The sequence below is a fragment of the Ambystoma mexicanum genome, chromosome 6p (assembly GCF_040938575.1).
Source record: "Ambystoma mexicanum isolate Mex_15411 chromosome 6p, UKY_AmexF1_1, whole genome shotgun sequence".
Lineage (NCBI taxonomy): Eukaryota > Metazoa > Chordata > Amphibia > Caudata > Ambystomatidae > Ambystoma > Ambystoma mexicanum.
The window spans coordinates 319,956,931-320,101,109 of NC_090935.1; the positions used below are offsets into that span (position 1 = coordinate 319,956,931).

The window sequence follows — 144,179 nt, forward strand, 5'->3', positions numbered from 1 at the left end:
TGCTTTGGACCATCTCTCTAACAAACAAATTACGCAGTACTCTGCGCTAATGCAACATTTTCAGCCTCGCAAACCATCAAATAAAAATAGAATGATTGGTCCTAAGCTCCATGCTTTTAACCCAAATGTTCATCCGCTCAAAATCCATTCTTGGGCCCTAAAACGTCAGGCCATGCTCAGGCCAAGAGTTTTGAGAGCTGATTTGTTAAGAAATATTAAAACCAGGCATAAAAATTCACTAAAATCTCTTAAAGCCCAAATGTACCAAGTGGATGGTGAACTGCTACTCCAGTCTGCCTGTGCTAAAAATGCAGCTGTGTTATGGTCTCTCATAAACAAAAACACCAACAGCCTCCATCTGGTATCACAAGCAAATTGCGTATCTGAGCAATTGTGGGCAGCCCACTTCATGTCTCTATATGCCAGTTCTCCTCTAAAACAATCCTTAACAGATCTTGATCCGCAGCCTTTTCATCTATCTTTCGACTTAGATGATATCAAATTTTACATCACCAAAGTCAGCAACTCTGGTGCTTGTGGTCCAGATGGTCCATCCAATCGAATGTTTAAACAACACCCACACTTTTGGGCAGAAATTCTGAATAAGATCTTCACCACCATTAATGAGACCCAGTGCTTACCCTATAGTTGGACCCACTCAATAATAGTCCCTATCTACAAAAAGGGTGATCGATCCTTACCATCTAGTTATAGGCCCATAGCGCTCTTAGACGCTCCAGCTAAAATATTTACGAGGATCATCCTACGGAACTTTAATTTCTGGACCAAGCAAAACAACCTTAGGGATCCCTTTCAGACGGGATTTATCACGGGCTTGGGCACATCCCCAAATCTTATGGTCTTAAACATGTTGAGGTCTAAGTACGCCGACAAAAATCAAGCCTTATATCTAGCCTACATCGACTTCAAAGCAGCTTTTGACTCCATTGATCGAGCCATCCTCTTTCATAAATTGAGGTTACATAAATGTCCTGCCTCTCTTCTCTCCTTAATTATACTTCTTCGCACTGATACTACTATACAGGTTCGTCTCTCTATGGCTGGTGTACTTTCGTCTTTCATCAAAACAGCTCGAGGCCTTAAACAAGGCTGTATTCTAGCGTCCGCGATTTTACATTTTTTTTATTTTCGATCTTGGTAGCTGTCTCCAGAACACTGTAAGTGACTCTCCGAAGCTTGGGCCCCACACCATAAGTTATTTAGCATATGCTGATGACTTAATTCTATTTCTCAAACCCCCTCAGGGCTGCAAAAACTTCTGAACACTCTAGCCACGTACGTAAAGATAAATAATCTTACAATCAATACTCAAAAAATGCAAGTTATGATTTGCAAACCACAGCATAAAAAAATAAAATTAAACAATCCACCTGGTACTTTCATAATGACCTATTAACCCAAGTAAGTCTGCACAAATACTTGGGTGTTCATATACAGGACTCTTTCTCGGCCCTCGATCAACAAACAGAGATTTTTTCCAAACTTCACATGCTCATTGCTCAGGCCAAGATCTTGAAAAGTAAATTCGGCAAATTTACGTTGAAACATATTTTGCTATTCTATCAACAGAAAGTAATTCCATCCCTTTCTTATGGTCTCCATACGATGCTCCCAAGAAAATCCCAATGGTGGCGAACTATAGAAGCGACCTTTTGGAAACAATTATTACAATTGCCCAAAAGCACTCCACTTCCATTAATTAGACATGAACTAGGTATTACATCGCTAGAATCTCAAATTAAATGGAAGATGTGCGCTTTATTAAGGAAAGCTACCTTGGGCCTGACCTCTGGCGGCTCGCTGACCATTTTAGCTCAACATCTGTTAGCACAAGATCATGTCTTTCCCAAAACGTGGTGCAATATTGTTTTGAATGCACTTGCAGACGCAAGCATCACAGGTGAACTATTGTTAACAAACCCAATTCGAGCGAAACAAAAGCCGTTTGAATATGAATGGATTCCAAATTGCAACTTGTGCCTCCAGTATAAAGATTTTGATACACGCGTCTTTGGCATAAAAGCCTTAAACATAACAGAACCCTATTTATTAAAGTGCCCGAGCCCATACATAAGCCAACAATTTCTAAGGTTTCATTTTAACCTCTGGCCCACAAAACAGATTCTAGCCAGACGTAAGCTTATTCCAAAATGTGCAGATTTCTGTCTTTTTTTTTTAGATAAATCTCAAATCAAAACCTTGGAACATTGTATTCTATTCTGTCCAATGCTGGTATCTCAAAGATCGAAATATTTAAACAAATGCAACTTGACCAAGTTTATGTTTATGTCTACAAGCGACATTTGGTCAAATATAAACAATTTCCCGAAACTGAACATGCCTGTGGCAATCATTCGCTTTCTCGATTCGATTTTTCCGAGATCGAATGATTCCCATTTGGGAGAATATTTAGGTTAGTCATTTATTTCTGTATTTCTGTATTTAACCTTCATATTGCTTTGCTTTTAAATGTAATGTTGCTAAATTGTATTGAAAAATTGTTAAATGTTTTGTATTATTTACCTGTATATTTGAAAGGATGATTTTATTATCCATAGCAAATAAAAAAATTACTCTTAATGACAGGTCACTTAGATTTAAGACATTAGATCTTAATTGTCCAAATTTACAGTTTAAATGCAGGCTTTTGAAACATTCACAGGTGGCCGCTGGTACTGCGCCCATATTTTTACAGATTTTCACAGGCAAGCACACATTTTACTGTGGATATTTTGATGATAGATTCCACTTTTCCTGACATTGTGGGTTCATATTGATAACTTAAATGAAGTGGCGGGTTTCACCCAGCAAAGATATTGGGTGTTTTCTGATGTCTTGGACTGGCATTCTGTATTTTCAGCAACCAAGAAAAAGGGGTTTAAGATCAATTTCTGGGTTTCTTGCAATAAAGCACTGCCTTTCCTGCAGTGTTCCATTTTTACTCGGTAAGCAGCCCAGTGACAGGTTTCAGCAGTCAGGTTCCTTCCACCACTGAAAACAGGCAAAGTAGATTTGGCACCCATCTTTTCCAGTTTCAAAGTGCAATTTTCATAGGTTTTGGCACGCATAGGGCTTTTGCGACCATTTTTGATGATTCTTTCACCAACAACACACAGGGATGTCACAGGGCAGAGCCTAGTGGGTTAAAACATCCCACAGATGTAGCAAAGAAAGAGGTATGAACTCAAAAGTAACATAGCTGCAGGACTCCACGAGAAACAACTAACCAAGATGGCAGAAAATAATAATCTGAGGGACCTCGACGAGCGAGGGAAAATGGGTACAGTCAATGTCACACTAGGGATGGAATTACAAACACGCCCAGTCGACGCTGCTTTTCAAACTTCAAAAACTTCAAGTGCAATACTCTGCAGCTACCACTCGATGTCTCCCTATGCAAACCACGCGATTCTAAGTAGATCCACAAGTCTCAGAAGGGGTACATTTCTCACCATAATCGTATTTCTGATGATTGTTTCTGCTTAGATGTACATGCTTTGCATAGATCCATATCTAGTGGAAGTTACAGAGTATTGCATATGAAGTTTTACAAAGTTCGAAAAGGGACATCGACAGGGCGTAACTGTAATACTATCCATAGTGTGACGTACCCTGTACTCATGATCCCTCACCCATCGGGGTCCCTTAGATTATTTGTTACTGACAAGAATGAGTGTAAGTTATAAGCATGGAGTGCAAGTAGAGACCATGAGAGCTGAAAGATCTATGCTTCTTTTCCCAAGCACCTAATACTCCAAACGGGGAAGAAGGGCGGGTGCATGTGAATCTAAGCAGATACAAGCATCAGGAAAAAGTAATGTATCCCTTCTGAGACTTGTGGATCGGCTGTACATTAGCGAGCAGTAATTGTAGAAGGAGGTGGGTTGTTAGAAGGTAGCACTGCAAAGAAATGTTTCAGCATCGCATGTCCCACCTGTGTATCACACCTAGAGTGTGTGTCCAGACAGTAGTGTTGGGTTAAAGTGTGTACTGAACTCCAAGCTGCTGCCTTGCAAATGTCATCGAGGGTACATTTGCTATGAAGGCTAGAGTTTCCCCTGTGTTTCGAGTTGAGTGTGCTCTAGGCTTAAATGGCAATGTTCTCTTAGCAAGAGAATAACAAAGTTGGATGCAGTGAGAAGCGAGGATGGATGCGTAGCACCACCTTGTCTTTGTGTATAATTACAAAGGGGTCTTGCACTGACAGGCTCGAAGGGGGGGAGGGGCCATGAGCCTTGTGAGTATGATATTGAGGATTTGGTGTTGGGGGGTGGGGGGGGTTTGAAGAAAGCAAATGCACATTTCCCTGACCAGTGCATTCCCTTTGAATCCCTTCTGGGGAAACCAGGACGCGTAATCTTAGCATTGTACATTCTCCAGGGTTGCAAAAAAGCCTATTTCTGGGAACTGACAGCTTGAGAAGACTTTGTTTAGCATGTTTGTGTTTAGTTGCCACTCATGCTCCGAGGGTAGCATTGTACTCCTGCTTAGCACATCTGCCAGAGAAATGAGTTCCCCTGGAACATGTTGGCCCACTTGGAACATGTTGTGGTGTAGTGCCCACAGCCAGAGGTTCTGGGCTAGTTCGGACAGCCCTGGAGAATGTGTTCCCTCCAGTTTGTTTATATACAACATGGCCATGGTACTGTCTGTGAGGACGATGACAAGACTGTTTTGTGCACTTTGTGCGCTAGCTTGGTCTTGAAGTGCTTTGAGAACTGCTAGTAGTTCCAGAAGGTTGATGTGTTTTCTGGTCAGCACCTTGAGCAGTGTGGTGAAGGAAGTGAGTGCCCACCCTGTCATTGACACATCTGTTGTGAGAGTGGCCTTGATCAATGGTGTGTGGAAAGGCTTTCCCTTTAATGTTAATGTTTTACCACTGTACCGATTGAACCAAAGGTTGCGAAACCACCACTCATCACGCATTGGACGCCTGTGCAGCCTTGCTGTGGCACTAGGTTTATGCAGGAAGCCATCATTCCCAGCAGGCACATTGCCTTTCATACCGTCACCCAACAACCATACTGAGATGTTTGAAACAACATGTTTTGGGCCAACTCTTCGGAGGGAAAGATTAGGCTGTCGATCGTTTTGATTAGTGCCACCAGAAATTGGAGGAGCCCAATTGGAACAGCAGATGGATCGTTTGTTGCGTGTTTTGAAGGCACCTCTGGGGAGAATCCTCAGTAATTAGCCATTCGTCTATGTAAATGTACACTGGATTCGACTGCCTTCTCAGGTGTGCAGCTACCACTGCTAGGACCTCTGTGAATACCCTGGGGGCTGATACAATGCCAAATGCATGGTAGCACTTTGAATTAATAGTGCTTGTTTTCCAATTTGGATCAGAGGTATTTTTTGTACACTGGCAACATTGCTCAGCTGCAGTCCGCCCATCCCTCCTTTAGCCACTTGCTTGCTACAGTGCCGACTGCGTAAACATAGTTCAAAGCTCACTGTCACTGCGAGCCGTTTCTCAAATTGTGTTAATTATCCACTGTATTTTGTATAGGTGGCGCACAATATATGCTTTCGATTGTGTTCTAAAGTTCATTGTTTGGGGATCAATACTTACATTTCTTTCTTATCTATTTGCCTGTACTACCCTAGCTTGTATTAGCACAGCCTGTCATTTCACGTACTTGGTGAGCTTGTTAGCTGTTAAATCATCATTTGTCTTTAATTGTGCTGCAGCTAGCTTTAGTTACCTGCACTTTAACTACTGTCTCAACTAGAGTATGCTGTATCAAAAGCTCTGAGCCACATTCCACATAAGCACAGCCACCGCACAACTAAACCTCCACTACCCACCTCTCACAATGAAACCCAACGTAGTAGACATTTCCCCCACCCTATTTCTGCCATCTTTTTTCTCCAAGCCACTTGATCCAAAGGCCCTGCATCCTGGTCCACCATGCGTTATAACAATCCCTCAACTACTAGGCGCAACAGGCTTGACAGCCTCACCACTTCCACTTATCTCCGCAAACGCCCTAGATCTATCAGCACCAGGAACAAACTCCTCGATCATCTCTCCCATCATGCCGCTGACGCTATCGGTACTGCTCCCAGCCTACAAAGTTCTCACCACACTGTGGCAATGACCCCGGACTCGCCGAGAACTGCTTAAGTCACTACACCTGCCCCAACTGTAATTACAAAAGTTACTACTACAATCCAGACAAAGGAAATAATACATTTAATCTGGCACCCTCTCCTATGCAATGTGCACTGAATAATGCGAGATCCCTCCCAGCACATGCCATTGAAATTCACAACCTTACCGCCAAACTGGACCTGGAAGCCATAGCTATTACAGAAATATGGCTCCATGAAGCCTCGGGAGCAGCCCTCTCCCTAGCACTCCCACCAGGATATACTATCTTTCAACAAGATAGACCAACCGCTACAGGTGGTGGTGTAGCCCTCAGCTAGCAGCAAGACAAACCATCTCACTTCTTGGAGAGAATATCAACTCCCTTTCAGTCAAGATTGCTATCCCTCCCAACATCACCATTGCTATGCATATAGCCTATCGCCCGCTAGGCCCGATAGCGGACTTCCAGGATAACCTAATCCATCTCCTGGCTGAAAATCTGAAAACCACAACAAAATCAGTCCTTTTGGGAGACTTTAATTTGGGTTTCAATGACTACAAAGATAAACCCTCAAAGCCCTAGCTAAAGCACTAAAGGAACTTGGCTTCCACCAAAAAATCTTCAATTTCACCCACTGCAAAGAGCGCACTCTAGACTGGGTAGTAGATCATAACTGTGGTGTGAATATCAGCTCTAACACTCCTACCCCCTGGACTGACCATCACCTGATCCACTTCCTCGTACCAACCAGATTCAACACACCGAAAACACACATACCTATCCAACCTGCTCTAGCTAGAAGTGCACAGAACCTTACCAAAGAAAGGATCCTTCCTTACCTAGATACTCTGCCATGCAAGCACCCTCTCTCATCAAACCCTTCCGTGTTGTCTGAAACCTACAATACCACGCTCAAAACAGCCATTGACACCACTGCAACGTTAGAGAGCAAAAAAGTGAAAAAAATCAAACATTCCAAGTCCTGGTTCTCCCCCAAACTGAAAGAAAGAACTACGTGCACTCAAGCGTAAAGCCCTTAGAAAATGGCAAGGATCCCCACAGGACTCCACGCTAACTGCCTACAGACCTTAGCTACTCAATACAAGAAAGCCATAATCCTAGCAAAAGCCTCTTCATTCAACAACAGGATTACTAACAGTACCTCCGAATCCAAAGAACACTTTGCCATCTTTAAGGAATTGTCCACATCAGTTACCAAATCACAATATGTCATTAAAGATGAAGCTTGGTGCACCAGTGTGCAATCAGCACTGATTAACAAAATTGAACTCTTACACAAAAAGATTCATGAACATCACAAGGACCTCTCCAAATACAACATTAAGGCCCCTCATACAACTATCTATGACACAAAAAAGAAAGCACTCTTCTCGTTTTATTGAGGTAACTGAGATTGAAGTACTGGACACCTTACAGAAAATCAGACCATCCAATTGCAAAGGCTATGCCTGCCCTGCTAACCTGGTCAAAGAATGTGCAGACACATTGGCCCCATTCATTAAAACTTGAATTAATGCCTCATTCAAATCTAACTCAGTCTCTGCATGCCTAAAAAGAGGGATGGGTTCGCCCTCTTCTGGAAAAACCCACACTAGACCCCGAGATAATAACCACCATCCCATCCCTGCTGAAAATTCTGGATAAAATGGCTTACATCCAAAAAAAGCAGTTTTTGGAAGCCAACAGCATCCTGGGCAACAGACAATCGGGCTTCCGCCCAGGCCATGGGACAGAATCTGCTTTACTTGACCTCAAGATACAACTCAATGACATTATGGACAAAGGCAATCCGGCACTTCTCCTACTTTTAGATCTATCAGCCGCGTTTGATCTCGTTAACCATGACACCCTCTGTAAACAACTTGAAAATGCTGCTCATTTCTCCCCTGAAGCCACAGCTTGGATGTTGTCTTTTCTCAAGGGGAAGACTTATGAGGGTCTTCTTGGAAACGGCTTGTGCAACACCCACTAACATATAATGTGGAGTCCCACAAGGTTCCTGCACAGCACCAACTCTATATAATATTTTCACCTTACCACTTTTTAATGGCTTGGAAAATCGCGGCATGGTATACACAAACTATGCCGACAAAACCCAAGTCCTACTACCTCTAAGCGGTTCCTATGAACAAGACTCAGCTGCCCTGGCTACCATTTACGCAGCCATCCAGACATGGATGGCAGCAAATGGCCTTTGTCTCAATGGTGATAAAAGAGATCCTCTTGGGAGGCACCAAAGAGACGCTCAATAAATTCAACCCCAAATACATGACCTTCAACATTGACAACACCCCTATCGCTGTATCACCATCAGTAAAAACCCTTGGGGTGTTCCTCAATTCCTCCCTGTCCATGACACGCCAAGTCAGTGCCACAGCCTTCTCGGCAGCACTAACCACCAAAATCATAAACGCGGTCAAACCTTACCGATCTACCAAAAACTGCCTCGCAATAGCTAGGGCGACATTCGGCATCAAACTAGACTACTGTAATGCACTTTTCATGGGAACCTCCGCCAAAAACCTTCACAGATTACAAGTCACACAAAACAACGCCCTTAGGGCAGCTCTTAAAATTCCCAAAAGGGAACACAACTCTCAAGCGAGGAGAGATGTGCACTGGCTGCTAGTCAAAGAGCACATCCTATTCAAAACCATGGCCATCACACATGTGCCTCTCACACACTGCCCCCCTATTAGAAAAGATTACCCCATCACATCAACCAGGCCCATTAGGACATACCACTCCAATCAGATCTGCGTCCCCTCCGTCAAAAGAACTAAAGCAGGAGGCTATAGCTTCCAACATCTCGCACCAAAAAACTGAAATGCTCTGCCCACAGCACTCAGAAATGTAGCATCATATGCAGTCTTCCGCAAAGTGCTGAAAACTACACTCTTCATCTAATTATTCAATGTGATAATAATTTAGCATGAAAAATGTCCTCTATTAGTTGTTCCGGCTCCACTGTACCTTTGGTACCCGTCATGTTAGCGTGCTCCACTGTAACCAAGGAACCTTATTTCTGTTTTTTCCTGACTTTGTAATTGTTCCGATCCTGCAACTAAGTGCATTTTCTATAACGGTGCCATGACTCCCAAGGGCCGCTGTGCACTTTATACATTTAAATAAATAAAAATTGAAATATGAAAGTATGCATCTTTCATGTCCAATGTTGCCATGTAATCCCCTAGTTTCAGTAGTGGGATTACCTCCTGCAACGTTGTCATCCTGAATTTTTGGGGTTTGACATACGTGTTTGAAGGGTGCAGGTCGAGCACCAGGCGCATTTTTAGATCCTTCTTTCAAAAAAAACCTTGACTTTGTTCGAGGAATGGTACTAGTTTGATTGTTCCGGATGTCGGAGGACATTCTTCCTATTCTAGGTGGATGGTGGCGAGGTGTGTCTAGAACCCAGCTGTATGATGTTATACCATCCCATTGCAGGCTGAAGTGTTATGCGATCCTCGACTGGGGAACATCGATTGGCCCGTCATTTGGAGGCAGGAGCTGCTGTGCCTCCAAAGGTTGCAGCTCTGCCACATACTTTCCCACAGTGAAATCCATGCTGCTGATATTGGTAGGGCAATTGACCCTGGGGACTGTAGAAGGAGGTCTTAGATGTGCTTGCATCAGATTGGCCTGGTCTGGTGACCCCTTTCACTTGGAAGTTATGTGTGCTGAATACTCCCTTTTCTATGAAGGGTTTATTCAAGATGTGACCATGGGTTTTGATGGTCTCATGCTCTTTTTGTGGTTTCCAGCTAGTCATCAACTGCTTTACCAAAGAGGAGACCTTCCTCGATGGACATGTTAAAAAAGGCCGCCTGCAAATCCGGCTTAAAACCAGAGTCCCTAAGACAAGAGTGTCTTATTAGCAGAGTTCCCCCCTCCTCAATGACTCGTCCTGAGGTGTCCACAGAATCTAGAATTTTTTTTAGGATGTTTTGAGACACTGGTTTTCCCCTCTGTGGCAACCTTGAGAAGGTGTGAACGAGCAGGTTCTCTTATCGAGTCAAGATGTTTTACATCATCCCATTGGGTGCTGCTGTAGCTGGCAAGCAAGGTAGTATTGTTTTCTATTTTGGTTAGGAACGCAGCAGAGGAACAAGATACTTACCCATGGTAACGTTCTTTCGACTGGATGTTCCTCCCACATAGTCCTCATCTTTGATATTTCCATATCCCGGCTTCGCTGTCTCGGAAAAACAATTCAGTAGGGGGTGCTGTGCTTCAACGCCTGTCGAGTCGATGTCCCTCGAAGGCCTCTGTATCGACGTTGTTGCAGGTATAAGTAGCACGTGCAGAGCCCGTTGACTTCAGTTCCCTTACGACAAGTGGAACTTTGCCTTGTGTCCGACAGTTACTCCCCCTGAGAGAGAGTAGACTGCAGGGTAGTTTTGGAGCGGGGATAAGGAATACGTGGGAGGAACATTGAGTCAAAAGACCGTTACCATGAGTAAGTAACTTGTTCTTCTAACGGATTGTGTCCTCCCACGTATTCCTTATCTTTGCTACACTCCCAAAGCAGTATGCATAATTTGGAGGAGGGAGTAGAAATTAATCATATGAACTGAGTACAAAACTGCTTTTCCAAAAGCTGCACATATATCTTTTATTGGAATGCCCCTCTGCAATGCAGATGAAGTTGCAACACTCCTGATCGAATGAGCTCTTAGATGTTCTGGAGGGTCTTTACCTCCCAGTTTGTAGCATTCTGTTATAGTTAATATAATCCAGCTGGAGACGGTTTGCTTGGTTATGGCTAGTCCCAATTTGTGACCTGAATAGCCCACACATAATTGGTAATTCTGTCATAAACATTCCAATCTGGAGAGAGATATAAAAGCTCTGAATGTCTAGGGTCCAGTCTGTGGAGTCTTTCTTCCTCTTTTCCCGGATGTGGTGGAGGATACAAGGAAGGTAATATTTTCTGAGTAATATGAAACAACTCTGAGTAGAAAAGTAGGTTTTACCTTTAGTACCACTCTGTATTTATGAAAGACAGTATGAGGAGGCTTCCAGGATAAAGCGTGTAGCTCAATCACCCTTCGGGCTGATGGAATGGCCACTAAAAAGACAGTCTTCAGAGTTAGTAGTCTTAATGGACAAGTGTGTAGAGGCTCAAAAGGCGCTCCCAACAACAAGTTTAAGACCAAATTGAGATCCCATAGTGGTCTTGAAAAGATATTTGAGCGTAAAGGTTAGTTAGTCCTTCTAAGAATTGACCTACCAGAAGAATCTTTAAGTAGAAGACTTCCTCTGAAGTGCGCTTAAAAATAGAAAGCGCTGCTAGATATCCCTTTATGGTACCAATCTGGAGCCCCAGATTTGTCAGATGTAACAGAAAGGATAACACCATCGGTGTATTACATGAGAAAGGGTCAACATTCTTATCCCTACACCAGCTGCAGAACTTATTCCAGCGGCATAAAGATTTGGTTGCTGTTAAGAAAGCCGTCTCGCTCATCTCGGGGAAATCGTTAGCCGCCATTGAAATGCACTCCAAAAGGGTGCGTGTAAATCACGGTAGCATGCACGTAGCATTGGCAGATTTTAAAGCTATACTACCAACCGAGAAAACCTTCTTGGGCATTATACCTTTTATCATCCCTATCCTGTGGGATCGTAGGATAGGAATTTTGTCTACCTGAAGAAGTGGCTGCTTGTACTACCAGACTTTCTAGTGAAGGATGTTTGGAAAGGTAAACAGGGTTTGAACTAGAGGCTCTGTACTTGGCTCTCAGTTTTGTATTAACAGCTGGGATAACTTCTGGTGTTTCCCAATTTGAAGCCACTCTCCTTTGCAGGGCCTGATGGAAAGGGACAATAGGGTTGTCCTGTGGTCCTTTGACTAATCTGTCCATGAGATCGTCGTGTTCAAAAACAGGCGTGGGTCTCGACCATACCATATATTCCATTACCCTTGTTATTAACTGTCTGTATGGAAGTTCAGCATGGTCTCCAGGGTCTGCCTTTCCAAAATCAATCTCAGGCGAAGTATCAATACCACTGGCTTCATGAAGGCATTATTGTAAATCCTTCATGACAAACTACTCTGAAATCAGTTCCTCAGGTACTGATGGCGTCCCGTACTGCAACCCAAAGGGTCTTTCTTCTTCAGAGGACTCTTCTGCCTCTTCATACATTGAAGTGAGGGATTTAATGTAGTCTGCTCGTGGCAAAGGTGTATCAGTCCTTTCCAGTGAAGTAGGAATTATAGTAGTCATAAAAGGAGCCGAAACCATCGAAATAGACAGCCTCAACAAATGTGTTGACGGCTTCGACAATTGTGTCGCTGAGGCGGTCAACACTCGAGGCATCTGTGTCTTTTCCCTCAGTGACAGAGCTGCTGGCTTCGATGAAGCATGTTTTGGCTCTGTAACCGAGGTTACCTTCGACATCGATAGCGTCAGTTGTTTCGTCTTCGGAGAGACTATCTCAACTCAAGGGAAGAACTCTCTCTCAAGGAGATTTGGTGGTCAGGTCTAAAGACTCATGGCTTTTGTGCTTCCTAGATCTTTCGACCAGAGCATCGCCTCTAGGTGTTGTCGAGGGGGGCAAGGCCACATTCTCGAACAACTTCATCAATACAGAGTAAACTCCTTCCACTGAGCAAGTGTAATAGATTTGGAAGGGCAAACGACCCATTCAGGTGAACTGGACAACGAGGAGGAGCAATCTATGGTGCCTCTTTTAGCCGTGCCTCGAAGTAGAAGAGTGGTGTGAACCGCTTCTCAAATGGGAACATTTAGACCTCTTCCGACGAGGAGAAGTTCTCGACTCGTCTGACTTTTTATGTTTGGCTGGTGTAGTTGGGTATTTGTGAGGCTTAGCTGCCGCCAACTTCCCTCTACGCTCTCATTGATCGGCAGTCCTCACACTCCGAACATGGGTGACTGAACCAGACACCACAGGCAGAACCTGTGTGGGTCCATCACGGACACCTTTGCCTCACAATCAGGGCACCTCTTGAAGCTGGACCGAGGAGTGGACTACACCAAAGACGAAGCCATTGCGTCAAAAGTTTGATGAAATTTCAAATAAGATTTGAAGATTTTTGTCAGAATCTATGGCGTTACGCATCCAAAGCTGTAAAGCACAGAAAAAACAGAACTGAAGCCAACGGGCGATTCGCCTGCTTACACCTGTGACGACGGCGATACGGAGGCCTCTGAGGGACGTCGACTCAACAGGCGTCGACGCACAGCGCCCCTACTGAATTCTTTTTCCAAGACAGCGAAGCTGGGATATGGAAATATCAAAGATAAGGAATACGTGGGATGACACAATCCATTCGAAGTAGTAATTTGCTTGCCTAGCATGTACAGTCTTTTGTACTCCTTGTTGGTAGGTGCTTCGGTGGTGGAGAGTGGAATACCAGCTCTTTGTCTGGTGGTAGTAACCACCAGAGAATGCAGCTTTACGTGTCTTCTGATGTACAGAGGATAAGATGGTGAGGGCTTGAATGTTTTCTCCACCTGTGATTTGATATGATGTGGCAATATAACACACCTGTACACAAGTGTTTCTAGATGCAACAAGACAGGGGGGAGACAGGGTGGACAAGACAAACAATGCTACTAGGCCTTGTGCAACAATAGAAGTGCAAGCGGGGGTGGGAGTGCAAGCAGGGAGTCATGGCTCTGAATAAGTGCAGCTAGGCAGCACAGATCTAGGTAGTGCAAGGAGGCAGAGGGGGCAGTAGGGGTTACATTTACAGTCCCTAAGAGCATGGTAGGCCAGGAGAGAGTGCAAAGGAAGACTGGTCGTGGAGGAGGGTGGTACCAAGTGAGATTCTGAGGGAACCAAGCAACCAATCGACACAGCAGGCAGGTCATTTAGAAAGTGAGTAAGAGAGAAGGTAGAGGAGAAAAGGAGGGTCTTGAGCTGCTTCTCGCACTTCAGGTGGTCCGGCTCAAGTCAGAGTGGCAGGCAGGCCATTCCAGAGGGAAGCACCTGTAGAGGAAAGAGATCTACCACCCACTCTCTGCTTGGAGAAGCGACTGGCCCTCAGAGATTTGGAGGTAGCTGAGCAAAGGGCTCTAGAAGGAAGGTATTTCAGAAGAGAGTTGGATGTGATGCAGGCCCCGGCCCCAGAGAGCTTTGCGGACAATGCAGAGGGTCGTGCCCTTGATCCTTGCAGCCACTGGGAGTCAGTGGAGAGATTTCAGGGCTGGAGAGATACTGTCCATGGGCCTGAAGCCAAGTATAAGTATTGCAGTCCTGTTCTGGATTAGTTGCAGGGGGGCAAAGAGTAGAGGTAGGCAGATTGAGAAAGAGGCTGTGGCAGTATTCCAGCCTGGAGAGAACCAGAGCTCTGGAGAGAGTGAGCTTCTGGGGAAAGTGAGAAAAGGTGCAGCTGGAAGTCGGCTTTTTAGGCAAGTACCATGATGTAATGAGAAAAGAAGAGTGTGGAGTCGAAGAGGACGTCAAAGTTTATTGCATCATAGGAAGGAAAAGGTAGAGGGCCCAAGGAGGGTGGCCAGAGTGCAAGAAGGAAAGCGGGGGCAGGGCTCCCAACGAGCAGGATCTCCATCTTATTGGCATTAAGGCAAAGATCAGCAAAGGGGCACCATCCTGAATCACAGATAGTCAGGAATGAGCGAGCGAGGCAAGGAGGCTGAGGGAAGCCTGAAAGAGAGCAGAGTGTCATCCGCATAACACTGAAAGTTAGAAGGGAAGGTGGAGATCAGGTCCTTGAGAATTTCCATACAACTATAAGGTCGTTTGAAATGGCCAAACGCTATGACTTCAGGAGCCAAGCTGCCAAGTGCATGGATTGAGGATGCATGTGTAATGTCCCCCTATGCTGGGTGAGCATGTTGAAGGGGAACGGGAGTTTTATTGGAACGCACATCACCAGTGTGTGCAGATGCAGAAACCAGGGTTGTCTCGCCCAAATAGGAGCAACCAGGATTAGCGACATTTGTTCCTGGGGCAGTTTGTTCACTATTCTGCTCAGTAGCAGTGCGGGGCGTAGGCAAATTTTCCCGACCAGCTCATCCACAGGGCATTCCCCTTGGACCAGGGTTGGGGAATTCTGGATGCAAATTCTCAGCATTGTGCATTTTGGCTTGTGGCAAACAAGTCTAAGGGTGGATAGCCCCGGAGGAAAATAATATTGTCAGATTTTTCTGCTGAGTTCACACTCATGCTCTTCGGGTATAGGATCTCTGCTTGATGAGTGCCAGAGAATGGAGTTCCCCTGGAACATGTTGCCACACTAGGACCATGTTCCACTTGAATGCCCACTTCCAAATTGTTTGTGCTAGTCTGGACAGACTTGGAGAGTGTGCCCCTCCATGCTTGTTTATGTAAACCATGGTCGGTGAGGATCTGTACTGTTTGGCCTGACAGATGCTTGGTTAGTATCTCCAAGAGGTTTATGTGATTTTGGGCTGCGATCTGGGCCGACAGCCCATGCGCTGTGTGGTGAAGGTAATTGGCTCCTCACCAGGTGAGATGTGTCTGTTGTGACAATCGCTTGCACTGTAGGGTTGTGAAGAAAAAAAATTCCTTTGTCCACCAGCATAGCACTTGAACTAGGGTTAGCGAAACAACCACTCGATCACCACCATTTCGCGAACCATTCTTGCTTTGGGCACATGCACAACCATGCGTGCAGAACCAGGAAAATGCATTGCATGACGCCATCATCGCGAGAAAGCGCATTGCTTTGCATCCTGTTTGGCGACCGGCTAGATACTGAGGTATTTGCAGCAGTATGTTTTGCACTCTTTCGTTTGACAGAAAGACTAGACCCTCCTAAGAACTGTTTGGTGTTGCTTGGAACTAAATTTTCGCTCGTTGATTGAGAGGGTCGCTCATTTTCCTCTGCGGGCTCCCTCCTATGGAATAGCCTCCCCCTGTGCCTGGAGGAACATCTCAAATTCCAGAAGCTCCTTAAGACTTTCCTCCTTCTTCCCACATTCTCTCCTCTGCTACAGTTGCTGAATCGGTGTCCTTGGCCGTTATGCATCTTCGGGGCCTTGGCCTCCCTCACCCATTACTCCCAGCTCCTGTCTGTCCACAGCACTTTGCTTCTGCACACCCTTCGCTCTATAGAGTCGCAGCTCTGGCCGTGTAGCACTCAACATTTCTAGCACTTCATCCATGGCTCTCCCACAAGCTCTGACTCCCCATCACTTAGCCCCTCTTCCACATTCTGAATACTCACAAGGTATAGTAGGTTTGCCTACCTCTTCCCCTGAGCTCTTAATATTGTGTTGTAATGTATCCTCCCTCCCCTGTGGGTGCTTTTAAACAGTATGTTCTTATTGTCTAAGCGCCTAACAAGTGAACAATAAATAAAAAATCCCAATTGGAACAGAAGATTGAATGCTCTTTGGGTATTTTGCTTGCAACATTTGGGGGCATTCCCCTGTTATCGGCCAGTCGTCCAGATAAGGCTGCAATGGGATTGACTCTGTGTAGGTGCACTTCCACTACAGCTAGTACCTTGGTGAATACCCTTGTAGCTGAGGCTATGCTGAAGGGTAGCACCATGAATTGTTAGTGTTGGTTCGCTGTTTTGAAGCGCAGTAACTTTCTGTGCGCTGGGAACATTGAAATATGAAGCATGCATCTTTCCTGTCCAAGGTTGCAATGTAGTCCCACTGTTTTAGCAGTGGGATTACTTCCTGTAGCTTTGTCATGAGGAATTTCTGTAGCTTGACATAGGTGTTTGCAGATCCAGGACAGGGCTCATTGTTAGGTCTTTTTTAAATACCCTTACCTACCTGGTTTGCTGGGACTATTTCTATGGCGTCCTTTAGTAGTAGTGCTCTAACTTCTTCTAACAGGATGCAGTGTTCTTCCTGTGTAGTTTGGCTTTGACTTGGCAGGTGGTTGGCTGGTGTTTGTATTAGCTCTATGCAATAGACCACCCCCCCTCAACAGTGGAAAGTACCCACGTGCCCGACGTGATCCCCCTCCCATGTGTTTGTAAAGTGAGAAATACAGCCTCCTACTGGAGTTGCATGGGAGGGGACCTGTAGTGGTTGGTCATTTCTTAGGAGGGGTGGAGCCCCCTCTTTTGGAGGAGAATATGCCCCTACTTCTGGACCTTCTTTGGCCCCTTTGAACATTTTGTTGGGAGGAATGCCCCTGCAAAGAACCCCAGGACGAACTCTGCCAACCCTAGTTGTAATTGAAGGACTGAAGAACCTCCTCTCTGCACAAAGGGTTCGTTAGTGAGTTGTCCCACGGATTGGAGGGCGTCATATACCTCCTTTGAACTTTAGTGTGTCGACTGCTTTGCCGAATAATGCGTTGGGCTCAATGGGCATGTTTAAAAGGGCAGCCTGGGTCTCCAATTTGAAATCAGTTTGACAAAGCAATGAATGTTTGATGAGGCACCTTCTGTCATAATTCGCCCCGCATTATCTGCTGCGTCAAAGTTATTTTTAAGAATACGCCTCTGGACAGATTGAAGCAGTGGGATGAACTGTGCTGCAAATCTCGTATCCCCACGGATGTCCTCTACAAAGTCCTTATTGACTTGAGCTTCCTGGGTATCTAAAGTGTTCTGCAGCCTTTAAGAGCAGGCCATTGTACTGCGGCTGGTTGTCCACCGGGGAGTCAGCCACTGGTTGATCGGTATGGTCTGGGGATTGGATGATTTATACCTCGTCAAGTCCCCTGTGCCCCCTTTGTTCTTCTGGTCTGGGGATTGGATGATTTATACCTCGTCAAGTCCCCTGTGCCCCCTTTGTTCTTCTGGGTCTGTAAATGAGCCAGGGTCTTGCGAGGCTGGAGTGTCATAATAATGTGTCCTGGGCCACGTCCTGATATGATGGGGTATTAGTTTGTGTAGCATCCAGATGGGCTCTTTCGGGGCCTGGCTGCTTGCTAGCAGCTTTGCCTTGAGGGGAGGGGGGGGGGGGGGGCTGAAGGTTGGGGAGTTTATTTCGGTGTTGATCAAAGAAATTTACAAAACTGGACATTCTCTGCATGACCCTATCACACTGTTCTGGGGTCCATTTGGAGGAGTTTGGCAACATTGAGGGAGCAGGAGTAGGCATGGGATCTAGAGAAGGGGGCCGTTTGTGATGCATAGCCTCTGAAAGGGTGTCCTCAGGGGTAGAATAATCGCTACTCTTTAAACCTTGTTATTTTGAGGGTTGGAGCATAAAGGATTTTGATCTTTGACTTTCTGGCCTTCAGTAGGGTGTCAAGGATGTGTTTCTTTATTAACTCGCTCATTTTTTTTTAGCTTTCTGCATGGGCCGTCGACACATCTTTCAATAACACAGCTGCTGGAATCCGAGGACTTTCCAAATTTGGGTGCAGTGTTGGAAACTGACCTTGACGTCCGTTTCGGGGACCTATCATGAGTGATCGCGATGGCCCAGAGGACAGGGAATGTTTGGACCTTTCCTCCGACACTGCGTGTCTGTGGCTGATCGGTCGATGACGTGGTCACTTGTTAGCCATGGGTGGGGGATGTGCTTGGTGTGACGTGTAATGGAGGTGCTTGAGCCGCCGGGCGTCGCCTCCGTAGCAGGGCCCGCCTGTTGGGAGTCGGGGGTTTGCACGTTGGAATCCATTTGAACCCAATCACCCTCAGCGTCACTTAAGATGCTGACGAGCTATCGCTGGAGGCTTCCTCGATGTCCATGGCGGCCTCGGCCCAGCGTTTAATTCGGTCCTTTAAAGATTTTGGCCTAAACAATTCGCAAGGCTTGCACTGTTTCTCGGCATGGTCCCTAGGGAGGCAAAGGTTACACACACTGTGAATCCTTCCAGGGAAACGTCCTGTTACAGGAAGGACAGAAATTAAAAGGAATATTTTCCATAGTGTATAAAGATGGCAGCCTGGCCGAAATATAGAGGAATATGCATTCTCTAAGTAAAATGGAATATGAACCTACCCATTCTCCCTACTGTAGAGGGCCAAGGCCCGTTGGGGTCTAGGTAGGCCGTAGAAAAAGTTTGAGACAGAAGTCGCTGTCAGATGGATGGTCTTGCACTAGAAAGCCGTTGCTGGAGATCTTGCGGTGTACGGTCGCCGAAATTCTAACTTTAAACTTTTTTCTCAGTAATGGTGTCAGCCAAGAAGGAACTCAGCAATATGCATCCAACTACGACGGAGGAAAAAAAACAACCTGAAGGACCTTGATGCGTGAAGGACCATAAGTACAGTGGACGACACACTAGGGATAGGCTTACTGGCACACACTCTCAATGTCCCTTTTCGAGTTTCAAAAACAAAAAATGTAATACTCTGCGGGTACCACTAGATGTTGGCCTATGCATACCATGTGATCTAAGCAGATTCACAAGCCTCAGGAATATATATATACACATGTCAGTGTACATGCAGACCACAATGTGAACCTTTGAGATGTTCAACTAAGGTGGTACTGTACGTTCCAAAGGAAACCATGCAGAAATTCAAATGGAAAAAGTATGAAAAATACCTGCAGAGCACTCATTTGACATGAAAAAGAATAAACGCTTTATTAACTTGTTGTCCAACTGGTCAGCAACATTAGATGCGCAATTCCAAATTTACATTTGCTATGAAAACATAAATTACAAATGGCATACTTGCTCTGGTTCAGGCACTTTTCAAGATCATATTTTATTGGCGGGATTATTGGAAAGCTACTATACAGATTTGAAGGACCCTGTAAATTTAAACTCTACAGGTATACACCATATAGCACTTTTGCTTTAAACAAATGAACCAAGAAAATGTAAGACCTTCAACCCATGATATGCACAGCAAAGAAAAACTAAAAGTTAACTCCTCGAAGGCATACAATTTACATTTACATTGTGAAACCAATGGGCATTTAAACAAGAAGTTGCAATACTTGAATATATTTTAAAAATTTAAGAATACAATGCTGTGCCAAAAACAAATTTCTGCATCTAAAGACAAAAAAACATGATTTATGGAACATAAAAACGAAAGCTCACAGAACTGTACATAGCACTTGTTAACTCACGCACCACCTGCTAGAATTAAAATGCTGTGACCATCACCTTTTGTAAATAGCTGCACAATGCATTTCAAGTGGCCAGAGTAACTGTATAAATCTATCCTCAATACATGATCTTATGTATGTAAACCAGCAACCCATGCAAATGTATACCCAATACACTACTTCAAATATTGTCAGTCTTTAAGCACATTCTATCATTTAAAGTAAGCACTCCTACAAAAAAATACTGTTTTAATCATTAATAGAAAAATATTTCCCCTCATGAAAAAATACTGGCAGCCTAAAATATGAAAAATGCTAAAATAAGGCTAACCTACCAAATTAATATTTTGTCTTATAGAACAATAAAAACAAAGTAAAATTCCACTTTGAGAATATGTAGTAAGCTCATCTTATGAATGATTAATCATTTCTTCAGAATAAAAGATTGCTTGCATCAGACGGGCACAGTGTTACATGTATTCCCCTTACGCAGGGAGTGTTGATCATTACAAAGAACTTGTGGGCAAGTTCATGGCAGATCACCCCCACGCCACACACTGTTTCAACACATTGTTTCTGCTAGTATATCGCTAAAGGAAACCCTTTTGCCACAACTGTACAGAAAGGAAGGCCATGCAACAATCTGAGAAGCTTTACTTCAGCCTGGACATGCATTCAAAAGACAAGTTAAAAAAATGTTTGCTATCAATCAGAATTTAGTGTGTGTGCCAATAACATTGAAACTAATGTGGAGGCTTAAGAATTTGGGCAAAGAAAGCAGAACAGCACATGAAAAAAAAATGTAGTTTGCAAATATAAGAATCATCCTAACTTGCAAGTGTTTGGAAGCAATTTAAGAACTGCATAAAATGGGCATGCAACAACTTCTGTTCAATGGCCATGAGACCAACATTTTCCAGTTTGAAAGGTCAACCATTTTTGTGAAACCTATAACAACTCATTTATTAATTGCTTGATAAGACTGAAAAGGAAGTAGTATAGTCGCATATGATCTGGAAGTAAAAATAAAGCATTTTAGTTTGATTAGACAACAATTTCAAGAAAAATCATACAGTAAACAAATGAAAGCAAAACTATTACTGCATCACAAAACTAAATCCCCATCACAGCAAGAAATCGCAATTGCAGAATGAGCAATAGGAACAGTGTTGGGTATTAAGCACCCAGCTGCAAAAATGTATTTTTTTGTATCCACATCTTCTTGGATCACTTAATGTTTCTTGCTACTGGTACAGTCACTTGAATGAATATGGGAAGCTATTTCTGTAAAAGATTTAGGAAAGCAAGTTAAACATGCACATTACATACGTTGTTCACCATTTTAAAAAAGAACATTGTCCACTAGGGATAATTGTGAGGCACAACCATTACATTTTCAAAGGCTTTTATAGTTGTGCAATGTGTGCCCAGTAACTTACGTAAGATGTGTAGATAAGTCTACCGAGGGATCAGTGGAAAAGCATCCTACTCTAGGATAGAACTTGAATGCCAACTACCGTTCACCAGACGTGTAGATGGGTACATATTTGTTGTGCTAACTGGTCAAGTAAGCCTTGTAGACGACATGGCATTGTTCTTCCAGGTCAGCCAGAGATGAATTGGTTGTTTGTTAAAAAATAAAAATGCTGGTTGAAACTAGCATACGTTAAGGAGAATCTTTAGCCAAATAAACACAGCTCTTCATCGTTAAGTGAAATCATGCCAATTAAAACAAATTGGTTTGGAGAACTCGGAATGCATTTAAAGTTATGGCAAAAGCTAATAAAATCAGGAATGAATATTTATATTGCACACTTGTACTACAGTCTCTGGCTTTAAGGCACAGCGACCAAAATGATAGACTGCCAAAAACTTAAAGGGTACTTCAAATGGATCACCACAACATTCAGAGAAGTAAATGACACAGGCAAAACCTGAACATATGGAGCTGTAAATCTGTAGAACCATGAGGTATCATTGAAACAAATTACAGATGTAATTCACGCAAACATTATAACTATACATAACATTTTTAGATTTAAAAGCTCACAATCTTGTGAAAATTACTAAAATTATACGAGAAAAAAAGGGGCATCAAGTAAACAAGTAAAAACGAAGATGAGATCTGCTGAAACTCTTTCAAGGAGACAATTATAGTGAAATTGGCACACTAGGATAATACCCCAATTAAAAGTATACTGGACATTGTTGATATAGACCAGCAGGAATGTTCCCAAGCAGTAAAGACGCTTTTCAATATACACTTGATTACTATGATCCAGAATTTGAAAAGGTGCTCGAAAACGTGCTAGGCAGCACTTTCAGAAGCTCAAGATAAAAGAGACCATTGTTGAATATGGCAATATCAAGAAATATAAATCCTGGGGTTTCAAGATAAGAAACTGAAAACTAAAATATAAAAAGCAGCTGTAGAATCACCAAATGACTTGTCATGGTTAAACTCTAGATGACCAAGATGTTTCAATAGGTGGCAATTAAAAAGACGAACATGATTAGAAATAGATGTGATACAGCATTGTTGAAAGGTGTAAATCCACGCACATAATACTAGATGTGAATTATGTATGGTTATATAATTTAGACTATGTACACAATAAAAATGGAATGTCCCTCACTCCTTACTCTTGAAATCAACAGGACCTTTCTACTCAAACTGTGGAGCTTTACAATTCAAATTATATTTAAGTATACAATAATTTTACAGAGAAATAAACATTTTGAGGCCTTTACACAAAGTATAACAATTATATTTGTGATACTGAAAATATTTTAAGTACACACTGGACCAATGCCTTTGATATTATCTGTACAAATGAACATTTGAGTTATCATCCTTTTGTGACTTCAAGAACTGTAGTGTCAAATTTGACCCATGTGCAAGCACATCATAGGTAATTCAAATAAGCATGCACAGCTCTCTTACTGGAAGCGCTTTTCAAAGAAAAACATGCCAGTAAGCAAACAAACGCTTACGCCCAATTTCTCTGGTAGCTTGAATGGAAGGAAACATAATGCCAATATGGCAGTAAAATCTTTTTGCAAAAGGAAGGTATTGAATATCAGCAGAATGCTGTAACACAGTCACAAACGAGACCAAAACCTTCCGATCATTTGCATGAATTCCAAGAGTCAGAAAGGACAGAAAGCATGAATTGTCAAGAGTAGAGACAACTGGTTTACATGAAAGAAAAGAAGGAAGCGCACTTCAGTCCAGGGACCGCTACTTTGTAAAGGCAGCAACGACAGCCCAGAGGACTTCATTTGTATTTGCCTTCATACATTCAGCTTCAGGGTCTAGATCCAGAAGCTGCCGTACTCTCTTCATGGCCAAATCATACTGGTCATCCAAAAGGGGGGCAAACGCATTCTCAAGGACGTCAGAAGCATGGGCTAAGTAAATAAGAGCCAGCAATCGTTTGTCCATGCGGTGAGGATCTTTCACCCACTTATCCAGAACAGCTTCTTGCACCCTCTTGATTAGGCGTTGCTTAATGTTGTTGTTGGTGAGAGGATGGGTAGTCATGTCAAAAAGAAGAAAGTTCTGTTTTTCGGTTGTCAGCACGCCCTTTTCCACTAGATTTTTGGCTAGTCGTTCACGCACATTTCTCAACTGATAATGCAGTTTCAAAGGATTCCATGTTTCACCTAAACAGAAGAGAAAAGTGCAATTAATATTTGACGAAAAAGCCAATATCCCTTGTTTACTTCAAACGTAAATAGACATAGGAGCCAACGGATTGATGCTAAAATCGAATTATATAAATGGAAAGGACTACTTTTCCGGGATAATCAAGGTCCTAATTTAGGGGAAACAAGTAAAAAAGGCTTGGACAAGAAAAGCAACCCCCCCCCCCTTCAGAACAAGCATGCAAAAATAAGTTGTGTCAAATTTAAAAAGGTTTTGTAATGTCAGAAGTGCATGGGTGAGCACTTAACGATACAGTACATTTAACTTTCTTTGAATGTTTTTTGCTAGCAATAAATGGTAACTGACCAAGCACCAAGAATTTCACCATGAAAATATTAGCAAAGTTTATTCGCTTGTAACCCTTCATTCACAGGCTCACCTTACTTCCGGTACCTGTGGAAACTGACCACCTTAAGCAAGTAGCAGGTTAAAAGAGGATGCAGGGAGGGGCACAGCAAGTCTCTCCTAAACTCCCTTTTATGCACTTCATCCTAAATTTCGAAGCCCGCCGTTGTCTAGAGGTTAACTCCCCAAACTTGGTAATAGATGCAGATTAGCACTCCCATTTGTCCAGGTGAGAATTTCAGGCAAAAGGCAACCCCTTTATTATAATCAAATACAGAACTAGTACAGCAGTACCGTTTGAAGAGTTCACACACACACAGTAATACGTCCAATCTTTTCATCCTTTTCAAAACAAATGAGTGCTTAGTTTGTAAATTAGGTGCCAGGGCCTAGATATTTTCTAGCACTCGTGACACTGCAGGTGGGCATCACTGCTGCCACCACTGATAGCTGCTCCCCACAGTGTCGACATATTAGTGCTTATACTGCAGCTCGCACCTGCTTATTGTGGTTAAGAGAGTCACTGACTATTGTCACTTCATACTTAAAGTGAGTCTGACAATAATTGCTGGGGCTCAAAAATAAGGATCAGTGCTGAGCCATGGAAAAAAATATTAAGCACTGGTTTCCTGTAAAAATGTGTTTGCACTATAGTTATACACCCAAGCTTTGTTCTTAGAGTTCATGACACTACACACCTGTATTTAGTCGTTTTTTTTATTATGCCACAGTAAAAAGTAAGAAATCATTTCGAGGGGTCACTGCCCAGTGATACATGTAATACCTCAATTCAACAATCATAAGCTTGCCAAAACCTATTCCGAATTGGCAAAAGTGCATTTCTCAGTAGGGTTTGTGCATTCTAATGGCCGTTTCAAAATCAAGAGAGGCAAGACATTGCTAGTCACAATGAGTGGGTGAAGTTCAGTCTGTTTACTAATTTGTAGGGCGCACCAAACCCTTAGGTAACTGGGCACAACAGAGTACAAGGCTACGTATAGCTTGGTTACAAAGATGAGGACAGGTTCATACATTTAGAGCAGAGTCAATACAAATATAAATATCAAAGTCATTGCATGCTGCTACATGTCGGTTAGTCATAGTGGTCATTAGAGAATAGCCAGTTAAGGGTATTGCGTCTGAAACTGTACTGGGACTGATCTGTTCTAAGCCCAGGTGGGAGAGAATTCCAATACTGGGCAGCTTTAACAGGGAAGCTGTTTCCACCATTTTTCTTTAACTTAAATCTAGGTATTTGTAGGCAGTGGGAGTTGACCGCTCTGGAGGGGCGGGTGGACGTTCTTCTAGTTATTCTTTCCGTGAGATAAGGTGGGGCTGCGTTATTTAGACATTTGAAGGTTAATGACACTGTTTTGAAGAGGGTCCTATCGATAGTTTTAAGCCAATGATGGTCTCTCCTTGTATTGGATACGTGTTCACTAGTTGGGAAGTTCAAGGCCATTCTAAGGGCATTATTTTGCAGTGTCTGGATTTTGTTGTTGATGTATTTGTTGGCTCCTAGATATAGGGCATTACAATAGTCAAGTTTGGATAATATTAGGGCGTTGGCTAAGATAATACAGCTCACTTGTGTGAGGAATGGTCTGCATGACCTAATAAGTTTGCAAGTGTAGGCGGTCGATGAGGCCAGGGAATTTACCTGTTTGTTTAAGTTGAGGGTAGAGTCAAGGTAGAAGCCTGCCGTCTTCACTTCTTTGGCTACTGTAATTATGTTGCCATCGATGTTGAAAGCAGAGTACCTTGTGTCAAGTTTTCTTAGGTTGGAGGCTGAGCCAAGAATCAGGATTTCTGTTTTATTGTCATTCAGGCCGAGGCCATGGGTTGCCATTCATGCCTGAATGAGGATGTATATATCATACTAAGGCCGTATCAGACGAAATTGCCCGAAAGGGGAATGAGGATCTGGGTGTCGTCTGTGTAGTTTGTGTAGGTGACACCCAGTCTGTCCAATTTGTCGAATAAGGGTTTGGTAAAAATATTAAACATCGTTGGCGAGAGACAAGAGCACTGTGGGACGCCACATGTAGTTTGAATAGATCTGCTGCTGCTGAAGTGGAGAAGACTTGCATAGTTCCGTTGTCCAGGAATGATTGGACCCAGGCTATGGCTTCACTCGAGAAGTGGGCGGCCGGTGCTAGGTGCTTGCACAAATCTGCATGGTCCACCAGATGAAAGGCCGCCGACAGTTGAAGGAGGAGGAGCAGCATGGCCGTGTTTCTTTTATTGTTGAGCTCGTTGATTTGTGCCTTAAGGTCAATTAGTGCCATCTCCGTACCATGTTGTGGTCTAAAGCCGGATTGGCGGGAGCCCACGAGCTGGTTAGTCTCAAGATAATTTCGAATTTGTAGAGGCTACTCTATTATTGAGAAGGAAAGGGGCCGTGGTAATGGGCCTATAATTAGTCGGGATGGAGGGGTCTAGCATTTGTATCTTGAGAAGAGGTAAAACCCATGACTCTTAAATTACTTGGGACCGTGTTGGATGAAAAGACATTCATTAGTTTTGAGATGAAGGGGCTAAGTCTCTTGCAACATCCTTGATTATTTGGGCAGGGCAGTCCCCTTTGCAGTTGGATGGCTTCAAGGATGCAATGATGTTTTCAGTTTCCTGTATGGATACTTTAGTAAATTTAAATGGTGCTGGGCTGGGCTTGTCAGTAGTAGAGGAGGTGGTTGCCGTCTCAGTAGAGAGCAAGGAGGCTTTAAGGCAATTTTAGTTTGCGGTGTTATTTTCTTGGCTAAGGCGGTCTGGATGCTAGTGCACCATTGTTTGTCTTTATGTAGGTTGTCAGGAGGAGGTGTAGGTGATTCTAGTTCTCGCAGGATCACAAACAGTTCCTTGGTGTTGGAACTGGCATATGAGATTCTTTCGTTGAAAAGATTTTTTAGTGCGGATGACTTCTTTCTTGTAGTTATTTGCTAAGAGTTTTAGTTGCAGTTTATTTCCATCCGACAGCGAGTGTCACCATTGAGTTTCTAGTTTTCTCTTTTGTAATCTTAGGTCTTTGAGGTGGGGGGTAAATCAGGCATTAAGGTGGGCCTGCTGTTTACTCTTAAGCAGCTTAAAGAGCGCAATGGTGTCAAGGGCCAGTATTTATTTTTTTTCTTCACTCTGGCTAGCGGCTCACTGTACAGCAACTTCGCCCACCTGATCTAACCGGGCTCCATTCCGTACCCTCCCTGGGCCGCCAACAGCCATGGCCACTTAACCGAGTCGAAAGCTTTTACTGCGTCTAAAGACACAATCGCCACTTCGCCTTCATTGCTACCACCCCATTCGACCACCCGGTGGAGTCGCTTGTGGTTGTGAGTTATATTTCTATTCGGGACATAGCCCGTTTGGTCTGGATGTATTAATTTGCTGATTACTCTTTGCAGTATGTTCGCCAGGACAGCCGTCAATATCTTGCTGTCCTGGTTCGGCATCGACAAAGGTCTATAGGAGCCACAGCTATGCCCTGGTCTGTTGGGTAAAGGGCCAGTATTGTTGTAGAGATCCACCAGAGTGTTGGGATCGGAGTTGCTTGGTAGAGCATTAATAGTGGGGAGGAGAAGGGGTAGAAGTTTGTCAGAAGTAATATTTTTCTTTGATCTGGCAGAGAGAGGAGCTGCCATAATATTATCTTTGGCCATTTCTTTGTCTAGAGTTAGACGGAAGGCTATTAGATAGTGGTCAATCATGGTTCGGGCTAATTTTAGTAATGATGGTGGGACAGTTCAAGGTGGCTACCAGGTCTAGGATCCTGCCTTTGCCGTGAGTTGGGGGAAGAGGACTTTTTATTTTAGACACTCTTCAGCAAGCATAGTTGCTATTACTTGAGCTTGTTTGTCCTCTGGATCATTAAATCCTAAATTAAAGTCACCCAGAACACGTATTTGAGAGGAGTCTTTGGTATCATTCGCTAGGAGGCTGGATAGGTCCTCTTCAAATGTACCAATGGGACCTGGAGGCCTATATATTAGGTGGATAGTTAGGGTGCAATATGGGGAAATTGGCAATTTGGCCGTAATTAGTTCACAAGATTTTAGAGGAGGTAGAGTTGATAGTCTTATGTTGAGGTTGGCTTTAGCAATAATAGCTAAGCCACCTCCTCTGGCATTAGGTCTGACCATTCTGATTAGGTGGTAATCCTCCGGTATAGCTAGTGTAAGGGCTGGGCCTGCTGCCTCGTGCAGCCAGGTTTCTGTAACCGCTAGGAGGTGTAGATTGTCTGATGTTTATATGTCAGCCGTTTCAGAGGCGTGAACCACAACAGATCTGGCATCAATCAGAGCTCCCGATATCACGGTTGTGATGGGTAGTCTTTGTAATGCCGTACAAACTGGTGTGTGTTGTTTAGGTTTAGCACAAGGTGTTGCACGTGTAGGGGCTTGCTCAAGGTACGAGGTGTTAAGTGTGTGGTTAGATCGAAGATTTAGATACTTGTTGATAGTTTTGGGTTTGTAGAGGCAGGGAAGTCTAGCTCGTAACCTAGTATTTCTGTCAAGTGTGGGACAGGGTGCATACTTGGTTTGGGCTATGGTTAACCAGATTATTGGTAGGGTGAGCAACAGCAGCAATTCTCAGATTCTCAATTTTCTGGCCTACCTAGTGCAAAGAGGCCTTGCCTACAGGGCATTCAACGCCTACCGCTCAGCAATTTCAGCAGGCCACGATCTCGTCCAAGGGGCACCAACAGGGGAGCATCACCTGGTATGCAGATTACTAAAGGGTATTAGGCTTACAGTGCCGCCTCCGCCCCGTTATGACAAGCTTTGGGAAGTCAATAAGGTACTGAATCTATTTGTCATGGCCAGCTAACGAGTAGTTCTCGTACAGCTCTTTCCGGCAAGCTTACTACTTTGCTTGGTCTCAAGCAGGAGTGTTTTGGATGTCAGAGCCCTAGACCTAGTGGGCAGCACTTTTTCTTCCGACGGTATTGTGTTTAAATGTGCCCAATAGACTCTCTGTGAAAGTTGCATTTAGAGGTTTGCCCAATAGCTTCGAAGTGAAAGTTGAATTTAGAAGTGTGCCCAATAGACTCTGTGAAAGTTGCATTTAGAGGTGTGCCCAATAGCTTCTAAGTGAAAGTTGCAATTGAAGGATGCCCAATAGACTGTGAAAGTTGGATTTTGAGGTGTGCCCAATAGACTGTGAAAGTTGGATTTAGAAGTGTGCCCAATAGCTTCTAAGTGAAAGTTAGATTTAGAGGTGTGCCCAATAGACTCTGTGAAGGCTGCATTTGAAGTGTACCCAATAGCTTCTAAGTGAAAGTTGAATTTAGAAGTGTGCCCAATAGACTATGTGAAAGTTGCATTTAGAGGTGTGCCCAATAGCTTCCAAGTGAAAGTTGAATTTAGAAGTGTGCCCAATAGACTCTGCGAAGGCTGCATTTGAAGTGTGCCCAATAGCTTCTAAGTGAAAGTTGAATTTAGAAGTGTGCCCAATAGACTCTCTGTGAAAGTTGGATTTAGAAGTGTGCCCAATAGACTCTCTGTGAAAGTTGGATTTAGAAGTGCATTTAGAAGTTGATCTTAGACGGGGCGGACTGGAGCGTGCTAGGCGGGCTGGACTGCATGAGTGCGTGGAGCGGACCGGAGTGCATGAAACGTTTGAAACGCTTAGAATTCTGTGATGTATATAGTATGGTTGGGAATGCAGAGAACGTTTGAAAGAGCATATAACCCATCATATCACACCACCACGCTTATTCTCTCCTTTACATCACCACTGAACTAGAACACAGAGATACTATGGCACCATTCGGTATAACTGTTCTCATACCAACATCCGCCGCTCACTCCGCCGCACACTGCTGGTTACACACCCTCCAGCCAGGCGTTTTCCTCAGGCCTAACGCAGCCACATCCGCTCTGGATAAATCCTGCCAGAACGAACACATACTCCTGATCGCTCAACCACCACACCTACCGATAAGAAGCAGCTGTTACACGAATAGAATACTGCACGGGCTGCACACATACCCGGTGCTCACACGCACCTTTTTGAGACTCTCTACTCTACTGATATGAACTTCGGTTCCCAAGGGCGTTCAACCTACCAGCACCTTCAGACCATAGCAATAGTATATAAGGCGCAATATAAAAGCAAAATGACATACGCAAAATGGCATACGCAGGAGAACTAAATGTGATTCAAAGGTGATTTCTTAGCCCGCTTTTAGGGAACAACCCAAGCTTTGTCTAGTCAAATGTTTGAAAACCTACGAAGTAGTAACAGCTCCCCTCAGAACCTCTCCCAACAGTCAGCTATTGATAGCTCTCTGCAAACCACACAGAGCAGTTGCTGCCCCTACTTTAGCACACTGGGTGTGTTGGACCCTAGTACAAGCAGGGATAGACACTCACCACTTTGCCGCCCACTCAGAGGGGCTATGGCCTCCAAAGCCATCCCAAGTCGGTGTTGTTTAGAAGAAATCATGAGGATGGCCGATTGGGTAGGCAAATCGATCTTTAAACAGTTCTACCTGAAACCAGTAGAGCAGCCTGCATCGGTTGTGGTAAGTAAGCTTTGAACTAGCATACTGTGAGCCTCCGGTCTTGACATAGAACAAAGATTTTCCATAATACCTTACTAGAAAGTCTTAGGCGAGCATTATCCTACCCAGAGAGAGAACAGCGCGTAGCATGCTATAGACTAATCATGCGCATTGCTATGAATTATTGATCATTTGGTATTCATGTATGTTTTCAGAATAACACTGATTTTCTCTCCCAGCCCGCGAGGGGAACTAGGGTTGTTATTCACATGAAGTAATTCTAGTCTTTCTCTCTCCGACAACACCTGCAGGCAAGTCAGCCTGACCAGCAACTCTACTCTATTCTTATTCCTATGATGGCTACAATTGCAATTCTACTTATGATTTATCAACAGCCAAGTTTGCAGCCTCGAAAGAGGAAGATACATCATGTTCAGGACTGTTTAGGAGGATCCCTGCTTAGCTATTGGAGGACTACCACTGGGTGAACTTTAAGGGGGTCTCATGGGAAATGGAGTTCTTGTTTTTCCTCCGAGACTTTGATGGACTTTGTATTTTCTTTTTCTTGTTTGTATTATTTGTTGCACCTGTTTATGCATATTGTCTTATTGCGCTCAGGTGCATAAAACTATCTTGCTGCCGAGCTCTTTCTACGTGTTATAATAAAGAAAGAAGCATGATGCTCACGTCTTGTCTGTTAAATAGAATTACGATGGTCTAGTAAGCTATTATGGAAAATCTTTATTTTGCACCATTAGCCCACAGATTATGTTCTAAGGCATATTTGGTGAAGGCCTGCAATTCGTTCTGTAACCCGTAAGGTGTTCTGCCGAATAATAAAATGTCATCGGCGAAAGCAAGCCAATTTAATCGCAGATGTCCTAATTTTATCGGAAATTAAATCATTTGTTGCCAGATACCATCAATGTCAAAAAGATATAAATGAAATAAAATGGATGTAAGGTTGCACCCGTGCTTTACGCCCGTTTGTGTGGTAATCTCATTTGTAAGAGCCCCTTGCCGATTAATTCGAACTCTATAACAAGTGTCTCGGTGCAACTTAGCTATTAATTGAATAGATGTTGAAAATCCCATTTTGACTATTTTAGTCCAAAGAAGATTGCGTATTACGCAGTCAAATGTAGAACTAAGATAGAGTGATGCCATCTAGACTGCACCTTCTGCCATCTTCTTAGCTGCATACAGCACATGGGAAAGTAAAGTTGCATTGTGTGCAGTTCCCATATACTTCCTAAAGCCAGTTTGATGTTGCAATAGCAGGTCATGTTCACAAATGAAATTCTCAATTTCATTGAGAATCAAGATGGCAAAGACCTTAAATGATGCATCCATCAGGGCTATCGGACGATAGTTTGTCGGCGCTGATGGATTGATCTTTTTATATATGGGAATAATCAGGGAAGATTACCAGGAACGCAGAATTTTGCTGGTGTTCAAAATATTTTCAAATTTCAGCATGAGAATACCTGCTCAAAATGTTGCATCCATCATTAGCACACATGCTGGTATGCCGTCCGTCCCTAAAGCCTTCAAATAGTTCAGTTTCCTTATGGCCCATATGTCCTCCTCTATTGACCATAAGATTTGTGGCAGAGATGTTAAACTAATCGTTTAAAATGCAATATGACAATATTTGCCTGGAAGTTGTAAGGCTACAGAAATGTTTAGACCAGGTATCTGCTGAGATAGATGTCTCCATGGAATCCAAGGTCTTTTTAGATGTGTCCTTCAACATATTCCATATGCCTTTGAGGTCATGTTTGCAAAGATGATGAACCATAGCCTGGTTGTCAGCTATGTAAGAATTATGTTGATATATCTTACAAGCATTCCTAAAGGTTAGAGTAATTCATTTTTTAAAAAGTTGTATACTTTTGTATAGGCAGAGGCAAACTTGTTAAGTCTTTTTGCAGGGCCTAAACCTCTTAAGGTACCGGGAAGGAGCTTTCCCAAATCTAGCTATCAAAGCTAGCTCACATTTTCATACTCCAATCTTTAAAGTTCCCCCGCCTCCATTACTGCATCAGTTGCAACCTGGGGGAGCCTAGACAAAAACCAGGGAATCAACCGATTCCCTGTGAAACCCTGAATCTCGGTTATATTTAAAAAGCACCCAACCAATCCAAAATATCAAGTTCACATCATAGATATTCACTGCATCTTTAGGCATGCAAGGTCTTTCTGGACTGGAAGACCTAGAAGATTCATTTTCAAGAGAATTTCCTCATTTCAAGAGCGTGTTGCGTTGCCATTTGCCTTAGTTTGATGTCCTGATGTTTGGTTTCAGCTTGGATCTGTAATATTTTGAACTCTAACTCAAGTCTCATTTTCTCAACGGACACAAATTCTGGACTCAGCGATGGACCTGGTGGGGTCCCTGTAGCTAAAGGTTGAGGCAAACCTGTTAAGGTAAAGAGGGGGGCTCTCTTCCCGAGACTCCGATGACTCTTCAATAATATTAGAGAGTTAGACTCTGAATTATCATACACATTATCCACATTTCCTGGATTTAGTTGCAATTAGTTCATTTTTCTTTCCTTTAACAGGGAGATTCCGGACTTTACACATTTTGTTCAGTTGATCCACAGTCAAAACGATCAGAACTTCCTGCCTGAAGTTATCCATATCTGGCATGTTACAATTGCTTTTCTAGTGGAGCTTAGCCTTGTGAAGTTTTTTAGTTGAGCAAAAGTAAAGCAAATTCTTAGTGTAACAACTCCACAATATATCCTCACCGCCTGACCCAGCGTTAGCCAACGTTTGTATGCAGTACCCTCTGGGAATACTACAAACAACTGACTACAGGTATAGGCAACCCAACCTTTGGTATAAGCTTGTACTACACAGTTTCAGTAGCGTGTTGAGCAGCCAGGCTTATCTCAAGAGGGGTCAATGTGAGCTGTAGTGAAGTTAGAGATTTTGCAGTTACAAGTATTCAAATAAACTCTTACACTCAAGGTTTCTTGAATAAACAATTACTAATTTATTTATCAGTCAGTTAGAATAAGCCTTCTTCAGAAGGGAGCAATAGAACACTAACACAAATACACTTCATGAAATACACACTCTTAATAGCTCTAAATCAGTCGATACCCTTTTGGGATGGCCCACAGACACTACCTACACCCTCAGGTGACTTTGATTGCAAGGGTGCTGGGGACATTAATATATCACTGTTGAAGCATTTAGAATCATGGAGTAAGATGTCAAAGGAAAAGATCATTTAGAACATACAAGAGAGCACAAATATTCTTAAGCAGGTAAATACTTTTGGATCCCCCAGAAAGAGTCATTCAATACAATGGGGCTAAGCCAAAGTCAATGGGCCAAAGTCTTATATGGGATGAAGCACCTCTGGTAGGTAAATGGAAAAGTCTTTGCACAATGTTTTAAAAGTCTGAAGAAAATAATCAAATGTTGGGCCACAAGCTAATTAGACTTGTGAGTAGTAGAAAATGCAAGTAACTCTACAGCAAGAGGCAAGTTCTCTCAGACTTTGTACAGTATCTTTAAAGATGAAGAAAAGATGCAGCAGATGACTCCTGTTCCTGTGCAGCTCTGCAGGTCTCGCTGTTCCAGTGCCTCAGTCGTGGGGACAAGAGGGAGGATGTCGGGGGTCTCCTGCAATACACTGGGACGGTCAAAACTTGCAACCGGCAAACTTCACTTTCAGTGGCTGTTTAGGGTTTCAGCTCTTAGCGTCGAACCGCAAATAACACTGCGGTTCATGGCCTTTCCTTGCTTCTGGGGTCCCGCACTCTGTTCAGGGGGCTCAGGCTCGGTCAGTCCTGCTTCCTGGCAGTCCGGAGGAACTTCCTGGAGCTCTTGGCCAGCATAAAAGCAACGCACACAATGTGGTGTTCCTCTCCTTGGCTATACGGTTTCCAGCAGCAACTCTGAGGAAATTCAACCAGCTCCAAGATGGATGTCCAGGTGGCTTACTTTGGAGGTGATTAATCCCACCAACTCAAAGGGAGGAGAAGTCCTTGCAGGGGCTTCTCTCTCGATGCGAACGTGGCGATTCGGCACTGCAGCAGGGCTTCCCCGGGCAAACCAACGGTCCAGGAGTTGCAGCAGGAGTCCTCTTCAAGTTCTTCTTCAGTTCCTTCGTTCAGTGGTCGACTCTGCCTTCCAAGCCAAAACACTCACCTTTTATTCAGTTCTCCCACATTCATTCCAGCCTAGCTGTCTGTCACCCAGCAGGTTGGCTGTCCTTGCCGGACAGTCAGCCGGCCAATCACCACAGAGTGCATTTGGGTCTCCTAGGAGACTAAGCACAGGGAGTGTCGGGCACCTCCCTCACTTCCCGCCTACCCCAGACACCCTGGAGGCGGGCTCCACTCATGAATCCTGCCAAAGCGAACAATGGTACCAAACCTGGTTTGGTGTGCAGAGTAAATCACAAGTAGGACCTTTCCACAAACAAATGGTAAAAAAGGTCAGGGCCATTTTGACAAAAATGGCACCCTTGGGTGCTTTACTGCAGTTGCGAACGCAGCCCGCGGTAAATGCACACCATGGTAGTTAAAACGAAACCACTTGCAGCCATTCAGTGAGAAAAGGGTAATATAAAAAATGTTACATGAGAAGCTAGACAAAGGGGATACTAAGTAACCCCTCCAGCACCCTATTGTAAACTAGTGTGTGCTGGGTCCAGAAAGTTACAAATTTAAGTAAAGTCAATTTCACTTTGCTGCTCTTGGAAACAGTAGTTCAACCAAGAGAAGGTATTTAAATCTTTGGAAAATCTGAAAGATTCCCCTGTGTCACTGCACTGAAGATCCTGTGTGACACAATGTAAAAGATGATGCCTATGGAGTTTGTCAGACTCCACAACCAAAAGAAAAACAGTGTACAAAATCACATTAAAATACATGAGTGGGAAAAAAGGGCAACTCTCTCCAGGTTAAAAAAAGTCCTAAAAATCCAGCAAAGTTGCTGGGGGTCTCTAAGGTGGAGGGAATTAGCACATTCCTGAGAATTCTCCCTAACACAGAGCTTCTTATTCCAATGAACTGAGAGAAGTGGCCACTATTTCCACCAAATCCGGTTCAGGAACCCTCTCGCAGTGTCTAGAAGTCCTCATCAGTTTAATTGAAATAAAAAAATGGTCGCTATAGCCGAACATCTGATATTTCACAAATTCCACTTAAATCCATAAAATTCGCTGAAATAAAGAAAAAGTCAATAATTGAATATGCAAGCCCTATGTGCCATGTAAATACAGGAACATCATGTCTAAATTCAACTATGAACATGTTCCATGTGGCAAAATAATGATTTCAATGTTGACCCAATTTCACAGAACTATGATCAGCATTTAATTTTCGACTACTAGTGCTACTGGAAAACATAGAACAATTCAAATTCAAATCCCATCCCAAAATGATCTTAGAGTTGGGATTATGCAGTAAAGCATTTTCCAAAATGGCATTCAGTATGTCTATTAAACTATCATCTTATTCGGGTGATTGAAACATATAGATAAGAGAAACACGTCTGAATCATCATCATCTGTCTGATTGATTTCAATGGCTAAAATAGCCTCAGATGCATGAATTAGATTATCTGTGATTATCTTGCATATTCAAACTGTTGATTAAAATAGCAAGTCTACCACTAGGACATTGCAACCCTGTTTTTTTACCTGCAGAATAGAATGTGCTATAAGCATCCACACACATGTGGTTCATATGCATAGTTTCCTGCAAAAAAATATGATAGATGGTATATCAAAAATAGCAAGTGATTTCAAACATGCAAAGAAATTGTTGAAACCACATACATTTCAGCAGTGAAATCTGAGCTTTGTATAGCTAAGAATTTGCCTTTGAGGTTCTACATCCAGTATGGTTTTAAGCACTTTTCCCACCCAGGACCAATCCTTTATGTTGGCGGCAATGGCCGACAATTGAGATGAACTCAGGTTGCAGACTAGCAGAAGGTATATTGTCGGCTAACATCCGCGACCCACTAGTAACTCGAGGCAATTGGTGTTCTCTAAACGAAAATTCCTGATCATCTTTGCAAAGAGGACCATATGAATGTCTAACAGATCAAGGTCCTCAACACTCCCAAATTTGTTTTAATATAATTAATGAATTTACTTGCCATATCATTCTTAAGTTATTATCACACGCCAATTTCACCCACTCTACATCATTAGAATTGAGAAGTGTTAGCATCAGAATGCTATTCATGTTTAAAATATGAAAGAGCGATTAAGACGAGTTTGACCATTAATTGCCGGATCACTGATCCAGCCCATGATGGTAGATGTATTATCAGCAGTTACCAACACATCATGAGAGTCAACCCGCTGCTCTTCTAATGTGGCATTGGACTCAATATTTGCATTTGGCCCTGTGTGAGTATGATCTGGGGCATTGGAATCATTCCATTTTGGTAATGCTCTATCACCAGTCCATCCTTCCTGGAAAGGCTTGGATTGGAGAGGAAGCAATTTGGGATTGTTACTAGAGGAAGGCCTAGAAGATGTTGTAGTGTTTTGATTAATACCCGTACCTGGTGCTTGCCCAATATCAATCTTATCAGTTCTTGTGTTATTGAGGACGAGCGGGTAGCAAGAGGATAGTTGTGATTGATTGCTATCTTCATGTACTGCATTAGCGACGAAAGGCTAGTGCTTCCCTGTTGACAGCGCAGTTTGAGCGTGATTCCCATCAGTTCCTGAAACCTGCACCTTTTCGGAATTTCCATCTGATGTCAATTTCTCATTTTTTTTTGGTGCTTGGTTATTAAATTCTATAACATCCGATGATTTCAAGGCGGGATCATGTAATTGGAGTGCTTTCCTCATTCAGCTGCTCCAAGTCAAGAATTGGCTCCTCCGTAGGATGGCTGCTGAGATTACTGCTGTTAGCACCTTCAGTGTTAAGTTTCGTGATGAGCGGGAGGGGATTCTTCATCCCATCCTTTTTGGACGAAGGTTTATTCAAAGCCCTTCTTTTGATTGCCCCAAGGTGAAAAAGCGTTTGTGCGAGAGATATCCGACCCCCCGATGAAGCACCGGCTATACACATCAGCAATCGTGTTGTCAGTCGGAGGATTAGTAATAGTCTCTTGAATGTAGCCTCCATCTTGCTGCTCAATGATATTTGTAAGGATAGTTGGAGTATCAAGCGTTTCATAGGAAAGAGTTTTCTTGTTCACTAAGATGTAAGCCTATATGTTTTGTTCGATGTAATATGTGATATCATGTTTTCAAGTTTCACGGTTTGCACACAACACCGGATATTGCTCATCTCAGCCATTTCACCTCCAACCGCAATAGGCTCTTCATCAGGAGGAGCCAAAGACGTTCAGTCTGACCCTAGGAGCATCTCCCAATTGAGGAAATGTTCCCTGAAACTTTGGTTTGAGATGGTTTTGTGCTGACTGCCAGCTCGTCAGTCAGTGAGTGCATATTTTGAGTGGGTTTCCCCCTTACCTCTTTGCCAGTGACTTTGTTAGATTCACTATTGGCCGCCAATTGACCACACAGGAACCCCTCTAATCTGCTAATTTTTGCTAACATTTCTAAAGATGTATGTTGGCGAGCCCTAATTTCTATGTGGGTTAATTCGTGCCCTTTGTCTAGGAGGTTCAATATACGGCTTATTACTGGAAATTGTTGTTCTGTCTTGTCAAATTCTTGTACTGCAGAAGTAGACCATAAATAGGCGATATGGGATGCCTCAAATTGTTAATGGAGGTGGTTTCCGATCTACCAGACTCGAGCAGATGGGAGGAGCTTGCTCTGTATTTCTTCACCATGGGATCAGAGGATTGAGTAAACGTATCAATAGGTTCTTGCCTAAGAGAAACATCGAACTGTGGGACACTAGGTTTCACACATTGTGTCGTCTGCATTTGGTATAAGTGGACATTGTCAATCCTTCCTCCCAACGCTGACCCCGTGTAGAAGGCCCAAGAGACAATCAAGTTTGTCTTCCTAGGTCGGCCATCGCAATGGAGGACATCATAAAAATATCTTGCGTCCCGTCAGAATCGGGTACCAGCACCACATGCAGCCGGCCTCTGGGGTTAGGGGGGAGAAGGCTCATGCATACTTAGGAAACTGTGTTGAATAGAGTTGTCACCATCATACATTTCCTTAATGGGAAACTATTTCCTTTGGTTTATCAACTTCAGCATGGATTTTCGCATGCATATATGAGAAAACTGTGTCTTGAACATTATGATCCAAGTTGCTGGTATGTAGCATGGCAGATGTATCTGCTACCCTCCTAACTTTGCCCAATTCCTTGTGAGAAGTTTTAGGCAAGCAACCACCATTCAACGAAGGAGGCACGCCATCATCAGACAAACTTGCCTTGGTCAATGAGTTAGGGAACTGACCATGAACCTTGCAGATTTTTCCACTCCGTAGACTAGAAACCATTTTAAATTGGGAGGTCAAGCCATTTGCAGCTCTTCCACACCCACTTAAATACAATGATAACCAGACAGCAAAGTTGTCAGAAGAGACAAGTGACAAATCAGAGTTCTTGAAATTAAATGCAAAGCACTCCACTTATAGTGCAATAGATGGCATTTGAATAGGTACAAACTGAAGATGCTTTAGAAGAAAAATAACGGGCACATTGTGTTAAAGGAGAAGTGTTTTCCAAACTGTTATCGAGCTAACTTTACACAGCCCCAATGAAGCTGTCAACTGTCAGGTTCTCACATTTTGTACCTCACATTGGCAATGGCCCTATGAGAATAGGTTGTTTCACATATTATTCCAGGAAAGCTACAAATGGAGGTTAAAGTATTTAATAAACCCTGGTTAGAGAGTAGAAAATTTCATTTTTAAGTTTGCTTTTATTTCCTTAACTAACTTTCATTTATAACGATGAAATGCTCCCAAGCCAAGATGGTGGACCACCTTCCCAGCAGCGATTGGTTTAGTTCACAGCAGGCAGAATTGTGTTGTCATTTGGAATGTTCTAAATAGTACTAAACTGCCTTTCATTAAAGTATTCATCTGAGTAGGTCATATATTTTGTAGCTCTAGTAAAAATAAAGTTATAGTTTAAATTTTACAAGATTAAGAATCTTTCATTCAGTTCAAATATTAGAAATACAAGTCAAGAAAGAAGTAGAAGAAAACTACAGAAGATTTCCCATTTCGAACCAGTTTGCTGGGCAGCAAAATTGTTTTACTGAAGAAACAAAGACAAAGCTAAGTGTATTTCCAGTATTTATTAAGCAAAACTTAAAAACTGTCGATCAGAAGATATTTTAAGGTTTTGAAGGAGTTATAATGTACTTTTTAGAAAAAGAATGCGTAATCATTTTTGGAAACACAATAAAAAGACTTCAAATTGTTTGCTAACCAGTATTTGGCACTAACTAGGCGCATGGATCATTTTCCGTTGTGTTTGTAACCTATTAAGGTCTTTAACCGTTACTTAACATTTATGGTTTCTTAAATTTGCAAGCTTTTAGCGCGTATCGTAGTTTTTTCATGTGCGTGGTTTCGAAAAAAGGACCTTATGACGTAGTGTTAGCGTCGCAGCCATTTTGGAAGTTATTTTTGACTCGCGTTTGGTTGCGTTACGGACTGCATGGAATCGGAGACATTCTCCTGAAGAAACGCTTTGGATTTTTAAAAGCGTGTCAGTTTCTTTTTTCAAGTGAGCGCCTTCTACTAAGACTTTACATGGGACATTATTTTATGGAAGTTACAAGCAGAGTACTTTTCAAAACTTGAATATGTCAGCAGATATTTAAAGAGACATCAGAAGAAATCTAAGAATTATATATATATATATATATATAATAACTTTAGAAGAACATACACCGACGTTTAATATTCATGAATTGAATTATAGTAATAGCAACAATGTTTGGATTTCAGAGAACAGCCAGAAGTTAGAGAGAGAAGAGAAGAGAGACGAAAGACAAATAGAAGAGAATGTCTTACACAGCATCTTAAGCAGAAGCCATATTCCTTCTGAAGCAGCCTAAGGGCAAATCAAGTTTAGGCAACAGGTAAATTGAAACACATTACATTGAGAGTGTAGTTAGGAAGTAAGTTAATACACATTATTTATTAAAGGCTGTACTTTCCTTTTAGGAACTCTACTGATTCAAAAGACTTTCCAGTGAAGACAGTCTGAAGTACCTGCAGTGGGAGTTCTCGTCTTTTGTTTTCACCATTCCCCTTGGGTTTGCCTGGCCAATAGTTTTATAGTATCTGGATTGTTGGGCTGGCAGGCTTAGGGGGTTTGGTGGGCCAGCTTCACTCCTGCAGGATCCAACTAGTTCAGTTCTGTGACAACACTCCCGAATAAATGCGCCCGCCCATACAATGCCGGCGTAAAACGCGTGACTTAACCCACTTGCAGTAGTCAAAAGTATCTAAACAGACATAACACATTTTGTTGGCATATATATTTGCCGAACCAATTTCTATATCAGAGCAGACCTACACCTGAATATGCGCCAATGTCAAATACTGATCATTGCATTCGGCCCAGGTACTCACTTTCAGGATTGAAAAACGCTTAACTCCATGTAACTCTTAAATTGAAATAAGCAAATACTCATGCCCCCACATCGTAACAGCCCAACAGCACTTGCAAGGCACTTCCAGGTGCGTGTGCACCGTGCTCTTGAAGGCTGTCGGGAGTCAGGGGGCGGGGCACCAATCTGCGTGAATGAAAAAAAAACAAAGCACAGCGCACATTGGGTCTTGCGCTAAGACTCACTAAAGTGAACCACTACCATCAAAAAGAAAAGTCAGTGCGGATGGAAGAGCTGGTCAGTGCGTGGAAGAGAGTAAAGTCCATACAATAAAGCAAAGTCCATAAAGTCCATTAAGTCCCTGAGTTATAATTACTTTGCGTAACTCAGTCCGATGAACGTTTCGCCTTCCAAAAGGCAGCAAGACTTCCTCTTGCGGACTACGGTCTTACACAAAGATTTAGCAGAGAATTCAGTCACCGTCCCACCACAGCACAGCTCAGAGCAGACAGCAAGGTGCAGCAAGGCTACCAGCACAAAAGCACTTGCAAGGCACTTCGAGGATTATGTGGGGTGCAATTCAATAATACTGGAATCTATAAAGTAATTTAATTATCAACAGGCGAGCTGGCGCACTTCTGAGCTTCACCAAAAGGTTTGGTAATACAGCTATTGAAGAAACGCTGTAAGTTTATAGGGCACAGGTCCTTTCAGAAACTGTGTACACTGCTGAACTCTGGGGATACTATGGAAATTCTAAACTCAAGTGAAAAAAATAAAACAAATAATTGTTAGGCCTACCCACGGCACCTTGGGCGTAGCTGTTAACATGGAGTTGAGAGAGGCTGGTGTCGATTATAACAAGATCTGGTTTGAGCTATGGTCGTGCCCAGCAATGAAGGCATAAACGAGCAATGAAGGATGGCATAGCCAATAATCATACAAAACCTTGGGCCTGGTTTAAGCATGTGAAGGCCGTATTAAATAATATTGGCCACAGCTCCTTCTGGTCCAGCCCAGAATCTCTGGCGGAGGCAGATTCTCAGATACTTAAGACTTTTTATTGGTAATGGGCTTTAACTGTCTGTTTGATGAAATTAACCAAAAATCATGTTCTTAAATATCTGTGCTACAAATCTGCACTAAGTCTTGAACATTACCTGCCCTGCCATTGGAGAGATGCCTGCATGTCAAACTGCAGCTGGGAATTCTTCAACTAAACCACCTTGCTAGGAACTGGTCCGACGCCGTGATTGCTAGTCGTCATTTGTGTGGAAATGCAAAAGACTAAATCCATTTCATGTTCTTTTGTGCGGCACGGAGATACCTAGACGAAAATGGCTGTTACGTCTCCTAATTTTAAACAATATTGATACTGTGCTTGAAGCGCTTGACTTATGTATGAATCCACAAACTAACTGTTCAGTATTTGCTGTATGGCAAAGGCCTGGAGATGCAATCAAAAATACTGTAATGATCGCTGACCCGAGATAATGCGTTTTTTTGCACATTGCCTTTTTTAAATGATGTATGTAATTGTGCTTTTAGGAATTTGGTTTTATTGCAAAAAAAAAAAAAGAAAAAGTGGGGCTTATTTAAATTTAATGCAAAATTAAATCATTCTTAAGGGAGCTTTTACTAATAACTTTCTCGAAAAGAAATATAGATTTGTTGATAATATATTGTAACTGATGTTTTACCTTCTCTTGTACATTTTATGTATGTACATGGTTTCCAGTTTTGCAACATTTTACTCTGCATGTTGGCTTTTATGGTTCAATGTAACTGAATTAAAGCATTTACTAACACCATTACACAGAAGAAATAAAGAAATAATACTATTCACTTAACTATACTATTTGTTTTTTTAAATGTAAATTCTTCAATGCGGTACTTTGAGATTTTTCTTGGAGAGTGGTGGCTTCGTTCTCCTCAAAGATTGACCATTTCTGTATACTACAACAAGAAAAGCAACACTTGTCTAGCCTTAAAATAGCTATGCTTTAATTCAGTCTGAAATATTAATTTATTTTTTATTGAAGACCAAATAGATAGGTTATTGTAAAACCAGCCAGACTGTGCTATTTTTTATCATACAATTCTTCAAGAGGATCCAAGGTAAGGGAGCTTACATTTTAGAGGTGACAACTAAATACTCCCATTTCTTTAACTTTCAAGTTTTCATTTAGTGATTTCATTCCTTCAAGCACAGTTTACGATAGGCATAGAAAATGTAGCATCCACTAACAGGAAAATATGAGCCTGGTCAGCACTGAAGCATCCTTAAAGCTAAGGTCATGTTAGATTAATACATTTTATTTTTATTATGTAATCTCCTGAAGTCCAAGGTTGATGATATGTGGCTTATCACTAAGAATATAATCCACACTGTTGGGAGAATTCTCATAAATGTGGCAATTCCCTTCAACTTAAGAGACCCCCAGCAACTTTGCTGGATTTTGAGGACTTTATTTTTTTGCCTGGAAAGTGTGAGCCTTTTTTCCCCACTCTCATGCATTTTGATGTGTGTTTTACATTTGTGTTCTTTGATTATGGAGTTTTAGATATTTTCAAAAGGTATCATCTTTTCATGTGCGTTACACAGCACCTTCAGTGCAGTGACACAGGGGTGTCTTCTAGACTTCTCACAGGTTTAAATACCTTCTCTAGGATAAACTATCATTTTCCAGAGCATGTAAAGTGAAATTGACTTTACTAGTCTTTCCAAATTCATAGACCCAGCACACACACCATTTTCCAATGGAGTGCTGAAGGGGGTTAAATAGCATTTCATGTGTCTAAATACTCATGTAGCAGTCAAATACTACCCTTTCCTATTGAAAAGGCTGGTGGCAGTGGTTTTACAACGAACTACCATGATTTTTCCCGACCGCGAACACTGGTAGCTAAAAATCACGGGAGCCATGTTTTTCAAGATGGCGCCTCAAGACCCTTTGTTTAAACATTTAAACAGGTCCCGGTCTTCTTTTGTCGCAGTTTCTTTTTGGAAGGGTCCTTCTAGTGTTGGTCTCTTTGTGTGCGTTTGGCGGGCTTCAAGACTGAAGACCCCTCTGGCGTGCAAGTGTCTGGGGTGGGCAGGAAGTGAGGGTGGTGCCGGAAACTCTGTCTACTTAGTCTCCTAGGAGACCCAAATGCACTCTGGCATGATTGGATGGCTGACTGTCCGACAAGGACAGCCACCCTGCTGGTTGTGTTGACAGCTAGGCTGGAATGAAAGGGAGAAAACTGTTTGAAAGGCAGGCTCCAGGACTGGTAGGCAGAGTCGACCACTGGAACGAAAGAACCGAAGACGAGCTGGAAGAGGACGGCTGCTGCAACTCCTGGACCGTTGGTTTGCCCGGTGAAGCCTTGCTGCAGGTCCGAATTGCCAAACTCCATTCGACAGAGAAGCTCCTTTAAGGACTGCTTCTTCCTTTGAGTTGGTGGGACCAATCAACTCATAAGACACCTGGATACCATTCTCAAGGCTGGTTAGGATTAACCAGGGAGAGGGTCACAAGTTTGTGTTCTTGAATTTACAGCTACTGGAAGTGAAAAGACTCCTTTGCTTTCTTCAACGATCCCGTACAGTGCAGGAGTCCCCCGATGTCCTCCCTCTTGTCCCCACGACCGAGGCTCAGGAACACCGGTATCTGCAGGACCTGCCAGGAACCACGACTTCAGCAGCATTTGTTTCTTCATACAAAAGGTACTGTGCCAAACAGATTGAGAGAACGCCACTCTCGCAGTGAAAGTTTGTGAAACTTTCCCAACTTGAAGGCCTAATCAGCTTATGACCAGACATATGATTCTTTTTAACCTAAACTACTTCTAAGAACTTTCGCAAAGACTGTTTGATACCAGAACTGCTCTTTCCTATCCAGAACACTAGCACATTGACTTTGGCCTGGCCTATTGACTTGAATTGAACACTTACTGATGAACTGAAACTATTTGCACTGCCTAGAAAGTATATGTGATCTATTGTACTTACTTTTGTCTTTTTTGCTCACTGCTAAGTAACTGAACTGCCAGTTGGCTCCCATTTCAGGGGAGCTCAAACTGTCTCAAAAGCTTACAGTTTTGTATTGAAGTGTATGGGTATATAATATTAAGTTACCTGTTTTCTAAATGATTGTGTAATAAATTACTAAGTGTTTTTACCAGGAAACCTTGAGTATAAGAGTGTACTTGAACTACTGTGATTGAAAGTCCTCTGTGTAATTACGTGTACTGCTCACATTCACTCTTGAGATAAGCCTGGCTGCTCAGCTCGCTACCAAAAACTGTGTGGTACAGACTTATACCAAAGTTTGGTTTGGCTAATACCTGTAGTCCAAATTGTGTGTAGTGGTCCCAGATGGTATTGCATGCAATTCTGCCTAACACGCACACCAAGTGTCGTTAACATTAATGAAGTGCTAGAGGGGAAAAAAAAGCAACTTATGATCTATAAATCTCAAAGTATCAGCTTACGGAATTCTCTATTGTTTCTATGGTAACGGGAGGTTTCACTGCTGTAGATTTGGTCACAGCCAAATCCACCAAATTTTTTGCCCACATTTTGCCACACGGGTAAGGATCATAACTAAGGTGGGGTGACGAGACAAGGGCGTTGGGGGGGGGCATTTCCCCCTTTTCCCCCACGTATAATGTCTGCAAAAGGTCCAAAAGACCAAATAAAATTCAGTGGATTGGGCTGCATGAAAAGCTACACGATGAAATTAGTTAGAACCTTTTCTACCAGGAAAATTGACAAGTTGACGGGCGTTAGCACTGTATTGGAAACTGGCTTTAAGACCAAGGGTATTTACAAGTGTGGCCATCTTCAAAAAGAGTCAACTGGACTTAAGAGGAAAAAGTTATATGCCCATCATGATTAATGATACTTAGCCTATTTGTCTAAAGCCTGCCTAGGCTTTAAGGAAGGCTTATAGAACATATGATTTGGGCTGCACAGGACACCCTGGAAAATAACGCACCATCAAAATCGTGTGTTAAATAAAACTGGCTTATGCAGTCAAGTTCTAGACCTATGGGACCAGAGCTTGATAAGAATTAATTTAACGATGGAACAAACTTATACTTGAGACACTGATTTAATTTGATTAAATCACAGATGAGTTGTCTTGACAAAGTATTGTTTCTGAGGCAGGTAATAGCAGTGGGAAAGTTAATAGTCTATACGAAAATTCAAGTTGAACGTATGCCATCCAAAATGTACAAAACTGCCACTCTTGAAACGTTCTGGCAAGTTATTCCTTTAACTTATTTAAAGCAAGTATTATGCAGTATTTGACTGTCGAGATCAGTTTTTTAAGGGGCAGGTAATCCATTCTTTATTTTTCAGTTTTTATTTGGAAATTGTCAAGTTTATTAAGAAATAGTTTAGATTATGCCAACATGAAGCAAATGTTTTTCAGTTTTAACTATTCACTTACCACTAAGCAATTCAATCCAGTTCTGAACAGTTTCTGGAGGTTGTGTCTCTTTAACATGCTTTAATGCTTCATCTAGCATAACATCTCCAGTTGGTGCATCAGATTTGCAGATAACCTATCCAAATATAAACAAAAAGCATGACAAATCAGGATTCATCTTAATTAGGGGCGAAAATGTTAAGCTGCAAACTACTAGTCAGGCATAAAAGGTTACCCCCTTCCCTTTATTCGTCACATGCACACAGCATACCTTTTCCAACTTGCCAATAGTAAAATATCAATTGCCAGTGACCGGTTTCAATCACAAATATGTCAATCATCAAACTCAATGATTACCTGTAATATTTGCAGCCAAATACATATCTACAGCCATACACTTCTATGATAGAACATAGAGTTTGCCGATATAAAGCATGTCACTTAAGGCCATATTTTGGGAGAGTTCAAATAAATTGCAGTTCAGGATTGCCAATTGGTAAAAAGATCAGATTGGCATTTAACTGACTTTCGCAGAGCGCAAGGGAACAAATGGCTGACTATCAGTAAAGAATCAGTAAATCATGAAAACAAATCTCGTTACCTGGCTAACCACACAAACCTTCCACAACTTCCCAACATAGTATAGGTAAAAGTTATGTGACAATGCAAGTTGGCAAAGAAAGACAAGGGAGGTGAGTTTTGATGGATTGAAAAATTAAGCATGATCTATTGAACAATGAATACTATTAACTCCAACAAGAAACTGTTATTACATGTAGTCAAAGGATGTTTGACATGGTTTCCGTAAGAACACGATTTTTGAAATAATGCATGATTGTCCTAAGCCAGCATTCTGCCATATCAATATTACAGCACTAGAAAAAACGCAACTGTAATTACTGTAAAGTGTTAACTATATATGGGATACATTACTCACCGTAATCATATTTCTGGTGGTTGTATCTGCTTATATTCACATGCTCTGCGTAGTCCAACATTTAGTGTTAATCGCAGAGTATTACAAGATTTGTTTTCGAAACTCGAAAACAGACATCGAGTGAGGAAGGGTGAGCACATGGGAATCTAAGCAGATACAAGCACCAGAAATACAATTACGGTCAGTAATGTATCCCTTCTGGAGCTTGTGGATCTGCTTAGATCACTAGCTCTGCACAGATTAGTGAGCAGTATCTAGAAAAGAAGGTGGGAACTAAAGGTACAGCGGCAAAGATGTTTTGGGACCGCTTGTCCCACCTGTGAATCTGCTTTAGAGTGTGTGTCAATGCAATAATGCTGTGTGAACGTATGGATGGAAATCCACGTAGCAGCTTTGCAAATGGCATCTAGAGGGATGTTCGCAATGAAAGCTAAGGTAGCTCCTGTACCCGCTGGTACAGTGAGCCCTGGGGGTGAAACATAAGACTTTCTTGGATAGGGAATAGAAGAGCTGTATGCATTCGACTATCCATCTGGAGATGCCGTTCTTGGATACGTGATCACCCTCCCTTCCAGGTGCTATGTAAACAAAGAGTTGATATGTTTTCCTTAGAGGTTTAGCCTTGTTCACACAGTACAAGACCGCTCTCCGTACATCAAGTGTATGGAGGCTTTGATCTGCTGAGTTAGATAGATTTTGAAGGAAGGTAGGAAGTTCTGTGGATTAACATGGAACTTTGATAATTTAGGTGAGAACCTAGGATCCGTTTTAAAGGACAACCTTGTCCATGTCTTTTATGAAGAAAGGGTCTTGTACGGACAAAGCCTGTAGCTCACTGACTCATCTTATAGAGGTGATAGTTACTAAGAATGCAGTTTTGAAAGTAAGATGTTTTAGGCTGGCCATGTGCATAGGCTCCAAGGGTGGACCCATGAGCTTGGAGAGCACATTATTAAGATCCCAACCCGGTGCAAGGTTGGGAATTTGGGGGGGGGGGGGGGGCGTATGGCATCTTTACCCCTTCCATGAATGCTTTAATGACAAGAACTTTCCACCATGACACCTTGTTTTTTGAAGTGGTGTAAGCCGACAGAGGCATACTAGGCTGGAGTCTATTAGTTAAAGCATGTAATGTAGGATGTTGGATGGGGAACATTTTGTTGGGTTTAGCATTTGTGACACACACCAGATCACAAATCTCTTCCACTCAGGAGCCAGGCGGCCAAGTTCATAGATTGAGGGTGTTAGTGGAGCAATGCTCTCTTGTGTTGTCTTAGCATGCTGTACGGGCACGGGAGCTTGATTGGGTCGCACATCGCCAGTTTGAGCAGATCTTGAAACCAAGGTTTCGCCCACATAGGAGCAACCAGGATTCAAGGTACTTATTCCTTGTGCATCTTGTACACCATTTTGCTCAGGAGTGGCGTCGGGGGGATGGAGGGTGGGGCAGAGCACAAGCAAAATTTCCCCGACCAGTTCATCCACAAAGCGTTCACTTTGGACCTTGGTTGGGGAAACCTGGACGTGAAGTGTATCATTGTGCGTTTAGGCTTGTGGAGTGGGGGGTGACCCCATTGTGAGAATATACTGTCTAGGATATCTGTAGAGTTGCCACTCATGTTCTGGTAGAGGGCATCTGCTTCGAGTTTCTGCCAGAGAATCGAGTTCTCCTGTAACATGTTGAGAGGTTAGGAGCATGTTCTGCTTGAGTGCCCACTTCCATATTTGTTGGGCTAGCTTGGACAGAGTGTGCGCCTCCTTGCTTGTTCAGGTAGAACATGGCAGTTGTGCTGTCTGTGAGGACCTGCACAGTTTGACCTGCAAGATGTTGCTGAAAGGCCGGAAGAGCCTTGAGGACTGCCAAGAGTTCTAGGATGTTGATATGTCTTTGGGCAGTAGTAGGTTTCCACTTTCCGTGGGTGGAGGAAGTGAGCCCCCATGCGGCAAGTGAGGCGTCTGTAGTTAGGATCGCCTGTGCTGGTGGAACTGTCAGAACCAAGTTCCTTTATGGGCATGGGATACTCTTGAACCCGTAGTGAAGAAATGAGTTCTTCCCGCCAAAGCAATACTCAGTTGTACTTAAGAACAGTGCTGACCGTTTAATTGGTTGAAAGAGTAATCGACAATGGCTGGACACGCTGGACCCCAAATGGCTGCAAAGAAAACACTGGGTTAGCAACTGGTATATGGACGGTACTTGGTAACATAAATGACAATTGGTAACCCACCTGACTATAACCAAGATGACTCCTGGCATAGCAGGTATGAAATGGCCAGCACTGGAGTCAGATAGTGAATCTATAGTAAACACAACGCACCACAAGTAAGCCTAGGACTAGAAATAGAATCGGATAGAAATAACCAGGCACTAGTACCCTTTGCTTACCTATGTGTCCAAAAGCAGAACCTCTTTTGTAGCAACTGCAGAGCAAGACGTAAACTTCAAAAACGAATAGTTCCAAAATTCCACAATGAAGCAAGAACTCCACCTGTACCGCCGAAACGAGGACGCCTAGGTTTCACAAGTGCTGCAGGCAGTCTCTAGTCCAGCACAGAAATAAACACCCTATTCCCGCCGGCACGAGTACGCCTAGGAGATGGTATTTCCAGCGCAGCTCCTTTTAGAGGTGTTTAAACAATGTCCATAAAGCAAGGCATTCCGTAAGCAGTCCAGGTCCTCCATCCACAAGTAACAAGAAGAAGTGAAATCACGAGACAAAAAGCACAGCCAGTTACAGAGTCCAGGTCGTAGCAATTCAAGAAGGCTTAGACAGGAGGGCAAGGCAAACAAAGTCCAAAAAACAAGCAAGAGTCAGAAACCAGGAGTTCAGTAGTACGTAAGCGCTGCTGTTGAAGTCCGAAGAGAAAACAATCAGAAGCGCCGGGGGAACAAGGGGGTGTGACTATATCAGCGTTGCTGTGGCGTGGGAGTCACGTGAGCGGAAAGCAGACAGGAACGGGACTGCAGCCATGTCAAGTGCCAGCGTCGCCATGGCAACCCCCAATGCCTTCGAAATAGTCCTTTATGCAATCGCCTGCCCGTATGAGATTGTTCGTTTAATATCACCAGGTGAGCGAGGGGAACGTGCCGGCGATTGCAACCTGACAGGAACGTGGAAGAGTTTTCCTCTTAGCAGTTTGTCCCTGGACCACCAGCGAAGATCCTGTACCAAGTATGTATCTTTCATATTCAATGTTGCCATGTAGTGCCCCCCGTTTTAGGAGTGGGATTACTTCTTGGAGCGTGGTAATGCAATACTTCGGGTTTGACATTTGTTTGCAGTCTTCCCCTCCGTGCTGTGGGAGCATGTTGAAGGGGCACGGGAGTTCGATTGGGTTGCACATTGCCAGTTTGCGCAGCTGTGGATACCAAGGTTGTTTCGCCCACATAGGAGCAACTAGGATTAATGTCACTTGTTCTTTGTGTGTTTTGTTCACCACTTTGATCATCAGGGGAATTGGTGGAAAAGCGTAGGCAAATTTCCCTGATCAGTTCATCCACAAGGCGTTCCCCTTGGAGAAGACTGGATGCAAAGTCTGGGCATGGCTTATTCTCTTGTTGTAAACAAGTCTAACGGGGGGTAGCCCCATTGTGTGGAAATGTAGTCTAGGATATCTTGCCACTCGTGCTCTTCTGGTAGAGGACCGTCATGATTCCTGCCCCTCATGTCCCCAGTCCTCCAGGACGTCAGGCTGGAGCCAGGCCACGTTCACCTACATGGCCCTCAAAGGCCTCTCCATCCCTCCAAAGACCCACTTGGAGTCAGACTTGGCGCTTGTGGCACCAGACTCACTCACTCCCATAGGATAACATTGGGGATTGGACTTGTAGTGCATTGATGGGGACAAGATGGATGCCCCCACATATTTCGGTTCCCAGAACTGCATGTGCAGTCTAGTCTTGTGGGTGTAGTTCAGCCCAGAGACACCTGGGATACCCAGAGACTATTTACGCCACGCCCAGGCTGAGAAACATGCTTTGTGTTTTCTGCAGCGTGACACTCATCGTGTTCGGATCGGTCTCCAGTAGGCCTGCATCTTTCTTCTGCGCTCAGCTCCTGCAAGATCAAGAACACTGTTAGGAACAGCCTTACCTTGCAGCGCTTCTGCCCATCATTCATCGCTTCTTCTGTTCTGCGGGCATCTTCGGCGGTGTCATTCCCATCCCAGCACGCCGCTTCCTAAGGAAAAGGGAAAAGAACAGAAAAAAGGCATTAGTAAGCATTCAGCAAATCTCCGCTTATTTTTTAAAGAGTGTACGAGCTTCAAACGCTTACCTGAATCCCAGCCACTCTGGGGGAACTGTGTCCAGAACTTCTCATCCATCTGCAAGAGGGAAAAGACACTCCAAGTTAGAGTGGAAACATCTAGAGGCGCTGCATACCACGCTTACTTCATTTCTTCTTCATAACCGGCATCCATGCTGAAAACTTTGCAGCACCTAAACGACACAGAAAAAGAACTCAGTTCATTACAAATACTAAAGGGTCGCATTGCGCTCTCACCCACCTTCAGAGCTACTCCTCAACAGCACGTTGCAATCCCCGGATGCCGGCCATCATCTAAGGAAGGAAAGGAACGAAGTTAGAGAACTGTGCAAAAGACTCATTCTACTTAACTGTCGGACTCTTGCCAGTGAAGTAACTAGGGAGCAACGAGCCTGCATCAATCAACACGCCCCTGCACTGAAAGCAGGACGGAGAGCACACTTTCCAAGAAAACAAGGTGAGCTGCGGATCAAAGGTAAGGGTTGGACCCAGGACAAGAAGGGGTTCAAGCAGACAGACAATAGGGAGTTAAACTCTACCAATCCTGTATTTCAGGCCCAGTCTCCCGTCGAGTAGACTCCAGGTAAGGGTTCGAGGTCTTAAGAGGTCAGAACAGGCTGAGTGACGTCCCTGTGGATACCACGTGAGCATTACAGAACACAAAGCCTCACATCAAAATCCACCTGGGCGTCATGGAAACGTCAGAAACCGACCAGTTAGCCCACATGTTTGGGCAGCTACGTTCCGAAGTACATGCAGCCAGGCAGGAGACCAACACCCTGAGGAGAGAGCCGATAGTAGCCAAAGAACGCACTGATGATTTAAGCCGGCAACTTCTCTAGTCCCAAGCAGGGCATGCACCATTGCCGGGAAGCGTGCCCTCGATGCCAGCACCATCAGCCAATCCCGTTCAGATAACCCTTCCTGGGGCAGTTCCCTTGGCCCTGCCCGAACAAGTTACGGGGATCCCAAGAGGTTTGCAACGTTCATGAACCAGTGCCGCCTGCACTTCCTTTGTAGACCAGGGGCCTTTCCGAATGACCAATCACGGGTCGATTTTGTGCTATCCTACCCGAGTGGTAGCGCCGCGGACTGGTCTGTACCCTTTGTGGCCCAAGACGATCCTTTGCTGCATGACTTCAGGGGCTTTCAGCAGGAGATGGAAAAGCTGTTCGCCCGTTGTACTAATGGGCAGGCATTAGACAACGAACTTCTGTCCCTACGCCAAGGGAATCAAGACCTATTAACATACATAGCCACGTTCAATAGACTCGTAGTTGAAGCAGAATGGCCAGTGGAGAAGAGAACCACGTTATTTCATCAGTTGCAGGGGGAGCTCAATGATGTTCTTGCACAAGTAGTGAACACCCCCCAAAAGACTGCTCAGAATTCATGGACCTTGTTGTTCAACTGGATCATAGTTTGCAGGCCCGAAGAGCAGATCGAACCAGACCGGACCCTCGCCCTATGTATGTGCATTCAAAGGACAATATTGCCCACACAACGGAAGGTTCAGGAGAACCAATGCAAATCAGGGGGGGCGGGCAGATCCCCCTCGACTAAAGCGGAAAGGGATAAAAGGAGACAGCAGCAGTTATGTCTGTACTGTGGAAGGTCAGGTCATTTCCTTAAAGAGTGCCCTGTGAATCCACCAAGGAGGACGGTAGGGGTCACGGACAAGGAAGATACCATCAAGGAATCGGAAAACTCCCCAGCCCGGCAAGTGTAGGGGTCCACTTGTTGAACGAAGAAAGTGAACTACAGACCTCCCATTTTGCACCATCTGTGGTCTTGATCAATCACCAACCACCATCTCGGATGCACGCAGTAAGAGCATACATTGACAGTGGAGCCATTGGGAATTACATCGACCAGGCTCTTGCGGCAAAGATGAGGCTTCCGTTACGCCCTAAATCAACCACCGACACGGTTACCACGGTCGACAGCACGGAAATAGCTTCTGGTCCAGTAGCCCAATGCACTGCAGCTTTAACCCTTCTGTGCCAGGATTCCCTGACCATGTTATCCAGAGAGCGGTCCCCTTGGAGCGGTTCTGGGGGTACCTGGAGGCCTAATCTTGCCATTGGGTTTTCTCCAGAGTTGCGAACAGGTCGAGCTCTGGGAAGCCCCTTTCTGCGAAAATGTTGGAGACTTAGGTCTTTGTGTAGTCGCCATTCGTACTCTGCGGGCAGAGGAAAGTCTCTGCTGAGTTTGTCTGCCAGAAGATTGAGTTCACCTGGTACATGTTGAGAAAACAGGAACATGTGTTTGAAAGCCCACTTCCAGATGTTCTGGGACAGCTTGGATAGTCCTGGAGTGTGAGTGCCCCCTTGCTTGTTCAGGTAGTACATGGCTGTGGTGCTGTCTGTGAGGACCAGCACTGTTTCCCTTGTAGGTGTGTCTGGAAATCCTTGAGTGCTTTGAAGACTGCCAGCAGTTCGAGCAAGTTTATGTGTTTGGACGCCACACTCGGAGTACAAACTCTGTGTGCAGTCTGATGGGATAGGTGTGCCCCCCATCCTGTGAGGGATGCGTCTGTGGTTAGAGTGGCTTCCACTGCAGGGGTGGCAAATGGTTTCCCCAACACAAGGTTTTCCCATCGCAGCGAGAGAACCAAGGCCTGCGAGACTACCACTAGATCGTCCCATTGTCAGCTGGCCTGACACCACTGGCTGTTGAGCCACTCTTGCATTGGGCGCAGGCGCGCGTGAGGTACCAAATAAATACATTATGCCATAATTTCTAGCAGTCGCATGGCTTTGCGTACCGTCACTTCTCGACCAGCTACATATTGAGGGATCTTAAACAGCATATTTTGGACCCGAAATTAGAGCCCCTAGGAATTGCTGGACTTGGCTGGGGTCTAGACTGGACGACTTCTCGTTGATGGAGAAGCCCAGGTGGAACAAAAGGTCTACAGTCTTTTGGGTATTTGAGAAGCAGGTTTCGAAAGAATCCCCTTTAATGAGCCAGTCGTCGAGGTAAGGGTAGACTGGAATGGACAACTTGCACAGGTGTGCCGCTGCTACTGCCAGTACCTACGTGAACACCCTCGGCGCTGAAGCTATGCCAAAGTGTAGCACCTTGAACTGATAGTGTCGGCCTTCTATCATGAACCTGAGGTATTTTCTGTGCGCTGGCAACATTGAAATATGAAAGTATGCATCTTTCATGTCAAGTCTTGTCATGTAATGCCCCTGTGTGAGCAGGGGGATTACCTCCTGCAAAGTCACCATACAAAATTTCTGAGGTTTTACAAATTTGTTCGCTGGGCGCAGATCTAGTACAGGGCGCATGGTTAAATCCTTTTTGGGTACAACGAAGTACAATGAATAAACACCTTCCTTTACCTGTGATAGGGGCACAACCTCTATTGCTCCTTTTTCCAGAAGCAGTTCGACTTCCTGAAGAAGGATGGAGAGGTGTTCCGGTGAAAGGCGTCTTCCCCTTGGGGGTCTGAATGTTGGGGACCGACTGAATTCGATGCAGTAACCGTGGGCTATTGTTGACAGTACCTAGCGGTCTGTGGTAATTCCCCCCCATGCTTGTAGGAATGATGTTAACCGGCCCCGACCAGAGATACATGGGAGGGGACCCAAACTTTCGGGTCATTTGGTGTTGGTAGCCAGGGAGTCTCTGGGAGTGGGGCCCCGACCTCTTCCCTTGCCACGGCGTTGTCCTCTGTGCATATTGTCCACTGGTTCCCTGGGCGGAGGACCAGTTGCTTGTTGAGTATTATTGTTGGTGGTTTTGTCCTTGGCCACGAAAAAAGCGTTTGTTGCCGTACCCTCGTTTATTAGGAGGTCTTGTGATTTGTGACCTATGTCTGGGTCTTCTTCAAAGTCTCTTCCACCTATGTCTGGGTCTTCTTCAAAGCCCTCTACAGGGTCTTGAAGATACTCAGCATTTAAGAACTCATCTTCGTGAAAATGTGGATCCTCTTCAGTGAGATCATCTGTATTAATTTCCTCTTGAACTGGGTCAAAGAGTCTTGGATATTTGGCCATCAGGGGTGGGCATAAACCCATCTAGTTTGTCCATACAAGATTGAAATCTTTCTATAGTCCACTGGGATAACCCTGAATGGTCTAGTGGAGGAAATGTGTGCTCCTCCGCCTCTAGGCATCGAGATCGGTCCCATAGCGTGGAGGATATACCCCCTTCCCCCTCTGAGAAAACTTCTGGTGGGCCGGACACTGGGGATCTATCTTTAGGACTTCCCTTCGACATGTCGACAGGGGCGGAAGGGAAGAGACGAGGTGGGGGAGGTTCCGGCATACCTTCTGTAGATTTCTGCGTCTATCTGGCCTTGTGAACGGGTGTCGGCGCCTCTTTCGCCATCCGTCTGTGATCGTCAGTGGACACTATCCTAGCCAAGCTTTCGACGACTAGTTTGTCCGCCGAGGGCTGGTCATGAACGGTTTTCGGCGGCGCCGGAACCTTTTCACCGACGGTCGCTCTCTTATGAGGCATTTCGTCTGACGTTTTGGTGGTAGCGCCCTTAGTTGTGGACGGCCCAGTCGCTAGTCGCGGCTGCGGGGAGGGTAGGCGACCCTTACGGTCGAGGAAGTTGCCCTTAGATTTGGCGTCTCCGTTGGCACTGGGGCCTTCTTCGACTTGGTCGAGGAAGGGCCGTGGGTTCTGTGTTTAGTTTTTACTTTTCCATGTGCGTCGGCGTCGCTGGGGTGTACCTCCCCATAAGTAGGGCGTGAGCAGAACTTTACGGGGCCGGGGACAGACGCAGAGGAGCGGGAGCGCTCCTTAGAGAGGTCGACAACCTCCGATGCGGAGGTGGCGTTATCACTGTCCCCCTCGTCACATTCGACGGCGGCGGGCGAGTAATCAGCCTTTGACATAGCTTAGGCTGCCCACCTTTTGACCCTGTGGTCCTTCAGTTTTTGAACGGAGGAGTTTACAGGCCGCACAGCCGGCCTCGTTGTGGTCGAGGGGTAAGCAGCGGTTACACCGCTTAAGCTTATCCTTCCACACAAATTTGCCGTTATGAGAGCAAAATCTAAAAGGAGTCCTCTCCATAGCGGAGGATGTGATAATATGTTATAACGACCCCGAAGGAAAGGGGAGGGGAGAAGGAAAGGGGGAGGAGAAGAGAAAGGCATTCTAGAAGAAAGAATAAATGTCTCCAACATTCCCAACTCTCCCTACTGGGTAGGCCGGCGAGGCCGAGCCACGTGTTCTGCAGCGCCGATCGGATTGCCTCAGTCGAAACCACCGCCGAAGATCTTGACTCGGCGGGGAAGTTGCTTAGCCATCGAAAGAGGGCTGGAGGCGTATGAATTATCGATAACTGACAAAAAACGACCAGGGGTCAAATAAATGGTAATGGCAATGTCTCTTACGAGCTCCGCATAAGGCGACAGTATTCTGGGCGGAAAAAAACAATCTGAGGGACCTTGGCGCGTGAGGGATTTTGGGTACACTACACGTCACTATAGGGATAGTATTACAGACACGCCTATGGTCGACGTCCCCTTTTCGACTTTCAAAAAACAAGATGCAATACTGCGCAGTGACCACTGGATGTCGGACTATGCACAGCGTGTGATTCTAAGCAGATTAACAAACATCTGAAATATACATACACTGCTCTCAAGTTTATTCCTGCAGTACAACACATCCTACTAATCAATGATCTAAAGAAATTAAGACTGCTTGTCATCAATTGTACTAGGATTCTTTCAAAAAAGAAACGATGTGCCAAAATATAGGGTTACACCCAACTAGTTCCAGTACAATTATATTCTCCCTCATGAGAAGCACCACCAGCACTTGAAGCCTTCTCAAAATCATTACCCGTTCCCCCAGTTAAGTCATAGGTCAGTAACCAGCATGTCCTACCCATCTGCTTTATTACAGCTGTACCCAAATATTGTCTTTTCACCAATTTTTGTGTTTCCAGATTCTGTACAGAAACCAAGGAAGAGCATACCATATAGTGCCTTAGAGTTAAGTAGGAAATCATGAGGCTATATGGAAAATAAGTACTGAACAGTGCTCTACTTAGGCTTTATTAAAATAAAATCGTTCATTAACTGACCGGTCCTGAAATCCACTACTACAAAGGCAGTCTTCCACAGAAGATCTAGATTGCAATAAGCCACAGACTCAAAGAGCGTGTCACACGACAATCATGTTTACAATGCATTGAAGAGAAAGCACTAGATTGGATTATGTGCATAAACAACCCCTTAAAATGTTATTTAATGGCTTCCTTCTTTTAGAGAAAAAAATATCTGATAAGTCATGATCCAATTATAATTGAGTCAACTGTGAAATAAAGCAGAATCTTTGTCAATTGCCAACGATCAAAGCTAAACCACTGGCCTTTTAATTGTTTTGTGGTAGAATTCTTTCTTGCAAAATACACTAGATGCATGGTGTCTTGTAGTGGTTGTCGAGTTGTCACCATGCACTTTGAAGGTTTATCCAATCTCTGGAAAAATACAGATACAATTCTCCCATGACCCAACAGTTCCTCTTCCAAATTCCCACTATGCTTACTTTGGAGACTTCCCACCATAATGTGTTTTCTTTAGGCAGAGGTGGTTTTAGTTTATTTTGGTATTTCTGGCTGTTTTTCCCAACACACTGTTATTTAAACAACTTGACATTCAGCAAGGGAAGATGTTTGCAACTTTATTGCTCCCTCACATTTTTGTGTGTTTTTAAATGGGAATTGGATTCACTTTCCTAACAAGCAGCATTGTTAATGTGAATGCTCTCCCAATACAGTCTGGATCCCAGCGATACCTCTGAGGTATCATTTAGCTTTCCTGCTATTACTGCCCTTCAGTTGCTTGGTGCCCCTCGTGGACAAGTTTGAGGGTATGCCATCTTCTCTTTGGCCTGCATGAAACCTTTTGCTGGCCATTCGTGCCACATTTCTTGTCTCATCACGATCTTTGGTTTTCAAACCAGAATGCTGAGTTTCTCTCAATTCACCTTCTGAAACAGTGGAGCTCATGCTGAAGCTGTATGCCCTTAGCCTGTCTCAGATGCTGTTGGTGAGACTGCTGTTGGTGTGACCACTTCCTTAAGCCCACTGTGCTTTAGGTTTCCAGTAAGGGTCCTCAGTCTTTTTACTCAAACAGGAGATCTGGTCATGCGTTTAATTTGCTCCTCAACATGCCGTCTCACGCCCACAGTGCTCGGAGATATTGTGAATTCAAAGTAGTGAGTGGACTACATTCTCTGTTTTACTTCAGGCTTTTCAATAATACGGCAAGCCACAGGTGCGGTCTCATGTTCATATAGGTAGGCTTCGGAAATTGCAAAAAGGCTGGTGAGAGTCCTCTACGCAGAACTCGCTGCAATACCCTTTTCCCATGGTTTTATCTCACCAGCCATCTAACCTCCATGAAAAAAAGCTTGTGGGTAAAACCCTTGTCAAATGCAGCAAAGCCTTAGGTTATGACGATGAAGACACTGAATTGCTTTGCTACAAGACCACTGACTCCTGCTAAAGGATTCCAATGAATTCTGCCATTCATGTGCCTTGTCCAAGCAGAGGCTGGATTTGTGGGGAGATGTAATATAGCAAGTGGGAATAGACTACACAATAGACAAGTGTGAAGTTGGAATTTTGTTTTAATTGTTTTTCTGGTAACATAGGAACAAACAAAATTGCTAGACAGTTGGAGAATATTCGTGACTCTTGTGACTCCTTTCTCCCTGGGCCAGTCTTTAAGTTGTATCTTGTCACTTCTCTTGACAATAGGCTTTGGATGAGAGGATAAGTGTCCTTATAGCTTCCTGTGCATCACTTCTGTGCCTTTCATATTATCCTCCTCCTCGATACCCAAACGTGGCCTACCACAGGGCTCTCGGTAGATTCCCTTGTGGCCTGGTATCAATAGGGCTTATGGGCAATCTTTTACTGTCAGATCAGCCTTCTCTCTTATTTCTTAATTTCCCGGCTTGAGGTTGTCAACTCTACTGGTGCCTTCCCTTAGGCCATATCAGTTTGCCCCATTCGCCTCCTCACCTCATTCAGTGACGCGGGATGTTCTCAAACTGCTCCGCCGTAGTATGGGCCCTCTGCTCTGCACTTGGATGTTGCACTGGCACTCCACATCTTACGAAGGATCTACGGGGTTCGTTAACTCACTTCAGCGTTAGCTCCCTAGTCCTTCAGTTGTCATTTCCTCCTCCGTCACGATTGGACTGGGGCGCTGCTACAGCCGCTCAGCTGCTGTTCCATCAGCTTCTCCTGTCTCCGACGATCTGTCTCCTCCTCCGCAAAGGTGGGGGCTTCAACCCTGCGCCGATGCGCTCTCACAGCTGATCATACGGCTTCAGTTGCCGTTGACGAGCTGACTCCTCCGCCAAGTTGGAGCTTCAACGCTGCGGCCTCACAGCTGATCGACCTCACAGCTGCTCTTACGGCTTCAGCTGCCTTCGGCGAGCTGACTCCTCCTCCGCAAAGGTGGGGGCTCGTCTCCGCTCCTCAACTGCGCCCTCTGCGAGGAACGAGCCAGGGCCGTATTACCAGGCTCACAGATGGCGGATACTACGGCCTTCTCCCAACGTTGGGTCTCCATCACGCTCTCTCGACCTCCGCCGATTCACTACAGCAAACTATTATAATGATAATAACTGCACAAGATGCTTAACCCTTCAGGGCACCTCTAACTCAGTAGGCCCATTCATATACGATTTCCTCTTCAGAGATAGCCTTTTCCTCCTCACCCTTCTCTGCAGGCTAAAACACAAAAAAAAAAAAAAAACTGTATTAAAGTAAAGCACCTTCTTGGGAGATTTATCCCTCATTGGAGCTCTCAGATGTCTTTCCAATAGCTATGGCCCTCCCCTCACTTATGACATCATCCGTTTACTCTTCCTGATTAGCACAGGCCCAAGGGGATTTGTAGTTAATTGGCTCCGATATGTCTCAACCTCCTCTGGCATCATCACAGGAGATAAACAGACCAATCTAAAAATGGTTTGGGCACTAGTCCAGCTAGCAAAATCTCAATATCCTATGTCCAATACTCTCATTTATCAAGCGTTTACCAAGTCTGTCTACACCTTCGCCACCCCAATACAAAGTTCTGGTAGTCGCAATCCAGGGGGACAAACAGAATACTTTAAGCAAGCATTGTGCAACTTATGCACATCAACTCTATAAAGGCTGATGGCTGGAACTGGACATTTTCAGTGGCTCACTGCAAATCCACAAATACTGCACAGTCATTCTCAAGGGGGTGGGGGGAGGCTCATTATTTATAGACAAATACTACAAGCTAGTCACTTAATAGTCCGTCTGCTTGCTCATAAGCATGTGCTGTGTGTGTGGACACAAGTGTAATAGGCCAATATGCGTGTCCATGTGCGGGTGTGGTAGAGGAAGAGTGCCAGTCTGTTGAAAAAGGTCAACCACCTTGTACCGAGGATCTTTCCACAACTCCTGCCCCTTAAATGGTCTGATAATTGCATACCCATTAACGACCATCAAAAAGCTCAAAATCCCTCTACTGATAACTACCGCACTTGTGTCCTTAGAAGCAAGGTGGGCTTTCCACTAGTGTTTAAAGCACCCAAACCTTGATTAAATAGCAAACCTTTACCAAGACCATAATATTAATGGCGAGGCTAAAAGGGACTCTGTGTACAAGAAACCCCACTTCCACCCTTAGTGGTGAATGAGTTTGTCCTCAGATGCACAGAAAGGGTTAACATTTTGATTACTCCCCATCCTGACACTACACCACCTCACCGTCACAAGGCCTTTAGTATTTTGAATTAGTAAAAAAATAAATAAAACACTTTATAATCTCACTGTCTGCGCCAGTTATATAATCCAGCTAACCTTTATTTCCGTTTAGTTTTGTTTCTTTAGTAGGCAAAACCAGAAAATGTGTAGTTCAAACCTTTTTGTTGGCGTGGAAGCATACACAAAAGATTCTCCAACAAGCAGGCAGCATGTGCCAATAGAATGAAGCGAACATTGAACGACCTTTTACTGAATCCTCCAAGCACAATATAATGAATGCAAATAAAAACACCAGTATAACCGATTTGAAAAAAATGCAATAAAACTCAATTTCTTAAGTGTTTTACTTCCGAGTCAGAAAGTTTGCTAGGCACCTAGACTCTTCACCTGGCCAATGCGGCCATCATTATGCAGTCAGTATCACGCAAGGTTCATGTCATTGGTTGAAGACAAGCGAACAAGTGTCATTGTAGAAGGTCCAACAAAATGGACCTTTTCCAGTTTCAAGAGTGATCTTAGTCAGCTCTGGAATAAGTTATACATTTGTCTAGTTAGCGGGCGCCCCAAGATTCTGAGATAGAATTAAACTTTGTATTAGCAACAGGTAGAGCGGTGCCTAGATAACTTTTCAAAAAGAACAAGTTACTTTATTACCTGGTAACGTTCTTTCGATGGGATGTTCCTCTGACGTATTCCACATCTTTGACATGAATTTCCACAGCTGTGCTGCTTCGGAAAACTTTTTCGGCGTGGGCGTCCTGCGTTGCTGACGTAGATACGCTCCTTCGAGGACCTCCTCCGACCGTCGACATCACTGGATGTTATATGTAGGACGCATGACGCCCGTAACATCAGTTAAAGTTTTTTTTATCCCCGGAATGCGTGGCACCAATCTTCTGCCAGTAAGCCTTGCGGAAACGGGAGCTGCAATCGCTTAAATTCTGTTGCGGGGCAGGTAGGGAGGGTGCGATGAGGAATACGTCAGAGGAACATCCCATCGAAAGAACGTTACCAGGTAAGACAGTAACTTGTTCTTCAAGGGGATGGTGTCCTCCAATGTAGTCCACATCTTTGACAGACTCCCAAAGCAGTACCAACGTAAGAAGGTGGGAAAAGAATTTAGAATTTTTTAGAATGCCCAATCAAATTGCAGAATAGAGGACTGCCTTGCCAAAGGCCAAATCTCGCCCATGGATAGAGTCCAGGGAATAATGTTTCACAAAAGAATGGACAGAGGCCCATGTGGCTGCTTTGCAAATATAGCGAATCGGAACACCCCTCTGTAGTGCCGTGGAAGCAGCCATACCCCTAGTAGAAAGACCCTGTAAGCCTACTCGAGGGTCCTTTCCCGCCAAACGATAACATACAGAGATCGCCAAAATGATCTATCTAGACAAGGTCTGCTTGGAAACATGGCCTAAACGCCTTCCAGCATAACAAATAAAGAGCTGATCGTCCACTCTGACCCGGGACATCCGTAAGAGATAGAAACTCAAAGCTCTCCTAGGATCCAACCTATGGAGCCTCTCCTCTTCCTTACCAGGATGTGGAGGCGGATAGAATGCCGGAAGAATTATCTTCTAGCTCAGATGGAATTCCGACACAACCTTCAGAACAAAGGAAGGCCGTCCCCCAAGAACAACCCTGTCCTTATGGAACACAGTGAAGGGTGGTTTGGCGGAAAGTGCCTGCAACTCACTCACACTGCGGGCGGCAGTAACCGCAACTAAAAATACAGTTTTAAAGGACAATAGTCGCAGCGGACAAGAATACAAGGGCTCAAACGGAGGTCCCATTAGGAACTTTAAAAGCAAATTCAAATGCCATCCTGGCACATGGAAAGGCGACGGTGGAAACGCACGTTAGCCCTTTTAGGAACTGAGAAATCAAAGGGATTTTAAAATAAGAACATTCCTCAGGCGAGCGCTTAAATATGGACAGCGCCACCAGGTAACCCTTAATGGTACCCACATGCAGGCCCTTGTGGGCTAAAGAAAGCAAAAAAGAAAACCAAAGGAATGCAAAATTGGAAAGGATCCACATTCTGAACCCTGCGCCAGAACTTCTTCCGACGGCAACGGTACAGGGATTTCGTTGCAGGCCTTCTGGCCGAAAGCAACACATACATCACGTACCAATCCTTATATCTCAGCCTTTCAGATACCAAGCTTGAAGGCTGAGTGCCTTGACCTCTGGATGGAGAACTCGACTCCCCTCCCATGAGAGCAGATCGTCTCGGTAGGGAAGACGACGTGGAGGGCAGATAGACATGTCTAGAAGGTCCGGGTACCACGCTCTCCGGCCCAAGCTGGAGCAATGAGGATCATCCGGGAACCGAACCTCCGCAACACCTGCGGAATGACGGGGACTGGAGGGAACGCGTACAGCAGTGGGCAGGACCACTCTACTACGAACGCGTCCCCTAAGGCTCCTCTTGGAGGAAATTCCCACGAGCAGAATCTCTCGCACTTCTGGTTGACACTGGTGGCGAAGCGATCCACTTGTGGGATTCCCCAGCCAGCTCCCACTCGTGAGAGACAGTGCTCTGCATGCTCAGAGCGTCCGCCGCTACGTTTTCGTCTCTGGACAGATGAACTGCGAGCTCGAAATTTCCAGCTGGATGGCCCAGAACCAGAGCTGCATCACCACTCTGCACAGTGGGAGTGACTCTGCCCCCCCTTTTTGTTGAGGTAGTGCATGGCCACTGTATTGTCCGTCATAATCAGGACATTCTTCCCCGCACAAACGGCAGAAAAGCCTTGAGCTCCCCAATCCATGAGGTATGCGTCCGTCACGATCGTCACCTCCGGCCACGGTTGCCAAAACGGAGCCCCTTTGAACATATTTCCTTCGATGGCCCACCACAGAAGGTCCTGGGCGACCAAGGACGGAATCTGAACCGGGTCCGACATCATGCCGGAGAACTGCGACCACTGCTTCTTGAGTGCCTACTGCAGAGATCTCATCCACAGCCTGGCCTCTGGCACCAGTAAAATGCAGGATGCCATGAGGCTGAGCAACCTCAAGAACTTGAACGCCGGGAGACTCTGGGCACATTGAAACTTGTCCACCATCTGCAGAATGTGGCAAGCCCTCACCTGGGGAGGCGAACACTGCCCCAGGAATGTGTCTAGCACTGCCCCAATATACTGGAGCCGCTGGGTAGGTGTCACATGGGACATGTTTAAGTTGAGGGAGAAGCCCAGCTTGTGAAGGGAGTGGCAGGTGACGTACAGATGATCCAGAACTTGCTCGGGAGAGCGCGCCCTGAACAACCAATCGTCCAGCTAGGTGTAGACTTGAATCCCCCCTTTCCTGAGATGCACTGCCACCACCACCGTCAGCTTGGTGAAGACCTTCGGGGTGGAGGTCATTCCGAACGGCAGGACCCGAAACTGAAAATGCAAGTCGCCAGCCGCGAACCTCAGGTACTTCCTGTGCTTGGGATGAATCGGCACATGAAATTAAGCATCTTTGAGGTCGAGAGACACCAGGGCTTGGAGGACTTGAGAAAGACTAACCATCTTGAACTTGTCCTTCCTGAGGAGCTTGTTCAAACCACGCAAGACCATGATGGGTCTCAATCCTCTGTCTTTTTTCGGGATAAAAAAATATGGGGAATACCATCCCTTGTTCCTCTCCGCTACAGGTACCAGTTTTATGGCACCGTTCTCTAGCAGGGATAGGATTTCCTGTGCAAGGAGAGGATTCTGACGCTGATGCTTCAAAGAGCATTTCCCAGTGAATTCTTGTGAGGCCTCTGCCGGAAAGTAAGACAGTAGCCGTGGGCTATGATCTCAAGAACCCACACATCTGAAGTAATGGCACGCCATTCTACAAGATACTGCCCCAGCCTTCCCCCAACCGGCGAACCATGGGACATGGCTTCATGACTGAGCGGAAGCGGCTGCGACAGTGCCTGAGGGCAAGGAGGCAACTGCCAGAGTGCTTTGGCACCACGAGTACCTTGCTTACCACCTCTGGTACTCCTACGATGGCCCCTTTGACTGGCAGCTCCCCTCGATCTACCAAAGGAAGATTAGTATCAAAAGGAACCTCCCCTCCATTGCTGTCCCCTAAGCGGAAAAGGCAGAGGTTGATGCACTGCAGCGCTCAAGGACTTCGCTGCAGCTTTGGAGGTCTGCAACCTCTCAACGCTCTCGTCAGCCTTGCTGCCAAAAAGATGGACACCATCAAAGGGCACGTTAAGAAGCCGGGACTGTACATCAGGAGCAAACCCAGACTTGCGCAACCATGCACATCTGTGCATCACGGTGCTCGCCGCCATGGATCGGCTGACAGTCTGCCACGTCCAGACCCGACTGAACGGCCACGTCCAGACCCGACTGAACGGTTTCATACATGGCATCCTTGCCATCCTGAACGAGGCCAAGAAAACCATCCGATTCCTCCCCTTCGGGAATATGTTCAGCCGCCAACGACACAATTCCACAGAGTGCGCGTGAATCTTGCAAGGGCACAAACGGAGTTGGCTGCCTTAAAAGCCATACCCCCAGAAGAAAATACCTTCTTCGCCCAACCATTAAAGCGTTTGTCGTCCCCATCAGGAGGGATTGTAGGGTACGTAGCCTGCTTTGCTTGGGCCGTAGCCGCCTGCACCACCAACTCTCTGGAGTACGGTGTGTAGACAAGTAGCAGGGGTCACCACTGGCTGGTGGTATTTTTTCAGCAACGACATTCACTGCCGGTAGACTCTCTGGAGCAGTCCAAGCCGCTGCCACCCTTCTTTGTAAGGCCATATGAAATGGCAACACCGGGTCAGTGGGTGGACCTTGGTCCAAGACATCTGTCCGGTCACCCTGCAGAAAACCCATAGGTGGAGAAGACCACCCCAGATTCTCTGTCACCCTCGACATGAGGTGCCTGTACAAGGAGTCAGCATGTGTACCAGACTCCCGCCTGCCAAATTCAACCTCCGGGGAGGTATCAAGATCACTTGCGTCATGTAAAGATTGACAAAGGTCTTCCAACTGGCTATGACCAGACAACAGGTCATCAGGAACCTCAGGAGGCACAACCCCCTCTTCATCAGACCCTTCCTCTACCTCCGAAATGTACTCCAAGGGTTGGAACAAGTCCACCCTGGGAGGAGGAACAGAGTATGGGTCAAATATAGGGTGCACAGACTTGCTGAGCGCCTGCTTCCACAGCTCTCCGGGGTACCTCTGGCAAATTTTCCTTGAAAGGCGTCGATGGAAGTGGCGTCGGAGGCGCCGACGACGGCTTCGAGGCGGGAACCCCCCCCAACCCACCGAGTGTGTACTTAGACAGCCTCGGCGCTGATGACTTTCTCAGAGCCGGAGCCTCAAGCAAGACCCGACGCACACGGCGCCGATGGAGTCTATGCCTTCTTCGAAGGCCTCACAGGCTCCCACTGTCTCGACGGCGTCGAGGACCGGGACCTGGAGCAGGCACGGTGGCGATCATCTTTGTCCGATCAGGACCTCGACGGTTCCCGGTGATCGCGCCGACCGCCCGAGCCTGAAGGCGTGCCAGCGGTGGCTCTAGCGCATTCCTTGCCGGCTTCTCTCGAAGGCGCGGACACAGTGCCCTGCGATCTGAAAATCGCCATTAACTGCCGGCGGAATTCATCCCATTTGGCCGGCGACGAGTTGTGTCGTGGGACAAGCCACTGCCGACTGGCGGAGCCCTCATACGAGGACGGGGAAGGCGACCAGTGACAGCGCTTCCGTGAATGCCTCAAGGAGGCAGAGGAATGGTGGGACCCACTCCTAGAACGAGACCCCCCCTGGACTAAGGCCGACGCGGAGAGCTGCCCCTTGAATCGTCAGTCGAATGTCCAGCAGATTAGACTTGCAGGGTTTGGAAACCCTACCTAGCGACAGCTTCTTCTTCCACTCCCGCAAGGCCTTTGACGTCGAAGACTGGCATTCGTCGCAGTCATCGGTGGCGTGGCTCTCGCCAAGGCACCAGAGGCAGACGCTGTGCGGGTCCATAAGTGACATCTTGGAACCGCAGTCCCGACACTCCTTGAAGCCGGACTTCGGGGTAGCAGAAGACGAAGACATCTTTTCTGGTAACAATAGAAGAACCTATGCAACAAGATAGAACTGAGGCGTGACGAGATTTTGAAGCGAACATGTTCGTGGAAAAAACTGAACTGAGGCTACGGGCGTCGTGCATTCTACATATAACATCCGGTGACGTTGACTGTCGGAGGAGGTTGATACGCTCCTTCAAGGACTTCATCGACGCAGGACGCCCACGCCAAAAAAGTTCTCTGAAGCAGCACAGCTGTGGTAATCAATGTCAAAGATGTGGAATATGTTGAAGGACACAATCCCCTCGAAAGGGTCAATTGTTGCTAGTTTTATGAAATAAACTAATGGAATGACATTGAGGATCAATCATCATCCAGGAATGGAAGGCTAGCTTTTAGATTTGACGGCAAAAAGGGAACATTTAAAAACAAACATATCTTGTAGTCTGTCCATCATGAGCTAATTTATAAAGCAACAGAGGTGGATGATAAATCCAAGTGAGGTTGACAAGGCATAAATGAAAGCAATGCAAATGAAAAACAACTGCAGACTGTTGAAATGTCCTACCTTCCTCGTTAGTAGACTTTTGCGCCTCATACCACAAGCCTCCAACTGCAGACGCCCTCGCAATGCCAGTTCGATCAACATACAGCCTCGTAATCCAGATGAAATGCAGTCATTCCAAAAAGATGTGTAACCCTGAAATAAGGAAATACGTCAAATAAAGACACAAACAGTATGATCTGACAGTTTATTCAAACTGTAGCGTAACAAAGAATGGATGAGCTTATGCCGTGTATATGGATGTCTGGTAATAGAATATGGCCCAAGGGCCTGTAGCATCTTCATCTCTTGAAGTGTACTTAATAAGACTAGCAGCGCTGACAGATCTTATTAGTATCCTCAGGCTATCTGCTTCACATTCATGCTGGCAGGCATTCTCCAGAGGGCACCCAATGTCCTTGACACATCATCGCGCACAAGTCAACATAATCGCGCAATAAGGAAGAGGACCCTCGCGTGCATTGCATCCTTTCTGTTCCTGAGATAACCATGGAGATCCCGACATCGTTAGTGAGCGCTTCAACTTGAGCCCTGTGGTGCTGCATTCGCCACATCTCAGGACACATGGGCAGATCACCTTACAACTGAAAGTATAAAACGCCATGAAGTACATATCCAGTGCAAGTGACAAAGGTTTGCACTTTTAGATTATTGAAACCTTACCTGGGACGTAAGGGCACCGGTCAACTAAACACCAACGCACACAGCAGGGCATCATAGATTTACCTGATCAGCGCTGTGATCCCCGTATTCTGGAGTCCTAACTCGCTTCCTGTGCACATTTTGGGCTTCACGTTCAAGTGTTGCAGACAACCTTATTCTAAGATAAGTACCAAGCCCTTTTATATAGCATTGCCGTTTATCACCCCTTTTCTTTGAATAGATAGTTGAAAATTCCTTGCTGTCAAGTATATATACAGCACTGAGCAAATGCCTTCTGATCCTACGGTGCGCAGCCGCACTCTAAAGCGTTTGTCACGTTGTAAGTGTTTATTTTACTTTGTGTATGTGCTACTAGGAAAAGTAATAAAGTTAATCATCGCAGTGACCATTTTACTCCTAGTCAATTGTCCCTTTTCCTCCATACTTCTGGGACATTCCATCCTTCCAGGCGGGACAGAAGCACTTTTGTCAAACAGCATAACAAATTAAATATTTGTCCTTTTCTTTTTATGTGGGGCCACAGCACGTGGCCCCCGCCCTCCTGAGCTCCGCCCATGCATCACCCTTCAGTCCATTTCTATTGCCAGGGATGAGACCATTTAAGCAATAATAGGGGATACTTTAGAGGTGACGGCGGGCAGGCATATGGAGGAAAGAGGACTATGGACTAGAAGTAAGATAGTCACTAAGGTGAGTAACTGTTATACGTCCCGTGCCCTTTCCTCAATATTTGTGGGAGATTCCCCAAGCACAACCAGAGGAAGTAAGGGTGGATGGAAAATCCCGTCATTAAAACAAGCTTTTGTGGACAGCCTGGCCAAATTGAGCATCAGCCCTGGAGTTCAGGTCTAAGCAGCAATGCTTGCAGAAAGCTGATGAGGAGGCCCACGTAGCCGCCTTGGCGAGGATTCCCAAGGAACATACTTTTGGAAGGCAACAGCAGCAGCTTTGCTGCAAACTAGATGAGCATGGATGCCCTTAGGCGGTTGAATGCCTTAGATCGTAGAAGCCTCTGAAATGCATGAGGAAATCCAACGTGGGAGCTAATTTAGGGTCACCGAACGTAACAGTTGTGATGACCTTCTGAGTTCACCCGTTCTATCGAGGTAAAACTTGAGAGCTTGCCTGACTTCGTGATTGTGTAGAACTCTCTCAGCATCAGATGCCGGGTTCAGGAAGAAGACTGGTAAGGAGATAGACTGATTCAAATGAAAGTCGGTAACCACCTTAGGAAGGAAGGATGGATGAGTGCAAAGCACAACTTTATCCTTGTGGAAAGTGAGGAACGGATGTTCCACAGAAAGCGATTGGAGCTCACTTACTCACCTTACGGATGCTATGGCAATCAGAATAGCCACCTTCCAAGAAAGGTACTTAAGATCAGTAGTGGCCATGAGTTCAAACGGCTTATGGCATAAAGCGGCGAGGACCACATTTAAATCCCATTTGGGATGAGGAGTGCGCACTTGCGGGAAGAGATGAAGGAGCCCAGCAAAATGCCTTTTGATGACTGGATTAGTCTATGAGAAGCAACAGCTGTCTGTGGACAGGTAGGCCGCAATGGCAGATGAGCAAGTTTTGCAATTCTGCAAGACGGAACATGAATGCCAGAATCGGTCAGGTGAGACACAAAGGATGGAACAGGGTCGACCGTAGCATGCCTGGGGCCGAGCTGTTTAGCTAAGCACCAGTGACAAAAACGGAGCCATTTGCTCCTATATTGGGCCCTCGTAGAATGCTGCCTAGCCGTTTGGATAATGTGCATATTATCCTCGGACAGATGACTGTGCTCAAGATTTGAATTCCGGCACCAAGCTGACTAAAGGGTGGCTGTGGGGGTGAGAGGGTGTTAGGGGAGGGCTGTGCCTCAACTGGTGATCGCTCTGGTGAAGAAGGTTGGGTATCAGCCGAAATCTCATCGGGGGAAGAATCGACAGATGCTGAAGTTTCGCCAGGAACACAGCCAGGAGTTACAGATAATGGATATGAAACTGCCTATCCTGAGGCTTCCACAGGTCAAATACTTCAAGGTGACGCTGCGTTGCTCCCCACCCCAGAAAGGAGTCGTCCGTGGTAACTGTCACTTGTGGGCAGGGTTCCTGGAAGGAGGCCACCTCTGAAAGGATGTTGGTTGAGGACCACCATTGTAGATCCGCTGTCATGCAGGATGGAACTGGAATTATCTTGGAATCCAGATCCGATGCCCAAGACCAGCAGCTCCGAAGAGCTAGCTGGGTGTGCCTCATCTTCAGACATGTAAGAGGTAGGGCTAGCATGCAAGAGGCCATGAGACCCTGAAGTCTTTGGAACCACCAGGCCGTCATGTGCAAGGACTGGAGGAAGAGCTGACACGTGGTCAATAGGTCTGCAATCCTGTCCGCCGTTAGGAACACCCTGGTGCTGACTGTATTCCAACGGAAACACAGGAAAATCAGGTCTTGAGAGATCGTCATGGACGATTTCCGCCAATTCACCAACAGCCCAAGATGGAACAGGAGCTGCAGGAGAGACTGAAGATTGGTCAAGACCGTCTGGGAGCAAGGACTGCGCAGGAGCCAATCGTCCAAGTACGGATATACATGAACCCCCTGCAGTCTGATGAAAGCTGCGATGACCAACATCTTCGTAAAGACATGCAGCGCCGGGCTGAGACCAAAAGGGAGTACACAAAACTGGAAGTGTTCTGCTCCCACAGAGAACCGCATATATTTCCGGTGCGGGCTCCAAATCAGAATGTGGGCTTCCTGATGGATGGCCCAGAACTCGAGCTGCATCGCCTCCCTGCACAGAGGAAGTGACCCTGCACCCCCTTTTTGTTGAGGTAGTGCATGGCCACTGTGTTGTCCGTCAGGATCAGGACACTCTTTCCTCGCACTGTCGTCAGAAAAGCCTTCAGGGCTAGCCTGACGGCCCTCAGCTCCAACAGATTGATATGGAGTCTGGACTCCGGAGACCAACGACCGCTGAGGCCGTTGGCATGAGCTCCCCATCCCGTGAGGGATGCATCCGTCACGATAGTCACCTCCGGCCAGGGAAGCCAAAATGGAGCCCCCTTCATCAAGTTGCCTTCGACGGCCCACCACAGAAGGTCCCGGGCGCCCGAGGGCGGCACCTGAACCGGGTCCGACATCCTGCCGAGGACTGCGACCATTGCGTCTTGAGTATCCACTGCAAAGACCACATCCGCAGGCGAGCCTCTGGCACCAGAAGAATGCAGGATGCCATGAGGCCCAGCAACCTCAAGAACTCGAACGCTGGGAGCGTCTGGGCATGCTGAAACTTGTGCACCATCTGCTGAATGTGAAGAGCCCTCACCTGGGGAGGAAAACACTGCCCCAGGGAAGTGTCGAGCACTGCTCCGATGTACTGGAGCCGCTGTGAGTGGCAGGTGACGGACAGATGATCCAGGACTTGCTCGGGAGCGCTCCCACTGATCAACCAATCGTCCAGGTAGGGGTAGACGTGAATCCCCCCCCTTGCCTGAGATGCGCTGCCACCACCACCATGAGCTTGGTGAAAACCCTTGGGGCGGAGGTCAATCCGAACGGCAGGACCCGAAACTGAAAGTGCGAGTCGCCAACCGCGAACCTCAGGTACTTCTTGTGCTTGGGATGGATCGGCACATGAAAGTAAGCATCCTTGAGGTCGAGAGACACCAACCAGTCCTGAAGCTGAAGGGCCTGGAGGACTTGAGAGAGAGTAACCATCTAGAACTTGTCCTTCCTGAGGAGTTTGTTCAAACCGCGCAAGTCCATGATGGGTCTCAATCCCCTGTCTTTCTTCGAAATAAAAAAATAAGGGGAATACCATCCCTTGTTCCTCTCCGCTACAGGCACCAGTTCTATGGCGCCTTTCTCCAGCAGGGCTTGAATTTCCTGCACAAAGAGCGGATCCGGACTCTGCAAAGAGAGGTTCCCCGGTGGATTGTCGCGAGGCCTGTGCCGAAAGGGAAGACAGTAGCCGTGGGTTATGATCTCCAGAACCCACACATCTTAAAGTAATGGCTCGCCACTCTACAAGATGCTGCGCCAGCCTTCCCCCAACCGGCGAACCATGGGACATGGCCTCATGACTGAGTGGGAGCAGCTGCGGCGTTACCGGAGGGAAAAAAGGCAACCGCCCAAGCGGCCTTGGCACCACAGGTACCCTGTCGTCCACCTCTGGTACCCCTGCGTTGGCCTCTTTGACTGCCAGCTCCTCTCGCTTTACTGAAGGACGAGTAATAGCGAAAGGAACCACCCCTCCACTGCTGTCCCCTAGGACGAAAAGGCGGAGGTTGGCGAACTGCAGCGCCCAACGACTTCGCTGCAGCTTTTGAGGTCTGCAACCTCTCAAGGCTCTCATCAGCCTTGCTGCCAAAAAGGTGTTCACCGTCAAAGGGCATGTTGAGGAGCCGGGACTGCACATCAGCAGCAAACCCCGACTTCCGCAACCACGCAAACCTGTGTATCACGGTGCTCGCCGCCATGGACCTACTGACGCATTCAGCTAAGTCCAAACCCGACTGCATCCTTACCATCCTGGACCATTGCAAGGAAACCATCCCGTTCGTCCCCTTCGGGAATATGTCCAGCCGCTAACGCAACACAGTTCCACAGAGTGTGTCTGAAACGAGACAAGGCACAAATGGAGTTGGCCGCCTGAAGCGCCATATCACCAGAAGAAAACACTTTCTTCGCTCAGCCATCAAAACGTTTGTCGTCCCTATCAGGAGGGATGGTAGGGTACGCCGCCTGCTTTGCCGGGGCCGTGGCCGCCTGCACCACCAAACTCTCCGGAGTGGGGTGCCTGGTCAAGTAGCAGGGGTCGCTACTGGCTGGACGGTATTTTCGCGACAAGGATCTGCCCACCGCCGGGAGACTCTCCGGAGCAGTCCAAGCCGCCGCCACCCTTCTCTGCAAAGCCATATGGAACGGCAGTACTGGGTCAGTTGGGGGACCAACATCAAGGATGTCCGTTAGATCATCCTGCACAAACTCCCCTGTGGGAGCAGACCATCCCAAGTACTCAAACCCTAGCCATAAGGCTCCGGTACGAGGAATCGGCATGAGAGCCAGGCTCAGGCCTACAAAACTCCACCTCCGGAGAGGTGTCCAGTCCACTGGCATCATGCAGTGACTGCCTCAAATCGTCAAACTGACTATGGCCCAAGACAATTTCATCTGGAACCTGACTAGGAACCAGGCCATCAGAATCCTCATCCGCCTCTGAAATATATTCCAGGTGGCGAAAAGAAGGCACCCGAGAGTGCTTGCTCTTAAAGGATAGTTCCGGGACTTTTTTTTTATTGTTCCTATGGATCGGCCATGTGTTTTTAAGCATAAATCGGTAGATCGTAGAAAACATTCCTATGGACCTTACCCGACTTTTCGTCCATTAACGCACTCGAAAACATCCGCCATTTTATGATAATCCTATCATTTCCCCCCATCGCCCTGGCTCACCTGCTTTTGCGGCACTAAATCAAATCCCCCGCCCCTGAAACAGACTTGATCAAAACATTCATATTCCCCGCCTCTATCCGTGACGTGACTGTGCTGCGTAGGCAAACGCGCCCAGGCGTCTTCTACGCGACTCCAAACAGAACCAGGAAATCAACACAGATGAGCTCACACAACACAGCGCGCCACAATTGGGATTAAACCGCAAGATTGTAAATTTGGTAAAGTACATTTATTTGACATCAAATCTTTTGAGAATATTCAGCGATTTGCATTTTTATTTGCTCACGTTCCAAAAAGTTCGTTTAGAGGCACACGATGTTCCTTTGCTGTACACAGGGTCTTAGATCATCTCACAATACAGCGCCACAATTCGGAATATGAAACTGTGGTTTAAAAGCTAACAGCAAGATTGTACATTTGGCAAAGTACATTTATTGGACATCAAATGTTTTGAGAATATTCAGCGATTTGCATTTTTATTTGCTCACGTTCCAAAAAGTTTGTTTCGAGGCACACGATGTTCCTTTGCTGTACACATGGTCTTAGATCAATGAATTTTTATTTGCTCTCGATCCAAAATATTTCGTCTTGAGGCAAGCGATGTTCGTGTGCAGTACACAGGGTGTTGGTTTACGATAAAATAAGCTCTTCGGTCGCACTGATAATCGCATGGCTGTTCCAACAACGAGGCACTAGGCCACCACAACGGTCTGTATGTTGCATCTAGCCATTAGTACCGCGTAAGGGCATACTTGTACTTGGCGATCGTCCCACAAAATGGTCAGGGTGCTAACGTTGTTCACGCGGAGAAGCAATTGGCGATTATAGAAGCCATCCGCCGGTGTCTGGTACTCGTGACACAGACAATAATGGATGATGTACCTATTTGAAAAACATAAAAAATGAAATTAGTCTCACCATCAGATCTTTATTAAAATTATTCATTTTATATATTAGGTCGGGAAATTATTTCATAGCTAGGACAGTGCAACTGGGTTTTATACGTCAAGGGGGGGCTGTAGGATACTGAGACAGTCCCCCAGTGCAGGGGTTGACAGGGAGTGCAGGTGGAGAGTGGAAGGGCCCAGGACCGAGGTCGCAGACAGTGGACCAGTTGTAGCAGGGGAGAGGGAGAGAGAAAGCAGAAGCAAAGAGGAAGGTTTTGAGGTGCTTCCGTAAAAGGAGACGGTTCTCCCCAAGATAGTGCGCGGTACAAAACAATATGCCACATAGAACGAACAAGTACAACTTAACCCGTCTTTATGTCAGGTTTCCTTCTCTTATTCAAGTTTCCTTTTCATTATTTATCCTTTTCAGATTAGCTTTGTGTGGGTGGGAAGTTTTCCATTATAGTTGGTTAGGCCTTAACTTGATGATTCAGAATCCTGGTTCTGACCCAAGGCAAGATGGAGCCTCACAGTGACAGCTCTGATTGGCTAGAAGACAATGCTGAACAACAATGAACATTCTAAACTGTCACTCTGTGCCTTTCATCATCAAAACCCCATCTGAGAGGACGTGTTCAGTGGCTGCTCCTGCTTTAGTATTAGGCCTGGTGGATTTTATCCTTCAGATCTCAGCAGTTGAGCGGCTACTTTCTTGGGGGTTCAGGAGAAGTCTTCAGCTGGCAGGAATTCGTTTTGGAAGATAGGAAAAGCAGGAAATCTTTGTGAATTCGCTAAGGAGATAAGTGACTTTATTTCTACTGTAAATCTGTTCATCTTAAATACAGTCTCCTTGAAAATTTGTTAAAAGTAGTGTTTCAACTAAAACAATTGAACTATCGGTGTGCGCTTGTGTTTCCAGTGCGGTGTTCCTTAGCGCGAGATTTTGACTGTAACGTGCGTATTCAAGTGAGCGCGTGCTTTCTAGCGTTTGTATTCCGAGCGCGAGCAGAGGTTGGTCTCGTGCCATTTTAAAAGCGCGTGTGTTTTATTGCGCGAGAGATCCTTTTCGCCAAAAGCTATACGCAGCGTGAAATACAAAGCGCGTGTGAAATATAAAGCGCGTGTGAAATACAATGCGCGTGTGATTTTTAGCGCGAGTATACAAAGCGCGTGTGAAGTATAAAGCGCGTGTGAAATACAATGCGCGTGTGATTTTTATCGCGTGTGTACAATGCGCGTGTGAAATACAATTCGCGTGAAATATAAAGCGCGTGTGATTTTTATCGCGTGTGTACAAAGCGCGTGTGAAATACAAAGCGCGTGTGATTTTAAGCGCGAGAATCTGTTCGTCGCGTGCCTTGTGAGTGCGCGTGTGTTTTTTCCATCGCGAGTAATTTTGCGCGTGACAATCACTTCGTTGCTTTTGAACTCAATAGCGCGGGTGTTCTTATTTCGCGTGTCTCGCAGGAGAATATTATTGCGCGTGTGGACCATTGCGCGTGTGAATTGTTGCGCGTGTGGATTTTTTGCGCGTGTGGATTACTTGGATCGCGCGTCTTCATCCGTTTGCGCGTGTTCTTCAACCAGGATGATTTCTATGTGAAGTTCAACGATTAATGGAAATAACCTGCGTGTGCAGTTAGCACGTTTTTTCCTCTTTCTTCAAGGATTCAAAGACTCAAGATAATTATAAATAGTTTGAAAAGTTTTGATATTACAAGAAAGAACATTTTAAAGACAATCTAATTGAACTACCAGTGCAAGTTGGAAATAAGACAAACAAAGAACTAAAACTTCCAGTTTTGCCTAATGTAAGAAGTTGCTGGGAATTTCTAGTATCGCAAGTAAGAGAGATTTTCAGCTTCTTATCCGCTTCTCTAAGAAATTTCAAGAGAAGAACCAGGTAGGATTCTCAATTATTAGTTAAGGATTAATTACTTCCCATTCATAAGGTTAAGTAAGTGAATTAAGAAAGTGTATATGTTATTCTTTATCCTCTGCAGGTTCAGCACTGATTAGCCTTGACGCAGTCTGCCTGGTGTTGTTTTGTTGTCCCATTCCCCCTTTCCCTTTGGGGTGTAGTTTACAGAGCTGTATTGAAAACTAGTTCTGGGAAATACATCTCAGGGGGATTGTCGGGGGTTCAGCAGCTTCCGCGGATACAGGACCTCTCAGCCTGACAGAATGAAAGGCCAATAATTTAGTCCGCCCGAGCTGTCATGAACCCCGACGAATCCATGGAGATGTTAGGATCTTTGATTAGGGAGTTACGGGAGGAGTTGAAAATTTCTCGGGATGAGAATGCTTTACTTAGTCAAAAGGTGGATGACTTAAGTGTTAAAGTTACACAAATTCAACAGAGGGGAGAAAGGAGAGAGGATGAGGTTTCAGGGGGCGCAGGTTCTCCACCAGAGTTAGAAAGAGAAGATCAGTTACCACACATACAACGGGCGCCTACAGTGGCAGAAGGGGTAAGGAGTATAATTATGCCAGTGCCTTTGGCGTTCCCAGAACATTATCATGGGGATTCCAAGAGATTTAGGGTGTTTTTAACACAATGTGAATTACATTTTATGAGTAGACCAGAATTATTTCCATCGGATGCTTCTAAGATAACATTTATGTTGTCATATCTTTCTGGGGAAGCATCTGCTTGGGCTGGGTTGTTGGTGAGTCAAAAGAGTGCGGTTTTAGAAAATTATACCAACTTTTTAGAGATATTCCGAAAAATGTTTGATAGAAGACAGCTATCTCTGGAAGTGGATGGTGAACTTTTAGAATTAAAACAAGGTAATAGAGACTTGATTGCTTATATAACACAATTTAAGTCCCTTGTGTTAGAAAGCAAGTGGCCCGAGGCTAAACAAGCCTCGTTTTATCGGGGCCTTAGAGATGAGTTAAAGGATGCCTTGTCTGGAGTAGTTGAACGCCCTCCTACTTGTGAAGGTCTGATTGATTTGGTTATTCAATTGGATTTCCGTTTGAGTGAAAGGAAGGCAGAGAGACATCATGGTCAGAGTGATGTAAAGTCTATACTTAGAGTAGATAGACCCAAAATAGAGAGTAGACCCAAAGGGAATAATTCATCTCCAAGAATCAGAGGCCCGTTAACAGTGGAGGAAAAGACTAGGAGGAGAGAGAATAATTTGTGTTTATACTGTGGAAGAGGTGGGCATTTTTTAGGAAACTGTCCTTACACTCCCAAGAAGACTTCTTCCTCAGCAGTCAAGGTACAACAGATCGCCAATACGGTGCAGACAGCGGTTCCTCATATAACCATAAATGTATCCTTATTTTTTGATTTGGAGTGTAAGGGAAATGGTCCTGTAATGATTGACTCTGGTGCGACTGGGAATTTCATGGATTGGGGTCTGGCCAAATCGTTGGGAATTCCAATTATTCTGAAGGAGGTTGTAGAGCAGGCTAGGGCTGTTGATGGTACATGTTTATCTTCTGGTCCTATTACTCATAGAACTGGTTCTTTAACTTTGGAGTTATCAGGAGGTCACAGAGAGATAATTTCATTTGAGTTAATTGATGCCCCTTTGTTGCAGATTATCTTAGGCATGCCTTGGCTTACTCTTCATAATCCCCTAATTGATTGGAGTGCTAGGACAATTGACATGCAATCTGATTTTTGTAAAGAGAATTGCTTTTCAGGAAGTCTCTTAGAGGAAGAGGTAAAACAAAGTAATTCTGTATCTAGTTTTCTGGCTGAGACTGGAATTGGAGGTCATGATGTGGGAGCTGTAGTGGGTCAACTTCCCCAGTGTTACAAAGATTTCTGGGACGTATTTGATGAGAAAGTGGCAGGAGAATTACCACCCCATAGATCCTTTGATTGTAAAATTGAACTGGAGCCAGGAACAATTTTGCCTAGTAGTAGGGTATATGCTCTTACTGAGAAAGAGAATGATTATTTAAAAGAATATTTGTCGGAAAATTTGGCCAAAGGATTTATTCGTCATTCTAAGTCACCTGCGGCCTCTCCTTTATTTTTTGTACCAAAACCGGATGGCTCGCTTAGAACTTGCATAGATTATCGAGCAGTTAATAAAGTCACTATTAAGAACCGGTATCCTCTTCCTCTCATCTCAGAAATGCTTAATCAAATACAAGGAGCAAATATTTTCTCTAAATTAGATCTGAGAGGAGCTTACCATCTTGTACGTGTGCAGGAAGGGGACGAATGGAAGACAGCGTTTAAGACCAGATTTGGGCTGTTTGAATATCAAGTTATGCCATTCGGTCTATGTAATGCTCCAGCGGCTTTCCAATTTTTCATTGATGAGGTTTTTAGAGAATTCTTGGATATTTTTGTTGTCGTTTATATCGATGATATTTTGATTTTCTCTTCTGACCTAGATCAACATCAGAAACATGTGCGCTTGGTGTTACAAAAATTGCGAGAAAATCATTTGTTTGCCAAATTGGAAAAAAGTCAATTCCATACCGATTCTGTGGAGTTTTTAGGTTTTATAATTTCACCTAAGGGTTTAGAAATGAATCCTAAAAAGGTGCAAGCCGTTCTTGAATGGCCCCCTCCTACTAAGGTTAAGGAAATACAAAGTTTCTTAGGGTTTGCCAATTTTTATAGGAGATTTATAGAAGGATTTTCTCGACTGGTTGCTCCTATAACGAGACTTTTGAAAAAAGGAGTGAAATTTGACTGGGACCTTGAAGCAGAAAAGGCTTTTCAAGAGTTAAAACAAAGATTTACTTCTAGTCCAATTCTAATTCATCCAGATCTTTCTAAACCTTTTTTTGTGGAGGCGGATGCTTCAAATTTAGCGTTGGGGGCGGTGCTTTCTCAAAGGAATGAAACTACTGGTCAAATACATCCAGTTGCATTCTTTTCTAGAAAGTTTTCTGCTGCTGAAGTGAACTACACAATTGCTGATCGGGAACTGTTAGCAATAAAGTCCGCTTTTGAAGAATGGAGACATTTTCTTAAAGGAGCAAGACATACAGTAACGGTCCTTACTGATCACAGAAACTTATTGTTTTTAAAATCTGCAAGAACTTTGTCTCCACGACAACTTCGTTGGTCTTTGTTCTTTGCAGATTATGATTTCATTGTGACTTTTAAACCTGGAAGTCAGAACAAAAAAGCTGATGCGTTATCTCGCCAATTTCCTGGAAGTGAAGACAAAGAGATTATAGAACCAGAACCTATAATTGCTCCAGAACGTTTTTTGTTAGCTGGAGCCATTAAAGAAATGGATTTTTTGAATGAAGTTCGTCAAAATATGTCCTTGCAGAAGATGGAGGAGTGGGTGAGACTGGATCCAGCTAGAAAGTTGAAAGACAATCTTCCTTTTTTTGATAATAAGCTTTATGTACCTACTGATGAGTTGAGAGAAAAGGTTTTGAGAAATTGTCATGAATCCATTTTAGCAGGACATCCTGGGTTCAGAAAAACTCTGGAACTGGTTCGAAGAAATTTTTGGTGGGAAAAAATTCGCCAAGACACATTGAATTTTGTTAAAACTTGTGTAGTCTGTGCACAAGCGAAAAGTCAAGTTGGGAAGCCGCATGGTTTATTGGAGCCGTTACCTGTTCCTCCTCGTCCTTGGCACACAATTTCTATGGATTTCATAGTAGATCTCCCTCAAGATAAGGGTTGTACTACCATTCTTGTTGTGGTCGATCTTCTTACTAAAGAAGCACATTTTTTACCAATAGAGGGAGAGGTTACCGCGGAAAAACTGGCTCATAGTTTTTTGCAAGGTGTAGTTCGACTACATGGACTCCCAAGTCAAGTTATCTCTGACAGGGGATCTCAATTTATTTCAAAATTCTGGAGGGCCTTCTGTAAGAAACTTGGAGTGGAAGTTAGTTTGACTTCTGGGTATCATCCGGAAAGTAATGGACAAGTGGAGAGAGTAAATCAAGAATTGGAGAAGTTTTTAAGGTGTTATTTACAAGCTAGAGAGGAATGGGTGGATTTGGTGTGGTTGGCAGAATTCTCTTACAATAATTGTGGAAAAGATGCTACTTCTATGTCCCCTTTCTTGTTGGGTCGTGGGTTTCATCCTCGCTTTCTGAGTTTTGAGGTGTTGGAGGAGGATTCAGGGAATCCTAGAGTGGAAGATCGCTTGTTGATAATGAAAAATAACTTGGATAGAGCAAAAAAGGTTCTGGGAGAAAATAAGTTGAAATATAAGAGATATGCCGATTTGAGAAGAAAAACTGGTCCTGAATATAAGGTGGGAGACTTAGTTTGGCTTTCTACCCGATACCTGAAAATTAAGGGGAAGAATAAGTTCAGTCCAAGATTTGTAGGCCCTTTTGAGGTAGAGAAAATCATCAACCCTGTGGCAGTACGATTGAAATTACCCAAGCAGTTGAAGGTACATCCTACCTTTCATGTTAGTCTTTTAAAACCAGTTTGTTCAGGAGCTAGATTCAGAACACCACCTTCCCCTGTGATTTTGGAGGATTCATCTGAGGAATTTGTGGTTAAACAAATTTTGGATTCTAGGAAAGTGAGGGGAAGATTGCAGTATTTGATTGATTGGGAGGGATATGGACCGGAGGAACGCTCTTGGGAAGATTCAGTTGATGTACATGCCCCCCGTTTAGTTGCTAAGTTTCACGCTAAATACCCACACAAGATAGGCCCAGAGACTGGGCATTAGGAGGGGGGTACTGTCAGGTTTCCTTCTCTTATTCAAGTTTCCTTTTCATTATTTATCCTTTTCAGATTAGCTTTGTGTGGGTGGGAAGTTTTCCATTATAGTTGGTTAGGCCTTAACTTGATGATTCAGAATCCTGGTTCTGACCCAAGGCAAGATGGAGCCTCACAGTGACAGCTCTGATTGGCTAGAAGACAATGCTGAACAACAATGAACATTCTAAACTGTCACTCTGTGCCTTTCATCATCAAAACCCCATCTGAGAGGACGTGTTCAGTGGCTGCTCCTGCTTTAGTATTAGGCCTGGTGGATTTTATCCTTCAGATCTCAGCAGTTGAGCGGCTACTTTCTTGGGGGTTCAGGAGAAGTCTTCAGCTGGCAGGAATTCGTTTTGGAAGATAGGAAAAGCAGGAAATCTTTGTGAATTCGCTAAGGAGATAAGTGACTTTATTTCTACTGTAAATCTGTTCATCTTAAATACAGTCTCCTTGAAAATTCGTTAAAAGTAGTGTTTCAACTAAAACAATTGAACTATCGGTGTGCGCTTGTGTTTCCAGTGCGGTGTTCCTTAGCGCGAGATTTTGACTGTAACGTGCGTATTCAAGTGAGCGCGTGCTTTCTAGCGTTTGTATTCCGAGCGCGAGCAGAGGTTGGTCTCGTGCCATTTTAAAAGCGCGTGTGTTTTATTGCGCGAGAGATCCTTTTCGCCAAAAGCTATACGCAGCGTGAAATACAAAGCGCGTGTGAAATATAAAGCGCGTGTGAAATACAATGCGCGTGTGATTTTTAGCGCGAGTATACAAAGCGCGTGTGAAGTATAAAGCGCGTGTGAAATACAATGCGCGTGTGATTTTTATCGCGTGTGTACAATGCGCGTGTGAAATACAATTCGCGTGTGAAATATAAAGCGCGTGTGATTTTTATCGCGTGTGTACAAAGCGCGTGTGAAATACAAAGCGCGTGTGATTTTAAGCGCGAGAATCTGTTCGTCGCGTGCCTTGTGAGTGCGCGTGTGTTTTTTCCATCGCGAGTAATTTTGCGCGTGACAATCACTTCGTTGCTTTTGAACTCAATAGCGCGGGTGTTCTTATTTCGCGTGTCTCGCAGGAGAATATTATTGCGCGTGTGGACCATTGCGCGTGTGAATTGTTGCGCGTGTGGATTTTTTGCGCGTGTGGATTACTTGGATCGCGCGTCTTCATCCGTTTGCGCGTGTTCTTCAACCAGGAAGATTTCTATGTGAAGTTCAACGATTAATGGAAATAACCTGCGTGTGCAGTTAGCACGTTTTTTCCTCTTTCTTCAAGGATTCAAAGACTCAAGATAATTATAAATAGTTTGAAAAGTTTTGATATTACAAGAAAGAACATTTTAAAGACAATCTAATTGAACTACCAGTGCAAGTTGGAAATAAGACAAACAAAGAACTAAAACTTCCAGTTTTGCCTAATGTAAGAAGTTGCTGGGAATTTCTAGTATCGCAAGTAAGAGAGATTTTCAGCTTCTTATCCGCTTCTCTAAGAAATTTCAAGAGAAGAACCAGGTAGGATTCTCAATTATTAGTTAAGGATTAATTACTTCCCATTCATAAGGTTAAGTAAGTGAATTAAGAAAGTGTATATGTTATTCTTTATCCTCTGCAGGTTCAGCACTGATTAGCCTTGACGCAGTCTGCCTGGTGTTGTTTTGTTGTCCCATTCCCCCTTTCCCTTTGGGGTGCAGTTTACAGAGCTGTATTGAAAACTAGTTCTGGGAAATACATCTCAGGGGGATTGTCGGGGGTTCAGCAGCTTCCGCGGATACAGGACCTCTCAGCCTGACACTTTAAAGCTACTGTATAGTAATTAAATTGCGGTATAAACTCATCTAAAGAGTTACTTACATTATATTTGCATTTTCCATTGTGTCTGTGCGTAGGGCAGCCCCGAAATACCACTCCTTCTATGCCGACGTTATTTCTTCTAATGAACGAACATGAAATGGCTTTCGTTTCTGAAATTATATTCATTATCGTTTCTTATGTGGTCCCGGCCTGTCAAGGTCAAATAACAATAGAACCTTATACTGAGTCGTGGGCCATTCTGGCACCCGAGAAAAAAATCAAAGCAGCTGACCTTCACTTTGAACGAACACACATTCCTAGTTAGCTACATTCAGTGTAAGGCCATCTCACAGGACTTGAAATTTACACTCCATCTTTGCATTTTGTCTGCATGCTTTGCAGCCCCACAGAACCATAAATACGGAGACATTCTATATTTTTTGAAAAATGATTTATATTACTGTTTGGTTTAATTTAATGCGCAAATGAACAAGGTTGGATAGATACACATATTCAATGGGCCTGCGACATGAGGAGACTCGAGAGAACAGACAATCAAATTACAATCATTTAAACCGTGATGTGTATTTCTCAATGAGCTCTTCTTTAGGTGGACATGGAACAGAGGCAATGTTGGGTGGCAATGCAGTTGTCCCCTGCACAGGTTCGTTCACAACTCCATTTATGTGCCTATCTAGGACGTCAACAATAAGTCTCTCAATAAACTCATATTGCATATCCTCAAACACTGGTTTGATCACCCATTGTTTACTTCTTTTAGTGAAGGCCTTATTGTAGCGAAGCGTCCCTAAAGTTCCGGTCGTCCTACTTTGTTGACGGCCAACATTATGGTTATGTGCCAAGACTGCTAAAAGAGTCCGATTTATCATGCCCTCCATGCCAAAATGCAATCGTTTTGGCCTGTACTTTAGGCACATATTGTGGAACACCTCCAAATCTCCTGTGTGGCAGAATTCCGTGAGTCCCCTCAAAGCTTTTGTTATAGTTTTATCAAATACAATCTTTTCAATGGCTTTGTGAGTGGGTGATGAAGGAATCAACCACTTCTTCTTCCGTGCCTCCTCTGTGGACAAATGGCCATGTTCACAATTGTGGAAATGTTGGTTCGTGTTCCAGCGGTGAACGTTTGTACAGTGTAGCATTACTGACCGCCATTTTTCCAGTAGAATTTCCAACGACCCTCCACATGTTTTTGAGCTCCACCAAAGATGGTTGCTGATTGACTTGGACCACTGTGAAATACCTTGCATATCTTTTTTTTTACCTGCAGCCGACAATTTTTTATTGATTGTTTTTGCAAGATGCCAAACGTCAAATTGGTGATTTATATTTTTGTACTCTTCTCTCATTGTCTTGGCAATTGAAACGTGTCTGTCCGTGGCTATCAGGTCGATCACCATTCCCCGCGATTCTAGTTCTTGCAATGATGCTACAAAGCCAACTTTCTCCATGGCCACTGAGGATGTACTTTGTGACACCTGCACGACCACCGAACTCACAATTTTCTTACTTTCAATGTCCTGAAAGTGGTAGGTGAAGTACTTGGCTGAAAATCCTGGGCTGTCGCACTGTCCATCACCGGCTAGCCTGAACCGTTTGCCCGCGAATGTACTATCAATAGTTATTTTTTCCATTCTCCAAGCTTCGCTAATGGCTGGAAATAGATAATCGGTTTGGTATTTGTAGAACTGAGTTTTCGCAATGAAATGGATTCCCACAAACTGAAAGAAAGACTCTAATTTTTTAAAACTTGAACCACTAAAAAGTGCAGCCGCTGCACAAAGTAGATTGCCTGCTGGCAGTTGTCCCAGCATGGGTTGTGCAGACCATGAGAAAGGATGATATTTTGTACAGGTGGCATGTATTTTAAGGTTAGTGCATCGAATTGCACGAGTCACATTAATCAATGGCTCCCCCACATACTTCCCCACCTACCTAATGCCCACATTTCAACCGAATAATAATATCAATCAAACAACTATCGAATACAATGAATTTGGCCTCTTTCCTTATACTGTCACTCTGCATCCCAGCTGGTTCAGCCTGTAACGTTGAGGACATGTCACTCACATGAAAGGTAGAATCTCTGATATCGTCTTCCGCTATGTTCAGTGATATTGAAGGTGTTTCATTGTAGTCCACTTCATTCTCTTCCACTGCAACATCTGTTCCTTCTCCGGCAATGGGTGAATAGGACAATTTCTTCAACTTTCTCGCGGTCATAGTTTTTGCGGGTGTGGATTCTGTGAATTTATCTCAGACTGCATCCGAACTACCAGGAGGACATTCACTATCAATGGCTGGAGGTGGTATAGCTCCGTTGTCAATCACTTCATATTCTTCCCATTGGCACGATGCATCTCCAGTCTCAAGTCCCTGCCAAAAGGTTTGACAAGCAACATCTCTCGTTCGCTTCACTGTCTGTGTAGATCTAGTTCGTACACCCACTCGCAACTAGAGGACAGATTGGAAAAGGGATGTTCAGTTTAAACACAACTTACAGTATTGAACTATTAACAGTGAAAAACAACATAATATAGTGACCAGGACACTAACCTTCTTTTGCTTTCTTTTCTTTGAAACTTTCTTGCCTCGAACTTCAACATCAGGACGCTGTTGCTCCGACTCGTGTGTGCATGTCTCCACTTCCTCTTGCGCTGCAACGACTATATTTTCATGATAAGCACATCCATCACGCACTGACGCTCCATCGACTCCCTGAAACATAGAACTTTCATTAGTATGTATAATATCGAAAACACAAAATGTACTTGGGGACCAATGCCCACGTACATCTCAATAGCAAAACACGAATGAACGCTTTGTGTAGAACATTCAAACGACAATTATTCACACATTTTTGATCTAGTTAGATGGAACTGTCAAGATCCATACCTCGGGCTCCTCAGACTTCCATTGATGATATTATTGAAGATGATGCTTCAGTGACTCCCTGAAACACAGTAATTGCATTAGTATGGTTTTCTATTTTGATAAAAAGAACAGAAACTTTGTGCAGGCGTGAACGGCTCATCTAAATAGACCTGCACAAATGATCAGTTGTCTAAAATAAATAATGGATATGTAAATATGATTCGATTTGCTCGATCGTTGGAAGTGTCACCACCCAGAAATCTGCATCAACTACTAGGGGTGATGTTCTTGTAGAAGAAGCTCCGTCATCTCCCTGAAACATAGTACTTGCGTTAATAAAGAAGGAAGTATAGCGGATGTAATCACGTCATATGATTTCGCTTGATCGAACTGTCAGTATCCATACCTCGAAATGCATAAGAACATCAAGGGACGATGTAACTGCGGTGCACACTTCTGCAAGCTGTTGCGCCGACCCGTAACTGCATGCTCCCCCTTCTTCTTGGACTAATGCTCCATCGACTCCCTGAAACATAGGACTTTCATTAGTAATAAACACAATATTGAAAAAAGAAGACACATAGGAGGGCGACGACAGAAGGACATATCAATGGCTAAAAACGAAAGAAACATTGTGTGTAACAATCACGCTACAAGAATGCAAGATCTGATGATCTCCATCGATGGAACTGTCCTGAAACGTACCTCGAGCATCTGAGTGACATCAACGGTAGTCGTCAATACGTTGGACTCCTCAGCATCTCCCTGAAAGACAGTACTTGCATTATTTTGGATAACAATAATTATAACTGAAAACAAAGACTAGAGGACGAGTACAAGGGTGTACCATTAGGTAAAATAATTACACGATAAATTAAAACTATTGATTTACATGCCTAAAACAAGTCAGTGGCAGAATAGCCAAGTAAGATTACCCGATAGGCGCTTGAAGTGGCTGATGACTGCAATAACGACACGGATGGAGAATCTTCCGCCTTCATATTGAGTGGATACATAAATGGGAAAATTATTGTTAGCTAATGCTACACACTACCGCAAGGCCGAGAGATAAATATGTAAACTTGACTCACCAGTGGAGGGATGTGGACGAATAGAGTGGGAATAGCGGTTGAGAGCAATTTTCGCCTCGCTCGCGGTGTGTTCTTCTTTATTAGCAATGATGTGGAGTACATGTCAGAGGTAAAGTGCCTGCTGCAGATGCGGTATCGATCACCCCTCTTGTCCGCAAAGACTTCTAGGACTCTACTTTCAAGCTCAGACGGTGGATATCCGCAATATCGGACCCATTCTCTTATCTGATCTATTGTCTTAGGGAAAACATGCATTATAGTACCTTCAGATTTATTATGGGTCTTCGAAGGGCAACCGCCAATGGAACAGGCAGGCATTGTGGAAAGTTCTGAAAAGTAAAGATCAACAATTCTCTATGAATACCAATGTAAACTCAGAACATGTGACTAGTTCCTTGCATGTACTGTCTTGAACGAAAAGAAATTGGACGCAAAATGATTATGGTACATGGCCTTACCTTGACGAACAAACAGTTAGATGCAGGGATCAGAGTAGTTTCTTGTCGTAGAACAGGGAGCAGTTCACAGGTTGCAAACTGAGGAGTTTACTCGAAGTGGTCACGGAAGTTCAGAGACGAAGAGCAGATAACCAGCACCTTCACGGGTTGACTAGCAAAGCGCAAAGAAGTGCTCATTAGAAATATGAAGTGGGTTATAAAGGATTCGAAACTGGGGTGTGTTTGTGAATGAATGACGTGTATGTCGTGGCATTATGCGGTTTGCAGGGGGCCGTCCAGCGTGAGGGGGGATGCTTGGCAGGAGACACGGGGTCTGGAGGTAGACATGGGAACAACAACCCATGCTCTATAGACCACTTTGAAGTGTACATGGTCTTTGGCACCTCTTGGCCTTTATCGCTCCCTGACAGCTCCACTTGCCAGCGCAAGTACCCCGGTGCGAACTGCCTTTGATAGGGCGGGGGGTGGATTGGGGCAGTGGTCATGCAGACAAGACACAGGAAGACTCGTGAATGGAGACACACTTATGTGGATTGCAGGGGGCCGTCCAGCGTGAGGGGGGATGCTTGGCAGGAGACACGGGGCGGCACGGGCCAGAGGGGGTCATCTCTGTACCCGGTGCCCAAAAGGATGATTTATTGGGTGGCCTGCGTGAGGGAGGATGCTGGCCGGAGACATGTGGTGTGACAAGACAAGGCACAGGAAGACTATTCAAAGGAGACACACTAGATTCATTTAAAAAATCAAAACAACCATTGTTAAAATATATGTTGGGTTTTATTTTAGATCTTAATTTCAATTGAACATAAATAATAAACATTACACATTGTAAAGTTCCGGTTGCAGCACACCCAGGGAAAATCCGCGGTATTGTCCACTGTCGCTGGGGAAATGTTGTCTAATGGCAAGTACCGCACAGGCAGGTATTACTCTCCGAACGCGGTGTCCGAGCCTCCCGTGAAGCCACCAAGTGAAGCAACGATAGGCCATCAGCCTGTACCACCTGTGAAAATGAAAGATGCAAACTGTATTAAAATGACAAAACTTTCTTATTACTGTCGATTCAGGTAAAAAATGTCATTCTGCTTTGAAAAAAATTCTATCTAGAAAATGCACAATATGGAACCAATTTACATGCATTCGAATGATATGTAGATGTAATTTTATATGTGGGAGACGACCATGACATAGTAGTGGCATCACTGTCATCACAACCAGAGTATACTTACTCGTTACTCGGATTACGCGGACGAACAGTGCCGCGAAGTTCGTGCATAAGCACCATCATCATCCTCAACACGGTCCGTGAGAGGCAGGCTTCCCTGAACTCTGGCAGCTCGGTGATGCATTGCGGACTTGGCTCGCCTTCCGAAATGTAGGCCAAGCACCCGGAATTTTCACGGCAGCAGCAGTTCTCCTCCTCAGTTGGCATTAGCTCGCACCGATTGCACGTGCACCAGGTGGAGACGCCGTCCATGCGACATGGTCCAGGCTCTTCATCCGTTGACTGGTCCTCCCAACTGCCGTCCGATTCCCCATCGTTTTCGCGTGCTTGCCTTTCCAGTAGTTCTTCCTCGGTGTACTCGGGCTCGTACATATACGGCATTATTGTAGCCATTGTGTGGTAAAGAAAGTAAAATAATTTATAGCGGTGGTACTGGTATCTGTTCACACGGGCTACAATCAACGAAGGTAGCTGACCAGAGCACAGAAACGAGTCACAGAATAAAAAGTAACACAGAGAGAGGAATGGATTCGAAAATCTGCTGCTGTGTGTTGTGAAACGGTGTGTTTATACTTATTGAGGAAAGAGGCGTCCTGCCATTTCCATGGCGGCACTTCATTAGCTGAGGCGCAGCGATTGTTGACACGAAACGGGAAATGGGCGGTACGCGTCTGCTGATGTCAGGCTCAGGGGCGGGGGATTTGATTTAGTGCCGCAAAAGCAGGTGAGCCAGGGCGATGGGGGGGAAATGATAGGATTATCATAAAATGGCGGATGTTTTCGAGTGCGTTAATGGACGAAAAGTCGGGTAAGGTCCATAGGAAAGTTTTCTACGATCTACCGATTTATGCTTAAAAACACATGGCCGAACCATAGGAACAATAAAAAAAAGTCCCGGAACTATCCTTTAACCAGAGCCTTCATAGGGGGTTCCCCCGTGCCACTGGGTACCTCCGACACGAAAGGCGTCGAGCGAATCGGCGTCGACGAAATCGGCGTCGACGTCAGATGCAGCGCCGCCAGCGTCGACACAGCCCTCGAAGCTGGAGCCCCGAGCGTGTCCTTCGACGACCTCAGCGTCGACGGCTTCAACGACTTCCTCAGAGCCGGAGCCTCGAGAAAGCCTGTCGACGCCCCAGACGTCGATGTCTTCCTCGAAGACCTCACAGGTGCACACGGTCTCGAACGTGTCGAGGACCGGGACCTGGAACGGGTACGTCGAGAACGAGTCTCCTTGTCTGAACGGGACCTCTCCCATGACTCGTGCCGACCACTCTTGCGAGCGGTGTCTCTCGACCTCTCACGACCGACCCCACTCGGGGGCGCGGATAGCCTAGTACCCCGCGACTCAAGAATCGCCAGCATTTTCTTCCCGAAGGAAGCCCATTCCTCCGGCGTCGCACGGCTGGTGGTGTAAGCGACGTGCCGGGCAGAGTCCTCCGAAGAGGACCTGGAAGACGACCGGTGTCGATGCTTCCGATAATGCCTCGAAGAGGCTGAGGAGTGTCGAGACAGACTCCTAGAAGGAGACCCACGAGACTTCCGACGATGACGCAGAGAGTCACCCCTCGAATCATCCGTCGAAAGCCCCGCAGACCTCGACTTCCGGGGCTTGGACACCCGACCTACCGACAACTTCTTCTTACGTTCGCGTAAGGCTTTGGACGTGAGCGACTGGCAGTCGATACAGTCATCCATGTCACGGGCCTCCCCGAGGCACCAGAGGCAGGCGTCGTGCGAGTCCGTCACCGACATCTTGGACCCACAACCCCCTCACTTCTTGAAGCCCGGACGCGGGGTCGAAGACGAAGTAGAAGACATCTTCACACGAAGGATTTTCACAAAAATGAAGAGGTTCGAAGAACCGAGAAGAACAGAACTCCAAAGAGTCGAGGCGTTAACCGAGATTCATGAAGCAACACGTTCGCGGAAAAAACGGAACTGAGGCTACGGGCGTCATGCGTCCTACTTATCACATCGGATGACGTCGGAGGAGGTCCTCGACGACAGCGCGTCGACGCAGAAAAAAAGTTTCCGAAGCAGCACAGCTGTGGTGATTACACATTATATAGAATACGTTGGAGGACCCAATCCCCTCGAAATAGGGACCTCCTCCCTGGATTGGGGGCATTCAGGGAAGGATGGTAAATTTACTCCTGAGACCAATTTAAAATTGTCCAATCCTTTCCAATCTATATCTCAAAATGAACGATAAAATCCTTGCTGCATGACATCTTCCAATTAATCTGGGCCAACTGGATTTCTACAGTACCAGGCAAAACTCTCATGGCCCTGTATGTGAAGTCTAGCAGTCCCCAATCCGGAATGAAACCTTTGCTCCGCACAGCAGTCTTCTGAGCTGGGTGATGGAGGCACTTGATAACAAGAATGCTTCCACATATAATCAATAATTTAGCATTTATATAGCGCTACAAACCCTCAGGTATCTAAGCGCTGCTTAATATTACCCACAGTGCATGGTGCTCATTTATCGACTTCGAAGGATGAAAGGCTGAGTTTGGCCCTGCCTGGATTGCGAACCTGCGTCAGCAGGCTTTGCACAGATGTCAAAAGCAAGCGCTCTACTCGCTGTGCTATCGGACTGGCATATAAAGCAAACTTACCGGTTTCCACTTAACTGGTCTGGTTGGCCCCTTCTGCAAGGCAGCCCAGTGTGAAGCCACTATAATCCATTATTAGAACAGAGCAATTAACAAGCTTAGTATTCTTCTGCATTCACTCGGGTTTCTAACAGCGCTTCCTCCTCGGGGGTGGAGAATTCTAGGTGTTCATTGTTGGAGTGCCTTTGCAATTGAAATAATATCCTCAAGACTAGAGGCAGAGTGTAATCTGTCGTACCACTGAGGAGCTTAATTCACCCAACTGAACAAATCCTTGCATCCCCACACGCTGTACAAACTCTTACACTAGGTCCCCTGACCTTTTCTCTATCGGGACGATGTGGTTCCGCTTCCTGCCACCTCATCAGCTGGACCCCAACACCCCGAGCAACAACTAAGTGCCCTCTCCCATTAAGTTGACTATTATGTTAATGAGCATTTGTATAGCGCCTTTCACCATTGTTATGGTCTCAATGCGCTGTAGGTTAAATGCCCTTGGGGACCGCAGCCAACGTAAGTGTAAATGGTCAGAGAAATAAATAGGGCGTGTGTGTGGGCACTAGGTATATGTGCAACTAGGCCGGATTTATTTTGGGGCATGGTTGCATTACAATGCCGACGGTAGAGTGCATAGTGTGTGAGACAGGTAGTATGTGTACAGCTAGGCTGAATATGTTGTAGGGGGGGTAGCTGCATTCTAATGCTTCTTGCGATGTGCAAGCTGGTAAAGATTATGTGTACAGCTAGACAGAATTGATCATGGAGGATAGCTGCATACTAGTATTCGAGGTGCTGTGCAGGGCCAATATTGACAGTTCTATCCAAATGCGACGCAAGGCCAATCTCCACTATTCTATCTAAATGTAATGCACAGCAGCTAACTACTGTGCGCAGAACAGTTTAGCACAATAGCCATCTGCCCATATCCCCTTCCCATCATTTTAATAGTTTAACCCAAACCACTTTGCCCTTAATTTTAAGTTAAACCCGACCCTATTCCCATAGTGTATTATATCTGACCACTCTGCCCTTAAATTTAAATAATTAAATCAGACACTCCTACCCTTCGTTTAAATTAATACTGACCCCTACCCTTAATGTAATTAACCCCTATCCCATAACTTTGACCCTTAAAATAAATTCAAAAAGAAAAAGGAAAAATCAACACACATTCCCCTCTCCGGTCCTCTTCCGGCGACCCTTGCCCAAACCTCCACGATTGGTGCTACTGGGGGTCACATGACCCAACTAGCATGCTTACTGGACCGTCACAATACGCCAGATAAGGGTGATTGATGTTGGACTGGTGCCCAGCATGCCCCCCCCATCCAGAGGACTACAGAAAAGAAGGTAAGAGACTAGAATTGTTCGAATTCATCCATTTAGATTTAATTTAGCTGTGCCACTCTGCAAACCATACACCAGGAGCAAAGCAAACACGGGACAATACAGAATGCAGAACTGACAATAAAACTACTCAACACCCAGATCACCTGAAACCAACTAACCACGCCTCTTCCCTTCTCCACACCCTCACACCTCCCATGTACTACACACGCTCAGAGGGATAGTGAAACAATCCACCAAAAAAACATTGCAAACCTGCACACCCCTCTCAAAATCAAACCACAAACCCAATATCTGCAAACAACTCTGGACGCCACCTGGTGACCATGCAAATGGCAGCAGTGTGGGGGTACAAATCAACAGAAGGGTTTTATAATTGCACAATCCCACTTAAAAACGCTCTGAACAGGCCCTGTTCGTTTTGGTGCCCGAGGCAAGTGGGCCCGTTTTCCTGTGCTCTCTATCCGCTTCTCCCTGCAAAGCAAACAGCCACAGCTGCGCGCATGGAGAGAGGAGTGGCTGCAGCTAAGCAATTCATAGGCCTGAAGGGCAAATGGGTAGAGGAGCAATAGAATATGTATCATCATAAATTGACTCCCATAAATGGAAAGGGAAATCGCGACGGGGTCCCCATTGACCCCAAGTGATTAGAAAAGGGAGTGGTGCATACATTTGCATGCCGTGTGCAACGTGGCCACATTGTTTCACTGGGAATTGTGTGTGCATTACTTTGCATGGTGGCAATGTAGGCTTTCATTGTGAAGGAAAGCTGCAACCGTAATCCATTTATTTGGTGCAAGCCTCCCTGCTTGTGCCGATTCGAAATGATAAATACAGATATAAATCGATAGGGTAGGGTTTCCATTACTATTAATTTCCCTGAGCTACGTGCCCTGCATTGCGGGACAAAAGCTCTGCAAACAGGCAGGATTCAGAGCGTAAATATACTATATGATGTGCCCTTTAAAGCGGGTTAAATGGCAGCTGATATATGATGCCTCAGGCGAGTAGAAATCACAGCATCATCCTTACAATTTTCATGACAATTTGGTTGACTTCAAGGTGAAAATGAAAGGGGTGTCGCCAAAAAAAAAAAAACACCATCAAGTGAGTCCCAGTTTGCAAGAACGGTAAAGGAGGTACGTATGGCATTTGTAGTAAAATTGAATGAAACCGGGTTTGATTTGAATGTGCCGAGTGGGATATTGATGAGCCCAGCTCTGTGCATGTCCCAAACAGGAACTCAAGCGTTAATGTCAATGTCCATTTAAATACATCTGAAAAACTATTAACTGAATTGTGGTACTAGTCAGCCTTCATGTAAGTTTACATCAATGGTCGTAATTAGAATTCATGGAGAAGAAGCTGGAAGTAGATCCTGGGTCTGCAGGCTTTCCTCTGAGCAGGAGATACCAATTGTGACCCAGGAGCTATTGAAGTACAGTTTCGTGCGAGTCCCAGTCTGTGCATGCTTTTTTTGCTGTATGCCCTGGAGAAAAGGAGTTGATGCTGATTGAGCTTGTTACAGCTACTGATACAGGTACTGTTGCTTTAAACTTTTGGACCCTCCTGTAGGAGTTCCAGTCTCCCACAGTCACTTCGGAGGAGCAACGAGCGCGGTATACGCTATGGAACTGGGAGTTGGTAAATTACTTCCTAAAACTGGCCAGCAGCGGGAACATGAAGGGGATATGGCGAATAAATGATTGCCAAACGACACCTGAAACTACTCAACCGGTGACTGATATGTGACATGCATATACTTCAAACAAGACATGTGTCCTTAATGTGCTCGACAGAACAAGTGTTATAACAACTGAAGCAGACCCGGAGTGCCTTGATCTGACAGACACAGAGATCCTCAAGGCAGAGACTTGCTTTGTGGAGAAGCATACTTGTCAGAGCAAGGGTACGAACGAGAAAGGCACATGCATTTCTAACAGCCACACAGACTTCAATAATATTAATGACATTACAGAGGTAGAGTGTAATCCGTTGCGGAATACTGTGAGAATGTGGAGGCCGTCGGACTAGCAGACGTAACCAGATCATCAGTGACTAACTGCAGAGACGGCACAGGTGAAACCTTGGCACTCAAAGGAGTCATTGAATAACTTGCTGAGTGCAAAAAACAACTGTATCGAGATCAAGGATTATTTTGTTGACTCTAATATAGAGACAGAGGAAACAACGTGACAACAAGAACAACGGACAAGAACAATGGAAAAGTCAAGCTGACCGAAACACTGCTTATTCAGGTTCAGAACAGAGTGGGCAGCGAAGATTCATCTACGCTAGGCACGAATAATGGAACGTGAAAAGCAACTACAAGCACAGAAAGCAGTATGTCCACACTAAAGAGAGGAAAAACAAATGGCTCGGCATTTCCATTTCAACGAGCGGTCGATTGCTGAGGAGATCAAAAAGCATGATTTGCGAGCGAACTTTATCACAAAATGAAGCACAACGGGAAACCTAAAATTCGCGACAGGTTAACCAGGGTCCACACAGACAATTACGCAGGTGGAAGCGATGTAGTAACATATGTATGCTGAGACGAAGCGAAAACCGGCGAGCTGCATAATATGTCGTTTGACAGCAGAAGAAAAAACTTAAATAGCCACAACCAAGAGATTGATACAAATGAAACAAATGATCTATATGTAATGAACAAAACCAATTGCGACAATATGGAAAGGGCATATGTTAATAAGGCCAATTGCACACACACCATGTGACCCGAAAGGAGCGAGGAAATGAAGCAGAGTGCATGCAAAATCAGCTACAATGCCTCTTGGATGTCACTGTGTACGGGGCACACAGAATAGCTGCGGTTAAACAGCCCAAACGAGGCAGAGGAGTCTGGCTGCAGACGAGAAGGCAAACAACATGAATGGTGAGCACTGTCAACATGATGATCAAATCAAAAATAATCTTTCGATCGCAACCGGGATTCAAATCCATAACAGCGTGGCTGCCATAACAATTTCATTGGCCCCCCTTCATTAAGTTATACCAAGGACGGAGTGAAAATATGAGAAACAATGCCACTTTGCTGGCAATGACCCACACCACATTGGTATACGTACGAGGGAAGAAAGGCTAAATTTGGAAGCAGAATCAAACTGGCAGTGAAGATTGTTTGACTTAGCTAGTGGTGAATGTGGAGAAAACGCTGCAACGATGGCAGCGCTCCTCGACTCAAAATGGACGAGATCCCTAGTCGCTGAAAGGGGGAACAATCTACTGATTAAGATCACAAAAGAACAGGCAAAAGGAGAAAGGCAGTCAGAACAAAACGTGATGGAAATAGCACCAAAATGTTCAGAGGAGGGTGCTATGGGTATTCAGATTAAAGCTGCAACAGAAAGGCGATTAAACTCGCAAACTGACAAGATGAGCCAACTAATAACGGAAGAGGTCCAAGTAAACAACAGTAGGACAACAGGTGTATGAAGGTTAAGCCAACTAATACAAAAAGGCAAACAACCTGTGACAAAAACAACAAGAAACTGCAAAACGGCCAAACTCAATGGCGGTGACAGCAAGGCTGACCAGAAAAATTACCAAAGTGTCCCAAGAAAGATCAGACAACCAAAAACGCTTTTTAGAAAAACTTAAAGGAAATAGAAACTCAAAAAAAGTTTAAGAGTCGAGATGACAAACTCTATCCCGTATTCCAACACACTAAGAAGCAAGTTGTCTTGGAGAACCAAAACGACAATGTAGAATTAACCCAAGAAGATATAGATCAGAATGGGCAAAAAAAGCACAAAAAGAATATCTAAAAATATGAAAACAGCAAGATCAAAAGCAAATGGCGTGCTTGCCTTTTTGGAGGAACCCATCAACACCACCACATCGGACAAACCCGTTTCCAAAGAAAAAGACACATGATAACACTAAGGCAAAGGAATTGATAATTAGCGAACCCTGGATGAGTCTTAGCGAGAGTGCCACTCTCTCAGACTCCTTCGAAACAGTCGAATCACGAGGCGGATGTTGGTGGCTTCGACCTGATCGATGACATCTCATACTACATTAATGAGAATCAAGTGGATGACTACACTGACCACATAACAATGAGGACGCTCCAAAAACTGAGGATACCAACGAACAGGTAGCCTCAGTGAAAAGATCACAAAAATGTAACGCCACACCTCAATGAAGGAAACCAATTATACAATTTCTGACAATGTGTGAAAAACGGAAAATAATTTAGATGTTAGTAAGAAACTCATGCCTGTCACCAATGTCTAGAATCCGAAAGGACCAGAAAACAAAACGTAGATGGTAAAGAAGATTGACAACCACCAAAATTAACAGAAAATGTAAAGGAGGCATTAAATGAGAAAGTTATGTTAGAAACTATAACGGCGGAAAGGAATGAAGGAAACCTAAATTAGAGAAATGTAATGAAGCTGATATAGTGTTCCATCATTAAGAACAATATGCTCCGACGACATAGCGATTGTAGAATACGTTGACGAGGAAAGAACTAATCGAGTTTTCTTGCATTTAAAATCATCTTTGGTTAAGGAATACTTATTAAGCGGGAGCTATGAATTGTTGAGATCTGGGTTTAACCTAATCGATATGGACACAAATGGATAAAAACAAAAACACAAATGCTGAAAACAAACAGCATTGTGTAGAAACACCAATTGGAACCATCATATCATCTGATGTGTGCGTACAAGATAAAGGAAGATCATCAGGCCAAAGAGTGACATTTGACAATAAACGCAAGCTGACAATGGAAGTCAGGCAGAGGCGTAATTATGAAGATAATATAAGAGAAGAAAGCGACTGGGATGGTTGTCATCAGCCCTGAACAAATCAAGAAGGGATTAGCTGAGAAGGAAGCAAATTAAATCTCCCAACACCTTAATATCATGGAACTGCAGAGGATTCTAACACCTGTTCAATAATGACCATCTCGAATTGAAAGGAGCCACATAATTTAACTATAAAGGACATGGTTGAGAGTGACACCGGTATATGAAGGCTACGAAACGCTGATAAACGCAGCTGAGAAGGGAAGAAATGGTCGACCATTCGCTGGGCTCCTGACATTGATCAAAAGGACAGTAAGCTGAAAGTGATCTACTACGGAATACCAATGGGACAGAGATCAACTCACATAGTAATAAACATATGTTGGAATCCAGCCAAAACACACCTAAGCGAGATAATGAACACGGTAACATCAATAATTAATAAAGCATAGGAACAACATCGAAGCCCAATAATACTAATATGTGGAGATCTGAACATGAAATGTCTGGACAAAAACGGAACACCACTTGAGACAACAGAAATCAGATGAAATGGTCAAAACTGATAGTGACTACAAACTTATACATGTTAAACTGGCAAATAAGAAGGTGATAGCCCAGGGAAAAAGACATGGTCAAATGGGAAACAATCTACACTGGAACCATCTAAAAAAGGTAAACAGGCTGGATGTGGAATCGCAGACATCTAGTGACCACAACCTATTAAAACTAAGGTGGAACGTGAATTATACATCAGGTGTAGAACCAAACAACCAGTCACAGGAAATAAACCAAGAAGGAAATAGAATAAAACTCAAAGATATTACCAAAATAAATTACTAGTTAACAGATCAGAGTAAAATAGATCGCAAAACATCTTACAAGCCACTTCTAGCTGCATGAAGAACGGTGGGGACTGGACTGAAATTACCTTTATTGAAACCAAAGTATCAGTACAGCAAGATAGTGGTTGAACAGAGGAAACCTCTAAGAAAAGACGAGAGAGAGAGAGATCAGGAGGCAAAATGTCAATACCAGGGACACAATAAAAAAACAATTGGCAAAGTCCAGGAAACAGCAATATAAAAATGGGTTAATCAGCTTTAGAGTTATGCGTGACCAGGAACAAGGAGAAGAAATGATTAGAGCAATGTCAAACCTGTATTCACGGGAAATGTGGACCATCATAAACATCATCACACTGAATCAGCAAAGTAGACTGAACTGCGAGTTTGAGGCGAAATCTCATTATGCCGAAGTATTTGGGAACAAAGATAAGGAACCACCAGTGCAAGTTGCTTATGCGTCCAAACCATGTTCAGTGGATACTGACAAGAGCTATATTGAAGCCCCAACAAGAAAATTAAAAAGAAACTCAGCAACAGGACCAGATGGCCTCACAAACATAACCTTTACGCCTAACCTTATCTTTGCATCCAGTATATGGTCGCTTCGAGCCTAGCGTATCGCTCACTGCATCTAGCATCATAACACCAACCCCATCGTGGTGTTCCAGGTCCTCCCCACTAAATAACCCCTAGTCCGCCTGCAGCACCTAGCAGACCCCAGACTCAGCCGTCATGACCGCTCTTCGAAGAGTAACCCTTACTATGGCCACTCTCCTATCCCTGTTTCACACCATATCTCCAACTAAGTTCCTACCCTCGATCCAAGATTACGCACCGACTGCTCTCTCAAATACTCCACTCACCCGCTCCCCCAACACCCTCTGCCCATTCACCCCAGCTGAATGAATACTATTTATTACATTTGTTATACGCCCAGACGCTGAGGTATCACGGCGTAGTTACAGATAGCTTAATACATGCTTTAACAATTAACAGTAGCATTGGATTAGTTACATCAGTAGATAAAAGGACATACAGTGGAACAGGTGTTGCATCAAGGCAGGCCATAGGTTAGGTAGATTTAAATTGGTTAAAGAGCCAGGTTTTTAGAGATTTTTTGAAATGATGAAAGGAGTCTTCATTTTTGATATTTATCGGGAGAGTGTTCCAGTGTTTGGGAGCTAGGACTTTGAAACGGCTACCCCCGAGCTCTCTCACTTTTGTAGCGTGGGATTTCCAGGAGTAAATTAGAATTGGATCCAAGTGCTCTGATGGCAGGTTTTTAGTAACCACATTGTTCATTTATTTAGGAGCTTTGTTGGCGATACATTTATGTGCGATACCAATCGTTTTGTAGACGATTCTCGATTTGACGGGCAACCAATGGTGTTCTTTCCTAATGTGGGTGATGTGATCAGATTTTTTTGATACCGAGTGCTGCCCCTAGGGCTTTATTCTGCATCAGTTGGAGTTTTGCAAAGTTGACATTAGATGTGCCTACAAGGAGTACATTGCAATAGTCCAGCTTTGAGAGAATTAATGCTCTTGCTAATGTGACAATTCTTGGGAGTAAGAAATTTCCGACTAAGAGATTAGCTTGGGCGTGTAAGAGGTGGCTGATGAGGGGGCATTTGTTTTGTCATAGTTAGGTTGGCATCTAACTAAACACCCAGGATTTTCACATGTTTGGAGACTGGTATTGTGGTGCCGTCGATGTAGTGTAGATATTTTAGTTGGGGGTCCAACTATGGGCAACTCGGTTTTTGTGTCATTAAGACAAAGGCTATTGTGAGCCATTCAGTTTTGAATTAATGCATAGATTTTATTGATCAGTAAGGTGTCCTGCTCATAATTGCCTGACAGGGGGAATAGGAATCTGTGTGTCATCTGCAAAGTTGGTGTAGATGACACCCATAGCATTAAGATCTGCAAATAATAATTACCTATGGTGATACGCGAGGTTCTCTCAGCTAGGAAGGATTTTAGCCATTGGGTTGCATCTTTTGAGAAGCTGAAGTCTTTGTTTAGGGTGGCACACAATTGGTCATTATCTACTAAATCGAAAGCCGCAGAGAGGTCTAGCAGCATGAGTAGGCATAGTTTGCCAGCTTCTCTCTAGGCGTCCATCCGGATTTTCAAATCCAGGAGTGCCGTTTCTGTGCTATGGTTTGGGTGAAATCCTGACTGCCTGGTGCCTAGGAGGTGATATTGCTCTAGATGGATTTGGATGTACGCTATTTTGTCTATTATTTTTAGGAGAAATGGGACAGTTGTTATTGGTCAATATTTGGTGGGGACTGATGGGTCGAGTGTTGTTTTTTTCAGTAGGGGGGTGACCCAACCTTCTTCAATGCTAGCAGGGACTGTGTTGGAGTGAAATGAGGCATTGATAAAGTTGGTGATAATCAGTGTTAAAGTGGGAGCACAAAGTTTTATTAAGTGGGCCGGAAATTGGTCTCCTTTGCAATTAGATGCTTTAATTTAGAAATGGTGTCTAGCACAGTTTCTTGTGTAACAGATGTGAAATGGAAAGGCTTACAGTGGTCATCATTGGGTGGGTCCTCTATGAGGGTGGGAGCGGTTTTGCTTGCTAGGACTTGCCCTTTGTTATCCATTTTCATTTGGAGGAGTGATAGTTTAGATGATAATGCGTTTTGGATAGTGTTGCACCAATTTTTGCTGCTATTGACCAGTGTAGTGTCTTGACATGGGTTTTCTAGTGGGAGGATGCGTTACTAGTTTGTTATTAAACCAGAAGCTCGACCGTTTAGCGGCTCAACAGGTTTTGGTTGCGACAGGAGCTAATGAGTCGATGGTGTTTAAGAGGCATTTTTGGTAGTAATTTGTCTAGGCAGCTAGGGATGTTACTCTTAGGTGCGTTAGCGGCCAATTCATTCTTGAAGGCTGCTGAGAGGTTTTCTTCTGATCATTTTTTTATATTTCTAGTTTCATAGGTGGCAATTTTGGTTGATGCAACAGGGTCAGTAGCTAGGGCGTTAATGGAGAAGTTAATGATATGGTGATCCAACCAGTCAAGTGGTTGGACGAAGTCAATAGAAACTTGAGTGTTTAAGGTGCGGATCCAATCCAGTATTCTTCCTTTATTGTGGGTGGGTGCATTAACTAGCTGTGAGAAGTTCATTTCTTGCAGGGCTGAGTGACAAGCTGTAGTTTTCTGGTCCAGCGGGTCCTTGTATCCGAGGTTTAGGACTCCAAGAATCATATATTTAGTGTTAGGTTTCATAATAGGTGTGAGTAGTAATGGGATCTCTAATTCTGGGTGGGTGTTTTTGTTTGGTGTTCTATATACAATCAGGAGATTATTGGTGGTTTTAGAGTTCGAAGTGAGTTTCGCTAGGAGGAGTTCATATCCCTGCATTTCCTCAAGGGGACAACCTCTAATTTGCAGGATGGATTTGGCTATTATAGCAACTCCACCTCCTTGGGTACTGATTCTATCAGATCTAAGAATACTATAATCTGGTGGAATGGCGATAGCAAGTAAGAGGCCTGCTGGTGGATGTAGCCAGGTTTCTGTTACCACTAGAATGTCTAGTTGTTGGTCAATGAGGAGGTCATGTATTTGTATAGCATGGGCTCCGAGTGAGGTTGCTTTAATTAGTGTGCATTTGATATTAGAGATGGAGTCGGAGTGTGCAGCGTCAACTGACGTTGTAGATAGTTGAGCATTAGTATCTTTGTGCAGGTTACTTGGTAGTAGAGGTGGCACTTTAGTTTGGTGGGCTTTGTATGTGGCATGGCTTTTGGTGTGTTCAGTAGTAATTTGTGAAGCTTTAGAATTCAAGTGGATGGCTTTGGTCCTATACCCAAGTCTATAGCATCTGTCAGAGCCCTGGACAGGGGTTCCGTTAGTGGCAATATCATTAGGGTTGTGAGTGAGCGTAGTTTGGAGAACGGTTGGGGCCAATCGACGACTAGAAGTGACTTTGGTGTGGATATTGATTTCTTGTTTAGGCTGGAGAGGGAATGGCGACAAGATAGGAATGGGGTAGGGCATGGGATGGAGGCGTGGGCAACCAAGTCTAGATAAACCATTTTCATGCGTGATGAATATTCCTCTTAAGCATGGTGTAGCATTGTGTATGACACAAAATGGGAACATGATGCCTATGATAAGGCCTAGCATACTCGCTAAAGTAGGGAGCTACTAGGGTTCAGTAAGGGTAGGGAGCTTCTAGGGTTCAGTAAGGGTAGGCAGTATGGTCTAATAGTATTAGTGATGATGCTGGTGTCTTAGTCGAGTCAACTTTCTACGGGGAACAAGACATCAGGAGGTAGGAGACAAGATAAATTGAGTAGGTTGAGCGTCCGGGGGCAAACTAGGAAAAGAGGAAGTAACAAGCGGTATAGTGCAGTTCGGCTTGCAGCAGCTTGGTCAGTAACTCTACCTTCCGAATGGGGGGTGGGGGTGCCTAGCGGCAGAAATCTAAAGCCTAGGTCAGACTGTTAGGAATATGCATTACTAGAGCTACATTACTTCCAATCAAGCATCAGAATAGCTGATAATTAACTCGATCATACGTATAATAGCATCATAGAATGTACAGATGTAAAAGTTCTACAAAAAGCAATATGGCCTATAGCAATTCAGTCAATACATGTACAATACTTACAAGAAATATTAGCAAAGTCCTGACTGATCTTGGCTGCCGGTATCTCAAGAAGGTGGGCATTGGCTGATCTTGTTGGACGTGTTGGAAGTTCTCCTCTTTATTCTATTTGTAAGGTATGGGGGTGCTATATTGTTAAGGCATTTGGATGCCAGTGATACTGTTTTGAGGAGAATCGGTCATTTATTTTTAGCCAGCGGGCATCTCTTCTGAAGTTGGAGATGGGTTCCGTTAGGAATGTTTAGGGCTGCTCTAAGGGCGTTATTTTGTAGTCTTTGAATTTTGTCTAAGATGAATTTATAGGCGTCCACGTACAAAGCGTTACAATAGTCTAGTTTGGACATTATTAGAGCATTGGCAAGTGTGTAGCTGGTTTCAGGGAGAAATGGTCGACAGGCTCTAATGAGTTTACAGTTATAAGTCGTTGAGGATGCTAAGGAGTTGAGCTGTTAAGGTAGAGTCCAGGTAAAAGCCTAGGGTTTTTACTACAGGCATCAGCTTAATTGTCAACTGGAGTCAAGTTTGCTTAGGTTGGATTCTGTGCCCAGGATCAGGATCTCAGTTTTATCATCATGCCATCCATGCCTAAATGAAGGGGTATATCTTGTTGTCAAACAGGGGCTTGGTAAAGATGTTATACACAGTGGGTGAGACACAAGAGCCCTGAGGCACACCGCAGGATATTTGGATGGGGTCTGCAGATGCTGCTGGGGAGAAGACTCATTGTGCGGTTTGCTAGAAAGGACTGACCCCAGGTTATAGCAACACTTGAAAAATGGGCAGCCGACTCAAGGTGTTTACACAAGACTGCATGATCCACCAAAGCCGCCGATAGTTCAAGGAGGAGTACCATAGCGGTTTTCCCATTATCCTTCAGCTCATCAATCTGGGTCTAAGGGTCTATTAGAAACTTATCTTTCTGAATAGGAGTCAACTGGTTGGTTTAAATGAAGCAATAGATTGGAACTTGTAAACAGTCTGCATTTCGTTACAATCCATGTAATATATTTTTCCTGAAATATTTGTTCAGAAAAATGCTTCTTCATGGTTCCGTCTATGGAATCCAGGCACAAGATTTAGTGTCAAGCACAGTATACATCTTTGTTAGTATGATAATCTTGCTGAGCAAGTGCAGAGTACACTCCACCAGTTCTCAATGGGTGACGCGATTCCCTACATTGATGGTCACTGTGACGTACTTATGTATAACTGTGGGTAATCTGATCACAGTATTGAGCATGACGACGCCGGTTTGTGAGTGTGATCCACGCACATGATGATGGTAATTTATTTGAATGACTCCTCGGAGTATCTGATTCAAGGATACCCACTTGACTTTGAACACCCAATGAGGATGCACCTCTAAGATCAGAGAACGTATTTTACGTTACGTGTATGTCACGTGACTATACGAACGCATACATTACCGGGATGTGTGGAGCAGTGATGGTTGTCGCATCGGCTCACACGAATGTCACGGCTAAGATTGAAGGACGATCCTCGGAATACAGGTAAGCTGCGCTTCTCGTCTCCCGTCCGCATTTATGGGTCGTGTCAGTCAGAATTTTTTATGTCTCCCGTATATTTAATGACAGGGTAATTGGCTCGCTCTCCATGAGGCTTGTCGATTACAACATTACCTCAATGGTAGCACCATTAGTAGTTGCCTATGTTATATGGAGCTCATGCTACAGAGTGTTAATGTGGCTCCTTGGTCTGTGTTTTTGTATCGTTACAGAATCGTGAACTGTTCGGACTTGAACCGGACGACACTGATTCGGATTACGCTCGTTTCTCATTTTGTGAAGAGACTATTTAAGGCAGTCCACCCAGACACATTCATGCAGATGGGTTAGACCATTATGAAGAAGGTAAGACGGATCTGTGTGCGATTTGTTACTCTTGCCACATTGACTTAGCGTTATGATACCCGGAGTACATTATGTACACAGTGGCTTTTTTAGATACACCAAGCGTTAATGTTGATGACATGGTGGGTGGATTTTGGAGGTTCGCCCTGACTGTCATGTCCCCTTCTTCCTTTTTTTGTGTGATTTCAGGTGATCGAGGATGCGCCCTCTTGAACGCATGTGCTCTATACAGTTGTTCCTGCCCCCATGAATGTTGGGCACTTCTTTCTTATCGGTAATTGTGTACCTTCGTGATTGGCGAAAAAGAGTACAACCAGTGAAGACTTACCAGAGATATACAGTGAGTGTCCGCTGGATTTTGATCTTGTCCACAACCCCCCTTGTTTTATGAAATACCATCGGGTTGTGGTTGGTAACATAACATTTTTGAGGCATGGTGCTAACAGTGCTGGAGGTCAGGATGCGTCACGTGGTGTTGGTGATGGTGGTGTTCTGTGAAATACACCAATTTATATGGTGTTCCAGTCATGGTTCCGTGTTTCGGTTCACATGATCCCTGTAGTGGTGAAGGAAGTTTAGGGGTATTAATAACCCTTTCTACTCCCCGTTCACATTGTTGGTGCGGTGGTAGTAACGATCAATCTTGAGATTAAAGCATTGAGCTCGATTGATTGTTTTTATGTTTATATTCAGGTGATCTTTTGGTGTAGTCTACGCGTTCCTATTTCCATCGACTTTCCATTTGACAACGCCGGACCTTTGTGCCCTTGAGGAAGGTGTTGAACAAGATTTGCACAGAAAGAAACATGTCGGTCGGGGGGTGTATTGTTAGTTGTAAACCGCTTTGTAAAAGAAGAGCTTGAGCCCTTTTTTTGTCATAATAGACCGTAGAATTAACGGTGGCTCAGCTGTGACAAATTCATTGTTCATATTGGTAATGGACACAAAGTTGTATTATCGTATTTTAGCATGATTGTTTTAGATTGATGAATTAAATGTTATAAGTGAATGAATTGATGGAGTATGAATGAAGTATGGTTGGCGTGTGGTTTTAGATGGGAATGATGTATCAGACCAGTCTAACTATTAACTAATTGGATTGGCTGATGATTATACTGTTACTGACATTTGTGATTTTTTTTTAATAATAATGAGAACCTGTTAATAAAAATGTTGAAATAATGAGAAAGTGTCTATTGGGTTGAATTGAATTTTTTTCATCTCATTACATGGTTAGTGAAAGACACTATTGTTTACAAGTGTTGAGTCACGATGATACGGTGACTTTAGATAGGTAGACTATTCCTGAACTCACCACATAAAAACACCAGTACTATGACCTTTGATGTTGATATAAATGTGTGCTCCATCCAGGCCAGATCATAGTACTTCGATATTCCTGGTATCCCTTGTTGCTCCTGTTTGGCAGGTAGCTGATCTCCTGACACGTCCACTCTGAGCGCCTCAGAACAGCAGCTGACTGCACGATAGCTGTCCAATTCTCTTCTTTTATCAAGTTATCTAGAGATTGTACCACCTTCCTCAGGTGATACTGCGAAAGCATTCCTTGGCAGAGCTTACCTATGGATATAGCTTGTGTCAGGAAAGTGTTACAGAAATTCAAAGCCCTATATGGGCCCACACTAGTTCCTGCTCTTCTTTTATTGCATTAATTTGCTTGAACCGCCCATAATACAGGATACCCTGATTAATAGGTTATGTGCTTGGTGGCATTGTGTTCTTTTTCTGCTTTATAGGATGCACTCCAGAACTCACTGTCCCCCCCCCTTCCAGTCAGGGTAGAAGCGCATGTTTCTATTACCGCAAGTGGCTTGCAACTGCGTATAATAAATATAAATTACCTCAAATGTGGGAATCTACATGCCATGTCCAAAGTGTGAACACCTTTGATTTGCCATATCTGCTGACCCCAAGTAGACCACAGAGAGACAGTTTCCCGCCATGTTTGTTCAGTAATGTTTGAAAAGCATTCTCTGTCAGAAACAGCTCAGTCTGCAACATACATGTGCTGTGCACCCTTAGGCTCTGTAGTGAACTTACACTGATTTGCTTGGTATGGTCTACTGTTGGTTTGGAAAGGCACTGCACAGTGTTCCCAGAAAGTGTATATGGGCCACAGGATGGGTTCATGTTTGACAAGTAAAAAGGCATTGTAATATCGCATATAACACACATGGCACCCATCTCATGGAGATCATCATCATAAGCATCAAAACGCATTTTTGTGCAAATGTCTGGTGCTTAGTTCTCAACAGTTCTATGTTCTGAACACAGCATTACTGGGTGCAAACGGTCTGGATTCATTAATCACATAAAAAGTGCGAACTTGCAGCTGCTTGGCTGGGCCATTAAACGTCTTAAATGATGGCATCCACACAACCCATGGTTAGATGAAACATGTGTATTAAGGCTGGAGTTCTTGGAGCTTTCTTTTCTCTATCATGTATGAAGAACATAGAGGCTTTCGAACAACTTCTTTGCTCACAGGTGGAGTGGAAAGCTTGCTAAAAAAATGTCCTGTCAGTGAGATGAGAAACACAGGGAGGCTGAGCCACAGTAGAAGTATACTGCCAGCCTTATATAACACTGTTTCAGAAAGTCTGTCCAAAAGAATTTTCATTACTCTAGAAACCAGATCGGCTTTCGGTTTCCAAATTGGCAGAACTGCAGTACTTCCCTGAATTGAGGAGTTGTAGTCAAGAGTGGCATATTCTTCCTCATCTTGCACGCCAATCATCATCATTTGTCGGATCTCCATCTCGTCTTCTGCAGACTACTCAACTGTTAGATGATCCACAGAAACTTGTCTGGAGCCCCTCTTGGGGGGTATTGCGGGCAGGACAGCAGTTCTGGAACCGTTCAATCTGATTACTTATACTGCTGGTCTGTAGGATGGGCCAAACAAAGTCTTATCATGGATCTTCTCCAAGACCCAATCTCCTGCTTTGAGAGTGCTCTTATGACTCTGCAGCAATTGCTCTTGCCTAGAGAGGAGAATGGGGAGAGTGCGCAGATCAAGCATAAACAGCTTTCTCCCAAACAAGAGTTCAAATGGAGTCTTACCGTTGCAAAGAGAACGCGTGTTAAATTATTTAAACTTATGCTAACTAGAGGCACATGGTCTACCCAGTAACCCCCCCATTGAAAGGATGCATTACGTCAGGCACAACATTGAGTGGTGAATGATACAGGTTCAGAAAAGTGCAGCTCTGATCCCCAAGCCTCTAATGCCTTTCTCAGGGCCTGGCCCGTGAAAGCTGGACCATTATCAGCATGAAAGGTTTGAGCTGCTGTCATTGCTACTACACCTGATGTGCAGTCTGCCCTTTTTTGAGGAATGAATCATCCAGGTGAACCTAGTGCAAGAATCCACTATTACTAGAATATATTTGTACTTATTTATTGGTGGTAGTGGGACTATACGATCCAGATATTGAATCTCAAAAGGCGAGGCTGCCTTTCTGAAAGGAGCCTCTTTAGGTTGACAGTTGTCTTCAGACATGTGTCACAGTCGCTATGTATACTTTAACCCATTGACTTAATCCTGGCCACCAATACCGGTCAAGGAGCATCTGGGCCGTTGCAGTAACCCCAACATGGGTAGATGCAAGTCCAGCATGTGTGGCTACCATCAGCTCCCCCCCCACCCGCGGCTGCTCAATTAGGGATTCATCTTTGAATAGGATCCTCTTTTTTCATAGGGATTGTGCCTACTGCTTTATTATTCTCAACGGCATAAATGTAATTTGGGAAACCTTTCGGCCTCGATATAATACCCAAACAAGCTTCCATTGCAGTTGCTGAGCGAGTTATGGCTGCTACAGTTTCTCTCACAGCATGCTCTTTGGCATATGTATCTGCTAATGCATTGCCAATGCTATGAATGTGCCCTTTAGTATGTGCTTGTGTGCATCACCCATAGCAAAGTCGGTTTACGGTCTCACACGTTTCCAGAGTTGCCTGGAAGAAAAAGTTTATGCCTAATGACTCTAAAGTCATTTTCAATCCACCAATGTAAATCAGTGTCGTAAGCGCTGACAATGTAATCTGAACCCGAGACTACTAGTGTGGGCTTCACTGAGTCTGCTTGGCGCAATGCAAGCAGCAATCCATGCAACTGAGCAGTCTGGGCAAACATGTCTCCCTGATGTTTTGTTGCAATATCAGTGTGTATAAATGCTTCTTTGTGTGTAAAATGCCCTACGATTGCTGCACATGCAGCTGCATATTTGCAACGTGTTCCAACAGCTGGTATGGCGGAGCCATCTCAGTAAATTATTTGGAAAGAAAATCAAACAATGGCATGTCAGGCAGTGAGGGATCTTGTTCTGTATCCATTGTCCAAGTCAATCCACTCATTCTTTGCAATTCTGCTTTATAAAGCCACTTTACATATAGTAATGCTTTGCATTGGGCACGCTACATTTTGTGGAAGCCTCAAGTTGAGCTAAAGGTGTATTTATGTGTATAGTTCTATTCGCCACCAACAGCCTTTCTTTCTGAATGATTATCTGAACTGAAGAGAGAATCTTTTCCTGAGGTGTAAATCTTAATTCAGGTGTGGAATATACATGCGATTTATATGCAATTGGTTTAGTCTCCCTTAGATTACAAACTGTGTTTGTGAAAGGATCATGGCCCACCAACGGTTTATTTCTAAATCTTTTTCTGCATTTCTGTCTTGCAAAGGACCAGTTTGAATCATTAACGAGTAAACATGGTGCAGAATGTGAGGCTGCTTTGAAATGTGGTTTTATCAAAGCATACAATGGTTTCACTAGCTCGGCAAAATTAGACACAAGATCTCTCAAAATTCGAAAGCCCTATAATGGCTTGCAATTGTCTGCGTGTGTTAGGAGGTTGTATCCTAGCACACCTCAAGAAAGTGAACCCTTGAGTGCGTGGGCTCTGCATTCTGAAAAACATGCAGGGATGCAGTGTGTTTTTTTTTTCAACTTTCACATCCTTCCCCTCGATTTTAGAACTGTCTGGAGCCTTTGCCTGTGAGGAATTCGATGAACTCTCATCAAGACTACCATTCTGCAATGGATGGGAATATTGATTTCTATTTTATTGTATTAATTCACAGTGGAATCTTTACAAAATATATCTTTGCAATATAGTTTCAAAACGCACTTACACATATATACATAAAACCTTGCATATAAAAACTTTGTCTGATTTCATCCAATTTCATTATCACAGTCACTGTTATTCCTGCATTTCTCTAAAATACATATTGAAATACACTTACAGTACCCGATATACATGGATAAATTTGTCTCTTTAAAAATAAATTTCTTAATCTCAATACATACCTAAAATTTCCAAGATCAGCATATTCTTTTTTCTTCTAAACCATTTTCCTATTCTTGGACATGCATCTCCTAGCCTCATTTTCTTATTCCTTTATCAGATGTTCAAGGGTCTCTTTCCAAAAATGGTAGAACACCATATGCACAATGCAAGGTCTGTGTTTAAACAGAAACCCCAGAATTCAACGCTCTTAGACTCAATTTCCCACAAACAGCCCCAACTTTGTCATTTAAGTAGATCTCATCTTGGGACACAATGTTAATGCGTGTCTGGGTGATTCAATATTTTCTTTTATCTTACAAATATGGCATATTCTCTGGCCAGCTGGTATCTTTGTGTGGACCCCTCGTAACTCCAGCAGTGGCAATTGATTTGTACACAGTTTTAACATAAAGTTGCAAACTGCAGGACTCTGGATTTCAGTAGATACTGCCTGGTTTTGAGACAACAGTGGCTGATAACCCAAATTTAAAATTAAAGTTGATTACCAAATCCCACTGCTCCACCTTGTTTTTATACAAGGCCTTTAACACCTCAAACTTAGTGCACCGCTCAAAGAAAGGGGTCCACTCAATATTTGAAAAACATCATTCAATCTGACAATTATTAGTGTGTTAATTGTCGAACCAATGAGCTGCAGCAATTCAGCACGTAGTGAGCCTCTGGATTTAATATAGAGCATGCCCCTTCGTATATGTACTTGGCTCAAAAGGGAGACCAACCCCAATTCTAGCCGTAAAAATATCATTGGCGTGGTAGGTGTAAAATTTAGCAGCTTCCTCCAAAATTGACCTTCGACCACACTCAGCCCATTCAGCCATGCGAGATCAAATATAGCAAGTGATTTGAGGCCGTACAAAATAGCTGCAGAAAATCTGTTTACACAGCTTGAAGATCCCACCTAATGAGTATCCTGCGGGTTTTTTTGCAAATCTGGCCCCTCTTTTTTTATTTTATTTTTTATTTTTACCAGTCTCCGATAGCTTCATAGTCACCGTCGGCTATCATCTCTGCTCCCAGATATCGACATACTCAACGTCTATCTGCAGACAAAACCTGGCCATCTTACTGCCAGATACAGCCATCATTTTGGTTTTACTCATGTTTATAACCAAGTTGTTCGACTTGGCATACTCAGTCAGTATTTAACATGCGTTTTTCTCTCACCTCATTTGAGGCTGTGAAAACAGACCCCTGGTCATCAGTCACTCATGTCAAAACTCACCCTAGGCTGTGTCGCAGCACTAAAGACAGGCATGCCTTGGTTCATGCGCTTATCAACATGATTAACAGAGTCAGGAATTGTTAAATTCTTAGACTCAAAGAGATACCACTCTGACACATTACTCCGAATTATACACTTGACATTAAATGTTAATTTATCTTCTGAGGGTTCTTATTCTCGTTAAACAAGCTAAAGTAAAAGGAGATATAACATAACATCACACCTATGAACAAGAATGCCATGTAGGCAAAGAGCATATCTGAATGGGTAAATAATAAAACAGTTGGTGTTTAGTGTAAAGCCATGGGTAGCCTATAGATTTCACCAAGCTACTCTACACTATAAGCCTCCAGTCTCCTTGCACAGAGCAAGCTACCACCGGTCTTTCACATTTAGAGCAGAGTGTGCTTCAAATGAAACAGCTCCTTCTTGGGTTGACAACTTCTCCTTAGCTGGGACTGGCTGTCTCGCTCATATGCTGTTGCTACTCTGCACTCATCCACTCTGGCTTGAGTGGACTGGCAAGTCTGCTGCTCTTTCCACTTTCCCTCGTTTTCTCATCCTTGTGCTGGGCTATATATCAAGTAACATGGCGGCCTTGCACGTGTGGGTTTGTCATATCTGCTGTTTGTAACAGGGAGGGTGCTAGCATATCACTTTGTTCATTCGAGGGAGAACTCCTATGTAAAACTACATTCGGTGGGTTTTTGCACCTCAAAGTGAGATCTCTAATAGTTTAGTAAATGCCTTCACTGCACTCTATGGCATTTGTGAAGTTATGCAACATCGCAGCATCTTAAGGCTATCTTAGCCAGCTGTCTGTTATCAAGGAATATCTTTCTTACTGGTTACCTATTTTGTTTCCATGGGACCCTATGGTCATTGACTTTGCGAATGTGCAAGATGCTTCTGTTCACGTCTGTCAATTTCCTGTTCTTGAATTCTTATCAGATATAACACTTACCCGTGTGAGGTTAAAGGCTGCTCTCAGATAACACCTAATGCAAACATTTGTGGTCAGCCGATCTGCCAGAACAGGAAAGCACCATTTCCTTTTCATTGGCTCATCTTGCATAGCTTACAAAGACTTGTTTCTCAAGTGTCGCACACGGTATATGCATCATTAAATTCTATGTTAAAGTGTGGTGTATGTATAGACTCAAGGCGAGTGATCAACGCGGACGATAAGTACGTTTCCCCAAGGGCATGTCCATTTTGGTCGGGTCCGTTTTAGACATAAATATGTTGGCATCATATATATGTTGCTATACAAGCATCGGGATTCAGACTGGCGGTTGCCTTCTTGTTTATGTTGACAGCCAGTCTGCCAGCCCAGCAGTATTGATTCACACAAAACCCGTCCAGACTGAAGCAATCAATCGCATTGTCTGATAACGTTTGAGAAACTTTACATCTCACACCTCCATTAATTGTGGATAAACAAGTGTATAACGCATGCAATAGTGAGTACACCAGGCTTTTTCACGTGTGCACAATGTTTAAAATTGAGAGCGCACGTTTACTTCCCGTTTATAGACTATTGTTGATCGATAAACCTATATGTTTTCTGACTAGTAGCTGTACTACATCAATAATTCGAGTTCTTAAATCTGGAATACCACATTCTATCACAGATTGTGTGCAACACTGATGCTCTAAAGTGAACAATAAGCATATGACAATCCCTAGTGAATCCTCTACAATCTACTCCATGAGTTTTACCTCCAGATTCAACATAATTTCCAAGTAAGTATATATGCCATCCTAATGCACCAGTTAGATGACTAGTGGTGAATAACTTACAATTCACAAAACCAAGCATATACGCAGCATACTGGGATTTTTTCACTGAATGCAAGCAAAATTCAACTAAACAAACTCAAGAGATTAACGTGAACAACATGATTTATTGTAGTGAATGACACGAAATTAAGTGTGGAAGTAAAAAAAAAAAAGTGAATGTATCAAATGAATACATTGCCAATATACTTTATTTTTTGCTTTTCGTGAACACTTTAAATCATTGCTGCGGAATACACCACAACTAAAAGAGCAAGACCTCTTTCTTTCAGATAGTGCTAGGCACGAGAATGTATGGTCCAAACCCCCATTTTTTTTGCAAGTATTAAGTAATTTTCCCTGTACAGCCTCAGGACCGGAACCATATTCGCAGCAAGCACTACCCACAATCCATTCAAAGTACAACTATACAAAAGATATTTAGTGAGTAGCACCAGATCCTGTACAGGCTGAACACTTGGAATGTTTTCATACATTATACACAACACTGACCAGTGCAACACCAACTGCACAGAGCCTTGCAGCAGCATATCTATTTGTGTAGCTACCTTCTGCATTACAGAGGCTCATCTCACCAATGTCTTACTTCAGAGGTACACAAAAATGCTGTATTGTTGCTCATTTTATGTCTTGGGTACAAATAACCCAGGGTGACATTAAAATATTAGCACAAAATTGCTAATCAAATAAGGTTTGTTTGCAAACTAATACAATTTGAATTAGCTAATTCTGTTAATTTTTATGTATGCCTCAGTGTATTACTTTAAGAAGTGTCATTGTACCATACACTGTAGACAGCAGCTCTAGCATTGGTGTATGTTGCTGTAAGATGTGCTGGTGATTTTATTGCAGGCTGGTTTTGATGTGCCTGTTCCTGTAAAGCAGCGTTGCGGGTGTCAGTGTAACTCAGCGAGCACAGTCTTGATAGTGTGATTAATAGGCAGATACGGTGTTACTGATTTTGCAGCGTAGCACTAGTATTCATATCTTATTTTTCATAAAGGAGTAGCACATGTTCCCTCGTACTGCCCAGGGTCTTGACCTGTTCACCAATTCACACATTATCAGGTCAGCATATGTCAAATCGATTAGTGACATCATGTACAGAGATGGTACTGGTGCCATATTGTATAAAGTGCACTGACAGACAGGATCTATACAGGTTATTGCAGAATTTACCTGGGGGCCGCGGGGCATACTAAAAATTAACAATATGGGAGAATGGGACTCAAGTACAATTGGAAATGGCAAACAATCCTGAGACATTCAGATAAAAGTCTACTATGTATCAAAACGTGTTTTGATAAAAGGTACACTCTCGCCTGATACAGTTATATTTAAAGGGTCAGGTCAAGTAGAGTGACAGTTGGCAATGACAGACTACCGATGATTATGGAAAGGAAAATTCAAAAGGGATGTTCTACAAAACCACAAGACTTATCACATATCACTTTGACAAAGGTATTTCCTTGGTAAAGGGGGGGGGGCTAAGAATTATGTTCACCGGCTGCATTCCTTTATAAAAAGCCTAATATAGTTTACTTGTCCGTGTCACATGAAATCGACCTGCAACTGATTAGAACGGGAACAAAAATTAAAACTATTTAGTGCGACAGGGACAAACCCCGACCCACAGCTACGTCAGTGGGTGTATTTAGTGTGGAACTTTCAAGTATTTATCACATTGGAACAGATGTCGTTCTAATGTATTCGCCAGGACATCTGAAATAGCTGTTGATCTATCAAAGCTGTCCTTCAGTGATGTGTTATACTTAAACCCAACATGTGAAAACCCGACACCATACCGGAGAGTAAGATATATAGCTCGGTATTATGTTTGAAAATCACTTTTGATTTTCTTTCGTCATAGGCTCCATTGGCATTCTTGGTGGTGGTTCCATTTATTTTTTCCCGTTACCGATATTTACGTATTAATGGGAAGGTCAGTACAAAGCGTATGGACTCCGCGGTGTGTGTTCATATAGCGTTTAAAGAGGGTAGTGAATTCGGCACAGCCAGGGACACTGCAGTTGCCCAGTTTATACAAGGCATTGCAGTAGTCCAATGGCTATTTAAATACAACAACAAAGAAGTCACTGGCCGGACTGACAACACTACTACAGTCGTTATTGCACACTGAAGACCGCCCGCCTCGCACCTCTCTGTCCTTGAGACCGAGCAGCAGCACCTCCTCCATCAGGGTAAGCCGCGTCTCCTTGGTGTTGTCTCCCTTGTCCTCGTCGTCGGCCTCTTCTCGCAGGCGGCTCTCCTCCTCGTCGCCGGTGTCGGACGCCTTGTCCTGGGCAGTGCGCGAGGCCTCGGTTCGGCGCTGAACCAGGCCCGAGCTGCGCTGGCTCAGGGCCGCCATGGCTCTCCCCCGCCGCCGCCGCCGCCGCCCCGAGAGCCGCTGCAGGCACACGGCAGCCGGCCCGGCGGCTCCCTGCCCAGGTGCTCGGCTACCTGCTGCAGGCCGTTCCTGCCGCGCTGGGGCGGCTCATGCGGCCGTTGACGGCTCCCGGGGGGTGCTTGGCCCTGGCGCTGCTTGCAGCTATCCCCCCCCTATCCACCGCCGCTGCTGGGCTCAGCAGCTCCAGCTGCAGATTCTTCAATATGGCGGCGTTCGCTGACGTCACAAGAGGATGTGGCACTGGGGGCAGGGCACTGGCCGGGGCTGGCATGTCTGAAGCGATGACGGGATATTGAACACCCTACCTCTCGCAGGTGGTGCACTATTTGCTTGGTTAAACATTTTAAATTGTATTCATTCATTCCAACAGTCACGTTATATTAAATGTCCCTGAACGTAACATCTTATGTTAAGTACTAAAGCCGGTAGAGTCAGGGAATGCATTAGTAGGTCAGAGAGGTCTAGCCTGTCTCTCAGAACCAATCAAGAGCCGGGCCAAGAGACCAAGCACGTAAATCTTGCTGGAGAATATTTTGCAGATATCATGATTTCCTTTTAAGGCCCCTATTTCGGCAGATAAAGCACAACATCGTAGAACAATTGGCCTAACATCATATAGTTAAGCTATAATTGTTATAATTTTGTCACTTAACCACTTTCTCTTAGCTATGGTTGTTACAAATATATTATGTTATTTGGCATTTATATAGCGCTCTACATATCATTGGTATGACCTCAAAGCGCTAGTAGTTTGAACGCCCTCAGGACCATAGTCCAGGTCAGTTTAGAGAGTAGGGTATCGTAGGGTGCTTGGGTGTACCACATATGTGTGCAGCTGGTGTAATTGCCTGATGGTAGCTGCAAGCTAGGATTATGTGTGGTGGTAATGATATCGGTTGAATGTGTGCAGTCTGGCGGATGGACACCCAGACTGGGTTCTGGCTGTGTTAGGCCTGTAGGACGCTTATGTGTGCAGCTAGGCTGGATTGTCATGGGAGAGCTGCGTTTTATTAGAATGATGAAGTGTTCATGGGTTAGTGTTCGTATGTGAGCAGCTAGGCCGGATTTATCGAGGGGTTTTGCTGCACTCTAATTGTGTGATGTTGTAGAGAGCAAACATAGGGGCATGGGAGGAGAGTGTTTGCATGGAGTTGTGATCTAGGAGATCGATATTCTGCATTTCAGGAGTGTGGTTGCTTAATAGTGAATTAATAGGTGTATTGAGTGATGACATTGTTCGGGATCTCATAGAGCATTAGTCATTGGGTTGCTAGGGTTCAATCGCTTCAGAGGGTCGTGGTTGTTATTAAGGAAACAGCCATGTTTTTAGAGATTTGCGGAACGTCATATAGTGTTGGATGTGTCGAATATGAGGGGGAAGCGAGTTCCACAGAGTTGGGGCCAATGTTGAGAACGCGGATCCTCCAATCCTGACAGAGTTACAAATATATTATGTTATTTGGCATTTATATAGCGCTCTACATATCATTGGTATGACCTCAAAGCGCTAGTAGTTTGAACGCCCTCAGGACCATAGTCCAGGTCAGTTTAGAGAGTAGGGTATCGTAGGGTGCTTGGGTGTACCACATATGTGTGCAGCTGGTGTAATTGCCTGATGGTAGCTGCAAGCTAGGATTATGTGTGGTGGTAATGATATCGGTTGAATGTGTGCAGTCTGGTGGATGGACACCCAGACTGGGTTCTGGCTGTGTTAGGCCTGTAGGACGCTTATGTGTGCAGCTAGGCTGGATTGTCATGGGAGAGCTGCGTTTTATTAGAATGATGAAGTGTTCATGGGTTAGTGTTCGTATGTGAGCAGCTAGGCCGGATTTATCGAGGGGTTTTGCTGCACTCTAATTGTGTGATGTTGTAGAGAGCAAACATAGGGGCAGGGAGGAGAGTGTTTGCATGGAGTTGTGATCTAGGAGATCGATATTCTGCATTTCAGGAGTGTGGTTGCTTAATAGTGAATTAATAGGTGTATTGAGTGATGACATTGTTCGGGATCTCATAGAGCATTAGTCATTGGGTTGCTAGGGTTCAATCGCTTCAGAGGGTCATGGTTGTTATTAAGGAAACAGCCATGTTTTTAGAGATTTGCGGAACGTCATATAGTGTTGGATGTGTCGAATATGAGGGGGAAGCGAGTTCCACAGAGTTGGGGCCAATGTTGAGAACGCGGATCCTCCAATCCTGACAGAGTTATAGGTTGGAATCATTAGAAGGAGGGCAGTGCTTGATCTTAGGTTGCAGGATGGGAGGTATGGTGTTATCTTTTCTTGTAGGTATAATGGGCTGGTCTTGTGCACTGCTCGGTGAGTGATGCATAGGGTCTTGAAGGTGGCCCTTCGTCCGACTGGGAGCCAGTGAGGGTTCTGAGAACTGAAGAGCTGGTGAGATGTGGTCTGTTTGACCCAGGGCAAGGAGCAGTTTTGTAGCAGTGTTTTGGGCTCTTTGGAGTTTGTTGAGTTGGTATGCTGGGGCTACTAGGTATAGGGAGTTGGCATAGTCCAGTCTCGACATCACAATAGACATAACTGCAGCAAGTCTGTTAGGGTAGGAGAGGTAGGAGAAAATGCGTCCGAGAAGTTTGAGGTCATAGTGACAGCATTTTGATACATTGTTGATCGGACGGGAGAGGATTAGGCCTGAGTCATAGTGCAGCCTAGGTTTTTCACTGTATTAGAGGGTGGGGAGGAGGGCCGAGGGATTGGGGCCATGGGAGCAGATGTGGTAGAAGGGCAGTATTGCCGCACGCCATGATTTCAGTTTTAGTATGGTTCAAAAGGAGGTGGTTTATTGTCATCCATCGATCAATATGGCGGAGACAGGCTTCAAGGTTGGGAAGGGGTTTGGTGCCTGACTTGGAAATTCTTAGGATAATTTAGGTATCGTCAGCATAGTTGTAACAGGAGATGTTGTGCATGCAGATGGTTCCTGGTAGAGTGGTCATATAGAGGTTGAACAGGAGAGAAGACAGGCATGCACCGAGCAAGCAGTTGAGACATAAGGGGAGAGGAGGGTTATTTGTTTCCTGTTGTTGAGGAAGGAGGCGATCCATTTGAGAGCAGTGTCACGGATTCCTAGGGCGTGGGACCCGTCAAGGAATATTGAGTGGTTAACCGTGTCAAAGGCTGCAGAGAGATTGAGGAGAATCAGTGCTGTACTGCATTCAGGGTCTGCAGGTACCTTGAGATTGTCACCGATCGATATGGGAGTGGTTTCAGTTCCATGTCGAGGTGTGAAGCCCGATTGTGCGAGGTCGAGGAGATAGATGGATTCTACAAAGGAGTTGATCTGGGAGTATGCAGTCCTGTCAATGAGTTTTGCGAGGAATTTTGTGTTGGGAGATCAGTCTGGAATTCTTGGGGTCAAGGGAAGCCTTTTCTAATGGCTTGAAATGCAAAATTTTGAAGGCATCAGGGAATATGGTAAAGGTGAGGGATTCATTTAGAATGGCTCGTGCATGTTATCCTGAGCAGGTAGATGGGAATTTTTCTTTCAGGACAGAGGCTGGGCAGGAGTCAAGGGGCGACCCAGAGGGTTTGCTGGCTGATAGTAGGTCAAGGAACTCGTCTCTGGAAATGGGTTTGAAGGAGTCGAAGGTAGGGAAATTGAGCATCTGGGCAATGGGATCAGGAGGTGTCTGTGATGGGGGGGACAGTTTGGTGTTAAGGGATGTTGTCCTGTCAAGAGCGGTGTTGTAGAAGTGTAGAGAGAGGGAGTCACAGAGTGATTGTGTGGGTTGGATTGGGGAGAGGACCAAGTGGGTTTGACAAATTCTGATATGATCATGTGGAGTTCTTTGCTGCAGTTGCCACAGTTGAGAATGTCTTTATTGTAATAGGCTTTTTCGGCCTTTCGGATTTCAGCTTTGCAGTTACGGTGGTGCAGGGCGAACATGGATCTGCTGAGATCAGTTTTAGGTGCTCACCATTTGCGTTCAAGAGAGTTATTTAGTTTTTTGGCATTCTCCAGGAGGGGCGTGAACCATTTGGGGGACAGTCCACTGCGTGAAGAAGGAGGGCACGAGGGGTTGAGAGGAATTAGTGAGTCGTTAAGGCAGGAGTCGAAGGAGTCAATGGTTAAGGCTCTATTGGGGGAGCATTGCCAGGGGTGAAGAAGCAGGGCTTCAGATGGGTCTGGGAGGATCTTGACTTTGTTCCAACATTTGAGATCCCGAGGGGTGGATGTAGGAGCCCTAGTAGGAGGGGCGGGGTTGTGGATAGAGAAAGGGATGGCATAGTGGTCGGTCCATATGAGCGCTTTGTGAAGGAATAAGTAAACCTTGTTATGGGAGCTGAAGATTGCATTAAGGGTGTGCCCACCTGAGTTGGTTGTACCAGTTGTATGGTGGGAGAGGTTGGCACATCAAGACTGTCAACTAGCGGATGAGTCATGGGGTTAGTGGGGATATCGAACCAAATATTAAAGTCTCCTAGGAGTGTAAGAGATGGGTGATTTACTTTAATGGTAGCTATTGAATCACAGAGGTTGTTGGCGAAATGTCTGTCATATCCAGGGGTCTGTAAATGAGGTGGAAGCTGTGCGTGAAGGTCAGTGGTAGAGATAGTTTAACTAGAAGGGATTCACAGGAAGGAGTGCATGTCTGGGATTCGACGAGTGAGACAGAGAAAGGACGATTGTAGAGGACAGCCACTCTGCCACCTCTGGAGGGTCTATTGTGGGCGATGAGTGAGTAGCCAGGAGGGAAGGCTTTGTCAGAGAACCAGGTTTCGGTGATAAAAATGAGGTCCGGCTTTTCAGAGGGTAAGACGTCAAAAATGCTGTGTCTGTTTCTTGCTACTGAGCGGGCGTTAAAGAGGATGCAAGTTACTTTGTGAGGGGATGTGGGTTTTGTGGTGCTCATAGGAGTGGGAGCTTGAGAGACATGGCTGCCCGGAGGGGTGGTGGGTGTGGTGGGAACATTTAGGGGAGTTGAGACAGGTTGAGAAGAGGTACGGGAGGGGCTTGGGGCTTATGGTGCCTGAGTGTTTGTTGATAGGGTTATGTTGATGGGGGGCGGGAAGAGTAGGCGGGCGGAGGTAGGAATGTAAGGGATGAGGGGTGAGTGAAGGGGGTTGGGAGAGTGGTGAATGGGTCGGATGGTGTGAGGGGGTTTAGGTTAGCAGATTTTGGAATGAGTTTGGTGGGACAATGGGGTTTAGGGGTACTGGGTGAGAAGTCAAGAGAAAGGGGGTGGAAACTGGGGGAGGAGACTGCAGGGGGGTAGGGGACGGAGAGGCTGGGTGGGTGGGCAGAAGTGGCGAGGAGTAGAGGGTCAAGGGAGAGGACCAGTCACGATTTCTGCATTTCGTAGATTTTGGTGCCATAGGGGTGTGAGAGAGGGTGAGAGGGTGGGAGGGTCAGAGGGGGAGGGAGATGATGCTACCGTTCTAGCGAGCGTGAGACAAACTATGTTCAGAGAGGGGAAGGGACATGAAGGGGGAGGGTTGTAGAAAGGGGGTCAAGTGGGGGTTAAGGTTGGTCGAGGGGGTGGTGTGTTCCCCATTGAGCTAAGGGGGAGGGAGTGGGTGCTATGGGAGTTTGGTAGAGAGGGAGTGGAGTTCCTGAGAGGGCACAAGGATGGAATGGAAGTGGAGGTGGGTTCACACTGTTTGGAGCACCAGAAGGCTCTCCCCTGGCTTGGGCGTTCGATAGAGGGAATTGTGTTTTGGCGGGGGGTATTAGGGAGTTCTCAATAGATGACAGAGGGAGAGTGGGAGTTGATGTGCTAGGGTGGGATGGGGAGAGGGGGTTAAACGCTTGGGGGGGCAGTTGGTTGGCATGCCAGAGTGCCCTTCTGATCTTAGAGTTGGGTGAGGGGTGATGGTAGGGAAGAGGGCGGGCGGCGTCAGGGTGTATTGATGTACGGGGGAGTGGACGTGGTTTGTGATCAGGTGGAGAATAGCGGGGGGATTCGTGAAGTTGGGTGCTAGACCACGGCCCATGTGTCGCGAGGGGGAAGTGATGGGAGTTGGTAAGGTGCGAGGTGGCTATCAATCAGGACGGGTCAGAGAGGGGGTATATCAAGAATTGGGATATCCATCATGGGGTGATCAGTGCAGTACCTAAAGGTTGATGAACCTGTAACATTAGATGTAAAGGCCCAAGTTGTACAATCTGCATCTAGTTTCTGGTCGCCCTGGCAGTGGGAGAGGGCCAAAGAGGGTAGCGGTAGGGAGTTCTAAGTGAGCGTTAGAGATAACAAAATTGCAGAAATATCACAGTGTGCCCTTTCCTACAGTATTATTTAAGGGGCACCCATTAGGTGTGAATCAAGTTACCAGGAACCAATTCCAGGTCACAGAGGGTACTTTCTAGATGAGAATCAATGCAGCAAGAGCACATTTTGAAGTTTGTGGTACAAATAAATCAGGAGTTCTGAGAGAGGGGCAGAGGCAATTAAATCACAGAAACGTCACAGTGTGCACTTTTTTAGACGAGCATCAATCACAGTGGGCATTTTCTAGATGCGGATTAAGCCAACAGGAGCAATTCCAAGTGAGCAGTGCAGGTGAATAGATTACAGTATTATTTAGGGGGAACCCTCTAGATGTGAAACAGCGCAGGCAAATTGATTATAGTATTATTTAGGGGGCACCCTCTAGATGTGAGACAAGCTATCAGGAGCGGTTTCTATGTCACAGAGGGTACTTTCGAGTTTAGTTTAGTTTATTTATTTGTAAAGGGCAGCCGAACCTTCAGGTAACTGGGCGCATTTTCTTGGGAAAAACAGTGTTAAAGAAGGTGGTGAGAATCAATGCAGCAAGAGCAATTTCTAAGTGTGTGGAATGAATACATTGCACTAATATCTCAGAGGGCAATTCTGGATGTGAAAGAGGCTAGCAGGAACAATTTCTAAGTGTGGGGGACATGCAGAATAGAACTCAGTAATAACTCAGGCAGAATAACACACATTAATAGCTCAGGGGCACTTTCTAGATTCGAATCAGGCCAACAAGAGCAATTTTAAATTACAGAGGGCGATTTCTAGATGATAGTCAATGCATCAAGAACACATTTCTAAGTGTGTGGAACAAATAAATCACAGCAATATCATCCCATAGAACAATTTCTAAGTGTGCAGGACAGGCAGAATAGAACACAGTAATAACTTAGAACACAGTAGTAACTCAGGCAGAATAAAACACAGTAGTAGCTCGTGGGCACTGTCTAGATGTGAATCAGGCTAACAGTCGCAATTCTAAGTCACATAGGGTGATTTCTAGATGTTAGTCGATGCAGCACGAACAAATCTCCAAGTGTGTGGAACAAAATAAATCACAGTAATATCTCGGAGGGCACTTCTAAATGTGAAATAGGATAACAGTAACAATTTCAAAGTCTGTGGGACAGGCAGAATAAAACACAGTAATATCTCGGGGGTACTTCTAGAAGCGAAAAAGGGTAGCTGGAACAGTTTCTAAGTGAGCGGCACAGGCAAATAACTCACAATACTACCACAGTGGGTACTTTATAGATTTGAATCAATGCAGCGAAAGCGGGTTTAATAGAAGTGAGTCTGAACACTTCCCTAAGGTGTGACGTAGGATAACAATTACAGTGTTTGGATAGATTGCAAAGTGGTAGGGCTTCCAGGGTATAGAGATTTCTCTACCCGCACCCTAGCCACGCCTACCTTGGTAGATTCTACAGGTTGACGGGTGTCCACTTGCGTCCCCGGCTGACACCTGCAGACACGATATGGAGCCGCCTCTGTGGGAGCCGCCCTTTGCCTTGGAGCCCTTAACAGCAGGGGCTGCACGGGCAGAGGGCTGCCCTGGGAGGGTCACTTATGACCGTCTACCATGCCAATTAGGGATGGTAAGCGGGCTGGGAGGCGTGAGGGAAGCGCCAATGGGGAAGTGGATGCCGTGGAGGGGGGGGTCGCAGGATGCTGTGCACTGATGGGCTGGGGGCTAAAAACAAAGGCCAAAAATTACCAAAATAATTGCCCAGTAGAGTCTTACAATGATTTCTGCTCACCTGCTGTGGATTTGAAAAAGAACCGAGCACAGAGCACTGCAGGTCACTAGACGCCGCAGTCTACTATAGATGGCCAATCAGGGATGGTGGGCAGGCTGGGAGGCTGGAGAAAAGCACCAACGGGGAAGTGGATGCCGGGGAGGGGGGTCACAGGATGCGGTGCACTGAGGGGCTAAAAAGAAAGGCCAACAGTTACCAAAATAAAGGCCCAGGAGAGTCTTACAATGATTTCTGCTCACCTACTGTGGATTTGAAAAATAACCGAGCACAGAGCAGTGCAGGTCACTAGACCTCGCAGTATACTATGGATGGCCAATCAGGGATGGTGGGCAGGCTGGGAGGCGGGAGGAAAGCGCCAACAGGAAAGTGGATGCCGGGGAGGGGGGTCACAGGACACGGTGCACTGAGGGGCTGGGGGCTAAAAAGAAAGGCCAAAAGTTACCAAAATAAAGGCCCAGGAGGGTCTTACAACAATTTCTGCTCACCTGCTGCGGATTTGAAAAATATTTACAAAACAGAAGACTACCAACAGATAATTCTGTTGCAATTACTTAAACATTTCAAGGTCTAAATTATTATAATTGTTCTTTTATAACCCGCTTAATACCGGAGACCAGTTTCTATGTGCGAGCCCGGGATTCGAACCTGTGTTGCTATTTCTTGCTTCGAAGACGAATGCGTTGCCCTTGAGCTACACTCTCTCTAATAAACTGTGGATTATTAGTGAAATAAGTGAGTCTGGGCATTGATAGCGGGTTAGTTTGTCATATAGTAGCTGGCGATCAATGGAGTCAAATGCCACCCGGAAACAACCTTTATATTTGGCTTTTGTTGATTTCCGGGTGGCATTTGTCTCCATTGATCACCAGCTACTATATGACAAACCAACCCACTATCAATGCCCAGACTCACTTATTTCACTAATTAAACATCTACACACCAACACCACGCTACAAGTGAGATTAACGTTTGGAGGATTACTTTCCTCGTGTATACCAACCAAGCGAGGCCTAAAGAAGGGCTGTCTCTTGGCCTCTTTCTGGTTTAACCTGTCCATCCTAGATATGGGTGAATACTTCTCAACTATTATACACGATGCCCCTAAATTGGGCTTAAAGCAGGTTCTATTGTTGCTTTATGCAGATGACCTTGTTCCTATGTCACAGACACCCAAAGGTCTACAAAATCTACTTGATCGACTTGCCACATATGCACAAGAGAACAACTTGTTAATAAATATAGACAAAACCCATTAATGATTTGCAATGGAGGTATGAAGAAGAGAACATCTATGTACAAACGGCTACTGCAAGACTCTGAACTATTAGTGGTGACCCAATATAAATACTTGGGTATACCCTTTAACCAGTCAATGTCCAATACCATCTATGAACGTGGCGTAGATTTCAAATTATGTACTTTAATCTCTCAAGCGAAAATATGAATCCACAAATATGGTACATTTTCCTACACCCATGATATGATGTTTTTTAAACAAAAGGTAGGGCCAATCCTTCTTTATGGCACAGAAACAAGACTAATAACAGAACAAAAAAGTTGGGATTTGCTTGAGGGCAGATTTTAGAGACAAGTCCTAAAATTGCCACAGTGCACTCCACCTCCGCTGATACGTTATGAACTGAGCTCTTTATCTTTGCATGTTCACATTTTATGGAAAACGTCTTTATTATAGCGTAAATGTATGTTAGGCCTTTATGCAAACAACATTCTGAGCATAATAGCATATCATCTTTTGAAATCCAAATATCATTTTTCCTTGTAAATGGTGCACCCATATTTTGAACGCCCTCTCAGATGCATCTATAACTATAGACCTCCTATTGGCAAATCCAAACTGTGCTAAGACTAAACTATTTGAACACGATTGGATTTGCAATCAAGGGAAATGTGACACCTATAAAGATTTTAATATAGCTACGTTTGTTTGCAAGAGATTTGGCGAAATGGCAGACTACCTGGTTAAATGTCCATCACCCCGAATTCGGAGCCAATACCTACGTTTTAGGTTAAATTATAGGCATACCAATGACATCCTAGCCAAAAGAGGACAAATACCGAAAGATCAGTAATACTGTCGATTTTGCTCTAATGTGACACAAAATAAAACATTACGACATCTAATTATGATCTGCCCTGCGATGATAGCAAAAAAGGCCAACTATACTTTAAAAATAATGTGCTCTGCATACATTGTTTATTGGATCCTGAGAGTTTATGCAACATATCTTCGCTAGTCACAGGCTTGCCATGAAAATTGCTTTAGTTCATTTTCTTGATTCAATCTTGCCTGCAAACTCCTAATCTTGTCACATAAACTGAAAATACATTGTTTGAAAATCTTTTTACCCATATAAAGTGATAATAATAATACATGCATTGTCTAAAGCTATTATTGTATTCTCTTAAAACCACAAAGCATGAATTGTTTTAGTTATTGTTTTAGCTATTGTTTCAACTGGTAGGACATTGGTTCCTTTTATTATTAACCCATGTTTGATAATTTGAAAGGTTGATTTTATCAACCAAACAAATAAAACAGCAAAAAAAAAAACCTGAATTAAGATGAATAATGTACTGTATGAAAGAAATTAAGGTTGGAAAAACTGTTTTAATCAACAATCAGGCAGACAACAAAAAAGCCTATGCATGCCAGGCCTCGCAGGTTCCTTCATGAGGGCAATGTCTGTAGAAAAGAGAAACAAAGGACACCCTTAAAGTGATGCAAACAGGAAAGCAGAGAATGGGTAAAAAAGTGAGAAAAAAATAAAGTCATAGGCCTGTGATTTCAGTAAGGAAACCATCATTAACAATCATCAGCTTCTTGACTTTTAGGAAATCTAGAAAATAAAAGTATTAAACTTAAAAGTATCCAGACCTTCAGTCCCAAACATGGTCGTGGCTTCTGAAAGCCCTTTCAACTCGCCTTCCCAAATAGCCACCACTACACGCCACCACGTTTAGAGACCCCCAGTTACTTTCCTTAGCCAGTTGGAATACAAGAGGGTTCCTTCACCTAACATCCCTAGGCGACATCAACCTTGGGGGATACGACATTTTATGTTTAAAAGAGCTGTGGCTGAAAAGAAAACCAACGCTTGATGGATTTGAAATTGCTTTCTCAGAGGCACTAACGGGGGAAAAATGCAGGCCTTCTTCGAGATTGATAATCGCAGTTTGGATGGGCAGCGGCTTACAGATAGTTAAGACTATCTTGAAGTCCCCATTCGTCCTAGCGGTCCTCATCTCATGGCTTCACAAAGAGATTGGCGCAGAATCTTTTACGCATACCTGCTGGTTATGACCATCTACTGGAACCCCAAGGCAATCCAAAGTGACTTACTGTTTGACCTAGTAACAAGCACGCTGGACTCCGTATTAGAGCTTGGGAGCTCCGTCTTAGAGCTGGGAGCTTGTGAGGTCATCATTTGTGGAGACCTTAACATCAAATGTCCTATATATCTTCCAGAATCTGCAGAGTCTTCACCGTACCAAGCTTGCCTACGGGGAAAGGAGTGGTCCAAACTAATGACATAAAGACAACATTTCAATACAGCAACTACGCTAACCGAGACTTCTAACACACCAACGTGGAAGCGTGGTCTGGCTTACTCAACCATTGATTACATCTTCGCCTCGCAACTTCTCCTTGCTCGGCTGACTGAATTCAGTGTTCAACAGACAACTCAAAGTGACCACAATCGTCTGCTTATAAAATGGTAATCAGTTAAACCACCGAATACCCACTACCTGGGAGTAGTCAAACGGGAACGCAAAGGAAACCGGGTAAGGGTCACCCGGGCGAACATCTGAGATATCACAGTCTCTTACGGAAGCAGTGGAAACTACCTCGAGGTGGACTATAGACCGCTCTTGGAACCCCATAGATCCGTCATTACCGGTGTAAACGATTCCAATTCGGAACCTTTGGACCATACACATTCGACTCCTTGCTGGTGGTGAAGCGCAATACGCTCCGTAGAGCAAAAAGAATTGCTGTACGACACAACACGGCTACCAACAGAACCTATGCAATTGAGGCAACAAGATCTTACAAAAACTGGCTAAGATCATATCGGCTTACCCTCTACCAAAAGGATTCCAAGGCCATGTTGGAGCAAATCAAGAACAGCAACTCTAGAGACTTCTGGAAGCTGATCAACCCACGGACCAAAGCCACAGAGTCAATGCTGTCAAACAGTATTTCTGAGTCAACATGGATTCACTTTTACTCAACACTGTTTAGCTCCCCAGATGCGCTTTCTCTAGCTGCTCTGCCACCGGCATCTGTTCCCTGGATCAACCTACATGAGAAAACGGACATACTACGTTCAATATCCAAGCTGAAGAATTCAAGGGCACCAGGGCCTGACGGTCTCTCCAACGCAAACTTAAAATCTGCTCCAGAAGACTGGGCAAACCTCTTGATTTTCAAAAGATGCTCGACACACAGCAGGATCCCGCCTACTTGGACCTCTGCGGTGATCATTCCAATATTCAAAAAAGGAAGAAAAGACGACCCAAGGAATTTTTGCCTGGTGGCTCTACTTGATGTCATAGGGAAGGTTTATGGCTCCTTACTCCTGGAACACTTCAATTCATGGGCAAAAAAATCACCCTCCGACGACCCTTTACAATCCGGGTTTAAAAAGGGAATAGGAACCAGCATCAATATCTTCCTAATGAGCATACTAAAATCAAAAGGCCTGGAAGCCAATCAGAAACTATACCTGGCATTCATAGAGCTTTTGATTTAGTTAACAGAAGATAACCTTGGGAAAAATTAAGCGACTGGAAGTGCCCACCGGAGATCCTGGGCCCGCTACAAGCCTTACATGCCTCCACCACCGTCCAGGTCCAGCTCAACTCAAGGGGACTGCTTTCCGCAGTGATACCAACCACCCGAGGGGTCAAACGGGGCTGCACTCTTGCCCCCGCCCTATTCCTGGCGTATTTTGGGGACTATAAAGAAACAAATGCCATGACACGATCTTTTCCCCCAGTAATGGGCAACATGAAAGTTCCAGGACTCTTGTACGCGGATGATCTCATACAACTTGACCAGACCCCAATTGGTTTACAACACCAGCTGGCCTCCTTAACTAAATACACTGAAGACAATGATCTGGAAGTTAACAAACAAAAAACGAAGATCATGGTCTTTGAAAAAAGGAGTAGAAAAAGATGCAATCCCTCATGGTCCTTGGCTGGAGAAAAAGTCGAACAGGTGTCAGAATTTAAATACCTCGGGGGGCTGATCGACTCTACAAGCAAAGATCTAGCAATGCAACTACATCTCCTCGCAAAAATGAGAAATCTTATCCCACAGGCCAAAGTCTTAAACAGAAAATATGGCAGTTTCTCTCTGATGCCCCTACTTAAATTCTATCGGGTGAAAGGGATTCCAACAATCACCTATGGAACAGACGCCATGCCCTCTCTGCCTGACAACTTGTGGCCCACATTGGAGAGCCTTTTTTGGCGTTCGGTCCTGAACCTCCCGACTTCTACACCTTTAGCACTGATCTGACGGGAACTCTCACTCTCGCCCTTGGTGTCAATAGTAATAAGAGCTTCGATTATGCTATACCGGAAGATTAAGGACCCATCTTCACCTATGATTTTCTCCATGGTACAAGAGGAGATGAACACAGGCAAATGCAAACTGCTGACCACCTGGGAGTCTAAATGCAAACTACATCTAGAAGTCTGCGGCAGCTCTACTGAAGAACTGCTGTGTTACCCGACAAAAACCAAAAAACGCTTAGATGAAATGGACTGGATAAATACGTTGGAGAAGGCAGCTGCTTATAAATTGACCCAGCATCTGCCCACATCGGCCAGAAAATTGAACGAAGTCCAACCATTTCTCATAAGACACCCAACAGAAAAACATGATCAACACTTCTTCGCACCAGGCTGAATCTACTGCCCACAAATGAGATTTTGCACATAAGAGGCCTCACCGCGACTAACACCTGCCGCTTTTGCAATTCTAAACAAACTATCGAAACGCTCCATCATCTTCTCCTATCATGTCCAGGGACATCCCCACACAGAACTCCCTACTTGCTTCATCACTTGGAGAAAGCTTACCTGACAGATGAAGATCTCTGGTGGGAACGATTAATAGGGGGCCTGAGACCTTCATGGACGATAGCAGCTACCAGAATTTTTGATTTAATCTTTAAAGATAAAACACCGGAGACCTTGCAGAAAAGTTAGAGTCTGCATAAACTATTTCGGAGGGGCTGTTCTGTTTTTTCTCTTTTCCGATTATCGTGCTGAAACTACTGAATTTTCAACTTCTTTCTCTTTCCTCTTTTTACGTTTCGCTCAGTTTTAGTTTCGCCAACTCCATTTGTCTTTTGACTTTATGTCTATCTTGTAAAAATCACTTTGGTGATTAAAACTCGTAATTTAAAAAAAAGTATTAAAGATATAGAAAAAATAAAGGAAATGTTGCACACCTTGCAATATTTCCAGGGGAGTTACACACCTTGAATGTAATTATAAGGAGGACCAAGGAGTGGTACAGTAACATTCATTATGGTTCATAGAATACAAGAAGTGGGTTCTAGATAATGAACACTCCTGTGCTAAGCTCTGTGTATAGTTCTCTCAAAGTTGGTCTGTTGTTGCAAGGTCACAGGTTGGGACAGGCAAACCCAATACCTCTTACTGGGGAAATTTCAGAAAAGCGTTCTGGTTACCTTGCAGGTTAAGTATTCGGACCCTTATTTATGAAAGGATCTCATGCGTTTCTGCTGTGGTTGTTACATGAAAGTTTTTATTTGCATTGTAATGGGGTTTAGACACATTGTACGACGAACAAAGCGAGCAGTATCCTTTCATAAATAAGGGTCATTATGGTTCATGACTACAAAGAACTTGAGCAAACTTATTCCGAACATGTGTTTTGAGAGTAAGAAGAAAGACCAAAGTTTCAAACCAAACAAGTGCTGCACGTCACTATTCCCAAAAGTAAGGTAAACACGTAGGGGCTGTCACTTCAAAGCGGACTCATTATAAACAGAACAGAAGTTCCCAAATGTACGTTTTTATTTCTAGACAGTTTTTACAATCCGTTTTTACAAATATAGCACTCATATGACAATTCATAAAATGAAATGGCCATTGTTTACTGGTACAACATTAAAGTCTGCATTCAATACATTCAATATTTATTGTCTGCGCTGCAGGAACTAGGCAAACAATAACGTGTTATGTGTGAAGTACAGGGTTGCTGCCTCTCCTACCTCACTGCATAGAAACATTTAAGTCATCACACAAAAAACAGTTTGAATAGTCCTCTGGTGCCTAAAAGTGTTGAATGTTCGGCCATCTAAAACAGACACATCTGCAGCTTGACGTCCTGACCTCAAAGGCATATCTTTGAACCGTTGGTCACGTTTCAGCCAAAGCTTGTACACATTCAGTGACAGAGGCATTGCCGGGGGGAGATAAGGGGCTATTGTTACAGACTCGTACTGCTCCCCATGATACCAGTGCTCATCCAGCTCTCCCACGCCGCCTCCGGTATTCCAGGCACTCGGCACTCAAGCACAAATAATACACAAGAGACCAGAAGTAGAGAGAAATTGGATGTAATGCAAACACACACCGGTGCATAGGAGGGCTGCATTCTACTCTGCACCTCCCAGGCCTGGCTCATCTATATGAGCAATGGAGTAGATACATCTATTCTCCACCCATAAAACAGCACGTATGATAACAAACCAGTCATTTCAAGGGGCGTGGCCAGCGAGCACGCAATGGAGACGTGATTCCTAGGTGCTCCCGTGGCCGCCCGAAATATCCTGCTAATATCCTTTGATTTGGGAAGTTGCTGCATGAGGAGCAAGATATTGGCGCCGGAAAACAGCGGAGTGGGACCTCCGACGGCAAACAAAATGGCCGCCGCGCATGAAATGTGCTAAAACACAGTGAAGGCCGGAAGGTGCCCGCCCGTGATCCCAACCTGTTGGACCAGCTTTAGTTCTAAAAGACCCCGGCTGGTGATATCGACGGGGGCCACCCACGGAAGAGAAGCCTGGACGTGGACGGTGAGCGGGCCCGATATACCCGCTACGCCGACCCAAGCGTAGGATTCGCCCTGTGGGCCGGCGACCAGAGGGGAGAGGCCCCTGGAGGGACGCCCGTGGTCCGGAGGGGACCCCTGCGCAACAGCCTGTGACTGGTGGGCCGCTGCGAGGGAACCCCAGCATACCAACGCGGCGGCGGGACCTTCCAGGGAGGAACAACGTAACGGGACACCCACCAGCGACAGGACCGCCTAGACCAACAACACAGACAGTGCGGGTGACCTGGGGTGAGATGACCTGAGGTGCGCGGCCAGGAGGCGATCGAGGCGGAAAGATCCAAGCCCCCAACACTGAACAGGCAGCTCCCTCTCCCCACAGACAATCGTTTATAACGACTGGAACCCCACACCGGACCCTGCTCAACAACCACAACCTTTTCCGAGCCCTGGGGAGGCTGAAGCCGCAGTCGCGAACACTGCGACACGGAAGTAACATAGCAGGGGCAACTCAGTCACAAGTGGAGGCCCAGACAACGCCGCGAGGGACAAGTCCTCCCTTGGTCCACCACACATTCACATTCCTGCGGGATTCCACATCACGGGCAAGGAAAGAAACAAGAAAACCACAACGCAAAGCACCATGGATCAATATGCCAGGAGCACACAGCCAGCACTAAACGCGGAGGACCCGGGGACGACCCCCCCCTTCCAATGGAAGAACCCCTGCCCCTAAAGGACGTGATGACCGCAATCGCCAGTTCGCACTCCTCAATGGAGCAAAAAATGGACACTATTTCCACCGAGTTTTCGTTCCTTTGTCACAACCTCCAGAAACTCTCATCCCGAACGGGAGAAGCAGAGCAGCGAATATCTAGCGTGGAGGACGACATAGGCGATGTGCACCAGCAACTCACACAAACACTGAACCACCTGAAAACCTTGGAAGCCCGAGTGGAGGAGGGAGAGGGCAGGTCCCGATGCAATAACATTCGCATTTTAGGCCTGCCGGAGCGCACAGAGGGTCCCAGCATGGAACTCTTCCTGGAGGAATGGCTGGCAGATCTCCTCGCGCCGAAAACCTTCTCGAACCTCTTCTCAGGGGAACGTGCACATCGCGTGCCCACGGGTCGCCCAACCCCGGGGGCACCCCCAAGGACAATTATCGCAAAAATTCTTAATTACTGCAACAGAGACGCCATCCTACAGATGGCCATGACACAAGGGATGGTGGTATATAATGGATCCAGGATCGCCTTCTTCCCGGACTACACCCACGAAGTTCAGAAGGCCAGACAGTCCTTTGAACACTTGAAAAGGAAGCTTCACTCTATGAATGTGAAATATGGGCTGCTGTTCCCGCCACAGCTGAAGATCCAACATGAAGGCAAGACAGTCCACTTCATTGATCCACAGGAGGCATTGAGATGGGCGGAGACCCACATTGGAGGAGACTGGACCGGGGCCGATAAAAATCGCTGGCGAAGACCGAGATCGAGATCAAGAGAGGAAAGACCAGTCCGACAACCTATACTGGAGAATCAGAATTAACCTAATGGGGGCCCCAATCCCTAGCACGATTAACAGAGACATTGGCTAAACGGAAAAACGGATGGAAGTATCAAAAGAGCACACTGACCGACTGCCTTCTAGGCACGCACCCGTGACAAACACCTTGCTTGGACTGTTACCAGAAAGGGGTCACCGCCGCCTACGCATGAAGGATCAAACGCAATATATGTAATCATAATTAACAGACCATGCCATTGGTGAACGCCACCCCCCCTGTCTCCAGACACTTGACCCAAGAAGGAGTAGTAAGTTGGTGGGAAAGCAATAACAGTTTATAACAAGTTGATCTGGCGACATAGTTTTTAGCGCCAGTAGAGTTCGGGCAACAGATACTTCATGTTGGGGAGGAGTATGGGGAGGGGGGATGGGGAGTTGTTATATGTTAGAAATTTAGGAAGTTACACCACTCTAATTTTCATCACAAGACCGCGAAACATATCATGCCCAACACCCACGATTCCACCGGGCACGACCACTGTACTCTCACAGTCATATATATCACACACGCATCTGGCACAACAAACTGGATTCCTAGACAGAAATGGCCACACACCAACATAATGGCTTCACAGGGGGAGACGCACATGTCCCAATGGTAGTTACTGAACGTCATAGATCCCTAAGGATCCTCACATGGAACGTAAATGGCATGGGCTCAAGTATCAAGCGTCGGCTTATAATGCAATTCCTAAACAGGCATTCCCCTGACATTGCTCTTCTTATGGAGACACACCTAGCGGGTTCGACCTGCCGATTCTTCCGCAGGGCTAACCCAAACCCAAACAAGCCCACGCGGCTAGCAACCTTTGCATCAGCTCTAGGCCTAAGTGACCTATGGAGAGACCTCCACCCTACAGAAGGGCTTTTCCTTTCACTCGGGAGCCCACGCGTCCCTGTCCAGGCTGGATTACTTTTTCCTTCCGACTCCCGAAGCGTATAGGGTAAAAGCGGCAGAACTACTTCCCTGCAGCATAGCTAACCATTCTCCCCTGGAGATAATGCTCCAGACAGATAGACCCCTGCCTCCCAGGACTTGGAGGCTAAATAACGATTATTTAGGCCTTCCAGAATTCGTGGAACACATCACCGAAAAATCCAACGAATTCTTTGAAATTAACGCGGGTTCGGTAGAGGATCCGGTGACATTATGGGAAGCCCATAAGGCGGTACGTAGAAGGGAAATAACGGCCTGGACATGTAATAAAAGGAGGGAACACCATAGAAAAGTTATGGAGGTAGAGGAAGCCGTAAAGGAATGGGAAAATAGATATATCGCCAACCCCACCCCTGACGCCCACCGCTACCTCGTGAAGGCCAGAGCAACAAAGCACAACACAGCACTAGATAACGCAAAGCAATCGCATGGGGAGTCAAGGACCAGAATCTATGAACACGGCGACAAAGCTGGCAAACTATTGGCCTGGCTGGAACGTCGGGAGGAAGGGCACAGATATGTCAGGCAGATCATAGAAGACCCCAGTGGACTGGCCCAAACAGACCCGGAAATAGCGGAGGCCTTCGCTAAATTCTATGCCGCAATCTACGCTGCCCCAACATCACCGGTAGATCCGTCCCTTCTGGACGAGATCGTGCTCCCGCACCTCTCGGAGCAGCAGACAACATATCTGGATAGGGAGCTGGACGAGGCTGAAATCATGGAGGCCATGTCCCAGCTACAACCCGGGAAGACACCAGGCCCTAACGGCTTCCCGGCCGAGACCCGGAGAAAGCTGGGCAGTAACCAGATGGCGGCCCCCCTCTGGGATTTATTCCTGGCGGCCAAAGGACAGGGCACCCTTCCATTGGACCTACGAATGGCCAACATTGTGGTTATTCCCAAACAAGGAAAGCCCCCTGACCGGTGCACATCATACAGGCCTATATCGCTTATTAACAGTGAAGCAAAGATTTTGGCCAAGGTACTGGCCAATAGACTTCAACAGGTCATATCCTCACTGGTTCATCCGGACCAGTGCGGCTTTATGCCTCAAAGATTGACCAGAATGAACCTACGCAGGTTGCATCTACTCCTGAAAAAAGCCCCGAGCATTGACGCACCCCTTGCTCTTTTAGCAATTGATTTCAAGAAAGCGTTCGACTCGGTGGTGTGGGAAAGCCTGTGGGCGATATTGAGAAGCATGGGCATTGGTGAGACATTTCTCAGCTGGGTTCAACTGCTGTACGAGGCACCAATGGCTGCAGTCAGGGTAGATGGCTGGACCTCTAGGACCTTCCCACTGGGCAGAGGCACCTGACAGGGCTGTCCTCTATCCTCCCTTCTATTCGCCCTAGCGATTGAACCGCTTGCCCAATGGCTCTGACAGGTTACTACATGGTCAGGCTTTTGCTGGCCAGACGGACGAGAGGACAGGGTATCCCTATATGCAGATGACCTGCTACTCTATCCCAGCAACCCAGACTAGGCATGCCCAATCATAACCCAAATGTTTACGACTTTTGCGGAATTCAGTGGACTCAGAGTTAACTCGGATAAATCGGTCCTGTTCCCAGTGAAGGGTGACGACCTGGCAGTCCCCCGGGGCATGCCATATCGGGTGGAGAGAGGAGGCTTCCGCTATCTGGGCATATGGGTCTCAGGGATTCTCCTGGAATACGTAGCGCACAACCTGCACCCACTAATCGACCGCTTTGCCGTGGATGTACAGCACTGGATACTCCTTCCTCTCACACTCATGGGAAGATCGGCCCTCTTTAAAATGATGGCGCTTCCACGCTTCCTTTATGTACTGCAGAATGCCTCATTGGCCATACCAAACGCGGAATTTAACCGAGTAGAGCACCCAGTCAGGAAACTGATATGGAAGGGCGGGCAGCCTCGAATCGCGTTTACCACATTGCAACAATCCATCTGGGAGGGGGGCATAGGACTACCACACCTCAGGTCCTACTACTGGGCCTGTAAACTAAATGTAGTTAATGACCTCCTTCATGGAGACTCCGAACAACCACACATTAGAGCGGAGGAACCCATTATCCAAGGCACCCCACCACTGGAAACACCATACCAGACCCTAACCAGGCCCCCCGCACAAACGATGTCTACCCACATCGCGATGATCTGGAGGCAGGCACACACCCACATAGGCTGGGGGAACAGGATCACTATGGCACAACCATTATGGCACAACTATGGGTTGAAGGAGGTACGGAAGTTAGCTACATGGACCCGGTGGGTAGAGGCTGGGATAACCACAATAGGAGGCATTATTGCGGATGGTTCCATCCTCCCATTTGAAACCCTGCAGCAGAGATTCGGAATATCTGCCACAGAACATTACCACTACCTGCAATTAACTCACGCCATTAATGCACATGGGCAAGAGCTCGACGACATACCAGATTACACACCTCTGGAACGCAACTTACTACCACAACACATCCCTGCCAAGGTCACCACTATTCTGTACAAGGCAATTAACGCGTTCGCCACCCCGGATTTGGTCAGTCTCAAAAATAAATGGGAGGGAGATGTGGGGCCCATTGAACCAGAGGACTGAATCCAAATACTGATGCACCCACACAAAATCGCAACAGACTCCAGAATTAGACTGGTACAACTCAAGATACTCCTCAGGGTGTACTACCCCTGCAGGGCCCTTTTTGGCTGGGGGAGGGTGGAGGACCCTAAATGGGGATTTGTTGGTGTACTGTATGTATGTTTTAAAACCAATAAAATGTGTTATAAAAAAAACAAACCAGCCATTTCCCTGAAAAGGGGGAAGAAATTACATTTTGCAACTGCAGGCTGTTTCTGCGAGGCAGGCTCTGGCAGCCTTGGGATTTGAGCCAGCAGCGTGATCACTGTGTACTTCTCAGGTAAGGGCTATTCATGGCCGGCAGTCTGAGGCCTCACAGTTTTCCACAGCTCAGTTGTGCTGTGCTCTGCTCTGTGGCATTGCTTGGCATGGGTGTTCAGCTGTTAGGCCAGTCCTTTAAGCAAGTCTTTAGGCCAGTCCGTTTGCATCGGATGAATCTTAAAGAAACCAAAAGAAAGTGCAGAATCAGAAATGTAACAGCTATAGTCCCGAGTCTTTGGTTGTAACCCCGAATAGAAGCTCAGGGGCTACAACCAAAGGGTTAGCTAGCGCCAACATTAGCGTAGCCCTGTATCTTTGCCAGATCTAGAAACACCCATGTTCAGTGACATAAAGCAAGCTTAAACACGCAATTACTAAAGCGAACAGGTGGGGTAATCATCAGTGCAGATGGGCAGGCGCTAAGGAGCTTGTGGGTAGGCCTGTGTCTTGGACAAAGACCAGCCCTAAATGAGGCTCGGGCCTAAATCCCTGTTTTGACTCGGGACGACCCACGTGGCTCTCCCAGCTCTATTGCGATCAGAATGTCACTAAGTCTACTAAAATCGTTGTTTTTTGTCTTCCCTATGTTTCCCCACCTTGCCTTGTCACGCCTTGAAACACTTGTGTATAGGCGCGTTGTAAATGCCATATCAGATCATATTAAATACTGGCCACATCAGTAAATGAAAATAAAAAAAGAAAACCATGTATAAGAGGCACAGCGAAGCAGTCCTGGCAGCACTACTTAAACTTCCTGAGTCTTTTTACTATTTTCTATTGAGTAGGGCTGAGCTTCATTACAAAACCTCTACCAACACCGCAGAGATGCACGGAAAGGCACAGAGAGGCAGTCTAGGTGGGCCTGGTGAGACGGATAGCCCGGTCCGCGATGGGCTGGTAACACCAGCATCCTTTGGAAGCTCCTTTTAGCGGATTGTTGATCAAGTCGTTTGACCGTTAATCAAGAGGCACCAGGTCATCGGAGTAAATAATAATAAATAATAATTTGTCATTTATATAGTGCTACGAACCCTCAGGTATCGGAGCGCTGCTTATTATTACCCACGGTGTGTGGTGCTCATTTATCGACCTCGGAAGGATGAAAGGCTGAGTTTGGCCCTGCGGGGATTCGAACCTGCGTTAGCAGGCTGTGCAAGGGTGTCAAAGCGAGCGCTCTACTCGTGCCACTTGACCGGCTTAGCGGTCTTACGGAGCGGTCTTAGAATCTTGTGTGACTGCTCAAGTGTGCATGTCCCACTTCAATCTTGGGATAATTTTTGCTATCCGCTCCACCCGCTCCTCTTCCCCTCCTGCTTTGCTCTCAGGGTCCTCCACAGTTCTCATTGCTCGATCAGAGCTGAAGGCGTGTCGCTCACATCATAGGATCAGAGAAGATCCGAGAAAACTGTATAGCTCTTCTCACTAGTTTTTATCTTCATATCACTTGTGTCGAAAAGACCTTTCCACTGAATAGTAACTCGGATTATATACCTGCCGCACATAAATGCGTGCAAGACATTTGTATGCAGCTTTCAGCAGTGTTTTCACGCACACAAAATATCAATTTGGGTAGGCACTAATCTGGATAACATGACATCGAAAGTGTCGAACAGCCGCTATTAATAAGTGGTGACAAGTGACAACCATTGCTTCGGAGGTGCTTTAAATACTAATTTTTCAGACTCCACGCCAACTTGATGACTGCGTGACTAGTACCTTTGAGCCAGTTGGTAGGACATTGGGAGCTAGGAGCAGTCAAAAAAGCTGTCTTTCAAGAGTTGAGATTGTGGGGGATTTAATATCTGCAAGTAGTTCCCAGTTTTTCTTGTTTGGGTAGATACTGTGGACATCACTCCTCATTGAGCTACACTTTCCTTACTAATCTGTTCGCTCCCAATTGGTGACTGCGGGCTAGGAGAGCCTTTGAGCCAATTGGCGATATAAGAAGAACTGAAAGCAGATAAATCTTGAATTCTGAATCTTCATCTGGGGCGATGACTGCAGGCTTTTACCTTGAGCTGCCCCACTACATTTTCCCCTTTTTTTGTTGCCCTCTACCATCAAGTCTATAAACATGATACGGGGAATGGCATGTATGTATAACCTCAGGCGTGGGCTCCTGGATGATGATCTAAGAGCCCCCAAACTTGATGGCTCTGCGGCGTCAGGCAAACTGGGGGACAAAAGGCCCTTTCAAATGGGCAAAAGGGCGTTTTCCTTACAAAGGGATCTCCAATTTAAGTAGGCAATCCCCTTGACATCTGAGGGGGCGAATAAGAATAACCATGAGAAAGATTCTGAATTAATATCAAATACCTCGAGCATAAAATTACCATTAATGAAGGGTCTGGAATTCACACTAACACAGGTACTATGAAAAGAACTATTCAAAATGTCTTCCCTAGAAAGAAATACCAAAGTGTGGGGGATGTAGATCACTATGTGTTGGATGACCTCCTGGGTAATTCTGATCTGACTAGTCGAGTCAGTGACAATAACAGCAGTTCCGGGGGGCGTGGCTAGGAAGCCATGTGAAAGGACGTGTCTGTACGGGGGCTCCCGAAGATTCGTACATTATCCGACTGAAAACCGTGCAAGGACCGATGTAATTTGGCTGAGACTGATATGACTGCGTACATGAATCTCAGGTGAACGTGTGGACACGTTTCGATACGGGCCTGCACCGTGAGAGCGCAACAAGAAGCTAAAAGAAGACTTGGAGGCGAGAGTGCGATGAACGAGAAAATGGCCGCCGCCGCTTAACGAAGGAACAAAGGGGTGATTGATCTGGGCGCCTGACGGTCGCACTGGAGCGTGGTGGTGGTGGTGGTGAAGGAGCATGACTCGGGTGCATCGTGGTCATTAAGGACACCCAGTCCCGCGAGGCCGACGGCGTGGACCTGGGAAGGGAGCAGGGCCTGGCCGAAAGTACTTTGTAACCGGACGTGCGGATAGCAGGGGAGCGTGCGGTGTGACCTGAAACTGTGCCCCGGACTCTTAATGGCCTAAAGTGCGCTTCAAAGGGTGAGACGCGACCTGGTCTAGCTAGGTAGTAGACAAGATGGCCGGGGGAGCCGGAGGACAAAGGAACTTTGTGTCGGAGATGTGGCGATAGCTATGGGGCACCCGAAGAGCGCACTGTGACACCCTGCCCTAGATCCGAGCGGGGATAGAAGGACGGGAGACATGTCTAACAAGCTCCTGAGAGCGAAGAACAAACAGCCCACGCTCGACGAATACGCTAAGATGCCTTCCGGCCCAGACGGAGCCAAAAGCAAAGATAAAACTCAGGCCAAGGAAATGGCCGCCGGGGGTGCGAACCAGGAGGTCCTCGCTGCGATCGCAGACCTGAAAGCGACCTGGGAGACCAAGCTCCAGCTCGCTGTGGCTGAACTGAAGACCGCAATGGAACTCCAGGTTGGGGCGGTGCAGGAGGACGTGAACCTCCTAAGGCAGGACGTGCGTACTCTGGAAGAGCGCACGGAGACTTTGGAAAAAGAAATGGGCCCTACCGCGGCGGACTGCGCTGTGCATAAGCGTGAACTCCATGCCCTGGTGCAACGCGTGGGCAATTTGGAGAGTAGGGCGGAGGAGGCAGAAGGACGCGCCTGGAGGAACAACATCCGTATCGTGGGCCTGCCGGAGGGAACTGAGGGCCATAATCCAATGGAATTTATCGAGAACATGCTACTGCAGGAGATCACGGGAGGCACCCTGTCGCAGGGTTTTGCGGTGGAGAGAGCGCACAGGGCCTTAACTAGGAAGCCGCCGCCGGGAAACCCTCCCAGGCCGGTGATAGCCAAGATCCTTAATTACCGGGACCGAGAAAGGATCCTTGAACACTTCCGCAAGGGAGGCACAATACAACGAGGAGCGGCGAACATAACTGCCTATCCCGATTATACCCTGCAGGTACAGCGCAGTCGTATGAACTTTGGATCGGTGAAGAGGAGATTGCGGGAAGCGGGGCTTAAATACATGTTGCTCTATCCGGCCAAACTGAAGGTTTTCTTTCAGAGCAAGCTGCTGTTCTTTGTCACCCCGGAGGATGCCATGGAGTGGCTGGATGCACAAAACTGCCCTCAGGAGACAGATGTTCAGACGGCCGGTGGAAAATAAAAGACGAGATAAGTAACGCTGTAGGCCCGGTCGGGTCACGAACATTGGGACTTGAATATAGTCATTGAACTCGCTGGAGAACATGCGCGCGTCAGTGGTTATGAAACGTGGTCCGTGAGCACGGACATGGTTGCGAAGGAGAGGAGCCTCCAGAGGCCGCTCTTTACACCCCTTTTTTGTGTTTAGTTTAGTCACTGTTAGTGGGGTGACACCCTGTCGGGTTCTCTATTTGGGTTTCCCAAGGAGGACCGAACACAGGGATGCCTGAGATCCAGGGATGGAGCTGGGCAGTTGTTTGGGGTAGGGGTTTGGGGGGGGTGTTTTAGTTTTTGTATGAGCCTGGGGGTGAAACCGGGATTGGGTGTTCGCAAAGTGGGGAGGGATTGCCTCGGATGGGGGGAGGAAACTACTGATAGGCCATGGGAGACCTCAGGATATTAACGTGGAACGTTAGAGGGCTTAACAGTTATCTTAAGCAAAATAAAGTCATGTTGTATCTTAAGAGGCAGAAGATAGACGTAGCCCTGCTACAGGAGACACATCTAAAGCGAGAGAAACTGGAGCTGGTAGGGAGGAAGTGGAAGGGGACAGTGGTAGGATCAACGTACTCCACCTATGCCAGAGGAGTGCTGGCGTGGGTGGCGCCACACGTCCCATTTAAGCTAATTGAGGAGGTTGTGGAGGAGGATGGGAGGTTGGTTATGGTGAGGGGGCTGGTAGAGAACAAAGTAGTGTGCATTGTAAACACATATGCGCCTAACCAGGACACGGCAACATATTTTAGGACGCTGTGCACCAAGCTCAGTGTCGGGATGGGGGGTACGGTGATATGGGGTGGCGACTTTAATTGCGTGTTGAATCCCAGGGAGGATAGGTCGGATGACAAGATGGCTAAGCCCAGTCCGGCGGCTAAGGTATTACAGACGCTGCTGGCGGATTTTGGCCTGGTAGATGTGTGGAGAGCGAAACACCCGGGCGGGAGGCAATACTCGCACTATTCGGCCCCGCATCTACTGCACACAAGGCTTGATTACTTTTTCGCTACGCCAGACATAGTCGCGGAGTGCGACCATATAGACTACAGGGCGAGAGTCCTCTCTGACCACTCGCCCCTGGTCATGCGATGGCAGCTGTATTCCCCACAAGCGCGTATACCAACATGGCGCCTCAGGGCAGAGGCGCTCAAGGACCCTGCCTTCAGAGAGGATATGAGGGAAGAGATAACTGCTTATTTTGAGGTGAATACAGGGAGCGTTAAGTCGGCTGGCACCTTATGGGAGGCCTTTAAGGTCGTAATGCGGGGGATCGCCATTGCGAAGTCTAAGGGATTGATGGGGGGAGTCCTGGCGGATCTGCATAGAGCTGAGACTGAGCTGGAGGAGGAGTTGGAAGGTGGTGGGATAGATGCGGAGGCGGTCTCCAAATTGCAACAGAAGTGTGCGGAACATTGGGATAGGCTCTGTAATCTGAACTATAGAAAGTATATTGAGAGACTGCATGCGGGGGGAGATAAAACGGGCCGACTCTTAGCTTGGCTGTACAAGAGCGAGACCCCACGATCCCCGATCAGATTGGTAATCAATGAAAAGGGTGAGGAGGTAGACACCCAGGAAGGCGTGAACAGGGCATTCGTGGAATACTATAAGGTCTTATACGAAGATTGCGAGGGGGGCAGCCAGGAGGAGATAGACGAAGTGCTGGAAGATGTAGGCTTGCCTAGGGTCAGTGATGAGGAGCGAGAGGAGCTGGATGCTCCGATCACCCTGGAAGAGTTGAAGGAGATTGTGAGGCAGTTGCCCACTAGCAAGGCCCCAGGGGCAGATGGGTTCCCCAGTGAATTTTATAAAGTATATGCGGAGGAAGTGCTCCCGCCCATGCTGGAAATGCTCAACGAAGCGTACGAGGTCGGACGGCTGCCGGAGTCACTTAGGGAGGCGATTATAATACCGCTCCCCAAGCCAAATAAACCGGGACATGATTGTGGCTCATACAGGCCCCTGTCAATGCTGAACCAAGATAGCAAGATCCTGACAGCTGTCCTGGCTACTAGAATGGTGGTCGAATGGGGATGTAGTGATGACGGCGAAATGGCGATAGTGGCATTGGACGCGGTTAAAGCGTTCGACTCTGTTCAGTGGCCTTGGCTGCTGGCGGCTCTGAGATGGTACGGGATGGGACCAGGTTACGTTAGGTGGGCCGAGATGCTATACAGTGCACCACTAGCCAGGGTCCGCACGGGTGCAGTGGTGTCAGAGAGATGGCAGTTGGGCAGAGGCACTAGGCAGGGGTGTCCCTGGTCCCCAATGTTGTACATCCTGGCCCTAGAACCCTTGGCAATTTACCTCCGGCAGCAATATGACCCGGTCGGCATCGATGTAGGAGGAGAGTGTCACCTTATATCCCTGTATGCAGATGATATGCTGCTATACCTAAGATACCCAGAAGAAAATTTGCAGTATGTCTTAGAGGTGATGGGGAGGTATGCCTGGTTGTCCGGTATAGCGGTAAACCCCCAGAAATCCACTCTATTTCCGCTGGGAGGCTATGTGGGGACTCCGGTAGAGA

The 144,179-nt window shown here is 45.1% G+C and overlaps 1 protein-coding gene across 1 annotated transcript; it reads right to left on the reverse strand.

Annotated features, from left to right (window-relative positions):
* Nucleotides 1–22,754: 22,754 nt before the first annotated feature.
* Nucleotides 22,755–116,275, reverse strand: GOLPH3 (golgi phosphoprotein 3). The gene is made up of 4 exons (XM_069627079.1): nucleotides 115,809–116,275; nucleotides 68,073–68,204; nucleotides 46,569–46,683; nucleotides 22,755–23,743 (listed from the first exon to the last, which is right to left on the reverse strand). Exons 1-4 carry the CDS (start codon nucleotides 116,016–116,018, stop codon nucleotides 23,319–23,321), a joined length of 882 nt encoding a protein of 293 aa, XP_069483180.1. The 5' UTR covers nucleotides 116,019–116,275; the 3' UTR covers nucleotides 22,755–23,318.
* Nucleotides 116,276–144,179: the final 27,904 nt, after the last annotated feature.

Coding starts and splice junctions, on each gene's coding strand:
- GOLPH3 (XM_069627079.1), bottom strand. CDS start 116,018: ATGGCGGCCCTGAGCCAGCGCAGCTCGGGCCTGGTTCAGCGCCGAACC. Junction 68,205..115,808: donor TCGGTCTCAAGGACAGAGAG/GTGCGAGGCGGG, acceptor TCCTTATTTCAG/GGTTACACATCTTTTTGGAA. Junction 46,684..68,072: donor AAAGTCTACTAACGAGGAAG/GTAGGACATTTC, acceptor ATATTTGGATAG/GTTATCTGCAAATCTGATGC.